Here is a 103,702-nt window from a genome sequence, read left to right as displayed (position 1 = left end):
ACTACTTCGAATGCCTCACACAGGTGGAAAACCATCCATTTTCATGGATGTGAGGTAACATCTCATTGTGGTTTTGACTTGCATTTCTCTGATGATGAGGGATATCGAACATCCTTTCACATAATTGTTGGCTGTTTGTACATCGTCTCCGAAGAAATGCTATAATTACCTTTGATACTATATCACGTTAGAATGTCTGCACTTAAACTCGAAGACTTGCTCTTGAGCTTTGAAATTTTGGAGGATGTAGTTTTGGATTCTCCATCAAGTTTGAACGTGGTTAGTCCTTACGCTCGAAGAATGGCACAACTCTTACAAGTATGGCCTCATAGAGTAGGCTTTAAATAGCATCCAGTCCAATTTCTAGACCCAACAGGAATATAAGTGGATTTCATAGAGTAATTTTATACATATTTCAAACACAGAAGTCATTTACAAAATGATTGAAGAATTAATATAAAAGGAACATATCTATGAAACTGAATATTCAATACACTTGATTATAAGTATTTGAAAGAGGAGCAGCTGCATGTTTTTAAAAGGAGAACTTAGAGGGACAGCCATCAAGTATTTGTGATAGTCATCTGTAGAAAGTATCATTATGACTGGGTTCTATTTTCCTTTGTATTATAAGCATTTTCTAATTTTTTCTCTCATAACCAGAAGAATAAGTGGGGTTTTTTTCTTTTTTTTTTTTTAAGTATGTTTTTTTTTTTAAGTATGTTCATTTGTTATTGAGGAGATCAGTTTTCACAAAGTGTGGTCTGCTCATCGACTGCATCAAAATCACCTGGAGAATTTAAATGTGGATTCCTTGGCCAAGTCCCAGGCCAAGAGTTAGCATTTTTAACAAATACCCTGGTGGTTCTCATGCATTTTAATAAGGCTGACAAAGAGTTGATCAGGAGTAAAATCGCTAAAGTGCCCCCCTTTTATACTCTCTTTATACATGTGCTAGAGTTTCCGAACCGCACCTGCCCGTTGTCCTCCCCGCACGGAAATAAGTCAGAAGGTACACTGGATTCCTGGTTGGTGGAAGCACGATCCCTCCTCCAATCCCTCCTCCGGCAAGCCACAGTTTTCTTGATTTCCTGATGGAAAGAGCTGTCTGAAGGACGTAGCAACCCTGCCATTGAAAGCAAATGAAGACTGTGGTTGGCGTGACCGGAGGTCATTCAGTAGCAACCATCAGGAGTGAGTCGATCCCACCGTGCTGATGGACTGTGTGGCTCATCCCGCTCACTTTCGTGCTGCAGTGCTGGCCCACTGAGCCCCCCTTAACTGTGCCCCATCCAGAGAATGAAGACAGTCATAGTACCTATCTACTCAGATTTTCACTTTTTTTAATGCTAGAAACCAAGAGTTCAGAGTACTCCATGCCTTAGAACAAAGGAGACCTTCCTAATGATGGCTTCTGTCTCACAAATAACAGTAACCATTATTTATTCAGCCCTTATTGTGTGCTAGAGACTGCTCGAAGCACTCTGCGTTAATTAATTTTTATCCTCTTAACAATCGTATGAGATAGAGAGCATCCCTGTTTCACAGACGAAAAAACTGAGGCTTCTAGAGAAACTCAAGGTTCACAGACTTGGGAAGCAATAGAGGCCAAAGTTGAGCTTATCAATTTCACTATATGGTCTCCTTCCACAGACTTGAGCTTATCAATTTCACTATATTGTCTCTTTCCACAGACTTGGGCTTATCAATTTCACTATACTGTCTCTTTCCACAGACTTATTTTCTCACTAACTAGATATACGTAGTAATTTATGTTCGGCTGACTTGCTAATTAAATTTTTTTTAATTCCTAAGAATATATATTTTTTTCTGGCTCAATGCTTCATGCAGAAAAATTGTTCTGCTAGGGCACCTGGGTGGCTCAGTCAATTGAGCACTTGACTCTTGGTTTTGGCTCAGGTCATGATCTCACGGTTTGTGGATTTGAGCCCCACATCAGGCTGCATGCTGCCAGTGTGGAGCCTGCTTGGGATTCTCTCTCCCCCTGCCCCCCACTCAAAATAAATAAATAAACTTTAAAAAAAAGAAAAGAAAGAAAAATTACTCTGCTAAGAAACTGAGTGAAATCAGCATTTTCACGTTCACGTGGAGGACAGCATCCTTTGTAGCTTAAGCAATAATGAAGACAAGAATGTATCCAAAGGGTCATGGGGACTCTTGAAAATCAGCAGTGGAGGGAAGAGAGAGAAGAAGGAATCACATCACCCAGGTATGATGTCAGAGGCAATACATGAACCAGGAATTAACCATTTAATAACTGGATAGAATTTTAACAACATTAACCCACCCACCTCAGTTCCAAATTTGATTCACCAATGGAAGTCTCTCTCCCTTCCCAAGTCACTCCCTAAAAATGCCCAGCATAATGCACTGCGGGGTCTTACTCTCCTCCAAAGGTAGCTGTGCTCTTGCCTTGTGTGGCACTTCCTGCTGCTTCCCAGCATGTGAGGATCTCCTTCTGCAGGACTCTGAGAAGGGAGAACAGGGTTCCAGCGACTCCTCTCCACCTACACTTCCAAGGCCCCAAGCAACCTCCTTGTTGGTCATCTCAGGATTCTTCAATAGCAAAGAAGAAAATGGACAAGGATGGTGAGAGCTCCTTCCATGTTTTTACCCTAACCAGGTGGGGGAAGCACAGGGGCGTAGATCAGTAGATGAGCCTAGTGTATGGATTAGGAAAGGAAGTTGGCCATTGCCTGTGCACACTTTGCTGCAAAGGCCACCTCTTCCCATGATGTGGTGGATAAAAGCCAGTTTACCTGTTAATGTCTCTTAAAAGGCAGAGAGGAGTTATTCAGCTCTGTAGCCCAGGTCTATGGGCAAAACACTATTTGGCTAAAATGTGGCAGACATATTGGGATGCTTCAAGACTCCAGGGATGGGCATGGGTGCTGAGGTCCTCTAGAGATTATCTCAAAATATCCAATTTTTGCTCACATAGTTCCCTCTTGTGGCTAAAGTATTCACTAGAAGAAACATTTACTTAAGGCTTAATCACCCTCTATTAAAAACATTATATAACTGAGGTATAGTTGACATACAATGTTATATTAGTTTCAGGCGTACAATGCAGTGATTCAACAATTCTGTACATTATACTACACTCACCATGATGAGTATACTCCCCATCGGTCACCAAACAACATTATTACAATGTTGACTATCATCCTCATTCTCCTGATCTATAGGCTTGATAAAAATACTGGACATTTCTGGGTTACCGGGGTGGCTCAGTCTTGGGGCTGAGTTGTTGGACTTTTGATTTCAGCTCAGGTCATGATCTCACGGTTCATGGGTTCGAGCCCTCGTTGGGCTCTGCACTGACAGCGCAGAGGTTACTTGGGATTCTCTTTCCCCTCTCTCCCTGCCCCTCCCCCCCTCAAAATAAATACATACATTTTTAAAAAATGGACATTTCTAAGCTTCTTCATCATGAAAGCATACTAACAATTTCCTTATTCGTTTCCTATGATTACATCCTCAGCATTCTTTTCGAATATGTGGGCATTTCTATCTTGTTTTATAATTCCAGTTATCAATAATAGCATTTCTTGGGTTCTCTGACTTTTCATTACACTTTGGACAAATATAAGGTAAGAAAGAATGAAGCAAAAGAGAACTTCTGAAAGGAGGTCCACCCAACTGAGCAGTCAAGCAACCATCCAGTGTGTCAACGTCCAGTAATCCTCCAAAGTCTTCCTCTCTGTCTCGCAAAGACACTGTCACCTTTCTCCTTCCAACAATGCAGCACCATTTCTACCTGGGTTCTCTTCCTTCATAGACTCACCTTTATTCTTTGTCTTCATGTTGGTTCCCCCAGAAGCTGACTCTGAGACATAAATACACACACAAATAGTTTGGGTGGTGATGTCGGGAAATTCCAGCAGGGAAAGTAAGACATGGTAGGGAAGACGGCCAACAAAAGGAGTGTTTCCAAGCTTGTTGGCACCATGGGTAACAGGTGCTTAGTCCCTCTGAGGAATTCTGGGAAGCAGTGTGGGACCCGTGCCTCTGAGGTATTCTACCTGGGAAGTGAGGGAGCGAGAGAGTTATGCACCAACTCTTATCAGTCATCAGAGAGCTGACTGGGAGTCAGCAGTGGGGCTGCTCCTGGGAGGTATTAAATCTCCACACACTGGGCTTCCACGCTCATGGTTGGATCTCCGGCTACTAGAAAAAGCCATTGCAAGGTGGTGCACCTGCTGGCGGTTGCTGAAGCCCCAAGGAGACATGGTCAGAGCACCAACAGCATCTGCTACACTGGTGCCTAAGATTCTAATCAAGCACAGTGAAACCCATTGTCAAAAGCCAGGGCTCACAGATGAGGGAAAAGGAACAAAGGCTTTGGAGACAGACTGATTGTTTTCAAAATCTGGGTTCTTTTTTTGTTTTTGTTTTTAATTTTTTGAATGTTTATTTTTGAGAGAGAGTGAGAGAGAGAGAGTGAGAGAGAGAGAGAGAGAGAGAGAAAATGTGAGCATGGGAGGGGCAGAGAGACAGGTAGACACAGAATATAAAGCAGGCTCAGGCTTCGAGCTGTCAGCACAGAGTCCAATGCAGGGCTCGAACCCACGAATCGCGAGATCGTGACCTGAACTGCAGTCAGAGACTTAACCGACTGAGCCACCCAGGTGCCCCCAAAATCTGTGTTCTTAACCTCTCTAAACTTCAAAACTCCACAAAAGAGTGTTGTAGGGATTGAATTGTGTCACTCGTGTAAAAGTCCCCAATATTGTGATTGACAAAAGTACATATTCCCCCAAATGCTAGTTGTGAATATTTTTATTAACACCTGATTGCCTCACGGAGATCAATTGTCAGACACCACCTAAAAATGTTCTGCTTCAGGCACCTGCGTGACTCACCCGGTTAAGGGTCTGACTTAGGCTCAGGTCAGGGTCTCATGGTTCGTGAGTTTGAGCCCCACACGGGGCTCTGCACTGACAGCGTGGAACCTGCTTTGGATCCTCTGTCTCCCTCTCTCTCTGCCCCTCCCCTGTTCATTTTCTCTCCCTCTCTCTCCCTCTCTCTCTCTCTCAAAAATAAATAAACATTAACAATAGTTTTTAATAGTATAAAAGTAAACATTAAAAAAATCTTTTAAAAATGTTCTGTTTGACCGGGTTGCCCAGCAGGGACCCAGAAGTTTCTGTCTCTCTGCTGGCACAGCCTTTGCATTGGCATCAGTGAGAAGAACTGACAAAATGTCTGGGTATCACTCCAACTACTGTAATCTTGGAGACATGGCCAGATGGAGCCCTGAATTACCATCAGAGTGGGGAGAGGGTGGTTTCAAGCTGAGGGGGCTCAATAGGTCACAGAAGAGTGGATAGATGTCCCAAGCAAGGTCTCTTTTGTGGTATACCTTACACTCTCTGCACTATTTTCCTACCCAGACACCCAGTCTCTAATTTTTTTTTTTTATGTTTATGAGAAAAAGAAAGGGAGGGAAGAGCTGGTATTTCTTATTCTCCAAAACAAGTTCCAACACAAAAAACATAACTGCCCTTTCAATAAGCAAGTATTTTTGGAATTCCTTAGTTCAAATGAAATTACATGGTTCACATGCTCAAAGCATTTTTTTTTTCCAACTGTTTTTCCTCCCCAGTCAGCGGAGACCAGACTTTTTGGAAAAGCTCAAACTTTCATTAAAGTTCAGCCATGCAGGATATAAAAGCTGGGTGGGTCCTGCTCAGATTTTTCTTTCTTGCCAAACATCTCCACCTAACTGACAGCAAGAACAGGTGTAGAAAGCCAAGGAGAGCCCTAGGAGGCCACGTAAAGACAACAACAAAAGCAGATTCTGAGGAAAAAAAATTTACGTTTTCTAAAAGGCAGAAAACACTAATTTTTTAATTTTTTTTATTTATTTTTTTTATTTAAAAAATTTTTTTTTCAACGTTTATTTATTTTTGGGACAGAGAGAGACAGAGCATGAATGGGGAGGGGCAGAGAGAGAAGGAGACACAGAATCGGAAACAGGCTCCAGGCTCCGAGCCATCAGCCCAGAGCCTGACGCGGGGCTCGAACTCACGGACCGCGAGATCGTGACCTGGCTGAAGTCGGACGCTTAACCGACTGCGCCACCCAGGCGCCCCACCAATTTTTTAATTCTTAAGACACTGAAATAAATATCTAGCAAGCTCCTTTCAGTACAATGCTGTATTACTCTAAATCGCTCATTGATCATGAAGATTATAATTGAAATTACAAATCTCAAAAAGTGTTCCACAATGAGTATTTACAGATCCTTGGTTTAAAAAAGTATTGCCTGCCTTAATTAAAAGAAACATTTCTGGGGCGCCTGGGTGGCGCATTCGGTTAAGCGTCCGACTTCAACCAGGTCACGATCTCGCCATGAGTTCGAGCCCCGTGTCAGGCTCTGGGTTGATGGCTCAGAGCCTGGAGCCTGTTTCCGATTCTGCGTCTCCCTCTCTCTCTGCCCCTCCCCCGTTCATGCTCTGTCTCTCTCTGTCCCAAAAATAAATAAACGTTGAAAAATAAAAAAATAAACATTTCTTCCAAAGTTGGCACTGGAAGGAGAATGTTGATGTGGAGAACAGCTGGGCTGTAAACCCTCTAGATTCATCTTCCCCTTAGCCTGGGGGGGAAGGCATTGTTCTCTCCCCTAATACGGGCCTAAGCCAGAGCAGTCGGCTGGTTTGATTCCAAGAGCACTTCCCAATAAACTTCCTGTACCCTAATGTCTGTCTCAGAGTCTGCTTCCCGGAAAACCCAGTTTGTGGCAGGTACCCACAGGCCAGGGGCACATATCCAGACACCTTAACCCCTCAGGTCTAGACCCAAAAGAGTAAAGGGAGGGGCACTTGGGTGGCTCAGTCCGCGAAACATCTGACTCTTCGTTTCAGCTCAGGTCTTGATCTCAGTGTTCTGTGGGTTCAAGCCCCCCATTGGGCTCTGCGCTGGCAGTACGAGCCTGCTTGGGATTCTCTCTCTATCCCTCTGCCCCTTCCTACTCACACCGCCTCTGTCTTTCTCAAAATAAATAAATAAACTTAAAAAAAAAGGGAGTAAAAGAAGGAAAAGGTCATAGCAGCCTATTATTGTCTGTGTGTGAAATTATCTCAGCTCAGTTGATTGGTAGTGTTTTCCTCTTTGCAAAAGGAAGTTTGCCTGTCTCTCTTTCGAGGTCTCTGAATAATAACCGTATCAGAATATAACCCAATAGGTAGATTTATAAATATGTGGGTTGTGGGGGCATTTTATTGTAAACTGTCTTTTTAAAAAAATGTTTATTTATTTTTGAAAGAGAGGGAACGTGAGCAGGGGAGGGGCAGAGATAGAGGGGGACAGAGGATCTGAAGGGGGCTCTGTGCTGACAGCAGTGAGCTGGAAGCAGGGCTCGAACTCATGAACCATGAGATCGTGACCTGAGCCAAGGTCAGATGCTTAACCCACTGACCCACGTAGGCATCCCTGTTGTAAACTATCTTATTAGTAGTCAAAATAAATTACCAAAAAAGAATAGAGGTGACTTGAAATGAAAGAAGTATCAATATATCTCACTTCGTAAAAAACACATTCCTAGAAAAGCAGACTATGAATTACGTTTTGGTGAACTAAATTATATTTTAATGTCAGCAGGAGAACTCAACTGACAAATAGTTTGGCAGAGAAAAAATTGCAACTTTGAATCATTACCTTCCAATTCACTTTAGGAAACTAGATTTTCAGTCACTGAAATGATTTAAACTAAAGTATTTGTTATTCATGTCTCCTTTCATTAAAATATAAGTGTTTGTAGGGGCACCTGGGCAGCTCAATTGGTTAATCATCTGATTCTTGATTTCAACTCAGGTCATGATCTTAAGGTCATGCGATCAAGCCCCATATTGGGCTCTGCACTGACAGCATTGAACTTGCTTGGGATTCTCTCTCTCCCTCTCTCTCTACCCCTTCCCTTCTTGCCCGCTTGTGCGCATTCTCTCTCTCTCTTTCACACACACACAAAAACCTGAACATAAAATGTATTAAAAAGAATATATATATATATAAAAATAGGACATAAACATAAACATAAAATGTATTAGAATATATATAAATATATATATAAATATATATATATATAGAACATAAACATAAAATGTATTAAAAAGAATATATATATATATATATATATATATATATATATATAAATAGGAGCACCTGGGTGGCTCAGTCTGTTAAGTGTCCAGCTTCAGCTCAGGTCACAATCTCACAGTTTGTGAGTTAGAGCCCCGCGTCGGACTCTGTGCTGACAGCTCAGACCCTGGAGCCTGCTTCGGATTCTGTGTCTCCCTCTCTCTCTCTCTCTCTCTCTCTCTCTCTCTCTGCCCATCCCCCACTTGCGCTCTGTCTCTCTGTCTCTCGCAAAAATAAACATATATATATGTATGTGTATATATATATATATATATATACATACATATATATATGTTTGTAAACATGTGTAGAAGCATATGGGAATAGCCCTGTTTAAAACTACATTAATTATAAAATAAAGCATCTGTTATTCAAAATATAAAACCATGGCAAAACACCTAATATAAAGTTGCATTCAACTCTAATTAATTACTCTCAGCCCAATGATTTTAAAGACAGAGGAAGAAAAATTTGCATCAAATTATACATTGCTGTAATATTCTTGAGGAGATTATCCAAACACTCCCCCAGTACTGGGACTCTGTGTTATTATTATTGCCCACAATAAATGCATTGATAAGGACTTATTCTCTTAAATAATTTTAATTTTTTTGTTTTTCTTAATGTAGGCTCCACACCCAATGTAGGGCTTGAGCTCGCGACCCCAAGATCAAGAGTCACATGCTGCAGTGGCTGAGCCAGCCAGGAGCCCCAAAATAATTTGAATTGTAATGCTGTGTTTTAGCGGTGGATTTAAACTGCCTCCTAGATGAGTAGTTAAGAAGAGAGAAATGAAGGTTAGGAATTTACTATCCTCTTCCACCAAAGAGTGTTTTTGTTCCCCTTAGATTAGTAGTCACAGAGAAACCATGGATAATATGATGCCAGATTTGGGTAGAGCATTGAGAACTTGGCCACAGCTCAAAGCCAGTAATTCATATTTAAATAAAATGAACATTTAGATGCAGCGCTCAGATTTAGTTAAGATTATATTATAAAGATCCAGGAGGAAATCAGTCCTGAGATCACATCTATTTGCAGTAGAATGAATAATTTCCTTTGGTGAATAATTATGTAAGTAGATCTGTTATTGCAAATCAACCTAAGCCTGCATAATGGTATCATCAGAGGCAAGAGGCACAAGTCCATGGGTCAGGGATGTCCCTTGGAGAGGAGGAATAGTATGTACCCCAATCCAAAACACTGACATGTACTCTTTTGGAAAGAGTTTCAGGGGATGCCTGGGTGACTCAGTCAATTAAGCATCCAACTTCAGCTCAGGTCATGATCAGTTCATGGGTTTGAGCCCTGCGTCAGGCTCTATGCTGACAGCTCAGAGCCTGGAGCCTGCTTCAGATTCTGTGCCTCCCTCTCTCTCTGCCCCTCCCCTGCGCACGCTCTGTTTCTCTCTCTCTCTCTTAAAAATAAACATTTAAAAAATTTTAGAAAAGAGTTTCAGATGCATAAGGATATTTCTTAAAAATAGGCTTCCAGAAAATTACTAGAACTGATAAACAAATTCAGTAAGGTTGCAGGATACAAAATCAAAATACAGAAATCTGTTGCATTTCTATGCGCTAATAATGAAGTAGCAGAAAAAAAATTAAGAAAACAGTCCCATCCATATTTGCACCAAAAAGAAGAAAATAGCTAGGAATAAACCAAGGACTACATTCTGAAAACTATAAAACATTGATGAAAGAAATCAAAGATGACACAAACAAGTGGAAAGATATTCCGTGCTCATGGATGGGGAGAGGAAATATTAAAACGTCCGTGCTCCCCAAAGCAACCTACAGAGTTAATGCAATTCCTATTAAAATATCAACAGCATTTTTCACAGAATTATAACAAAATGGACAATTCTAAAGTTTCTATGGAACCACAAGAGAATCTCAAATAGCCAAAGCAATCCTGAAAAAGAAGAACAAAACTGGAGGCTTCACAATCCCAGACTTCAAGACATACTACAAAGCTGTAGTAATCAAAACAGTATGGTACTGGCACAAAAATAGACACAGATCAATGGAACAGGATAGAGAACCCAGAATCAAACCCACACTTATATGTTCAATTAATTTTCAACAAAAGAGTCAAGAATATGCAATGGGAAAAAGCCTCTTCTACAAATGGTGTTGGGAAAACTGGACAGCTACTTGCAGAAGAATGAAACTGGCCTCTTTTATACACCATACACAAAAATTAACTCAAAATAAATTAAAGATCTAAGTGAGAGACCTGAAATCATAAAAATCCTAGAAGACAGCATGGGCAGTAATTTCTTTGACATTGACAAAATCAACATTTTTCTAGATACGTCTCCTGAGGCAGGGGAAATAAAAGCAAAAATAAACCATTGGGGCTACACCAAAATAAAAAGCTTCTGCACAGCAAAGGAAACCATCAACACAATAAAAGGCAGCCTATGGAATGGGAGAAGATATTTACAAATGACATATCTGATAAGGAGGCAGAATACAAAATAGATAAAGGGGCAGAAGACATGAACAGACATTTCTCCAAAGAAGACATCCAGATGGCCAAGAGACACATGAAAAGATGTTCAACATCACTTATCATCAGGGAAATGCAAATCAAAACCATAATGATACATCACTTTACAACTGTCAGGATGGCCAAAATCAACAACACAAGAAACAGGTGTTGGCGAGGAGGTGGTGAAAGGGGAACCCTCTTGCCCTGTTAATGGGAATGCTAACTGGTGTAGCCACTGTAGAAAATAGTATGGAGGTTTCTTTAAAAAATTACAAATAGGGGGACCTGGGTGGCTCAGCCGATGAAGCATACGACTCTTGATTTCAGCTCAGGTCATGATCTCACAGTTCGTGAGCTCAAGCCCCACATCAGTGGCAGCGCCTGCTTGGGATTCTCTCTCTCCCTCTCTCTCTCTGCCCCTCCCCTGCTTGCTCTCTCTCTTTTAAAAAAGTAAATGAATAAACATTAACACAAACCTTAAAAAATTACAAATAGAATTCCCATCTGATCCAGTAATTCAACTCTTGGGTATTTATCCAAAGAATACAAAACACTAATTCAGAAAGATATATGCACCCCTAAGTTTACTGAAGTATTATTTACAACCAAATTATGGAAGCAACCCAAGTATCCATGGACTGATGAATGGATAAAGAAGATGTGGCATATGTATAGAGTGGAATATTACTCAGCCATAAAAAGAATGAAATCTGGCCATTTGCAACAACATGAATGGAGCTACAGAGTATAAAACTAAGTGAAGTCAGTCAGAGAAAGACAAATATCACATGATTTCACTCATGTGGAATTTGTGAAACAAACAACAAACAAACAAACAAACGAGACAAACCAAAAAACAGATTCTTAACTGTAGAGAACTGATGGTTGCCAGTGGGGAGGTGGGTAAGGGGATGGGTGAAATAGGTGATGGGGATTAAAAGAATTATCATGGGGTGTCTGGGTGGCTCAGTTGGTTAAGTGTCCAACTCTTGATTTTACTTTAGGTCATGATCTTGCAGTTCAGGAGTTTGAGCCCCGTGTGGGGTTCTGTGCTGATAGCATGGGGTGTGCTTGGGATTCTTTCTCTTTCTTCCTCTCTCTCTGTCCTTCCCCCCACCTCAAAATAAATAAACTTTTTATTATTTTTTTAACGTGTTTTTTTTTTTTAAATTTATTTTTTGAGACGAGAGAGACAGAGCAGGAGCAGCGGAGAGGCAGAGAGAGAGGGAGACACAGAATCCGAAGCAGGCTCCAGGCTCTGAGCTGTCAGCACAGAGCCCGACGCGGGGCTGGAACTCACTGACTATGAGATCATGACCTGAGCTGAAGTCAGATGCTTAACCGACTGAGCCACCCAGGTGCCCCTAAGTAAACTTTTTAAAAAAGGAGTACAATTATCGTGATGAGCACTGAGTAATGTATAGAATTGTTGAATCACTATATTGTACACCTAAAACTAATATAACGTATGTATATACCGGAATTAAATAAATGTATATATATGTATATATGGGTTTCTCGGTTACAAGTCACTTCACTTCTCTAAGCCTCTTAGACGTGTCACGTGGAAAGACAAGAGACATCGCGGGCCCAAAACAAAAGGGTGAAGAAGCAGCCATATTTCTACACTGAGGAGGTCTGTGCAGACCCATAGCCTCTCCCACTCCTTTAGGACCTGCTTCAGGTTCTCCAACTCTTGGGTCAGGTGTGTGTTTAACTCCGTGATGAACACACTAAAGGTGTGGAAGTGGTGAGAGATGAATGCAGATTCCGGTGCGTCCTTGGGGCTTCCAGTTTGTCCTGGCTTCCCCCGCTCACATCCCCACTACCCATTCCGGGGATTTTAGCTCCAGCAAGAAACACAGAATGACAGCCTCGCATAGACAGTGCAACCAGCTTTTATACTGCATACAATCAAATCCCTCTAATAAACCCATTACAGTGTTTCTTTCTATAGTGGCTCAGCTGGTTTGAACAAACCTGGACTGATACATTTGGGTTAGAATGTTTTTGTTCTTATTTTTTACTGTTACAAAAAGTGCCACTGTCGACACTCAGGTCTGTGCCTCCTGGTTCACTTGGGCAAGAATTCCCCTACGGTAGGTACCTAAGAGTGCATATCGCTGGATGGTTGGGTGTTCGAATGTTCGACTTTACGAGATAATGCGAAGTTCCATTTTAGAGCATTTGTGCCAATTTATATACTCACACCGGCATTGCTTAGGAGCTGCCCTTGATACAAGTCTTCGCAATGACTTTGTGGAGTAGTATTTCTTAATTTTAGCCCATCTGGAGAGTATAATATGGTTTCTGACTGTCATCTTAATTAACATTTATGGAATTATTAGTGAGGGTGGAGAATACAATTTTATGTTTCTATTCCCTATATTTTCTCTTCGGCAAAATGACGACCCATGACTTTTACCCATGTTCTGTGGCATTGTGGGATGTTTCACTATTGATATACAGAGGGAGTTCTTTATATATGATGGGAACAAGTGCTTTAGGGTCAGATGCACCGGTGTGCTGGAGCTGGTTTGGCCAAGAGCAATTTTGTGCATTTCCATCTCTTCCTCACTCTGTATTTCGTGACATCACATTGGTAGCTTGAAAGTGGCCTTGATGGGATTATTTGCTCCACGGAAATCATCCAACCCTACAAGTCATGGACAGCTAGCTTTTAAACATTGATTGGCACACCACTGATTATACATGTTGCAAACATCTGCTATTGGTTTGTGGCTTGTCTACAGATTCTTTTGTGGGGTCTTTTGAAGAAATGAAATCCTTAATTTTGAATGTCTTAAAATCTGATAGGGTGAGTCCTTCTACCTTATTCTTCTCTAAGAGTCTTTGTTATTTTATATTTTGATCTTTGTTCATCTATACAAGTTTTAGAATCAGCTTATCAGTTTGAGGAGGAAACCATTAGGATTTGGAATTAAATTACATTGAATATATAGATCAGAATGGGGAGGACTGACAGAGTTCTTCCTATTGAAGACCCCTCACCATTTATTTATTTATTTGAGAGAGAGAGAGAGAGACCATGCGTGCAAGCAGGGGAGGTGCAGAGAGAGAGGGAGAGGCAGAGAGAGAATCTTAAGTAGGCTCCACACTCACTCAGCACAGAGCCCAATGTGGGCTCGATCCCACGCCCCTGGGATCATGACTTGAGCCGAAATCAAGGGTCAGATGCTTAACCAACGAGCCACCCAGGTGCCCCACCATTTATTTCTGTAAAAGGTCTTCTCTGATGTTATTTGAATAGGGTTTTAGAATTTATTCCATGCAGGTCTTATACTACTTTGTCATTAGATGTAGCTAATTTTTTTTATTCTTATTGCAAACTGTGTTTTCCCCCAAAATTATATCTCTGTTTGTTGCCAATGTTTAGAAATAATATCTGAGGGGTGCCTGGCTGGCTCCATCAGTAAAGCATGAGGCTCTTGATCTCGGGGTCATGAGTTCAATCCCCATGTTGGGAGTAGAGTTTACTTTAAAAAAATAAATTAAATTAAAAAAGAAATTATATATGATTGAGTGTATTGGTCTTCTATTCAACCATGTACTGAGCTCTGTTATTTCCAATCATTTGCCTTTAGATCCTTTGGGACTTCCTATGTAGACAATTATATCTTTATAAATAAAGATTACTCCAATACATCTACCTTTTACTGCCTTTTCCCATTAATTATTTTTAATGTTTATTTTTGAGAGAGACAGAGAGAGAGAGAGAGAGAGAGAGAGAGAGAGAGAGAGAGAGAATGTGGGCAGGGGAGGGGCAGAGAGAAAGGGAGACAGAGAATGTAAAGCGGGTTCCACACTGTCAGCACACAGCCTGATGCGGGGCTCAAACCCATGAACTGTGAGATCATGGCCTGAGCAGAAGTAGGACACTCAGCTGGCTGAGCCACCCAGGCACCCCATGCTTTCTCCCATCTTTGAGTTTTGTTACTTCTTTTTCCTGTCTTACTGCACTTGTTAGGAAATCCAGTATAATCCTGAATAGAAGCAAATGGGCTTCTTCATCTTCTTCCTGATTTTTTAGCGACTGCTTCTCTTTTTTTCAACACTAGTATTGTTTGTTGCATCTTTTGAGATGACTGTGTGTTTTTCCCCTTTAATTTGTTAATGTACTGAATTATAATTGTATATTCTCTAGTGTTTAACTACCCTTTCATTTCTGAAAAAAAAAACAGTGTGTTTATGATGTATTGTGTTTTTAAAATAAACTCCTTGGTTTGTTTTATTGGCATTTTATTTGAATTTTATAGCTATGCTTTTGGTTGGGATTGGTCCCTGATGTTTCTTTATTGTACTGTCCTTACTTAATCTTGACACCAAGGTTACATTAATCTCAGAAAATCAGCTGTGTCGTATTCCCTCTTTTTCTGTTGAGACAGTTTTAACGATTGGAGTGATATCTTCCTTAAAAACCTGTTGTACGTCATCTGTGAAAACATGTGAACGTAATATTTCCTTTCTGGGAAGACTTTAATATATTGATTATGCTTCTTCAATAGCTAAAAGGCAATTTGGGTTCTCTATTTTTGAGTAAGTTTTGATGTTATATTTTTTTAGGAATTTGTCCATTTTACTTAAATTTTCAAATGTTTGACCTCAATGCACACGATTAAAAAAATGTCTGCCTTACCTCCGGTTATGTGCCTTCCACCCCAGTGTTGCTTGTTCTTTCTCTTTTTTTTCTTGTTCCATCTCAGCAGAGATTTCCCTATAAGACAGAATTTGTACTTTATTAACTCTCTCTTTTGCCTCTTTGTTTACTTTTTTTAAACATTTATTTATTTTTGAGAAGACAGAGACAGAGCACAAGGGGGAGGGGCAGAGACGGAGACTCAGAATCCAGAGCAGGCTCTAGGCTCTGAGCTGTCAGCGCAGAGCGTGACGTGGGGTTCGAACCCACAAACCATGAGATCATGATCTCAGCCAAAGTCAGACGCTCAACTGACCGAGCCACCCAGGTGCCCCGCATCTTTGTTAACTTTTTGCATGAACTTCTATTTTTGTCTTTACTATGTACTTCCTTCTACTTTTTTTTTCCCCTATTGGTCTTTTCGTAATTTCTTAAGTTGAACACATAGCTAACTAACTCTCAACTTTCTTCTTTTCTACAATTAGCATTTAAATTAATAAACTTCCTTCCAAGGACAACTTTAGCTGTATCCTACAGGACACAGTAGGTAGTATTTTCATTATCATTCAGTTTTTAGTGTTTTTACATTTCTATGATCCTTTGTTCTTTAACACATGAGTTATTTATAAGTGTGTTTCAATTATTTTCAAACATGTGGGGAATTTTACAAAATTATCTTTTGTTATTTGGCTGACCCACACCCATCGGGTGTAGTATGCTTTCCTACAGGCAGGCAGTCATTCTTAACAGGTGCTTGTGTGTCCTTGTAAAGATACTCAATGCATTTGCAATCATAGATCAAGACATATGTCTTCTTTTGTAAAGAGGCACAATGTGAGCATTCTATAACGTTGGATTGGATCTTTTTTCCTATTTAATGGTATACCTTAGAACGGTTCTTCTGCGCCTCTATAGATATACCTCTTTTTTTCTGACTGCTCAAGATAACACTGCATAGGTGTTCTGTAACTACTTTACCAGTCCTCTCTCAGGACACATTGCAGTTACTTTCCATCTTCTGCTGTGTGTACAATGTTGCAATGAGGGTTCCTTCGCAGGCATTTTTATCCCTATGTATGATTAGGTGCATAGGATGAATCCCTAGGAGTCGAATCACTGGCTCAAACAGAATGCATTTTGACACATGTTGCCACATTGTTCCTAAAGCCGGTGCACCAATTTATATTCTCATGATATAATTGAGTGCTCATTTTCCTCCCAGAAACACCAGAGGGTTTGCTTATTGTCAATCTGATGAGCAAAAAGAATACTCTGTCATCGCATTAATTTTTCTATTAAGGAAAAAAGATCACAAAAGTTGTTTTAAAAATCTTTGGAAGTTCAGAGGAGGAAGCAGGGACTCCCAGCCCTGTGTGCCCGTTACAACCACTGGGGATCTTTGTTTTTTTAAGTTTATTTATTTTGAGAGAGACAGAGCAAGTGGGGGAGGGGCAGAGAGCGAGAGGGACAAAAAGAGAAAATCCCAAGCAGCCTTTGTGCTGCCAATGCATAGCCCAATATGGGACTCGAACCCATGAAGCTTGGAGATCATGACCTGAGCTGAAACCAAGGGTAGGGCACTCAACCAACTGAGCCACCCAGGTGCCCCAAAACCGCTGTGGATCTTAAAACCAAAACTAAACCCCAAAATCAATGCCTGAGTCTCATCTCCGCCCAATTAAGTTAGAATCTAAGACTAGGAGATTCACTGCAGTAAGGACATATGAGCAGGGTGGTGGCAAAGCTGAAACGTGGGCTTATGGAAGATTGACAGTCTTAGATCGTGTGCTGCTTACCTCTAAGTTTATGTAATGATTTGAAATACAGGACAATATCATAACTACTTAGTGCAAAACTGAATTTAAGTGAATTTCCACTATCTCTTTAGAGGAAAACACAACAAATATTCTGTGTCTCAAAATGATTATTCTCTACCTTTAGGGGATAAGATCATTCACCAAGTGGGTATGATTCACAGTGAAAACGGCTCACGCACGCCAGTGTTGTTGGAGCCCAGAGCCTGGCTCGCGATAGAATTCCCCTAAAATGAGACTGTGCTGAGGACAGTGAGGCATCACTTTGCCACTAGATGGGGCTATGGGTTGTGATTTCAAAGAACTAAGTAGCGTTTGAAAGGGAGAGGCTTAGAAACCTTCTCTAATCCTCGCTTCATGTTTTTTCTTTTTTTTAATGTTTCTTTATTTTAGAGAGAGAGAAAGAAAGAGAGAGAGAGGGAGACAGAGCATGAGTGGGGGAGGGGCAGAGAGAGAGAGAGACACAGAATCCGAAGCAGGCTCCAGGCTCTGAGCCATCAGCACAGAGCCCAGTGCAGGGCTGGTAACCACCAACCGTGAGATCATGACCTGAGCTGAAGCCAGAAGCTTAAACGACTGAGCCACCCAAGCGCCACGTCTCGCTTCATGTTTTATTTTTCTCTCTCTGGGTTCAGGTGACCACTTACTTCTGTTGTCCCTTGGGGCCTAGGCATGGTAATGGTTCCCCTCTGTAGCTGGCCCAGGGGTGGGCACATCACATCCTCTGTTGGGTGCCTTAGCCCTGTCACACCTTTGTAGATCATTCTTTGTTAAACCCCCTTTGATTACACCTGTTGAGTGTGCTGTGTATTTCCTGATGGCTTTCCTAACTGTTAAAGGTTCCCTCCTGACGTCTCTCTTGGCCATCCATCCAGTGCTCCTGAAGCAGCTAATTCTATAGGTTTCCTGTATGTTTGCCTGTACAAATATAAAGATATATATATTCCTATCACCCCTATTTGTTCAAATTGTGGCATTTTATATACCCAGCTGTGTACCATGGTCTGTGTGTGTGTAAAACAATCTATTCTAGAAATCACTCTATAGCAGTACATAGAGATCTACCTCACCTCCTTTTTTATGACTGCTTTATATTCCATTTTATGGGTGTACAATCATTTTTTTTAATCCAGTTTCCTATCAAGAGATATTTAGGTTGTTTCCAGCTATCTGCTATTACAAGCATTGCTATAAGGAATAAACTTGTATATGGGTCATTTCTCCTTCTTTTATGTATGAGGAAAATGAAACAGAAAGAGATTAAGTGAATTGCCCAAGGTTAATTCTGGGCAGAGTCCATATCATCGCACTCACTAGTTAGCAGGATGAGACCGCAGTGAATTTGCACAATGGAATCGGAACTTTGCTTAGTGTCCCCTCACCTCGCCCCCCAATTTACTACATATTTCAACCCTTATGCTTTCATTCCCAGGAGAGTGGTTACAAGAACGGATTCTAGAGCCCCCATCCAGGGGATGTTTCCTGCTACATTGCTAACTGGCTGCGTGACCTTGAACAACTCAGCCTCCCAATATCTGTTTTCTCACTTATAAAATACTTCCTGCCTCATGGTGCTGGGAAAAACATTTAGTATTTGGAGCAGCGCCTGGCACACAGAAAGAGCTATGTGAGCACTGGTTCTATGAGTGGTGTTATTAGCGTTCAAGTACAACATGAGAGAGCTAATTCATTGTGTCTCATCAATAGGTCATCTTCAAAACTGAGATCACCCGAGATGATCAGATTGCTTCTTTTTTTTTTTTTGCATTTATTTATTTTTGAGAGACAGAGTGAGACAGAGCATGAGTGGAGGAGGGTCAGAGAGAGAGGGAGACACAGAATCCTAAGCAGGCTCCCGGCTCTGAGCTGTTAGCACAGAGCCTGACGAGGGGCTCGAACCCACGAACCACGAGATCATGACCTGAGCCAAAGTCGGATACTCAATCGACTGAGCCACCCAGGTGCTGCTCAGAATGCTTCTTAAGAGCAGATGTGGATAAAGAAAGATTGTGGATAAATAAATATTAGGGAACTGGGGACCTGAAATGGATCCTAAAAGAGAAAGGGGTTTCTAAAGATAACTTTGCCCACTTCGCAATTTCGTTTTGATTTTCCTGCTCACATTGACTTAAAACAAGTCTATCTGCCTTCTGGACAACCTCCCCGAGTATCTTGCAGTTTCCAAACCAGACTTACTGTTCACAAGCCCTCCACTGTCCGCCACCCTTTACCAATAAACCAGCCCCCGTCTTCCTCTTGCTGTCCCACAGCACATTTAAATGAGTCAATTAAAAAAAAATCTCAGATTCATCTTGACTGCTGCCTTTCGCATCCTTCATGGCAAATTTGTTAGCAAGCCCTCTAAATTTTTTCTTAATATTTCAACTTCATTCCCAGCCATCTCTCTCTCTATCTCCTCTGAGACCAACCTTAAATTAGACTCTTATTATTTCTATGCGCCACTAACCCTAACCCTAACCTAGTTCTAATCCTTAATTCATGAAAGTTATAATCTGGAGAAAGTCAGACATTAAGCACATGAGGATATGAGATTACCTGAGATGACCAGATCACTTCTTAAGAGCTGACGTGGGAGTGCCTGTGTGGCTCAGTCGGTTGAGCTACCAACTTCAGCTCAGGTCATGAACTCATGGTTTGTGAGTTCAAGCCCCACATCAGGCTCTGGAGCCTGCTTCGGATTCTATGTGTGTGTGTCTCTCTCTGCCCCTCCCCTGCTTGTACTCTGTCTCTCTCTCTCTCTCAAAAATAAATAAACATTACAAAAAAAAAAAAAAGCAGATGTGGATGAAGAAAGATGGGCAAAATATTAGGGAACTGGGGACCTGAAATGGATCCTAAAAGAGAAAGGAGTTTCAAAGTTTACTTCCAATAACTGGTTATCTAAAATAACACAGATAACTGGTTGAGGATAACGGGGATGTTGTTTTCTGCTCTAGCCTCCCATGAAAGGAAGAGCAGAAACCTAGGCTTTCTGTTTTGGGGCTCAGGGCTTCCTAGCCTCAGGGTCACATTTTTGCCCTTGCTTTAGAAAGTCTCTGGGATGATAAGAACTGGAGATGGGAGGTGAAGAGGAAAAGAGGTGGCCTGGCCCTAAGGAGGAGGGAGAATGGACGAGACTGGCATGAATAGGGAGCTGGGGGCAACAGGCCTGTGGCAGGCTCTGTAAGCATTGGGGATCTGCCTGCCCTTTCACACAGGGCTCCAGTGCAAGGGGATGTCTGTGATGGCCTGCTCTGAGCACTGAGACCCCAAAAGCAGTGGCAAGAATCCCTTGTGGCAGACCTGTGACCAAGAGAGAACCTGTGTGGGGGCCTACCTGCACCCTGCCAAGGGTAATAGAGCCCAACAGATGCCCAAGGACCAGCCAGCGATGGGGAGTAAGTGGCACCACAGCTAAGAGACCAACGTCTGGCCTCTCCTCCATTTTCACTGCACTGGGTAGACCCTAGGGCCCTAGAATGAGCCATTTTGGGGTTGAGGTGGTAACTGAGATTTCCTCTGTGCAAGACAATCAAGTGCCGACTTGACGTCATGAGCCTTATTCCATGAGCCTTTTCTAGAAGGCCAGAGAGGCAAAATAATTTCTGTTCTTTTCTTTCGTAAAATAAAATAAGTCCAAAAGGCTGTGTGTGTTTATACACATATATATATTATACAAATTATATATATAGTTATACAAATTATATATATTTATATAATATATATGTTTACATTTATGTGTGTGTATATATATATATATATACATACATACATACTATACTTATTTATTTTGAGACAGAGAGTGTGAGTGGGGGAGGGGCAAAGAGAGAGGGGCGGGGGGACACAGAATCTGAAGCAGGCTCTGTGCTAACAGCACAGAGCCCGACTCGGGGCTTGAACCCACAAACTGTGAGATCGTGACCTGAGCCGAAGTCAGACGCTTAACCGACGGAGCCACCCAGATGCCTTCAGGAAATACGTATTTTTAAAGCCACAAATGAGTTGTGTTCTCATGAATGTGCCTCGAGTCCCCCATGGGGCTCAGTCTCCTTATCTGTAAAATGTGGGGGATGATGTTGAACCTCCATCCCAGCTCTGCTATCTCAAGGTTTTGTGTTGTCTCATCCACACACACCGACTCAAACATATCTGGTGCTTAAATCAAAGTTTGAAGTTTGCAGTTTCAGTACTCAGTTTCAAGGCAATTGCAAATCACAGAGCAAGAAATTTAGCAGCCTACTATGAGGCATCCAAAGGCGATACATCACTTCAGATTTCTTTTGAGAACCAGGTAAAGAAGCTGAGAAAGAAGAGGTAAGTAAGAAGGAAAAATGCTATGGATGCTCAGAAGAAATGTCTTAGAAGTAACAAAATATCCAGAGTTAATCTTTCTTTCAAGAGGATACATGTGAATTGCCTATTAAATAATGTGTTTGGTTTCTCTATTTTCCTGAATGGATTTTTCTTTTTTCTCTTTTCTTTTCTTTTTCTTATTTTCCCCTTTTCTTCTTTCTTTTCCTTCCTTCCTTCCTTCCTTCTTTCCTTCCTTCTGTGTGTGTGTGTGTGTGTGTGTGTGTGTGCGCGCACACCTGTGTCAACCTTAAAAGATATCTTAGTATCTAAGAAGGTGCTTTCTGCTTTCATCCAAAATGTAGAGACAGTACACAAGTGTGTCCAAACCTTTCTAATCTGTTTTAGAACAAAAAGTCACGTTACAGATCAGGAAATTTGCACTGTCATTCAGTGACAGTGTAATGATCAACGGTCACACACTGTGTTAATGTTTGAATTTCATGTTTAACACTTCTGGATTATTGCACTTACACAATTCCCCCAGTCCCCAGAGTTAAGAACATAGCCTGCATCTGATTCACTTAATGAATATATGAACAAAGCTTTTCATATGCTGATTTTCTCTATGGCTTTTGAAAAGCTATATTAGGATACTAGGAAGATTGTGCTGGTTGGTGGCATTTGGAGGGACCTTTCCTTTTTGAACTCTTTTATGATTTCCAAATTTTTGCAAAATGACATGTAATTTTTTAAATAATAACATATGCAACCTGGCTGACTTTTTTAGGGAAAAAAAAGAGACATTAACTAGTCTGCATTCCTTCTAGAAATGACACAGGGAATACGTACATGAAGTCAGCATTTTTTATTGCCTTAAAAAGAGGAAACTTTGTTTTTATTCAATTCTTGCCTCAAGTACAGCCGGTAGATTCTTAGGCAGTTATGAGTGTTAAGTCTCATGATGGTGATATATCAGAAAGGCCATATCTCTTTAATTTTGGGGGTGATTACACATCATCTGATCATTAAGTTCATCCTAGATAACAAGACCAGAAAGTCCCTTAGGTGAAAAATTATGGCCCAAAATGCTGCCCATGCACTTTCTGATTGCCACACTAGCTGGAGGCAAGGAGATCCAGGATTAAATTCTCGTAAGAGATAAATGGGGATTTAGATATCTTACCCTACTTTCCCTTCTGTGTGTGTGTGTGTGTGTGTGTGTGTGTGTGTGTTTAATTTATTTAGGTTTTATTTTGAATAACATTTTATCCTGAAGTCACATGATAACATGCAGCTCTCAAGACTCTCAGTTCCCCTTACTGCAAAACCACGCTTACATGTTCAGAAACCGCCTTTAACGAGAAGAAGATGCTATAAGAAGGTAGAGTCCAGGTTGGGTTTCTGCAGGGTATTGGTATGTTGCTCAGAGGAATCTCTTTTAGAGTTGCAGGGTGAAATTCTGGATATGCTGGCTGAGGATTGTTAGAACCTCGGTTGTTTATTTCATCATCAATAGCAGCTGTAAACTCCCTGCAACTCCAGCACCTACCTCATTTCCCAGGGCATCTCACCATCCCAGGAAGAGAGAGGGTGTCTGAGGCCGAGCCCCAACTCCAGGAAGCTTACAGTCTTGTCAAAGCCACACTCACAGGGAAACAACTGAGGAGCTCTCCCACACCAGATCACACGAGCCCCACCTACAAGACTGCACGGAGAGGCCCCTTCGTCTGGGCCAGGCCTTTGTCCACAAAAACCAGGCCCTTAGCTATCAGGGGAGACTCGCGTTCACAATCTAGCACATTCTGCTTGGTTTCTGAGTTGAGCCCCCTAGGTGAATTCATAGTTTTGCCATCAACTCTTCTCGTTCCCAGGATGTCCTTTCTGCTGTAGAAACCGCTGCTTTCAATAACCTCTAAAGCTCATGACCAAATGATATCTTCAGAGTCCCCCTCATCTTCCCCTAGATCTGAAAAGACATGGCAATTGGGCACTGACTGTGGGCAGCCTATTTCTTTGCTCATTCTGATAAGCTTTCTACAGTGGCCTTTACATCTCTTTTCACTAATATTTATTATAATCCTTATAGTAAAATGGGGCCTTTGAGGACCTGGCCTTTCTAGCAGCATGTGAGCAAATCCCAGATCTCTCTCTCCTTCTCTCTCTCTCTCTCTCTCTCTCTCTCTCTCAAAAGAGAGAGAGAGAGGTGGGGGGAGGGAGGGAGGGAGCAAGTGAGTGAGGGGCAGAGAAAGAGAGGTGGGGGAGAGAGGGAGAGGGAGAGGAAGAGGGAGGGAGGGAGAGAGAGAGAGAGAGAGAGAGAGAGAGAGAGAAGCGGGGCTCACCCAAAGCAGGGCTTGTGTTTTACCTGATACGGGCCTTGAGCCCACCCAATGCGGGCCTCAAGCTCACCCGATGTGGGACCCGAATTCACGAATTGTGAGATCATGACCTGAGCCAAAATTAGATGCTTAATGGACTGAGCCACCCAGGTGCCCGCAAACCCCAGATCTGTTGCTCATAGTTTAGTTGATTTCCCATCAGAACCAAATGAAATTACCGTCTGCACATTCCTCTCTGTAGTAGCCCTGCATTTCTTTCTCTCATCTCTCAACAAACATTTCACTCAATACAGTGCAGTGACAGGCACTGGTTTAGGAGATAGAAATGGAAACATGAATGAGATCCTGCGCCTGGTAGAAAAGACAATCGGCCCCTATGGCACCTTTATGTGATTTGGAAAAAGTCACCCCTTCCTCCTGGTGGGGGCAGCTCTGTGCCAGTGCTCAGGAATAATAAGTGGAGAACAGAATGGACTTCAGCCTCCTCTTGCCTCCTTGGTTAAGGACACTTGTGTGGGGCATAACCTGAGCAACCTTAGGGTACAGACCAGGAAATGTAAATAGCATATTATGTGTGATGAGCACAGAGGAGAGAGGACCTGAATGCCTGGGAGGTTGGGGAATTGGGAGGGTTCCATGGAAGATGTTACATGTGAGCTGAGACATGAAGGAGCTCATCCAGTGAAGGGGGGTGAAGGGCAGAGAGATGTACAAAGCCACACAGGTTTGAAGAGCATGCCGTATCTGGGGCTCCGCAAGTCGTTGATGATGTCCAGAGTGTCCAGCAGGTGCATGGGTGTGGAGATGGCTTGATAAGTATTGAAGCTGGAAGACACTTAGAGCAATGAGCTAGGACCTAAACTCTAGGTCCTTGCTACTTAAAGTCTGGTTCCCCTCAGGGTAGCTTTGGCATCACCAGACAAATTGTTAGAAGTGTGGAATCCTGGGTCCCACCCAAGACCTACTGAATCAGGAACTGCATTTTAACAAGCTCTTAGAGAAGGAGGGTTTCAAGATGGCTGCATAGGAAGATCCTGTGCTCCCCTCTTTTCCCTCTGAAAATGCTGTGAAAACTAGGTGACTTCTCCCCACAGCAAAGGATAAAAGGACAACATCAAAATGGATGGAGGGACAGCATATGATCTTGGCGAAAAAATACCATCCCCAGTGTGGGGACATACAACAGGGAGGGATCAAGAACATTCCATCCAAAAGCAGCAGAATTCACATTCTTTTTTTTAAAAAAAAATTTTTTTTTTCAACATTTATTTATTTTTGGGACAGAGAGAGACAGAGCATGAACGGGCGAGGGGCAGAGAGAGAGGGAGACACAGAATCGGAAACAGGCTCCAGACTCTGAGCCATCAGCCCAGAGCCCGACGCGGGGCTCGAACTCCCGGACCGCACGACCATGACCTGAGCCGAAGTCGGACACTCAACCGACTGAGCCATCCAGGCGCCCCAACATTTATTTATTTTTGGGACAGAGAGAGACAGAGCATGAACGGGGGAGGGGCAGAGAGAGAGGGAGACACAGAATCCGAAGCAGGCTCCAGACTCTGAGCCATCAGCCCAGAGCCTGACGCGGGGCTCAAACCCACGGACCGCGAGATCGTGACCTGGCTGAAGTCGGACGCTTAACCGACTGCGCCACCCAGGCGCCCCTCACATTCTTAAGTACACACAGTACCATCTCCAGGATCGATGACCTGTTCAGCAAAACAAAACAAATCTCAATAGATTCCGGATGATTGAAATCATATCAAGCATCTTTTCTGACCACAATGATTTGAAACTAGACATCAATTACAAGAAGAAAACTGGAAAAGTCACAAATACAAGGAGATTAAACAACATACTAATGAACAAGCATTGGAGAAATCAAAGAAATCAAAGGAGAAATTAAAAAATACCCAGAGATAAATGAAAACAGAAAAATGACATACTAAAATCTATGGGATACAGCAAAAGAGTTTCTAAGAGGGAAGTTCACTGCGATACAGGCTTATCTCAAGAAACAAGAAAAATCTCAAACAAACAATCTAACTTTATACTTAAAGGAACTAGAAAAAGAAGAACAAATGAAATCCAAAGTTAGTAGAAGGAAGGGAATAGTAAAGATCAGAGTGGAAATCAATGCAATAGAGACTAAAAAGATAATAGAAAAGGTCAGCAAATTAAGAGCTGGTGCTTTGAAAAGATAAACTTGACAAAAGTCTTTACTAGACTAACCAAGAGAAGAGAGAGAGAGGGCTCAAATAAAATCAGAAATGAAAAAGGAGTTACAACTGATACCACAGAAATACAAAGGATTACAATAGACTTCTATGAACAATTATACATCAACACATTGGACAGCCTAGAAGGGAGAAATTCCTAGAAACATACAATCTTTCAAGACTGAATTAGGAAGAAGTAGAAAATTTGAATAGACTGATTACTAGAAAGGAGATTGAATCAGTGATCACACAAAAGTCCAGGACAAGACAGCTTCACTGGTGAATTCTACCAAATATTCAAAGAACATTTAATACCTACCCTTCTCAAAATCATCCAAAAAACTGCAGAGGAGGGAATGCTCTTAAACTCATTTTATGAGGCCAGCATTGCCCTGACATCAAAAACAGACAAGGCCACCACAAAAAATAAAAAAGAAAGAAAATTACAAGACAGCTGATGAACATAGGTGCAAAATCCTCAACAAAATACAAGCAAACAGAATTCAACAATACATTAAAAGGATTCTACACCATGATCACGTGGGATTTACTCCAGGGATGCAAGGATGTTTCAGCATTTGCAAACCAATGGACATGATACACCACATTAACAAAATCAAATATAAAAATCCTATGGTAATCTTAGTAGATGCAGAAAGTGTACTTGGCAAAATTCAACATCCACTTAGGATTAAAAACATTCAACAAATGTTTTTTGTTGGTAGCTCAACATAATAAAGCCTTTATATGACAAACCCACAGGTAGCATCACACTCAATAGTGAAAAGCTGAAAGCTTTTCCTCTAAGATCAGGAACAAGACAAGGATGCCTGCCATCCTCACTTTTATTCAACATAGTATTGGAAGTCCTAGATACATCAGTTAGGCAACAAAAAGAAATAAAAGGCATCCAAATTGGAAGGGAGGAGTAAAACTGTCACTATTTGCAGACGACATGATGCTATATGTAGAAAAGTCTAGAGACTCTAACAACAACAACAAAAATGTCAGAACTAGTAAGACGAGTTCAGTAAAGTTGCAGAATACAAAACTAATAATACAAATTATTGTGTTTCTATACGTTAACAACAAAATAAAAGAGAAATCAAGAAAACAATCTCAAAATTGCATCAAAAAGATTAAAATATCTAGGACTCAATTTAACCAAGGACGTGAAAGGCTTGTACGCTGAAAACTAGAAGATGGTCATGAACGAAGTTGAGGAAGACACTAACGGAAAGATATTCCACGGTCATAGACTGGAAGAATTAATACTGTGAAAACGTCCATACTACCCAAAGCAACCGACAGATTGAATGCAATCCCTATCAAAATTCTGATATCATTTTTCCCAGAACTAGAAGGAATGATTCCAAAATATGTGTGGAACCACAAAAAACCCCTGAATAGCCAAATCAATATTGAGAAAGAACAACACAGTCAGAGGCATCACACTCCTGGATTTCAAACTATACTACAAAGCTATAATAATCAACACAATGTGGTACTGGCATGAGAACAGACACATAGATCAATGGAACAGAATAGAGAACCCAGAAGTAAGCCCATGCATATATGGCAATTAATTTATGACAAAGGAGGCAAGAATATACACTAGGAAAAGTAGAGTCTCTTCAATAAATAGTGTTGGGGAAACTAAACAGCTACATTCAAAAGAATGAAACTGGAAAACTTAGGCTGTAAGCTCCATGACATTGATCTTACTGATTTTTTTTTTTTTTGGATCTGACTCCAATGGGAAGACAAAAAACGCAAAAATAAACAAATGTAACTGCATCAAACTAAAAAGCTCCTGTACGTTGAGGGAAACCATCAATAAAACAAAAAGGCAACCTACTGAATGGGAGAAAATACTCACTCAACATATATCCAATAAGAGGTTGATATCTAAAGTATACAAAGAACTCATACAAATCAATAGCAAAAACCCATACAACCTGATTAAAAAAAAAAGGCAGAGCATCTGAATAGGCATTTTTCCAAAGCAGACATACAGATGGCCAGCAGGCACATGAAAAGATGCTCAACATCAGGGAAATGAAAATCAAAACCACAATGAGATATCATTTTACATCTATCAGAATGGCTAAGATTAAAAATACAAGAAATAACAAGGGTTGGTGAGGATGTGGAGAAAAAGGAACCTTCCTACATTGTTGGTGGGTAAGTCAGTGCAGCCCCTATGGAAAGCAATATTGAATTTCCTCAAAAAAATTAAAAATAGAGCTACCATATGACCCAGCAATTCCACTTCTGGGTATCTATCTGAAGAAAGCAGAAACATTAATTCAAAAAGATATGTGCCCCCTTATGTTCATTGCAGCATTATTTACAATGGCCAAGATACGGAAACAATGTAAGGGTCCATAGATAGATGAATGGATAAAGAAGGTGCATATGTACACCCCCCCATCCCCCCCCCCCCCACGAATATTACTCAGCCATAGAAAGAATGAAATCTTGTCATTTGGGACAACATGGAGAGATGTAGTCATAAGTCAGACATAGAAAGACAAATACCACATGATTTCACTTTTATATGTAATTTTGAAAACAAAATAAGCAAAACCAAACCAAACTCAGACTCACAGACACAGAGAACAGGTTGCATGGTGTCAGACGGAGGGGGGTTTTGGTGGGGCAAAATGGGTGAAATGGATCAAACAGTACAAACTTCCAGTTATGAAATTCATACGTCTTGGGGATATAATGTATAGCCTGGGGCATAGAGTTGATAACACTGTATCAACTTTGGATGGTGACAGATGGTAACTACGCTAAGGAAGGAGATCATTTGCAACATATACAAATGTCAAACCACCGTGTGGTACCCCTGAAAGTAATATAATATTGTATGTCAAGTATACTTCACTAATGATATAAAAAAGCCCCCCCACCCCCACCCCAGTGGTGCATGTGCACATTAAAGTCTGAGTAGCTCTGGTTTTAGGAAGAGTGACAAGAGTAAGGGTTTGCTTTGAAGGCATATTCTCTAGATATTATGAAACGTGGAGTTTCCCTTCACACTGTCACAAATCTACCATCAGCAGATTTCACCATCAGGGTGCCTCAGTGATATTAAGTATGATTCATCATTGTGGAAAACAGGGACATGAATTTAATTTGCACATGAGCACCAGCAAACTGAAACAGAAGGAAGAGAATGCAGACTTCTCCCCTCCCCTTTTCCTTTTTCATCTTGCCAATGAGGCTTGCTTTATCTTGAGCCTTTGCCCGGGAGGTGCGGAAATGTGTGCCTAAGTCTAGCCAGCACTGAGGCTGGAAAGATGAACCGACCCGGAAGCCTTCAGCCTGGAGATGGTGTCTGCACCATCCTGGATCAGCTGGAAAAAATGGAAATAACTCTAAAAAGATCCTAGAGGGGTGCCTGGGTGGCTCAGTTGGTTGAGCATCCGACTCGCACCTCGTGAGTTCAGGCCCTGTGTCGGGCTCTGTGCTGACAGCTCGGAGCCTGGAGCCTGCTTCGGATTCTGTGTCTCCCTCTCTCTCTGCCCCTAACCCACTCGCATTCTGTCTCTGCCTCTCTCAAAAATAAATAAACATTAAAAAAATTAAAAATAAATACAAATAAATAAATAGATGCTAGGAAGAAAGTAAGGCGAGGGTTATCTCTACCCAGCCTCCCTCATGTCTTCTTTTTTTCCCTTTGCCCATTCATTCATGCAACCGTTCAATTATTGACCATAGATATTAAGCACCTACTGTTTGCCAGGGACTGATATCTTCATATTCCTAGTAACTACAGAGCTTTCTACACACTTCCAGATCGCCCAAGAGATCCTTTACCAAAGCTTCTACAAGCTGCTGTCTTTCCTATGCTAGACTCTCCCTCCAGCCCCAGGTGGCTCATGGCGACAGTAGGAACAATGGAAGCTGGCAGGCTCTGAGGTTTCTGTTCTATGCTCTGCCCTCTGTGTATGGGCTTCTCTAATTCTTTTTCTCCAAAAAGAATCCTGAGGGGGAAAACATCCAGGTACAAACGGAGTTTCGGCATCTGCAGCAGGCTATTTCTGTACTTGACTGAGGGATTAGCTCTGGGTTTTGTGTGGTTTAGCCACTGAAGTCAGAATGGGGTGAACGAGGAACAATGAACGAATTTCCCTCAAAAGAAGGACGGGTTGAAGAGCAAGTCTGAGGTGCACAGAAGGGACCTTTGGGGAGGGGAAGCAAAAGAGAAGTAACGCTTTCTCCCCAACCTGTTTCTGGGAAGTCAGCATAGAAACCCCTTGAGGGTCATCATGGTATCATCACCCTGTGGTAGAAAAGTGTGTGACCACAAAACAGAGATGGCAAAGGAGAGGTATACTGGGTGGTACGGGGGTATCTGCTTTGACTTTTAAATCTAATTGTACGATAGGACTGCAGAAAGGCCACTTTGGACGCTTACCATGCGCTGGTACTCTGCTCTGTCTACCTCCTTCCCACTGGTTATATGGTTCCTCTAACGCTGCGGGTGCAGGCTAGGAAAAGGGGAAGGCAGGGGGAGAGACATGCAAATATCAGGGTCCTAGCCTCCAGCCTCCACACGCAAATTTCATCTTCGAGATGGAAAGTAACGGCCGTGCTCAGTTCTATACCAATCACTGGAAAGAAAATATCATCTAGCTCTCTTCACCTCTCTTCTCTCCTTCAGAACGTCTGTAGTAACTGAAGATTGCTTTAAGTAGACCCTGGGTTGCTTGAGTTAAAACAGAAAAAGAAAAAAAAAGGAAGAAAAAAGGCAAAAAGCGAAAGAGGAAAATATAACCTGCAATTAATAGGCAGCTCAGAAGCAACCAGGGTAAGGCTGTTGTAAATGAACATGAGGCAATATGGGGTGCTTCTCAGAGTGGGGTCCGTGCGTTTGTGCGCATCCGCAGATGGTTACGGGCCTGCAAAGGCCGTGTGGCCAGTGCGTTCCGAGAGGGAGGGCTGTGAATGATCAAACTGTGGGACGTTTACACACAAACGTGGTTTTGCTTGGCATGTAGGATAGGTTTTCAGCCTCAACTGTTCGGGCTACACGTGTAGAACAACCCGTGTTTGAAACAAGGGGTTTGTATCAACCTTCCAGGCACCTGCTTGAGTGCCTGGGACAGACAGATGCGGTCCCTTCACTCCTCTAGCCCATTTTGCTGGTGATCTGCCTGAAACTGCCGTTTGCCACTTTTTTTTTTTTCCTTTGTGACCATTGTCTGAGTAAGGGGAAGTGTCTTGAACCTGAGTCCCCGGAGCTCAGATTCTGTTACAACCGGAAGTGAGTGTCTCTGAGCGATAACCACGTATATGCGCTTGGAAGTGGTAAGCATTTCTCCCAGGACATTTTACTTCTTCATTGTGTTTGGTTTAGACTCGCTCTAAAATACATTTTCCTTTGTGGTTTGTGTAAAAAAAATTTGGAGGTAGCTAAACATGCACTTGGGCCCCAGGCTCTTCCCTACTTACCAGTTACATTACTTGGGACATAGGATTTTCAGCTTTTGTTTCTCATCAGAAAAATGAGGATAATCCTACCTATCGTGCTAAATTGCCCTAAGGGATTAAATGAGATAATTTATGCAGAACAGCCCACACAGTGGTTAGCACAACAGACCTCCTTCTGTGTCCACTTCTTTACTTTCACTCGGGCACCAGGTCCCAAGAGAAGCATGGATGGAAGAGACCCATGGATGGTAGGTATGGAAGGGAAAGAGAGGGACGGAAGGAAATAGGCTTGGGTTGACAATCTCCAGTCCATTCAGGTCAGCTAGCTCAGGACACTTGTATCCCAGCATGTGAAATAATTTGCATTTAAAAATTTTTTTGAAATGTGTACTTATTTTTGAGAGAGAGAGGGAGAGAGAGACAGAGCACGAGCAGGGGAGGGTAGACAGAGAGAGGGAGACACAGAATCCAAAGCAGGCTTCAGGCTCTGAGCTGTCAGCACAGAGCCTGATGTGGGGCTTGAGCTCACGAACTGTGAGATCATGACCTGAGCTGAAGTCAGATGCCTAATGACTGAGCCACCAAGGCGCCCCAATAACTTGCATTTAATAATATTAATATGAATAAAATAATGTTAATATCAACAAAATAATATTTTAATATTATTTGAGTCAGTGGCTTGAGATCTGGAAATGTGCCCAGTGGCCTGGTATCATGGAAGTGTGCCCAGTAATCATTCAAGACACCCACAAGGACAAATGTGCCATGGAGATAGTCAGCCTTTAAAGGGTCACACTTCTAATTAATGCCCAAATCACTCTGAGCTTTATCCTCTCCTGTGACTGCAAGAAAGCTGGTCTCTTGTTTCTCCTCCTCAAGGATTTCTGGTAATTCCCAAGGAACACTTACTTCGGCCAACTATCTGGGGCCCCAATGGTGGTGCATCTTGTAATTCCCCACAAGAGAGAACAGACTAACACATAACATAACTTTACTGAAGGAGATGTGAGAGTAATAGAGAGAAATAATAATGCAGAAAAGTAAAATACTAAACTGGGCCCTCCAAAACTTGTACCCTTGCCTCATAGGAAATGTTTTCCCCCTCAGTCCCCATCTTACTGCCGTTAACGAAGCCTTGCTTCCCAGACCCCCAGAAAATCCAGGGGTCACAGTTGTACTACAGCAAAGACAACATTTTCACATAGTCAGTGTGTTTATGTTCAATGCCTTCTGTGGATGCAGCAGGTGACGGATAAATATTTGTTAAATGAGTGAATGAATGAATGAAAGAACAAATGGTCTCAACCTTCCCCATTCCAGTTAGGATCTTGGTTGAATATGTGATTAAAACTAATTATTAAGGTTTTTTTTTTTCCCTCATGGAATCATCAATCTGAAAGGTAAATTTTAAAGTTTCTTTCTAGGAAAAGAAATCTGGTGACTTGGAAATAGCAACTTCTCTCCACCTCCACATCCCAATGTCCTATTTGTAGAAATTAAGATTTCATGAAATATTTGCCCCCAGTTTAAGCTGGGGTACCTCATGACACAGGGCACTTTCTGTTAAGAGCATTATTTCCTGAAAACCCCAGGATTTTCACTTCTGCGTGAAGGCTGGCTGAGCTGACTCTGTTGTCCCACAATACAGTTTTTAAGACAAATTATTCTACTAGTGGCTAATCATCCATTAAGCTTTGGCTATTTGGCTACATACTAACTGGGGTGGGTACATTGCTATGTTATCCTTAATCCTCTCAATAATGCTGCTGGGTAAGACTGCTGATTTCACATGTGAGGAGAGCGAGGGTCAGAGAACGAGTGACCTGTCCATGGTTACCTAGCTGGTCAGTGGCAGAGCTGGCTTCAACTCAAGCCTGCATCTATAGGTCTCAAGTCAGGTTGGAAAAGGTCATATAAACTCAACTGGGAAATTATATGAAATTACCCCCTATTTCCCCCTTTCCCCATGATATTCTGCTATGCATCCCTCATGGTTGTGTTATCTCTGCAGAAGGAAGCCATTGTTACTGATGGACAGTGTTTAATTATCCTCCAGTGTTTTGGGGTAAAAGTCTGCTTTTACAGCATGCTGCTGCTGTTATCTGGAGCCTCTGTCTGAGGCTCCAAAAGAAAGTCACTGAGGAATTCTAGCTCTTCAGCCCTACCAGTATTGCCCAGGGGGACTCCATACTTATGGAAATGATTGCCTGAAAACAACAACAAAAAAATACAGAAAAATTCATGGCCCCACCACTTGACTGAGAGATTCTGTTTGACATCTCTCCAGTCCTTCCAGGATCACTGTCTTCCTCCTTGGGTGTAGTGCTTTCCATTGACCAAATTAGTGGTTTCTAGCCACTCCTCCAGTCACTAAAGGGTTGGCATCATCACCCGGGTAAAGGTCCTGCCATGGGTTGTCCAACCACACATACCCCAGCTGCTTTTCCCATTTCAGTCATCTTGTGACATCTGTTCTTTTTATACAGAATATAACTATGTCAAAGGTTAGAGCGAGCGCTCCTTTGATCTATCAGCCCCTTGTGGACAGAGAAGTTGTTTTACGATCTCTGTATCCCCAGTGCCTAGTATAGTGCTACTAAACTGGTGGTAAAATAAATGAAAACGTGTGGTTTTCCCGTGACTGCATCTTCCAAGGATAGCCTTGGACCCGACTTCCCTAAAAACGGCCCTTTCGCCCAAGTCTTAGTATATATTGACCTGGTTGAGTCAATCAGTAGCTCCTAAGGAGCTTCTTAAAGTGTAAAAGTGCTTTGAGGCCTAAAGGAAACTCTCTATCAAAGTGAATGTTGAGGAGAAATGCAGGTGGTGTTCATACAGGGGGAAAGGTGGGGTCCTCCCAGTATCCCTCTTAATACACCAGATGCAACCACTTACTTTGCCTATAGTGATGGATCCTATCTGGATCCAATTCTCTGAGGCGGTATGAATCCTAGTTATTGACTTAAAACCAAGCCCAGAATTTCACATGGGCTCTTCTCTAATCCTGGCATTGGCCACCAGGTAAAAGGCAGATCTTTGCTACCCTTTACCTAGTTTCTCATCCTGTGTGATTAGCCTCACTCTGTTTACTTAGATACAAAAAGCATTGAAGACAGGATGTTTGGGTTTAAGAACAGTTTTGGGGAAAAGATAATAGTACTGAGAAAGGAATATGGCAAGTTGACATCGTTCTCAGGGAACCGTACCAGTGAAGTGTGGAAACCTGACTTGTTTGATGATCTATTATTAGAATATCTTGAGGACTTGTTTCAGTTGGCAGAGGAAAGTTTGTTCGTTTGAGGATAAGATCTTGAGAGTCATGCTCAGAATGAAAGATTCCTGTCTCTGGTATCGCTGTGAAACATAAGTAAAGTTCCACTCCAGAGCCACACGCATCGTAGATGGGGTAGAGTTCAAACCCATTTCCTACCACCACTGCTCCACAGCCTTCTGACCTAAAAGAAGTTGAGTGACTAGTTGGAAATGTTATGGGGTCTTCGGATAAGAAGGAGACCTTATAAGTTTACCTCCCAAGGGAAGAATACCTTGTAGAGCATCCTGGAAAATGGTAGTCCCAGGATGTGTGAATACTTCCAAGAACCAGGAGATGAACCTTTGAGGAGTAGCTCTAGCTGTTGTTGAGTTCTCACCAGTTCTGAGCCAAACTCTACTTCAGTGGAACTTGTACCCATTGAACGTGGCTTTCACGTCTTCCCTTAATAATTCTTCTCCGGGAGAAATTCACCCAACTCCTTTAGGTATTCCTAATCTACGTTGGTTTTCCTGTGACTGCATCTTCCACGGATAGTCCTGGACCTGACTTCCCTAAAAGTGGCCCTTTCTCCCAAGTCTTAGTATATATTGACCTGGTTGAGTCAATCAGTAGCTCCTAAGGAGCTTCTTAAAGTGTAAAAGTGCTTTGAGACCTAAAGGAAATTCCACCAATGGAGCTGGGTTCCTCACTCCAGGTCTCTTCCCATTTATCAATGTCCCTGTTAATAAGTAGGGCCTAGAATAGGACAAAATACTCTAGATGCAGGCTGGTTCAGATGTACAAGTTACAGCAAAACTATCTGTTCCCAGTTCCTAACAATATCCTACTATCAGATGTGCTAAAGCTCTTAGCTTTTTAGCAACTAGATTTCAATTTGGCCTGCATTTGTAATTATGACCGATTTGTAGTTTACGAGTATGATGTCACTCATCATTTTACATTAAATCCCTACAACTTTTTCATATTCACTACTGACAAGCCAGGCTTCTTCTGTTTTTGGTGTTCACACACCTAGAAGCAAACACTTTACACTCTATCTCCGTGGTCTTGACTCTGTCAATCTTAAATTATTTAATTTTTAAATTTTTATTAATTTTTTTAATGCTTGCTTTTGAGAGAGAGACAGGATGAGAGCAGGGGAGGGGCAAAGAGAGGGGGAGACACAGAATCTGAAGCAGGCTCCACGCTCCAAGCTGTCAGCACAGAGCCCAGCTCGGGGCTCGAACTCATGAGCTGGGAGGTCATGTCCTGAGCCAAAGTCAGATGCTCAACCGACTGAGCCACCCAGTAGATCCAATGTGGGATTTTAAATTAGAAAACTCTCACTTACCTAGCTGACTATTCTCCCTGCTTTATTAGTCTTCAGATATTACAGGTTCATCTTCTATGTCCATATGCAAGTCGCTGATAGAAGTAAACAAACAAACAAAAAGGACAATTTTTAAATAGATGCTTTGTCAGTCTGACTTCTTCTCCCAACCGTATTGTATACACACATATAAATGCAGCTCTTTGTATGTGCTGTGATAAAAATCAAGATATTCTGTGTTTACAGCATCTCCTTGAGCTACCAAACTGGTATCTCTACTTAGAAAGAAATGGGTACATTGGGCAAGTTACTTTACTTCTCTAAACCTGATCTGCCTGATCAGTAAAATGAGACTGTTGGCACTATTTCCTTTACTAGTTGTCAGTAACGCTCAGCTAGCCATTTGACAATGCTCTGCAAAGTTTAACGTGCCACAGAAATGAAAACGATGTTGTAACTACTGTTGAGTGCAGTGGGTTGGGCTTCATTGGTTTCCTCTTGTCTTATTTATTTATTTATTTATTTATTTATTTATTTGGGAGGGAGAGAGAGAGAGAGAGAAAGACAGAGAGAGAGAGCCAGGGACAGGGCAGAGGGAGAGAGAGAGAGCATCTTAAGCAGGCTCCCTGTTCAGCACAGAGCCAGACAGGGTTCAGTCTCATGACCCTGAGATCATGAGCTGAGCTGAAATTTAGAGTCAGGTGCCCAGCCAAGCGAGCCACGCAGGCTCCCCGTTTCCTTCTTAAACCTGTCTGCCATGCCTGATGGCCATCAGTTCCTGACAAAACACTGTGACTGGATTTTTCCCTGACACCGGACTCTGATCCATACTCAGATTATGTGTCATTTGTTTCTTCTTGTTGCCACTTGCAGTTTCTGACCTGCAGGGCTTGCTGCGCAAGGCCCCATTCCCATGTGACCATTCCAACTCTGGACAGACTGACTCCTCAGCTCTGTGCCCCACTGTCAACACCCAGGAGCATGGAGTTTGTGAGAAGAATGACCAAAGAACTGAATGAATGATGAATGAGGGCCACCTTCATACTCATCTCTGTTCTTTTGCGTATGGCTTTGGTCTCTTGTGGACAGACAGACAGACAGAAAGATAAGTACATGGACAGAGAAACAGATGGACAGATGGCTAGACAGGTAGATAGACAGACTGACAGAGAGGCAGATCCAATGAAATACCATATGCAAAAGCAAGTTTTAAATGTGCTTGTACTTTCTCCCCTCGTTCAGGGCTGATTTCCAACAGATGCTGGTATGGTTGCAGCTTTGTCTTGGACAGAACTAGATAGAAAATAGTCCTTGTCCCAAGCAGGCGGAGTGCCCCCCCCCCCCATCCTGGCCATCTCCTGAGACTTACTGCTTCTCCAGGACCTCCAGAAATCCCCCTTTGTCCCCACTTAACAACCAAACGGGTAACTCTTGGCTCAGCAAGGAGCTTCCAGGAAGCTTCTCCAGCCTTTGGACCAGTGTCGGTTCTGACTGGCCAGTGCCACTGCTGGGTAGGTTGGTGAAGTTTTTGAGCATCAGTCCTGCCCCCATTACTGCTCTACCTGCTCCCTACCCATCACTAAAAATCTTCCAGGAGTAGGACAGTTGTCCTTCCCTTTGCTTCTCCCTCCCGCGGGGGGCCCCCACCCACCCTGAGTTCCTTGGAGTCTTATGGTTTGTTTCCTCTCATCAGACACTTAACTGTATGTGGCCTTGCTTCTTCGACAACTTTCCCCATGTGTGGTTTCCCGTGTGGATTTATCCAGCTCTCTAAAAATCCCTTAAAGTGCAGGGTATCTAATAAAGACTTTGTAGCCCTCACATCTCCCACAGTGCTGACTGGGGGTCTTAGCCCCAGCCTAGAATCCGATAGATCCCAGGGACTAGACCAGCTGCCTTACCCCAAACAGCTCTGAAAGGGAGGGGATGCTGTTGGGGTGATCCAGTGGCTCCCCAGTCCCACTGATGAACACTCAGAAAAGTGGAGCTCTGCCAACCTGGGCTTGAACTTTTCATTTTGCCTCTTGTCGGGGCGGGGGCGGGGGCGGGGGCGGGCGGGGAGGCGGCGGTTATAGATGAAGTCTGTCGGCTGGCATTTCCCCAAACAGCTTCCAAATGTTACATTCCAGCATTTAGTCCCCCCTGTGCTTTCCTTATCTTCATTTTTAGAACACTCAAAAAATTTTTGTGTTTTGGAAAGACCCCTCTTGCTCCCCACCCTTGAATTGCCTGCTTCAGGAGGGTGGTTTCTGAGGTCAACTCCCCAGAGGACTATGTGGAGGAGATGAGAGGGGCTCATCTGCCACATTCGTGTCACATGCACGGTCACAGCCCAGTCATGTGCTGTGTGCAAGGCTGATTCGACACTTAATTAAGCAGGGCAGGATGCTGGTGACCTGCACACCTTCTCTTAGTAAACTTTCCTTTTAGTTTCTGTTTAGAGTCTCTTTAAAACTCGGGTGAAAGTTTGCACATGACATAAGGGAAAAGACGTGGGCTGTGCATATAAAACTTTTGCCAAAAATACCATTATATTTGGCATTCGTGGGGCCTTTGGATTTTGCAATTAGACACTGAAATTCTAAACTTTCAAAGTATTTTTAAAAAGTCTTTTTGAAATCTAAATTAAAACACTGAGTTTATTTTTTTTTTCGGGTTAAAGATGTTGGGTGTTTTTTAAATTTTTTTAAATTAAAAAAAATTTTTTTATTAAATTTTTTTTAACGTTTATTTATTTTTGAGACAGAGAGAGACAGAGCATGAACGGGGGAGGGTCAGAGAGAGAGGGAGACACAGAATCTGGAGCAGGCTCCAGGCTCTGAGCAGTCAGCACAGAGCCCGACGCGGGGCTCGAACTGATGGACCATTGAGATCGTGACCTGAGCCGAAGTTGGACGCTTAACCGACTGAGCCACCCAGGCGCCCCTGTTGGGTGTTTTTTTTTAATTTTTATTTTAAATTTTTATTTATTTTGAGAGAGCTAGAGAGCAAGCAGGGGAGGGACAGAGAGGAGGAGACAGAATCCCATCAGCACAGAGCCTGGCACTGGTCTCAAACCCACAAACCGCAAGATTGTGACCTGAGCCGAAATCCAGAGTCGGACGCTCAACCGATGGAGCCCCCCGGGTGCCCCTAAATGTATTTTTTAAGATCTTTCAAGACTCTAAAGAAAATAAAAACTGACCATAATCTCATCACATTGGCAGAGACCGTCTGGTTGATACATAATATTCATTAGTTTCAGGTGTACAACATCGTGATTTGATATTTATGCACATTATGAAACTGATCACCGTGATCAGCAACCATCTGCCACCACACAAAATTATTACAATATTATTGACAACACTCCCTATGCTGTGATGCCGCGACTTATTTATAACTGGAAGTTTATACCCCTTACTCCCCCTCACTCAGTTTGCTTTCCCCGCCCTTCCCCTCTGGCAGTTACCAGTTTGTTCTCTGCATCTAAGAGTCTGTTTCCGTTTTGTCCCGTTTGTTCATTTGTTCTGTTTTGTTTGAATTCCACATAAAAGCGAAATCACAGTAATACTCAAAATTTCTGAAAGAAATGACAGACATTCATTTCCTAATAGCACTTACACTGTCAGAAGGACCACCGCTATGCTATTGCTGGATATTAAAGTGTTTCAGTCATCAATCAGCTTTCTAGAGCTCTGGTTTCCGTGTCAGAATATATACAAATATATGTATATATATTAATATGAATGCTAATATTCTATTTTTCCAATTTTTGTGTATGTGCTCGCAAAGTGAACATGTAAAATAATGCTGTGCAACAGTGCTGTGCGTTACCAAAAAATCTTATAAAATAGAGAAAAGAGGGAAATTACACACAAGTCCACTACTTCAGCAAAGCCCCGTTAATATTTTGGTATGCTTCTCTCCAGCCTTTTGTTTTATTCGCACTTTTTTAAAAATTTTGTTTTTAATGTTTATTTTTCTGAGAGAGAGAGAGACAGACAGACAGAGTGAGAGCAAGGAAGGGCAGAGAGAGAGGGAGACACAGAATCCGAAGCAGGCTCCAGGCTCCGAGCTGTCAGCACAGAGCCTGATGTGAGGCTCGAACCCATGACCCGTGAGATCATGACCTGAGCTGAAGTTGGACGCTTACCCAACTGAGTCCCCCCAGGCACCCTATTCTCACATTTTTTTCTTATTTATTTGTTATTTATTTATCTACTTGGACTTGGCATTGCAACAGAAAGAAAACCGTTACTGTGACCACCCACATCATTGTTGCAGTTTGTCTCTCTCTTTCTCTCTCTTTACTTTACTAATTATCCTTAAGTGTCCAGGGCTTGTCTGGCATGTTAGATAATGAGAAATGGCTGTCATGTTAGTGAGCTTAGGTTTGAGTCCTGGTTCTACTGACTGTGTGAGCTTGGGAAAATTATTAAGGAAATTTGTCTCAATTTTCTCATGTGAACCATGAAGAGAACGCCCTTCTTACCTATCACATTGTTAAGCATGAAGAGATAACAGACGTAAATTGAGTGACATAGTGATGGGCTCAGGCTGGGTAGGTGCTTAATACATTTTTTGAAATTATTTTTTCAATTTAAAATGATATCATAACAGGGGCGCCTGGGTGGCTCAGTCGGTTAAGCGTCCGACTTCAGCCAGGTCACGATCTCGCGGTCCGTGAGTTCGAGCCCCGCGTCAGGCTCTGGGCTGATGGCTCAGAGCCTGGAGCCTGCTTCCGATTCTGTGTCTCCCTCTCTCTCTGTCCCTTCCCCATTCATGCTCTGTCTCTCTCTGTCCCAAAAATAAATAAACGTTAAAAAAATTTTTTTTAAATAAAAAAAATTATATCATAATTATTTTTCCATATAATCTTTTTAACTGTCATTTTATGATAGATAGTATTCTGCAAAACAAATAAAATTCCTATGACTAACTCACTTCCACTTTGTTTGACAGGTTATTTCCACTTTGGGGCCATGTAGATAATACTGTAATTAATACATTTTTTTTTCAATATAAAAACATGTTTTGCTTCAGTCTATGGATTTCCTTTAGAAAAATCCTTGGAATGGTATTTTTGGGTGAAAGTATAAACCTTGACATGGTTCTTGCTACATATCCAAGCATAGTTTTTGAGTTCACTTTTTTTAACTTGAGTAACTGAGGATAGGGTTTTGTACTTTGATATTTTCTTTTTAATTTTTTTTTTTTTAAATGTGTTTATTTTGAGAGAGAGATAGCGAGCAAGGGGGCAGGGGCAGAGAGAGAGGGAGACAGAATCTCAAGCAGGCTCTCCGCTGTCAGCACAGAGCCAGATGCAGCTCGAACCCATGAACTGCACGATTGTGACCTGAGCTGTGACCTGAGCTGGAGACGCTTAACTGACTGAGCCACCCAGGTGCCTCTGTACCTTGCGATTTTCATTCAATGTTATGGCAAAGCTTTTTTTTTTTTTTAATTGTACATTTATATTGGCAGCGAATGTCTCCATGTCTCTGGCTTTTTCTATCTTTTGGATTATTTCAGATTTATAGATTTATAAAAGTACACTTACTTGAATAAATGGTATGCAGTATGGCCTGTAATCTATAGACAAATCACCATCCAAAAAAATCATATTGATACGTGACCACTAACAGTTTATGAGTCTACCAATTTAACAACATATTTTGGAGCAATATGTATTATGGTTAAAAAGCATTTGTTGGGGCACCTGGGTGGCTCAGGCGGTTAAGGATCTGACTCCTGATTTCAGCTCAGGTCATGATTTCAAGGGCGTGAGACTGAGCCCTGCATCGGGGCCCAGTGAGGAGCCTGCTTAACACTCTCTCTCTTTCCCTCTCTCTCTCTAAAAAAAACAAAAAACAAAAAACAAAAAAAGCATTTGCCAATGTTATGACTGAAAAGGCCTCCTTAAGTTTTGTTTTGATTTAAACTTTAAATTACCTATAAGTTGAGCGTTTCATCTGCTGACTTTTAGCAAGGGGAATTGAGACACTGGGAAGCTGCCTGATTTGACCAGCAGCCTGAATAAAAATTATATCTATATCTATATCTATATCTATATCTATATCTATATCTATATATATTCAGGCCAATTATATTTCTGTTTGATGTGTGCAACTCCTAATACTTGGCATGAGTTGCTTCCTCTCTACTTCTTGAGCTGTTCTGTTTTACCGTGGAGTTCTATTTTTACAGGACAAACGGAACTGAGCAGGAAACTTGTTCTTGGAGTTATTTCCCCTAAGAAGAGCCTGCTGTTGAGAATACAGAGTCGTGTTTGACAACGGAGTCAGCAAAAAGGAAGCGGAGGAAGAGATGGTGGAGAGAATCTGGATCCTGCTGGCATCATCAGACCCCTGTGCCCACCTGCACCTTTGGCTGCTTGGTTGTATAAGCCAATGCATTCTGGGTTTTTTTGCTTTGTTTTGTTTTTAATTTAAGCCCATTTGCTTCAGGTTTTCTTTTTTTTTTTTAATTTTTTTTAATGTTTATTTGTTTTTGAGACAGAGAGAGACAGAGCATGAACAGGGGAGGGTCAGAGAGAGGGAGACACAGAATCTGGAGCAGGCTCCAGGCTCTGAGCTGTCAGCATAGAGCCCGATGTGGGGCTCGAACTCACGGACCTCGAGATCATGACCTGAGCTGAAGTCAGACGCTTAACTGACCGAGCCACCCAGGTGCCCCTTCAGGTTTTCTTTCAATTCAAACCAAGTGATGCAAATGATACAAGTTCTATGAAATGCATTTAAAAGTAGATTGATTTTTGTCCTATGCTCGTGGCCAGAGCAGTTCCCAATTGCTACTTTCTTGTCCGATTAATCAATAAATATATAATAGGCCCTTGTTACATGGTCAAATGCCACAAAGTTTAAGAAAGTTCCTTGTGCTACAATCTAACTGGAATCCATCGTCTCTGTATTTTCCTCTCTCAGGGAATGTATCTCCATTTATCCAGATAAGTTTTGATTCAGGAACTGGTTAGTTGTTTACCTCCTCTTCTCAGTTCCAAGCCTACCTTCCTCTATTCTGTTCTGCCAGGTTGGGGCAGGGATTCAGCAAACCTCAGGCACCAGCTTCCCCTGCCAGCTGGCTTCCTGTGAAGTTCCAAGAGACGGGAAACCCCAGGGGACCGGAATATCAGAGGCAAAGAATTCCTTCCTGTTTCCAGTTCCTGCATTTGTCACTTCTGTGGTGGCGGAAAGCAGAAAGTTAGCTGCTGTTGGCAGTTCCAAGATTTGGGTTTCTTTGGTATCTACTTTGTGCTCTTTCTGTCTTCCTATATCTTTATTACCAATTCCCAATATTAAACCCACTGCACTTTCCTGCCTGGACCCTGGCTGATAGAGGACCTGATACTGGGAATCATCTTAGGGAACAGGCTCTCAAAAACAAGATTCTGAGATTTATTTGCTTTGAACTCAGAGCTGAACTCTTTGCCAATGGAAAGTGGGAGCGGGTAATCTATGGCATGTGATGGCGTTATGATTCATTAAATTATCCTCTATCCTCGCTGGGTTGGAGTGCCAGCAGGAGGCAGGGTTTTGGAGACACATTAACTGCTGCCTAACACTGGTAAAGATGATTCCGAGGAATGCGAGGTGAGCCGGCTGCTTCCGACTGCACTATGGTGCTTGCAGGATGGAAATAAACAACAAGCTTTCAGCTCAAATCATCTCTAAGGAATCAGAGGGCTTCTAAGTCTGCCCTAAAAATATCTCTTATTCCTTATAGTTATAGGACAGACATGTTTAGAAAATCAGACCCAAACGAAACATTCACAGATGGGCCACGTCTCACATGCGAGAGTGGAGGTGGTCATTTAGGAGGAATCGACTCTGACACGAGGAACAGGAACCTTTGGGTGGGCTTGGATGAAGCTGAAAATCTGGACCTCCCCCTCCCCCCAAGTGTCACTGAGCTTCCCTTGATAGTGGACGAAGCCTCTCATTTCCTATTTGATAATACCAGCCTTCCTTTGCTTGAAAACCTGTAGTAAGCACGTCTGAGGCAGTTGCCTTTGCATGGGGATCCCTAATCTCTTAAAACCCCACTGCTCCCAATGCCCATGGCCTTCAGGCTTTTATCTAGAGTCAGATCCCAGCATATTCAGGGAGAGAAGGGCAGAGTCTGGCTCTGGAGGAAAAGGCTTTACTCCAAAAGAATCACAAGGTTTTGTTAAATTCATGCTGGAAGAAACCCAATATAGGTAGAGATGGATTCTAAGGGTATCCGATCAAGGAGAACACAATACAACATTGGGTTGGGGCCAAACTTAGGTAGCCCTGATATAATACACTTTCCATAGGTTTTTGGACTTAATGCTACTGTAGATTGTTTCAGCAATAGCCCCAGGGAATCATGCCATTTTGTGTATCAGGCCCTCGTGTAATTCCTTCCACATTGATTTTGGCTTAGCTATTTCACTTGCTTTTGGCCAATGAGACGTTAGCAAGTGTGATACAGACGGGAACCTAAAAAGCACTTGCACATTGGGGTCTGCCCTCTCTTTGCTCCTTTTGGACTCGCTTCCATGTTGAAAGAGCACAGACAAATCTGCTGAAGACACACGGCCCAACCGACAGCCAGCACCAACTCCAAGTCACGTGAACGAGGTCACCTAAGACCAGCATCCTCCAAATAATCTGTCAACTGACCACAAACGCACAAGGGAGCCCAGCTGATGCCATGGAAAGCAGAAATGAGTTGCCCCAGCCGAGCCCAGCCTAAGTTGCTAATCTACAGAATCATAAATACATAAATGATAAACATAAGCCCTAAGTTTTGTTATACAGCAAAAGCAAGCAGAGACAAATGTATTAGTTTGAGCAGCTGGAAGTGGTGTGTTTACTAAGTTGGTTGGCTGACCCCTGTGGACAACAATGATGCAAGTTGATAGAATTTCTATGGAATAATGGGCAGAAACGATCCCAAAGGCTTAAGGAGGTAGGAATAATGGGGCAATTTGTTATGTGTAACCTGTGCATCTTTCCTCCCCTTGAAAGGGCCCAAGGGATATTCCCTTCACTAAAGCATTGAGAAATGCATTAGTGAGGGAGCCCCACAACCTTGGGTGCCACCAGACGGCTGTTTTCTGTAGGACAAAGATGATGATAGGAAATGCTACCACGGATACGGGCTTCCTGACTTCAATGAGATGATAAGATCCCAGAAGAGCAATCGGATTTTTTTACTTACAGGAAATCTTTAGTAGTGGCTGGCCCTAAGAATTAAGTAGTTGTCCGGCCTACCAAAGCATGGCTTGATCTATAGAATAGAAATCTGGCTTGAGTTTTCACAACTGAGAATCACAGCTTCTTCCCCAAATTCTTAGAAAGGACCCCGCAACAATGCCATGGGTACTGTAGATCTTCTTCCAAGCTATCCCCAAGGGGACTTGAAGTCATTCCTGAAGGTGTCTGTGCACTGGGGGAAGTGGAAATACCCAGGCTTTTCAGGGATTCCTGAACGCTGCTCTGCAATGACACAAATCTTTAGGAACCCCAAATGTCACCTGTGGTCCACTAGTCAAAGGAGAGGCTTATAGTGGTCAGGTGATGAACAGAGTTTGTGCCTAATCACATCTCATTGTGATCTGTGACTCAAGCACCCATTAAAAGTGATCATTAGGAGGACTAATCAACAATATAGGTGTAAGCTTGTGGTACAATGACAAATTTGAAAAGAGGATGGAAAATTACAACTCTCGCTGAGATCGCATACATGTCTGGACAAGGACCAAATACAAACAGCAAAAATGAAAATACTTGTGCTGAGATGATGACATCATAGGTGGTTTTTGCTTGTTTGGCATTTCTCAGTTCCTCAAACTCTCCCGAATACTATTTTTGTTCCCTTTGTAAAAGGTACTTTTTTTTTTTTTTTAAAGACTTAGTGTTCATTTGGCTCTTTTGTTTCAAGGATTGCCTTTACATACTTTTAGCCAATCCTATTAATGTCATAAAAAGTAAGGATGTCACGAGTGGCCATTTTCTTCAATATCATGAGGAGTCTCAGAGCCAATCATGCACGAGGCATCTATTCCAAGCAACAGACTGCAGGACTGACAAACCCCTCCTCCCCCCTTGCCCTCCAGGAGCTTAGAGTCTAAGGAGAAGATGTAACATGTGCTCAAATCCTCATGATTCAAAACTGAGAAAGATAAGCTGCTAACCTAAGACTCGGCTCTAGATAATGTACACATTTGGATACTTCATAGATCAGCAGGTGCCCTGAACTCCATGGCCCCAGTACACAGACCAAATTTCACATGGTTAACCTGCCGTTGCCGCATGCAGTTACCCTGGACACGCACGGAAGGGATTCCACGGCGTTTCTAAAGTGCCAACCATCAAAGGCCTTGACTCGTGAGTGTCACTGTGTGACAGACATGGAACCAAGTCACTGAAAGGTTAAGTTTAAAGTCACAGAGAGGGCCGGGAAAGGAGCCCTAGTTTGGGACTTTGACCATTATGGATACCCATCTGAAATCTTTGCAGGTACAGCATACTAGCGTGCTAAATTTTTCTAATGTATGCCATTGGTTTCTGAGGTTAAGAAAACAGAACTTTTTAAAGATGTAGTTTAAAACAAAATCATCCAACATGGTGCCATGGCAGGTTAAAACAAATGCTTTGTGATTCAGACCTCACAAAATACTCAACGGCTTCTCTCCACGATTTGTAGCCGCCCACTGTGTACTTAAATGCTTTCTGTTAATTAAACAACTCAGATGTCAAGATTCCAGTAAGCCACATAACTTGTCAATTATGGCTTGACTGTGTGTAAACTCTAATGGTCTCAAAAGGCTTTTCCAGTATACCCAGAGGAAACAGTGGAGAAAATAACTCTATTGGCAATTCGTCCTTTCCTATAACTGAAAATTTCCATTCATCTCCGCTTCTGGAAATCACTTTGGAAACTTAGGGGGGAAACTCCCTTTGTGTTGAGTCTGGCAGCAAGAACGAAGTGCAGAGCACTCACTGGGGTCTCGGGTCCGGGGCGGTCATTTTCTAAAGTGCAGTAGTGCTTGCTTAGGGTCACAGGCTGCAGGGGTGAGTGCCTGGATGTGGGGAGGGCGGACTGCCTGACGTGCTCTGAGCACACCATGGCCAGGCGCTGCCCGCTCTCTTGGCGGTCTCCTCTTCAGTGCTGGAGCTACAAAGGCATTGGACAAGTGCAAACAACGAGCTATGCAGGCCAGAGGATTCTTGTTCAGAGTCCAGAACATTCTCGAGGACGTCCCATCCGGTCACCCCAGCTCCTGAAAACACAGGTTCAAATCTGGGGAGACAAGTCCACAAATAGGAAAATCACTTTGCTGATTAGAGAAGAGATAACCTCTCAAAAACAGACTGGAGTGAGAAACGGCTGTGGGGGAAGAGCTCATCTATCTGGAGGCAGCAGAGTTCAAGACCTTTGTGTTTCCCCCCTCCACCATGGTCCTCATCCACGTCTTCAGCCTCTCTCTCCAGACCTGTTGCAAGAGGCCTCTCCCCTCTGTTCTCAGGCGTGCAGTCGGCCCAGTGACACTGGAGCACAGTTGGCGGGGCTCCCCGTTCAAAGCCTTTTGTAGCTCTCCACGGAGCCAGATATGTCTGTTGGCTCCTGCAGACGCATTCTCCACCCTGCTCTACCCTGCTCAGGTCACCGGAGGGTGACCTTGGACTGCTCACTGGGCTCTCTTTTCCCCCCCGGCTTGCATGCCATGCTTTCCCTCAGACTAGGGGATAAAGAAGGCTGTAACATAGTAGCATAGTGAGGTTTCAGCAACCTCCCAGACAGGCTGCAGGCGCATCTGGCCTAGCTCTGATTTGCTTTGGTCAATGAGATGTGGATGGAAACCTGAAAAACACATGCATGGTAGGGTTTGCCTTCTCTTTGCTCTTTTTGGACCCGCTTCCATGTTGAAAAGAGCACAGACAAACCTGCTGAAGACACACGGCCCAACCGACTGCCAGCAGCAACTCCAAGACATATGAATGAGGCCACCTAAGACCAGCATCCCCCAAACAATCTGTCAACTGACCACAAATGCACGGGGGAGCCCAGCGGATGCCATGCAAAGCCTTGCAGGTGGCCTTCTCCTATTGCTGTTCTCACCAGCATTCTGGTAACTATGCCTTCCCCTGGGGCGCCTGGGTGGCTCAGTCGGTTGAGCGTCCTCCGACTTCAGCTCAGGTCATGATCTCGCGGTCTGTGAGTTCGAACCCCACGTCAGGCTCTGTGCTGACAGCTCGGAGCCTGGAGCCTGCTTTGGATTCTGTGTCTCCCTCTCTCTCTGCCCCTCCCCCGCTCATGCTCTGTTTCTCTCTCTCTCTCTCTCTCTCTCTCTCTCTCTCTCTGTCAAAAGTAAATAAACATTAAAAAAAAATTTAACTATGCCTTCCCCCGTCCCCTCTAGGCCTAGGGGTGCTCAGCTCTCCCCTGCTCTTGCCAGTTTCAGGTAGCTCAACCTCCCCACCGCCCCCTTCCTGCCTTTGCAGCTAGTAAGCTTGCCTCAGTCACCCCTTCTGAGTGTGGCCTCTGTTTCCTGCTGAGACCTGAGGCATGCATGCCTAAGGAGCAACATCTAACCTCCTTTGCCTGGAATTCCTGGCTCACAGCAGGGCCCCCAACCAGCTTCCCTCTGGTCTCACACCTAGATTTTTCCAGGCTGGGATCACACGCCTTTTCCTACAGATGTGATGTCCCCCTGCCTCTGCCATTCCCCCTGTGTCCCCTTTATCTAGAATAGTCTGTTATTCGCATGTTTGCCTGGTGCAAATGTCACCTCCTCCATGAAGCCTTCCCTCTTCCCTGATTGTCCCCGGCCTAAAGTGATACTTTCTCCATCTCTGAATTTTCATGTATTATTTGTACTTCTTGTAATGCCACAGGGAACTAAAATACAAAATACACAGACTTCTCACACAATTAAAAACTCATAAGCCCAGGGGCACCTGGGGGGCTCAGTCAGTTAAGCGTCCGACTCTGGATTTTGCCCAGGTCATGATCTCATGGTTCATGAGTTCAAGCCTCACAGGCGGCTCTGTGCTGACAGTATGGAGCCTACTTGAGACTCTCTCTCCCTCTCTCTCTGCCACTCCTCTGCTTGCACTCTCTCTTTCTCTCAAAAATAAATAAATAAATAAACATTTTTTTTTTTTTAAACCCTCACAAACCAGGTGAGTGAGGAGGTTACTTTCTCTTCTCCTCTTCCAGCCCCCACCCGCCTCCCTGGAACAGCTGCGCTCTACATGGAAGGAAGCTGGATGTGGGGTGGGCATTTCTGGGGATTCTGAGGATAGGTACATAAGGTGGGCTTTGGGATAAAGTGATAGTTTGAGCGCTTCATGATTTTCCAAATATGTTCCAAGAAGCACAATGTACCTTAGAGGCCTTTGCAGGGACCTAAGGCAGGGTGTATATACCCCTCAGTCTGGTTTCACCACTGTTTTAACATGCTTTTGTGAGATAATTGAAAAAAAATATATATATACCGGTCTCTGCCCGGGGCTCCTGGCACAGAACTCCTAAAGCACTTGTAATTTTCTAAATGATAAAAGCATTGGGAACATCTTTGTTCTAATATTTGGTCTTGGACTTCACTTCCTGACAGAGTTCCTAAATCCCTTGAAATTTCCTGGATGACAGCAGTGTCTTTTGTTGTAATGAAGTGAATCTTGATGAGCTCCTGGATGGGGACAGGTCACCAAGAAGACTAAGCTATGGTGAGAAGCTTGGAATTTTCAGTCCCACCCCTCACCCCAACCCCATTCTCCAGAGAGGGGAGAAGGGCTAAAGATGGGGTTAATGATTGGTCATGCCTATGTGATAAAGCCTCCATAAAAATCCCTGAAGTAGGGCTTCCAGGGGCTTTTCTGTTGTGGAGCACAAGTTGGTACTGGGAGAGTGGCACACACACAGAGTGTGGACGCCCCCACATATCTTGCCATATGCATTTCTTCTATCAGATATTCACTGTATTGTTTATAACCCATTATGGTAGGTTGGTAAACAGTAAGCAAACTGTTTTCCTTGCTTCTGGGAATTGCTCTATCAAATTCACCGAACCTGAGGAGGGGATGGTGGGAACCTCAGATTATTTATAGCTGATTGGTCAGAAGCAGAGGTGACAGCCTGGGCTGGCCATTGGCATCTGAAGTAGGGGGTGGAGGGTGGGGAGGGCAGTCTTGTGGGACTGAGCCCTTAACGGGTGGGATCTCATGCCATCCCTGGCGACATAGGGTCAGACTTGAGTTAAATCGTAGGACACCAAGCTGGTATCCCAGAGAACTTCCTGGTGGGGAAAAAGCCCCATGCATTCACGACAGAAGTGTGCATAGTAGTGACAGTAAAGGAGATCCAGAGGAGGAGGACTCAAGTTTCTCCACTCAGTATGTACAGGTGTTCTAATGTTTCCTTTATGAAAGGGTTATAATGGGAAGAAAAGAAAGAAAAGATTGGAAACCAATGCACAGAGAAGGCACCTGCACCATGGCGGCATGTGGAGGCTATGGTCAGTTCTTAGGTGGAAGTTCCTAAGGGGAAGACAAGAGACTCAGGCAAAACAAAACAAACACAGATTTGATCAACTGCTAGGCGGTATACAGAAATCTGGCCTCTTTTCATTTTAGCCCAAATTATACCAATGAAAACAGTGTTTTGAGTACCTTATCTCCAACTCTTGATTGTAAGAATCTTGGAATGCTAATGTTGTGCCTCATTCACCCTTACGACCTCCACACAGCCTACCTGACACAGAGTCTTGCAAATAGACACTTAGTGCATATTTCAGAGTGAATGAATTAATGAGTAGCACTATACTGGGAATCACAAGACCTTTTATTTTTCTGTTATTATTTCACTCCAGAAAGTTATGTAACATCCCTTAGTCCAAATCTTGCCATTTGTAAAATGAGGAAGTCAGGTTACGTGGTTTGTAATCTCTAACAAACCATGTCATGATGACTAGGATAACTTTTTTTTAAAAGGAAACATGATATAGATCTATGGGATCAGAATCCACTCCTGAAGCTATTCTGGTTGATAGCTCGGTGGCCTGCACGAGATCAAGAGGCCATGGTCCCAAGCCTGATCTCTCACATCCTTGGAGTATGGATCCACTCCTTGTAGGCTCACTAGGTTAAGAAGCTCTGAAAAGCAACTAAGACATTGGTATGTGTCCTTGAAACAGGGTGTAGCATTCCTCTCCCTAAAGTTGACAAGGACCCCATGGAGAGTTCTGTATATGCATTTGTTACATAGGATACGAAGAGGTGATATATACAGTGAGAGGTGAGGATAGAGACAGAGATCATCCTTCATCTAACAAGCACCCCTGGGTACTTAAAAGTGATACATTGGGACATTTTATTTTTTTATTTTTCTTATTTTAATGTCTATTTATTTTGAGAGAGAGAGTAAGAGAGAAAGCACGCGCCCGTGAGCAGGAGAGGGGCAGAAAGAGATGGAGAGAGAGAATCCCAAGCAGGCTCTGTGCTGAAGGCAGAGCCCAATGCAGGGCTTGATCCCACGACCACGAGATCATGACCTGAGCCAAAACCAAGAGTTGGACACCTAACCGACTGAACCACCCAGGTGCCCCAACATTGGAACATTTTAAAATGTATTCAAGTACAAAGAAAACTCAGAAAATATAAAAGAAGAAAACAATACAAGTTTCCAGAATATAATGATTATGGGCATTTAAATATTTTTCTTCACTTCTTCGGGAGAAGGGTGTGACGGTATATTAAAAACATTTTTTAAATAAAGCATTAATGATATAGTAAGTGTATTTTTATATCTTACTCTTCTTTTCTTTTTGTTATATAGAAAGCCTTTCCCCATATTATCACTCCTCCGAAGCAGAACTGTAAGTGACAATATATAGCGTATTGAGTTGAGGTTCCAGGATTTCCCTGTTGAATCAGTCAGGATAGACTTGATTATGCCGCAGTAACAAACAACCCCCAAATCTCTATTATTTAAATCAAATAGTAAACAAAGCTTCCCTGTCCACTGAGGGTCAGCAAGGGGCTGACCATTATTTGTAGTTACTCAGAGACCCATGCTGATGTAGCAACACTACCCCAAATGTTGCTAGTTTCCACACCAGATGGAAAAAGAATACAGCAAAGCACAAGCTAGGCCTTACATCTTCTACCCAGAAGTCACACATCACTTAAGCTTATATTTAGTTGACCAAAACAAATCACATGACCACACCTAACTACAAATTAAGGGCAGAGAAGTGCAATCCTATTACATCACACAAAAGCAAGAGATCCAGGAAATATGTGAAATAACACTAATGACCACCACATCCACCATGGAGAAGGATGGTAATGAGCTCTTTGGCCACATTTAGTTTGATCTGAGTCTTTTGATCCTGTAATAAAGTTAAGGCCTTGAAAGCCCATCTGGGGAGGCTGAGAAGTCTGGATTTCCACAAGAATAAGAATAGGCAACACCTTTCCCAGAGTTGCCTAAAAAGTTCAAGGCAGAGCTATGGAGTGGAAAATCAAGCCCTGTGCAGCTGATGCCTGAGCTTCTGAGCCCTGCTGGGCATTCTCACATTAATCAGGTCTCGCTTCAATCTCTGGTCAGTGAAGCAAAACCACCAAGCCCATCCCTTCTTAAGTGGGAAGGGAGACTGTTTATCTGTATCAAAGTCTTGTCAGAACTATGTGTGACAAATATGCTCAGGGCAAGTCCCAGGACTCTAGCTACCGAGGTGATGTGACTAAGAACAGGAGGGTCAGGATGACTCCTGGACAGTCTAGAACTTGACTGTCCCCACGTGGGTGGTTTGGGGGTGAGGCAGAGCTGGGATGGCAGAGGATAGAGGTGGGAGATCGAGAGCTCTGAGCTGCCTGGACCAAGCTCTTCCCCGAGGGGCTCTGTCCTCAGACTTTATGGAGCTGAGATAGGAGTTGGGGGTAGCGTTAGAGTATTTAGCACAAGATCAAGTACATTCACTGTGAGAGAAGGCACAGAGCCATGGAGAACTTCTGGGGCACCAAACATTTTCTGTAGGGCCAGGTTGTAAAGTATTTAGACTTTATGGGAAATATAGGCTTTGAGGCAGTTACTCAACTCTGCCATCAGAGGCAGGGGGCAAGGGTGTGAACATTGGGAATGATACGGAAACAGTGAGCACAGCTGTGCTTCAATAGTATTTTGCTTACAAAAACAGGAGGCAATTTGGCCCCCTGGCTACAGTTCACCTAATCCTTAAAAAGGAGTTGATAGGGGCGCCTGGGTGGTGCAGTCGGTTAAGCGTCCGACTTCAGCCAGGTCACGATCTCGCGGTCCGTGAGTTCGAGCCCCGCGTCAGGCTCTGGGCTGATGGCTCAGAGCCTGGAGCCTGTTTCCGATTCTGTGTCTCCCTCTCTCTCTGCCCCTCCCCCATTCATGCTCTGTCTCTCTCTGTCCCAAAAATAAATAAACGTTGAAAAAAAAATTTAAAAAAAAAAAGGAGTTGATATATGTTAGTGGATAATAGAATGTTAACGTTGGTTGGCCAGCATTTCATAGGTGCCTACTGAAACTACAGTGCATCCCAGGATGTGATGGGCTCTTAAAGGAAGAAGGCACTGCACCTGCTTCTTAGAGATTTATAACTTGGTCCTCTGGGAACCGTGGATCCTATTGCCTGTAAGCTTTTTATCTAGCATAACTGTTATAATTAATACATTTATTTTCTTTTGATAAATATGTGACATATAGGACATTTATGTTTATGACCTGGTCCTGTGAGCCCAATTTTACTATACCCAATACTGTTTTCTTCAGATAAGAAAAAGCAGCTTAGCAGTAAGTGACAAATCTAGGGCAAGTTTATAAAATAGATAGCAGGTAATGGGTTACTATTAACTGTAAGTGAAGACATAACTAAAAAGATGAACAAAAGATACATAGACAGTTCCCAAAAGAAGATAAAACCTGTAAATTTGTGCAAATGTTTTATCTCACTAATAACTTGAAAATGCAAATTAAAGTAATGATGACGTACAGTTTTCAATTTCTAAATTAGCAAAATTTAAAAACGATAATACCCAGCACTGGAACAAACGCAATGATGAAACTACATCTTTCATATATTGCTAGTATGAGTTGGTACACCTTTTTAGAGGGCAATTCAGCGATTTTTGAGAGTCTTAAAAATGTCTATAGCTTTACTCCGTAATTTTACGTCTTAGATTTTACCTTATGGTAATAATCGGAGCTGCACATGAAGATCTGTGTATAAGATTATTAATTGTGATGATATTTATTTACTTACTTACTCATTTATTTACTGTAAGCTTGTTTGTTTTGAGAAACAAAGAGAGAGAGAGTAGGGGAGGGGAGAGAGGGAGAGAGAGAGAATCCCAAGCAGCACAGAGCCCCACACAAGGCTCGAACTCATGAACCATGAGATCATGACTGGAACTAAAATCAAGGGTCAGACGCCCAACTTACTGAGCCACCCAGGTGCCCCTAATTGTGACAATATTTAAATAACAAAGACATAAAACAACTCTGAGGTAGATACTAAAGGTAGAGCAATAGAGAATTAGATAAGTCCTAGTCCATATATACAATAAAATATCAAAGCCATTAATTATATTTTTAGCACATGGGTAATACTAATGACATAGAATTAAGTTAAAGAAAACTATATCAAGCTATACATACTATAATTTAATTTTATAAAATTTAAATACAGAAAAACATTAGAAATTAAAGCACTATTAAATATTAACCATGGTAATCTGTGTGCAGTGGATTATTTTTTTTTCATTTTTGCTCAGAAAAAAATATGTAATTTTTAAAAAGTTCTAGGGGTGCCCGGGTGGCTCAATCGGTTGAGCATCTGACTTAGGCTCAGGTCATGATGTCACAATTCGTGGGTTCGAGCCCCACATCAGGTTCTATGCTGACAGCTCGGAGCCTGGAACTGCTTTGTATTCTGTGTGTGTCTCTCTCTCTGCCCCTCCCCTGCTCACGCTCTCTCTCTGTCTCTCAAAATAAAATTAAACATTAAAAAAAATTTTTTTAGTTGTAAAAATTGTATTAGTTATTTATTTTTGAGCTGACCAACACAATTAAAATTAAGCAAGATTCATCGTTTAGTAGTAAGACAAATTAGGTCAAAATCAGTCAATTTTTACATTTATTGCAGAATAAACTATAAGAAGCACAGACAAATGGATAGTAAGACAGACAAGTCATTTCCAAACCCTTCAGTTTAATTTTATCAAGTACTTTTGGTGACAGGGTTGTTTTTCCCCTTCCAGATTTACTCAACTATTCATTATTTCAAGACACATAAAGTGCAGGATTCTGATACCACACATGTCCTTTTTTTGTTGAAAGAGGCAGTGAGCTGAGGAGAAACAACCCTGTGAAATAAATAGAAAACCCTAAATAGTGAGTCTGCAGGCACTGGGTGGCAGGTTCATGGATGAACAGGTTTTAGACAGAGCCCTGGCCTCTCGGACAACTCTGTGACCAGAGAATAGTCACATACTTCTATTTTTTGAGGCTCAGAAAGGTCTGACAAATTCACTTACTCCAGCCAAGACTGCCTCCCTCATGTGGGGTGCATGTGATGGTTAGTTTTCTGTGTCCATTTGGTTAAACTATCGTACCCTGTTGTTTGATCAAATGTTAGTCTAGATGTTGCTGTAAAGACGTTTTGTAGATGTGATGAATGCCTGTCATCAGTTGACTTTAAATAAAGCAAATTTCAGGGTGCCTGGGTGGCTCAGTCAGTTAAGCGTCTGGCTTCGGCTCAGGTCACGTCCTCACTGTTTGTGAGTTTGAGCCCCACATCAGGCTCTGTGCTGACAGCTCAGAGCCTGGAGCCTGTTTCATATTCTGTGTCTCCCTCTCTCTCTGCCCCTCCCCCACTCATGCTCTGTCTCTGTCTCTCTCAAATATGAATAGATGTTAAAAAAAATTTTTTAATTAAAAAAAATAAAGCATATTGCCTTCTCAGAATGTGGGTGGGTCTCATTCAATCAGTTGAAGAGCAACAAATGAGGTTTCCCAGAGAAGAAGGAATTCTGCCTCAGACTGTAGCATAGACATCTCACCTGAGTTCCCAGCCTACTGGCCTACTCTACAGATTTTGGATTCCAAATTTCAACTCCTACCTGAACTTCTTCCAGCCCCCAAGCCTGCCCTATAGATTTCATACTTGCCAGTGTCCTAGTGGTTCTGTTTCTCTGGAGAAGATTCAAGTGCCCCTTGGTGGATCTTACCTTAGATTGTGTAGCTCACAGAAAAACTGGAGTCTAAATCTCTTGAATTCTAGTCATGACCTCTTCTTTATAAAAATTAACATTTCAGGCATACAACAAACTAGGAGAATAATATCGTCACCATCGGCATCCCCACCACCCAGTTTAAGAGGTTAAATTTGGTTGTTTTCGTACTTTTACTTCACATGACTGTTTCCATAAACACTACATAGAGGTTGTTTACAGTTTTTAAACTCTATAACTGCCCACACATTGTCTCTATCTTTCTTCTGTATATGTTTTCTCCCCAAATTATATTTTTCAGATTTATCCATCTCAAAAATACATCTATTTTTTGTGCTTTCATTTTAGTTGTCTATATTTCCTATTCACCTGTATTTCTGATTTGTTGCTATCGTAAATAAAAGTACCAGGAACATTCCTGTGTGAGCCCTCTTTGATGTATATCTAAATGGTCCTGACCTCTTTACATCACCCCACATATTTAAGTGCCAGGGAGGGGTGAGGAAGAGAGAAGCATCATTCTTTCACCTCCTTGACTCTCCCTCCCCAGGTTAGAAGGTAAAAAGGACGACTATATGTTACTGGTTGGGGGGAAAGAGAAGAGAATTCGTCTCTCTCCTTCCTTCCTTCCTTCCTTCCTTCCTTCCTTCCTTCCTTCCTTCCCTCCCTCCCTCCCTCCCATCTTTCCTCTTTTTGTTGTTTTTTGTTTTTCAAGTAGGTTTCACCCACAGAATGGGGCCCAATGCAGGGCTTGAACTCACCACCCTGAGATCAACATTGAGCTGAGACCATAAGTTGGATGTTTAACCAACTGAGCCACCCAGGCACTCCAGTCTAATTTCTTTAATTTGACTTTTGACCAAGATATTTACTTTACTTTGAATTTCACCTACCATTTAAAAAAGAGTATAAGGTTTTTCTGCTTACAAGGAGATGTACTGTTTAAAAATGGCTGTGATACCCTGTTAATCCAAGAAAGTCCCTCTATTAACCATGTGCTACGCAGGCCATGTGGCAGGCCATAGGATGAGACATGCAGAATGGCCGCAAGCCTTTGAGCCTCCCTCAATTCCTCACATACAAGGTTTTGCCTTCATTACTCAGATTCTAACCCCTTTTCTGACAATACTTTCTCTCTAGGGGACAGGTTGTAACTGGTCCCTCATAGGTTCAATTAGCCTATGGACATATTTTATTTGGTTTGTTTGGTATTTGAAATACTTCCAGCAAGCATTTAATAACTAGAACATTTTATAGAAAAATCTGGATTTTATCTTCTCCAACAATGTTAGCCTGGTGCTAAATTCACAGGAATATGCCCTCCAGTTGGTCACCATCCCCTATCTGGTTATAGTGTGCCCTTCTTTCTCATTTCAATACTTGCCTGGCCGTCTGGGCATCTGAGTTTACCTTACCACCTCTGCTCTCAAACCAACTGTTCTGTGGCTCTACAGCAGACACCCTTTTTCTCTTTCTTCCTTATGCTGAGCAGTTGAAGGAGACGCTATACAAAGACTCAGAGCTCATGAAGCACAAATACTGAGGTCTCTCCCATGGAAACCCACATGTAGACCAAGTATCCCAGTCTATCGGACTATAGGAGTTTTGTTTCTCAAGAAACAGATGTTTCAGTTAGGACTGCCAGTAATAATCTGAAACCTTTCTGAGTTAAGAATATCTCATTGTTGATTCAGAGCAATTCAGCACAACTAGACCTTAAGTATAGTCCAGACCTAAACTGCCTTTGTTCCTTGTTCTGTGCCCAGGGACGAGTATTGCAGTAATGGGATGTGTTTTCACGAATGGCTTTCAGGGATGTGGTAGGAGGGAGCAGGGCCCAATGTCATTCCTGTCAGTCATATTTTGTGCTTCTGAGCTGCCAGGCACTGACCCTGGTGTTGAAGGTGTTTTAGAGTTCTTTTCATAGTTGGCGCCTCTGGAATTTTAGACACATTCAACAGAACTCTAAAATGACGAGTTCTGAATATTTCAAGCAGCTGATAGCAAAGTTATTTACAAATTTCTATGAGTTGCCTATGATTTTGGCAAACTCATGAGCTCGTGCGTCACACCATGTGATCCCCAGATTTCAAAAGGAAAGGTGGTTTTCCTAAGAAAGCTAGAAATACCCATTGTGCAAGAGGACCCAGGTCTGGTCCCCAAAACGCCACTTCCCCAGGGTCTAAGCATTTCATCCAACCAGGCTGAATGATTTTTAGCAACCCCAATTCTCCTGACCTCCATATCATATCCTTTCCCACAAATTCCAGCTCCAAGCCTGTCAGCCTCATGAAGAGACTTCTATTCTCCCAACTTTGACCCACAGCCCCCAACGATGTACTTAACAACGGTTGCAAAAACATGAGTTGTTGATTGGTTCAGATTTGAGTATCTTCCCTTGCTGTTAAGTGTTAAACATGTTTCTAAGCATGTGGGCCCTGATGTCCTGTGCAGATTCCTGGTAATGCCTAGGAATACAGACAGACCAAAGAGTACACAACTATTCTGTGGCTGCACAGCAGACACTTTTTTTTCCTCCAAGAGAGGTGTGGAACAACCTAAGGTCATAGTAGCAATGGGCAGAAATGCCACTGAACAGGAAGATTCTGTGCAGGCTGAAACTATTCCATTGCCCTTTTATGCATTCCAAGAATAGGGCTTATTTCTTAATTTAAGCTAGGAGAAGAAAAGACGTGAAAGAGATAAGGTAAGTCACGACTACTTACAGCTCTGTTCACTTCCCTCCTTACTGTGGTGACCGATCTTTTGGTTGTGTCTGAAAAAGAGAAATCCCAGGGACAGGATAAGATTACTGAGAAAAGTGTTCTGTTTATAGGCTAACAGATGGCAGAATGAAAAGTTAATCCAAATAAATCACATGTAGAAGCCAAATGCCTACTGTGGCTTGAGACATCAGGCTGAACAACAGATAAAGGAAAACTGTACCCTTAGGCAAAAACCATGAACAAAATAGTAGCTCTACTTTCCATTCTTTTCTCAGCCCCTGGTCACCAGGCACTCAAAGGCTGAGGGACTCTTAATTTGGGTGTTCAGCCCCAGGAAACGTCTGGCTCCAGAATTCTCTTTCCCTGTTCTGCTTTGCTCTTGACTGTCACTTCCTTCTGGTCTGCCCTACATGAAGCAAAAGGGCTGATCAATTAATTTATACTAAGGTGTACATGACCGATATTGTTCCAGAGGAACTCGGGGCAGAAGCACAAGTTCACATAACAGGATGTTGTTCACCACTGTTTCCCTGGTTTCACCTCTTTTTCAACCCTTGATGTCACGTGTTCCCTGTCCCAGCTCTGATTTCCTTCTAGAGCTTGATGCCCGGGTTTCTAAACTCTGTGCATCCCTAATTCTGCTTTTTCTCTGTACACTAGATTTTTAGCAACTGCCTCATGACAATACCACCCTTGGCCTGGACTTTGAGGGCCTTTATCCAGCACTGAAGTCTCCCCGAAGAGGAGTTACATTTGAAAGGAGCCTAAGAGTTAACCCATAGAAATTGCCCATGAATGATGGAGTTTCAGTCTGGTCCTCTCTAATGCTTGAGAAAGTGCTGCCATCCTGTAGACCTTCCTTAACCATCAGACAACATATTTGGTCTTTGGTTTAAATCCCTGTAAAGTTGCAGCTCAGTCTTTTAGGACTCTGCCATTCAAAGTGCAGAGTCCACGGGCTGGGGCTGGTGGGCGAACTATTTGTTACCAGCCCACAATGGGACAATTACCGAGATTTAGTATAACACTTAGCAACTTCTATAGTAATCCTTTTACTGTGTTTTTTTCTGATCATATTTATTGACATGTCAGAGGTTTATTGAATCCAGTAAAAACTGGGCTTATGGTTGTATGTCTTTGTTCTTTTTATTTTACTTTTTAGTAATTAAGTTTTAGTATATATTGCAAAAGCATTGATGCTAACATATTGGAAATGTAAAAATAAATGGTTCCTTATAACAGAAAGTTTGAGAAATATTATTCTTATGAGCTGCAGGCTTGTTCTAGAGATCTGGTCTCTTTATAGCTGATGCTTCCTCCTGGATTCTGCTCTTGACTTTGCCATCGGCACAGCCAATGATCAAGCCATTCAATTATTTTGGGTTGAGACTCTCTCCTTCCATTGCCCAACATAATACTATCCAGATTGAGTCAGTTTTTATTATTTTGCGACAAGAAGGCCATACAGCATCAGACAGACTTAGGTTCAAACCCCAGCTATTTGACTTTAAGAATACTTTTGGGGGCGCCTGGGTGGCGCAGTCGGTTAAGCGTCCGACTTCAGCCAGGTCACGATCTCGCGGTCCGGGAGTTTGAGCCCCGCGTCAGGCTCTGGGCTGATGGCTCAGAGCCTGGAGCCTGGAGCCTGTTTCCGATTCTGTGTCTCCCTCTCTCTCTGCCCCTCCCCCGTTCATGCTCTGTCTCTCTCCCAAAAATAAATAAGCGTTGAAAAAAAAAATTTAAAAAAAAAAGAATACTTTTGAAGCTTCAGTTTCTTCATGTGCAGCGTAGACACTACTCTTTGCCTCAAGAAGTTTTTGTAAAATTAACTGAAAAGAAGTTTGTAAAGGGTCTAGCCCAGTGCTGTCCAAAGAGGGACATATTTTGCTGTCTGCAAAGAGGGAAATATTGTATATCTGCTCCGTCCAATAGCCTCTAGCCCCACGTGGCTATTGACCACTAACAATACTGAGCACTTAAAACATGACCAAGGAATTGAATTTTTATTTAATTTAAATTTGAATAACCACATACGGCTATTATATTATACAGAGCAAGTTAGCATGGATACCTGAGTATAGTAGGTTCAATGTGTAAAATTTTATTGAACATCTATCTACATGTGCCAGGCAATGTTTCAGACACTGGGCATTTATTGGTAAATAAGAGAAACACAGCCCCTGCAGTCATGAAACTTAAAGACCAACAGATGAGGCAGAACTTTACATTACTTTTGCAACAGAAGTTGCCAGCTCCTTCTCTAGAACACAGTGAGTCACCTGGAGCCCCGCACTGTGGAGGGCTCCTCTCAGGTAGAGATGGTAAACAGAACCTTCTGTGGACTGGCCACAGCTGTCCTCCCTGTACAGCGTGGTGTGCAGAGCTGGTCGCTGAGTCATAGATGGGCAAGTCCGTTTAGGAGCCAATGAGCTTTCTGGGCAGAGAGGGACTAAGAGAGCCACCCCTTTACTTGACTCTCTCTGATAGGCTGAGAAGTTCAGGACAGCAATGGCTTGAAGAGGAACTCAAGAGAAGGAAGTTAGGACTGGCATCCCAGACTTAACATAAAGACCTCAGCCAGAAGAAGCTGGCTGGGCACAGCTGTGGGGAAAGCAGGAAGCCCCTTCTGCCTCATTAGCCCTTGAGGGTCCTGCTACGGGAACCACGGAAGCACACATGAGGGGGGCCAGAAAAGTGTCAGCTTGGATCACTCTGGTCTTTGTGGGGATCTGGACCAGCAAGGCTGCCTTTGCATGGTCGATGGAGACCCCCAGAAGGAACAGAGATGTGCATGGCGGGAATAGAAAGAGCTCAAAATCAGGGCCCTCAGGGGAACCGCCCTGGCTCCCCAGGAGCCTCCCTGTCTGTTTGGAAGCAGCAGCCCTGTGGGCTAAGTTGGCCTTGTGACAGTATGCTGGAGGTGGGGAAGTCCATGCTGTAAGGGGGAGACATTGGATGTCTAAGACAGGCAGGTGGGTGCTTGAGGAATTAGTTGGAAAATTAAAAGGGACGCAATTGAGTTTGTGACCCAAGGTATTGAAACAGGTCCTAGACGTATAACTGTGTGCTGAGGGTGCTGGAAGGAGAAGTAGGTACCGGAAGCATCTCACAAGGGGATGTCCTGTAATGGGTGTGGTGAGGGGGGCAGAATCAGGAGAGGCTTGAAGAAGTAGTAGCTTCACCAAGTCGGGTGGACAAGGAGAAGAAAATACTTTAAGAGGACGGCGTGCTACGTGAGAAAACTCAGATCTGAAGGGGTGGGGTGGCACTGAGGACTTAGGACCCTCACATGGCTAGAGCTTAGAGAACGAGGGTGATGGTGTCTCAGGAAAAAGCCAGAATTGTGAGCCACACCACTCAGGGCATGTTGGGACTTCGCCTAGGTGTGGGGGGCCGGGCCCCGGTGCCAGGCTGAGACCGGGTCGAGCAACGTTCCCTGTTGACTCAAGCCAACCCGGTGGTTCCCCCTCCCATTCCCCCGCTTTCAAGGGCATACGAAAGCCTTGTCAAGGCCGAGAAAGTTAATTCCTGAAGCCTGTGGTCTGCAGGTGTTGGCAGTAATGCTACCTCCCTTTTTCTACCCCGAGTCAGATAGAAACAAACATGGGAACTGTGTTTTGCTAGCAATCTATCAACAAGGTCTTGTGACCCGTTCAGAAAGTTCACAAGGTATACAGAACTAAATGTTTTGGCTGGCAGCGATCATGTGAAACCTGTTTATTCTTAGAATGACCTGATCCATAAGAGCCTTATATTATAAAAGATTGTGTACAGCAACAATAAAGCCGTCACTTGGGCCATCAGCCCAGGGGACCCTCCTGTTCCCAAACTTCCTCTTCTCTCTTTTTTTTCTTGCATTCCCCTGCCCTCAGGACCCTGACCTCGGTGATTGTCGCGCCGGTCGCGACACCTGGGGAGCAGTGGGAAGCCATGGGCGAGGTCTGATCATGGAGACGTGTAGACTTGAGAATCTGAAAGCCTGTTCTGGCTAGAAGGGAAAATAGACCCATACTGCAGGTGGCAAAAATGGGTGCAGGGAGACAAGTTGGGAGGGTTCTGTTCCAGTCCAGGTGAACCTCAGTAGTGGCAGTGAGGTTGGGTCAATAAGCAGTAAAACGCTCATTCTCATGTCGCTTCCCATTTTACAGATAGAAAAAGCCACCTCAAGGAAGTTAGGTAATTCGTACAAGATCACAGAGCCAATAAATGGCAGCTTCAGGTCCCAACCTAGCCTTCTGACTCTGGTTTAAAGCTCTATTTACAGGGTCAGCCATTCTCAACCTTCTTTCATGACACATGCAAGGCACACAGGTGTGTGTGCGTGTGTGTCCATGTGCCTCCCATGAAGGAAAGCAGATCCCAGCGCATGTGAGCTGGGGTATGGCGTTGTATTATACAGGCAGCCATGATTTCACTCTGGCTCATTACAAACAAATAAGGAACCATTTGCAAATTTACTCTCTCAACTCTTATTAGCAACAAATGTCTCTCACCACAGTTGGTACCCAAGCCTTGCACCTAGTGTGGAACTACTGATAGCCTCGCTCACTCTTGAGACTGGGGTGAAGGATAAGGGAAAGACTTTTTTCTGCTCTACCTTTCAGTGTGACCCCATTTCATTCTCCCAGACAGGGTAAGGACAGAAAACTCTGTTGCTCATTTCTCAGGTGACTAAGTTCTCAGGTCGCAGGCCTAGAACTTTGGTATAGACCTGCTCCTGAGGGGTGTGTATGGGGGAGGTGAAAGAAGAATGACAGAAGATTAAATTCTAATGAGGGGCATCTGCCATGGCTCTCTGAGGTCATAGATTTGGGGAAGTGATTCTGTTTGGGGTATCTGGGCAGCTCAGTCAGTCGAGCATCCGACTCTTGATTTTGGCTCAGGTTATGATCCCAGGGTCGTGGGATCAAGACTCCTGTCAGGCTCTGTGCTAAGGGGGAGCTTGCTTGAAATTAACTCTCTCTCTCTCTGCTCCCCCTTCCCCAAATAAAATGTTTAAAGAAAAAAAGAAGTGATTCTGTTTAGTTAAAGTTCTGTCAGAGAAGACACTATAATTCCTCCCTTATGGTGAAATGCCCTTCCTCTCCATTTCTATCATTTCTTCCTCTTTTTCTTTTTCCCTTCTTCCTCTTCTCCTTCCTCCCTTCTTCCTTCTTCCTCAACCTCCACTCCCCTTTCTTTTGACAATAGTTCCTTGGGTTCTATAGTAGAGAGTTTTGTGGTTAGCACCCAAGTTAACGCATACATAGGGCAGTGGACAAATAAGAGCATGATAGTATTTTGAGACAGATGAGAATACAGAGGTTAGATTGTAAATGTAGCATAACAAACACCAAAAAGCCTCCCAATTCTCAAATAATGGCCACTCCCAATTCCTACTGGATTATTCCCAGATGTCATTTCCTTTTCTATAAACAAGGCCATGTGTAGACCTTGGGAGGAGCTTACTGGGTGCTGACAAAGGAGCAGTTTAGTAAACCAGAAGACAAGTCTGCAGATATTCTGGCCAGGGTTCAAAGGTTACATGACAGGAGTAGGTGGATGAGAATAGGATAGGCTGAGGAGGGACTCCAGGGGAGCCACTGAAAGACATTAGGGAGCCATCAAAACAGGTAGTTTTCCTGCCCGCAAATGGCCTCACACACTTCTCTTCTTTCATTACCAACCAAGGGATTCAGATTCCTAGGGGTTGGGGAGGGCTTAGCCCAGCTGACGCCCAGAATGTGCAAAGAGGGGGAGAGAACTGAAGGAATCCTCAGAAGTGATCTTGGCATCCTCCTTCCCGTGAACTCTGACCACATAGTTGTCTGCATTACCAAAATGACACTGATCTCATGAGGCTAATGACTCTTCTTGGCTCAAAGAACAAAGCAAACTATTTCAGCATAGGAACAAAACATTCCTTTAAAAATATTCCGTATGAGGATTTCAGCTCACTGAAGAAGACTAGGGCCATTTTCTTCTGGGGAAAAAATCATCAGGATGAGCCCAAAGGGATTCATAAGCCCTGAGGAGATTGGTATGAAACTGGGGAGCTGTAGACTCCTGGGGCCAAGCAGAACCCCACATTGCAGACACCCAGTCCACTTGGTTACCATGAATAAAACTCACTTACCCTTTCTAAAATAAAGCTTTTGGAAGAGCTGTTTCCTTAGGGCTGTCATCGTAGCTATGAAAATCAAAGCAATGAGGAAGGAAGGGATGAAGACAGGAAGCAGCCAATTTGAAGGGATCTTGGGTTCTAGGTCACCTGGATGAAAAAAAAAAAACAACAACAACAACACCAGAATCCCATTACATGGGAACTTAGAGACAGACCAACAAGTTGACCATCTGAGGAGGTTATAACCAGGTACTGTTCTGTGTATCCTGCAGGTACTAGTTCACCTACTTCTCACGACCATCCTATGTGGCAGGCTTTGCTATGACCCTCATTTTACCAGTGAAGAAAGGGAGGTCCAGAGTGTCTGGGAAATGTTTCCAAAGTTGCACTGTAAGAGACAGAGCTGAGATATAATCCAGGCTGTCTGGTTCCAGATTCTATGGTTTTCATCATTCTCATCCATCTACTGTGTCTGTCTATCTATCTATCTATCTATCTATCTATCTATCTATCTATCATCATCATCTCTTTCTTTCCAGTAGGATGGTCTCTCAACCCAAACACATGTATTCCCCCTCCACTGTCAAGCATTCACAGTGTGTAGAATCTATACCATTAGTCAATCAATTTCAAGGGTTGACAGGGATCATTTTGGGGAAAAAAGTATAATATTGTAGATAGTGTTAACATACAAAATCCAGACATTCATACCTTAGTGTGAATTACTACAGCATGTCCTTTTCCTTGTCTCAGCTAATCACTGAGGACTGGCACTGAGGAAAAGGTGAGTTTACTGGAGAGGCGGGTGAGAAAAGCAATTTTGGAGACAGGGGAAGGCCTTGTAAAGGAGAGTTCTGAGTATCTAGAAGTTAGAATAAGGGTTCCAGACTGACAGTGAGGAAGAACTGGAGGGGGTTTCACAATGGGGAGAAAGAAGCATACCCAAGGTAAGCTGTGCCCTTTCCAAAAGCCTGAATTTTGCCACATGGAGTAACTACTGCAGAATAAACATAACACTGTGGTCCAGGAGAAACCTGGCAAGAGCGCTCAGGAGGAAAGGCTCAATCCTGCCAACTGCCTTCCCTCTCCCCCATCTCAGTGCCATCTGAGAATCACAGATTGTTTTAGTTGAGAAGGGATTGGACATCATTTAATCTGAGCCCCTCATTTTAGAGTTCAGGAAGTAAGGCTCAGAAATGCTAAAAAATCTATCTGAGGTTATCAATGCCAAATAAGTGGCAAAGCCAGGATTGCAAGCCCAGATTGGTTTAATCAAATCCCCATCCCCGCAGATATTTGTCTTTATTGAAATCAGTGTGGTGAACATTAAGGAAGAAAGGATTCAGAAGCCTGGCTCAGGCACACATTGGATAGCTTGTACCAATTACAACAGCTCTTTTACTTTTAGGAAGTGCTTATTAAATACCACTGCAGTAGCACTGTAAGTCAAGGGGCCCTGAGACCTTCAGTGTCCCCACAACAGGAGAAGTCCTTACCTCAGTGACTCTTTACAAACCCTTGTCCTCTGAAGGTTCCTTCACAGTCCCTTCTGCATACAGAAGCTCTACTCGTCCCTCAAGACTTTCTAACAATGAACATCAGTCTGCTTAGACTGTAAGTATTTGGAGAACAAAGACTTCACCTAAGTCATCTCTGAATCCCCTATAGAGCCAAGTGCCAGCTACATGAAACAGGTCAATAAGGATTTGTTGGGCTGAGTTAATCACTGTCTACCTAGTCTACCTAGCCCGATCCCCCCGTCCTTATTTACCTTGTGGCAGACTGATGCTTATCCCTGAAATCCATTCTCTCTTTTCCCCGAGTATGAGGTCATTAGCTGGACACATGGCTTCTCAAGACTACAGTTTGGAGCCTCCCCTGCAGTTAGATGTGGGCCAGCCATGTGAACTAAGTTCAAGTCATGGGTCTTCTGAGCCTTGGCCTTAAAACATTGGATAAGGGGCGCCTGGGTGGCGCAGTCGGTTAAGCGGCCGACTTCAGCCAGGTCACGATCTCGCGGTCCGTGAGTTCGAGCCCCGCGTCAGGCTCTGGGCTGATGGCTCAGAGCCTGGAGCCTGTTTCCGATTCTGTGTCTCCCTCTCTCTCTGCCCCTCCCCCGTTCATGCTCTGTCTCTCTCTGTCCCAAAAATAAATTTAAAAAAAGTTGAAAAAAAAATTAAAAAAAAAAATAAAACATTGGATAAGTCTTCCACCATTCTTTTTCCTTTCTGACTTTCCTTTCTGATTTCCTTTCTGACTCTCTTTCCTTTTTGATGTGGCAGTGACCCGGCTTTGACAATTCAACAGAGAAAACATCTTAGAGAACGGCGAGCAATAAGATGGAAAGAACCTGGATCACTGAATAACTTTATGGAATATAGATACTTACCTGCTCTGAATTACCTAAGAGAGAAATAGACTTCTATCCTGTTTGAGTCACATTTTGAGGTCTCTCTGTTGTAGCAGCTTAGCCTTTATTCTAATACATATTCTTATAAATTATTTTATAATAATTACATGTTACTTAACAATGATATGATGATACAATGGGAAAACTAGGTTTCATCCTCCCCACAGTCCCATGCATTCAAGGAAGCCATGCTTCTTGGTAGAGGCACTATATTCCCCGCTCCCCTCCCACCCACCCCCCCCCCCCCGTTTCCATACTTTCTGAGTGCTAAGGACTTAGCAGGCATATTCCATTTAATCCTCACCATCACCCTCTAAGGTATCTGTCATTATTCTTATTCTACAAATGTGAGACCAAGTTCTAGGATGACTCAGTTATATGTTCATGTTCTGAAAGCTACTAGTGGCAGAGAGAGGATTTAAATATCAAGTCTGTTTGATTTCTGAGCCCATGCTCTTGACCACTGCCAGAGAGTCCCCTCCAGGTCTCCTTGGATGGTTTCACTTCCGGCCCCATAAAAATGTTTTTATAGTTATTTCCTGTGTTCCAATCCCATTATATTTCCTCATGAAATGCAACAATGGGCTGAGCAGAGGAAACCCTGTTTCAAAAGGAAAATGGACTCATTGCCCTTTTGTTTCTGATCAAGTTAGGATGTTCAGTCACCCATCCTACAAACACTGGGGCACCTCCCACCACCAGACTCTCATTGCTCTATTGGCTTTATTCACTGACTTCTAGAGAAGTTTGTGATGGGTCACAGAATCAGCAATGAGCAACTCAACTGATGAGAATGACCAGAAAAAGGACAGTCATAAAGCAGCTTAAAATGCCAGGAACTGTGGGAGGATGTGTGACTGGTTATTTGTTGCTGGTATTAGTGCTACAAACCAGGGGGTCACTTGACTGCTCTGATCTGGTGGTCCACACAGTCTGTTGGCTGGGATAATGGGATTGTTTTATCAAGGCCAATCCTCCAACCCACTAATCTGACATTAATTGAGCACTTAGTATGGGCAGTGTGTTTTAGCTTAGTATGGGCATACTGTTTTAGTTTTTGCCACAAAGAAGACCCATGTGAACAATTAAAATACAATGAAAGATAAAAGACAAGTATAGTCACAGGCAAACCAAGTCATGGTACAGGTAATCAGTCTTAGAAGAAGAGATAAGGGAAGGACCCCTTGTGCCCTGGGATTATCTAAGCTGCTCTGGAGAGAGGGCAGACTTCAAGGTAGTGAAGAGGGTGAGTAATTATGTTTTCTGTGGAAGAAACTGCCTCAGCAGAGAAATCATGGGGGTGGGAGAGGTGCCAGAAATCTCAGAGAGCACTGGTGAGGAAGGAGAGCTGACCAGAGCCCAGGAACCATGTCAGGAGGTAGTAGCATGAATATAATTCTGGGAAGAATAGGTAAATGTAGGCTGAAAGTCTCTAACTGCATGAAAATCTCTCCGTGCCCTTGCCAGTTACATTTATGAGTGATATCCTAGAAGATCCTGAGCTGATGCAGACCCCACGGGCCTCTCCTGTGATTGTTGACTATTCATTCAGCTACACTGACTTCCATGGAAAGAAGAACCACCTTCATTCATTCATAATTTATCACTGGTTCAAAGTCTCCAGAGGAATGGTCAGTGTGCCCTTCCTACTTCTCCACCGCAAAGAAAAAAACACTGATGTAATCGGTGGTGCAAAGGCTAGATTCCAGTTATCTCCAAGTTCATCTTACCCAGGCCCCTATTTCCCTGATCCTTCTGGAAAACCACATTCCATCCAAAGTACTGGCCTACACTTAACCAGGCAGGAAATTCCACACAGCAAAGGACAGTTACTCAACAATTCCAAGAAAAATAAATTCCTCTGTGACTGTTAGTATTTAAGCCTCTAAAGCCCTAGTATGAATTAATTGTATCTCAATTTTCATAAGGTGTCAAGTCTCACGATCTGCACTGTGATAAAAAGAGAGGTAGAGAACGTTAAAGACCAGCTTGCCTAATTCACTATTTTTCCTCAAAGTTGACCCTAAAAAAGAGGTGTTTCTAATGTCTTCATTTCTACCAAGATTCTTAGCATGACATCTCTCTTTACTGTCTCACTTTCTCAAATCCGTTCAGTTAGAAAGAAGCTGGGCTAACCTTAGTGTTGGAATTGGGTAGTAAAGTGTGGATAGATTGGGGGGGGGGGGGTTGGTAGAGGGGGTGGCAATGAGAAGGCGGCTGTCTGCCCTGAAAACTATATCAGGGAGAGATTTTTCCTCCTGAAGAAAATCCTGGGAAATTAATGATGAGATGGGGATTGAGTCACTTCAAAGTCCTCAGTCCTTCCAGTTCATGATGAAATATAAATTAATTTGAGATAGAGCAGATATCTTTGATGCCCCAGCTTCTATCCTGTCTGTCCCAGCCCTGATTTCAGCCAGGGCTGAATGTGGCTGAATGATGGATGGATCCAGTTAGGTTCTGATTCACTTCCCCCTGATAGTCTCACCTCAAGCACATGCTGCTTCTGTGCCAGGGTTTCCTCAATGCTGAAGCTTGGTCCTTCTCACTGTTATGTTCAGTGACCCACATGTGGGATTTTTCCTTCTTATCCGCACAAATTTAGGCTCTACTGGATTAAAGGTCCAGCTTCCTAGTGGCAAATGCTTCCATCAAGGGATACGCTCTACTGCATCTAAATTCATAGCTTGAGTTCTACCCATGGGTGGACCAGCAGGCAGAGAAAAGAATTTCTCTACTGACAGAGCGATTAGTCTTGATTACCATGAAGAACGTGAGAGCTGCTATCTAATGCAGGCACAGAAGGTTAGGTCTGGAACTCGGGGATCCATGGATTCTCTAATTTTTGTACTTCCACGTTCAGTGATAACAAAGAAAAGGCAACTGCAGCAAGTCCGTCTGTTCAGGACAAGGCAACCAAGGGCTCGGTGCTCTCAGGGTTGAAAGCGAGAGTCACCAGCTCCCTCCCCGCCCCCACTCCTCTGCTTCATCTGAAGTGCTGAGTGAGGGAGATCTAGAATGTGTGGGGATGAGAGAGAGGACAATGATCGGTTATGGCTTGGCATCCACTTCAGCAGCCAGAACTGTAGCTTGTCCTATGAACTCTTGCCTATGAAATCTTGTGAAGAGATACCATATGGCTTCATGGCTGCCTCCCAGCCTGAAGGCTTAGTCACGGGGCTTATAGGGCAAGGGACAGACTGCTGCAGTCCTGTCTCACTTCCTCTTGGTTTCACCTCTAACTTCAGCCACAGGTCGGGAGAAGTCTGGTGACCTTTGACTTGCTTCATTCACCTCAAATGGGTACTTTGCTTTCTGCCCTGGGATTACTTGACACTACAGGTGCTGGGGGGAACTCACTCAGCCCACATGCATGCATAGCTCCCAGCATGGAGTGCACAGTCCTGCAGACTGCTGTCAACCAACAGAGGTGAAAGGAGATGACCTCCACCTGAAGTGCTTTGAGTGAGCATCGTGGGAGGCTGTCTGTACACTTCCCAGGTGGTCTTTGGGTATTTGAGCGCCCGTTTTGCTGATAGCAACAACTTCAATTCTTGCTTCCGGTCTGAATCTCCTAAGCCTCCCATCCCTGCTCCCTGAGGCCACCAGCTAAATACTGGCATGCCACACGAGCTCCTATCATAGGCTCTGTTTTGTCTAACTAAGACAAAGGGCAAAAAGTGGAATATAATGACAATATTAAAGTTTCTATAAACTATGTCAAATTTAAGCAGTGCTAGGGACTGCCCTCTATTCGGAGATTATATCCTTTGCTGGTACGGTAGCAGAATAATGGCTCCCTCAAAGATGTCCATGTTCTAATATCTGAAACCAGTGAACGTGTTACCCCACAGGCAAAAAGGGATTTTGCGGATGTGATTATATTAAGGACCTTGAAATGGGAAAATTAACCTGAATTATCAGGTTGGGGGAAGGCGTCTAATGCAATTACAAGGGTCCCTACAAGGTGGAAGAGGGAGGCAGGAGAATTAAAGAAAGATGTGATGACAGAAGCAGACGTCTGAGGGATGCAGCTGGTGGCTTGGAAGGTGGAAGAGGGACCATGAGCCAAGGAATGCAGAAGCTAGAAAAAACAAGAATATAATTCTCCCTTAGAGCCTCTGCAATCCTGTCGACACTTTGAAGCCCAGTGAAGCCCATTTGGGATTTCTGATTTTCAAAGGTGTAAGCTAATAAATTCGTGTTGTCTCAAGCCCACAAAGTTTGCAGCAGTTTGTTAGATGGGGCAAGAGGAACCTTATGATGAGCTTGGTGAGAAGGTGACCCGTCTCTTAGGGAAGAATTTTGATACTAGGTGTAGAGTTGCTCTTATTTGGCAAATAGATGTTCTTACCCAGCAACTACCAAATAAAACAGACTCCCAAATTGTTTGAAATTTCCCTGGTGTATGAAGTTCTAAAGTATGGGGCACAGAGCCATCAGCAAAGGCTCTGAAAGATTTTACAAAAGGCCAGCTTTCCTTGAAAACCCCATACCCACCTGAGTGTCAGCAGAGCCAGCAGAGTCACATTTATTCTGCTGACTCTCTAGGCACCGTGCCCGAATTACAGTGATTAGCTTTCATGCTGGCTATTATCTGTTTCCTCTTCAGATTCACCCTCTGCACTTCAACACTGGGTTCTGAGCTCTGAGAGGTTGGCCTTTTTGAAACACATAAGTGGGACTCCCTTGTTCTCTGACTCGCAGCTGGGTGCCGCGGATGGGAGGCACAGGCAGCAGCCTGGAGGCTGGGGGGAGTGTGAGGTTGGGGTATTTGTTTCCCTGGCTTCCATCCGGGAACCACCCCAACAGTAGCAGTCACTCCTCTGACTGTTGAAGCCCCAGGGTCTGGCAATAACCTTACTCGCTTCTCTAGATCCTGACCACACCTCCACAAATAGACTTTTTATTACATTATCCTCCAATTACTCATTCTGAGTATGCCATCTACTTCCTGACTACTGGAGTCGGGAAGGGTGGGCTGCTCTTACCATGAGGGTCTATGACGGCTGAAGTAAGTTCTTTCACGTTAGCATTCCAGAACACACAGCTCACATTTCTGCCGGGGTGTGGCTTTAGTCGCAGAACACTGGTGACCCGGTAGAGGCCTTCAGAGGTCTTGGTGTGGCTAGTGTTGGCAGGGACGCTGACGTTTGGCCAGGACACTTCTGCCAGGGGATAACCTTCAGCCTGGCAGGTGAGCTGTACCTCATCTACCCCTGGGATCTTAAGGATATGAGTGTTTATTTTCTTGTAGGAAGCTGGATAATACAAAAAGAAAAAGAAGTAAGTTTTTCTTTTCTGATTCCTAGAGATCTCCGTACTCACTGCCATGTGAAATGGCTAAAATTATCATTATCAATATTAAGTAATTATGCTTTTAATTTTGTAAACATTTCCTGTGTCCCAGATATCATGCTACTGACATCGAAGGATTTCATTTTTATAATATAACAAAAATGGTGTTGTTGGTATTCCCAATTTTTGTTGGAGGTAACTGAAGCGAGTGAGGTTGAGTATTTTGCCCAGAGTCACAAGGCTTTAATAATTGCTGGAGCCAACATCTGCACATTGGAAGTTTGATTCCAAGTCTCAACAGTGCTTTCCACTATCACACTCTGTGGCTTCCTGTATTCCTGTAAATTATCTTACAACCGGGGACTGGAGAAAAGACAGAAGGTGGTTAAATGAAATCACTAGATAATCCCCACATTCTTGTTTTACTTGGTGCTTCTTCCAACATCTTTTCAGAAGAAAACTTTCTTCCCACTTCCCCATTTCCTCCCTTCTCTATGAAATTAGGAGGAGAAAAAAATAAAGACCTAGATTCTACCTATAAAGAGTTAAGAATTAGTTATATTACTTACTTATCCTGTACAACACACACACACACGCACACACACCTGTGTATAGTGTATGCTGAGTGAATTAATCCAAAGTGGCTCCCTACCCTCTAAAAAACTGAGATCTAAAATGCATACAAATGACATCGAAAGGAGTAAGACACAAGGACAAATTGTTATCTTAGATGATAGCCCAAAATAAAGACATATTAACAACATATGCAGATACCAGGGAGTATGGAAAGTAATCTGTTGGGTTTTGGGTGAAGGGAAGTGGAAATGAGTACTAACTTCCATTAGCTAGGAAATTTTTAAGAAACAGAATTTTGATACAATCTTTGTGTTTGTGGCTCAGGTGTGATGAAACCATTTTTTTCTTACTGTTGGGAGGAGTATCAACAGGCACACCCATGCTGAAAAGCAATTTTACATTAAAATCATGAGGACAGCCCTGTGGAAAACATCAAATGTGTATGAGGTAGTAAGTGCTTTCTAGGTGCTAAGCTTCACGCTGTGTGATTTCACGTACTGTGGAAGGGGGAGGAATGTTCAGGCCCCTCTCCACAGTTTTGCCCCTTGAGTACTTCCCTTTGTGTCTCTGTGTTGTGAGTTGCTAATTTGATTAGTTATAGCCAAAGACGCTCACGGGGTCACTGTTCACTGCGGTGAGTGACCTCATCTGGAAGCGTGGTTCACGGTCTGTGGGCCTCTCTTGAAGTTCTTGTCTCCATGCAGTAAAGCATACTCAGTTGGGCCTACTGACCTGCCTGTCTCAAAAAGCTCTGAAATCTTCCTGGCTCACAGTATTCCAGCTTCTGCTTGTGACTGGGTGGGTGGGATGGACTTTATTATCCATGAGGCTGGATAGATGAGTAATTTTAGGGTCTGTTTGGCAAACATGGACTCTAAGTTAGGATGGGGGTGCAGGAAAAAAGAGGCCCTTATTCTAAGTCATGTTCTCCAGTGTAAATCACCAGAGAAGCCTTAAAGTACCAAGAGGGGAAGGGAGAAAATCATGTGCCCATCCAGTTACTAATTTAACAAATGGAGTTCATTTCCCATTTGGCTATTGGTTCTTGCGCGTAGAGCTCACCTGGTCAAGGACTTGGACCAGGGGTCCAAGGAGAGGAACAGGGGTGAGTGGCTCTAAAACCTGATTCTATCTCCTTGACACACATTATCCCAGTTAAACTCTCCAAGGACCCTATGAGGTAGGTAAAATTCAAAACAGCTGGAATCTGGGGTAGGTAGAGGGACTTGAACTCATGCCAGTCGTGGCCACATTATTCTGAATTCTGCATTGGAATCGATGATTCTCTCTGTAATTGCAAAAGTCTGGGGATAGAGCAATAGACACAGGAAGGGGGGAGGGACATGTTTTCCCAGGGGGAATTAGGGGCACAGGGAACTAGTGGAAGATGAGGAGAAGCAGGTTTTGAAGCATCCTGCTGAGGAGTTGAACTGGTTAGACCTACCAGTGCCCTTGAAGCCAATTTTGATCTACCTCTAGCAATTCAATAGTATTTGAAGCATGAATTTTTGAGGCATGAAGCATGAATTTATCTCTCATTTTACGTTATTTACCTACACGTATTTTCCCTTGGTTTGATGTCCTCTTATAATCATTTCATCCTATTTTGGTGTAGATTATTTCTGTGAGTTCTGGGGTCTTTGGGGGGATGGAGAAGAATAAATGGGTTCATAGCAGCAATGTGTTGCATATGAAGGTGTGGCTGGTTCCTGCAGGATAGCTCAGAACAAGAAGCCAGGTTGAGGGCCAGGTTGAGAGGTGGTTTCAGAGGTCGGGGGGCCAGGAATCGGGAGGTAGGCTGAGGCTATAATGTGGGATATACAAATGAGGAAGCAGATGAGAGAGATGTTCACTTAAAAGAACCAGCAAGGTTTGGGGAAAGGATGGGAGCCCACAGCCTGCATGTTTACAACATTAAAGACACCTCCACAGCCTCATGCATATTTGGGAAGTGGCCGAAAATACATTATTAGCAACACACAACAGGGAAGCTGGACTAAGGGAGATATTCTTAGGAAAAGATGAGTAAATTTTAGAATTTCAGAGAAGCAAGTCATCTTAAAGTTAAAAATAGTCCAACTTCCTACTCTGCAGTTGTTGGGTGTAAGTTTTGTATGTGTCAGTTAGGCCAAGATGGTTGTGTTTACTGAACCCTTCTATTTTCTTTTTTGTTTATCCATTATAGTAGAGATGAGTTGAAATCTCCAAACATGACTGAGGATTTATTTCTCCTTTTAGGTCTGTTTTATTTTTGTTTTATATGTTTCAAAGCTATGTTGCTAGATGTACACACATTAAGGATTGTTATGTCTCCCTGTTGTCTTGACTTTATCTTTATGAAATGTCCCTTTTTATCTTACTAACACTTTTCTGATATTAGTAACCTGCTAGATAACTAACTCTGGGCAAAATACATCGATTAATGGAAGCTCCTACTTTCAGGAGTAGCCATTACCATGATTAGACAAGAAGAAAGCTAAACTTTCATTGGAAAGATCATCCTTCTGCCAAGCCAAACTTTGCTTCTGGGCAGCTTCAACCCATTGGTAATTGCCTGGTTTAATAAGACAACATGGGGGCAGCATAGTAGACAGAAGTCTGAAAGGTCTATGCTGAGCCAAGGGCTGGTTACATGACCTGTCGAGCCTTCTGGTTGTACAATAATACTTATCCTTAACAGAGGTGTTAGATGATTGAATGACTTAGGTGCCTAGAATATAGCAAAAACTCGGTTAATGTTAGCAATTATTATTCACTGTTGCATATGATCCTTCGGGTGTTTGAAGATAACTGCCAAGATTCCATATCGTCTTTGACTTCTGGGTAAAACATGGCTGCTTCCTTCAACCTGTATCAGAGGACAGTTTTCAGACCAGACTTGGATTCACTTTGTTTGCCAGTATAACATGACCTATATTCCAGACTTTACCTAAGCAGCACAAAGTATAGTGGGACTAATTACTTCCTATGTGTGGAGCACATTTTAGGCCCAACACAGGGTTTTAATACAGTCTAAGGTCATGAGATCAATTTTACTAAATGAATGATCTAGGAGACTCCTGCAGGCTATCTCCCCAGGCTCCTGACAGCCAATAGGAGGCATGGTGGGAAGACTGGAGGGCAAACGGGAGGGAGAAGTCGGGGTATTTCTCCCCTATGCTCTATGCTATAGGGGCCTCTCCACCAGCACCCACATCTCTTCCTCGGCTCCTGCTACCACTGGATGGGCCCGTTGTGGTTCTAGCGTCTGTAGAATGACCTTGGCCTCTGAACTCCAGTACTCCTGCCTTCCCCCTCTCCCTCCAGTCCAGTGCGGGCAACAGCTTCTTGCTCTTGCTAATTGCCGATTTGCCACACTGTTCCCAGGTTGGCTGTTCAGTCTGTTCCATCAAAAGAATTGCTATTTTCTGATTGAAATTTCTACTGGTTTAAATGGTTTTTGTTTCCCCGGTCGTCTCTCACTATATGATCCCTATGCTACTGGCAACTCTAGCATTTCTGAAATAAAGAGAAAGCTGCACATTGTATTATCTGCTCTATCATAATGATAGTAATTAAGGTGAAAAAATATAGTTTTACAAATACCTCGGTCTTAACAGAACATAGGCGGGTTTGTAGTAATTGCTGAAATAAATCTTTTAGGCTTGCTCCCAATTTGTCTGTTAAATGAGCTGCAGGGGAACTTCAAGTTAAATAGTTTGTAAGTTGCAGGCACTTTTCCTCATTTCAGAATTCGGGACATTGTTTTCTTAATTAACTCCAGCTTTCCTTATTACCCTTTTGTTTCCCCAAGTCGGGAAAGGCACTGAAAGGAGAGATTTAGCCCTATTAGTAAGTGTCTTAAGCAAATGCTTTCTCTAGGTCCAGAGGCTGTCATTATCTTTTCCAGGCTGCATCACTTCCCTTGGGCTGTTCCCCCCCACCCCACCCATGCCCTTTGTCTTGCCCTCCTTAGGGTGAAGGCCATTGTGAGAGAAAAATGGAAGCCTTGCCACCTCCTTCCTCGACTTGCTCAAGCTGTATGCCCATGGAGCTTGGGCTTTTTCACCGGTTGGAAACACTTCCGTGAGCCTCAGCCTGTTCTGGGGGTTGGCTGTCTCCCATCCCCATCTCCCACCCTGCCTGGAGACTTCAGGCTGCTTTGGCTCTTGTGTTCTTACGACTTGTTCTGGGACTGTCTGGGATCCTTTGCATAGGCCAGTTCTCAACCTGAGAGCACAAGCCCTGGCCTCTGGCCTCTCGGGGTCATGGCGCTCTTCTCTTAGGCCATGCTCCCTGACCTCCCTCGGACAGGTTACTCACAGTCCTGTAGTGGCAGCCTTCCCCTTCAGAAACCTCTCTTCTGGACTCTCGAGCCACTCTACCTAGTATTGACTTACCTGTACTTTTGAAGTTAGCTCTCTTTTCACTGTATTTCATATGAAATATTGCCCGGACGTCCAAGAAGTTGCTATAAATCTGTTTTCAAGTTTATGCCATAGATGAGGCATTTTAAGGAAAAAGCACATCCTTCCTCTAGTCCTGTTTCGTTGAAACAAATCCTTACTGAGGTCCCAAATCTCCCCTGCTTTCTCCAGAGACCCCTGATCAGGTTAGAATACTCTCAGCTGACCGTCTTCAGCTTTTCCTGTTATTGCTTGCATTCCTTCTAAAAGGACTTGGATGCAGTATGCCCCTTCTCACACGTCTTAGGTCGGTTCTTAAAAATTTTCCTAAGTTTCAGGGCGCCTGGGTGGCTCAGTCGGTTGAGCGTCCAACTTCGGCTCAGGTCATGATCTCACTGTCCCGTGAGTTCGAGCCCCGCGTCGGGCTCTGTGCTGACAGCTTGGAGCCTGGAGCCTGCTTCAGATTCTGTGTCTCCCTCTCTCTCTGACCCTCCCCCATTCATGCTCTGTCTCTCTCTGTCTCAAAAATAAATAAACATTAAAAAAAAAATTAAAAAAAATTTTTTTCCTAAGTTTCTATATTGGGAAAATAGATTGTTTAGCATTTTGTAAATATTTATATTTTATGCTCTCTCTGTCTCAAAAATAAATAAACATTAAAAAAAATTAAAAAAAAATTTTTCCTAAGTTTCTATATTGGGAAAATAGATTATGTTTAGCATTTTGTAAATATTTATATTTTATGCTCTCTCTCTGTCTCAAAAATAAATAAACATTAAAAAAAAAATTTTCCTAAGTTTCTATATTGGGAAAATAGATTATATTTAGCATTTTGTAAATATTTATATTTTAAGTAAAACAATGATTTGACTCTTACAGATGTATCTAATGGTGTCTAGAGGGCAAAAGATAGCTAGATATCTTTTATACACGCCACCATCTGTGGAAAAATATATACAAAAATTCTCCTCTAATGGTCCGAGCTTTACACGGTTTCTCTTTCACACTGTGTCATTCTGTGACCCTCCGCTCCCATTCCACTTTTTATGCAGGATTTTATCCTAACGCAACATGTTTGGAAGTTCTTTTATTGATTATCCTTATGTTTCTTTGCAACAACAAAATACATCTCGCTCTTGAGGGTCGTTTTTTTCCTTGTGATCACGAGGCTTCAAGTGTTCATAGTTTTCTTGTGCACTGAAATCTAATTTCTGAGGCATCTGGGTGGCTCAGTTGGTTAAGCAACCAACTTCAGCTCAGGTCATGATCTGACATTGGTGAGTTCGGGCCCCGCATCAGGCTCTGTGCTGACAGCTTGGAGCCTGGAGCCTGCTTCAGATTCTGGGTCTCCCTCTCTCTCTGCTGCTCCCCTGCTCATGATCTGCCTGTCTGTCTCTCTCTCAAAAGTAAATAAAAACATTTAAAATACTAAAAAAAGGAAATCTCATTTCTATTATTATCAGCACATGTAAGATCCAAATGTAAAAATGGTGATAATGATTAAGCATAAAAGGGCAAGTTGACTAGAAATGTATCTCTTAATAGGATGGATGGGGTTCTCTTTTTCAACTTGTCCAGTTATCTGAGGATGTATATGACTTTGTGGTTGGAACGAGGCAAGGGTAAGCATCGGTTCTATTTCTGACTTTCCGTTTTTGTGGCAAGAAGGGCTTACTCATGTGAATAAGTAAGTGGGAGAAGAAGCAGTTTTGTTATAGGAATGTCACTTCATTATGATTTACATGGAAAAAAAACTATTTCATTTTTTGCTATCATCTATTAACTCTATTAGGGCCTTCTCCAAATTTGTTGAACACAGAACTTGATATCACTTATTTTTCAGAAGTATTTATTAGTCTTTAAAGTTTGATATGGTATCAATATTTCTAATCACTCTTTTGGTCAGCACCATGTTTTTCTATGCCCCAGAGCAATGCACCATATTTACAATGGGTGAGAGGCACACTTTTTATGAAGTGGAAGAAGGCAATGATCAAAGAGGAAGTGTTTTAGGGGAACCCCAAGAGACTTGCCTGGAAGGCGTATTCTCAGGCACACTCAATCTGGGGAAAGAGCAGTTGGGGAAGATTAGGAATTAGAAACTCATTTCCTAAAACTGTCTTCATATATCCATATACCTTAGTATAGCTTTCGTATATCCATCTACCTTAGCTCAAAGACCATCAATGATTTAAAGAATAAATAATTCGGATTTAAGGAATTAACCTGTTCCACACCTGAGTCATCCCTGAGCTAGGTGATGAAGTTGGTAGAGTGACTTTCCAGAAATGAAGGGCAGCCTTCAATTGGACAGAAAGCATGAAATGACTGGCCCCCAATTGCCCAGAGACCCTAGATGCATTACAGCACTTAAATAGAGATTAACAAACGTGGAGTCAGGGAGTGAAGGGTGAAGATACTGAACACATTAGGAGATCATGACAATGTAGAGCCCTCTTTCTTCCCATTAATTGAACTCAGGCTAACTTCAAAGTTGTAGCGTTCATTCCAGTTCTGGATGTAGGAAATGCAGTGAAGGTGGAAGTCAGTTACATCCAGGCACATGACTTTCCTGATGACTTATTGATGTCTGAGATGAGAGGAGGTCTTTAAACCCACTCCCTGGACACTCACCATGTGCCAAGCACCATGCTCAGTTCTTTATGTTCATTATCTCAATTTTTACAATAATCCTATGTGGTAGGTGCTACTATTGTTATCGTTTTACAAATAAGAAAAATGTGAGATTGTGAAAGGTGAAATAACCTGCCCAAGGCCACAGGTGGAAACAACATTCACCCTTATGTCTAACCCTTCTAGTTTGTCCTTCTTTATGCCAGATCATAAAGTTACAACATTGTTGTCAAGGTCAATGGTCTTTAGGGACCAAAGTCTATGGACTTTCCAGAAGACAGAACAGATCCTCTGAGGCCTAATGGGTGACATTGGAAGGGGACAGAGAAAAAACCCAGAGCAGTCTGGGCAGGATGAAAAACACAAGCAGATGAACAGAGCCAAATCTGTTGTTCTTTTATGGTCTTTTCCAAAATGACCTTTTCCAGAACAAACATGAACTTGAAGATTCTCTTCGGATTTAGGTTCTTGGCTTGTATCGGGGTAAGGAGAGCCCTTAACCTAGAGGAATGGGGACAGCTATTGACTTAACGGGGCTCCCCCAGCCTACCCACTTGACTTCTCTGGACTTTAGCTGCTTCATCTGCAATAAGTGAAGCTTGGACAAGAGCAGTGTTTTCCAAACTTCTTAAACTGTGACCCAGAGTGAGCAAAAATATTTTACATCACAAACCAACCAACCAACACACACACACACACACACACACACACACACCTCTGAAACAAGAGTGTCACAAGACAACACTCAGCCCTACTATGTGATGCCTTCTGATCTATTCATTTTGCTCATTCATTTTATTGGGAAAAAGACACCTACCTGGTTGCTACTCACTAAATTCATACTTCCATCCATTAATAGTTGGCAAACATGGCTTAAAAAACTCTGGACCAGAGGAATGAGCTTCTCTCAAAGAGGAGGTCAGTGTTGTTCCTTTGGAGGACTGTGGGCAAGGCAGGGCTTAGCTTTGGTGTCCTCCCGCCTTTCAGGGACGCATTTCCTGCCTTCCCTCCAGACCCACATTATTCTTGCAACTCCTGCCCCTATTTCCCCTCACCTCAGCTGCGTTACACTCAGAGATTAAAAAATACTTCTGCGCAGGTGCTTCTGTTCTCTCTAAGACTGCCCGGTCTCCTTGTAACCATCTCCCAGTTTTTGCTTGTGCCGATGCCTCCAAAGATTCTCGTCCTTGAAACTACTCACCTTTGACTTTCAGAGTCAGGTACTTGTAGTCCCCGGCGACCCTATAGATGATCAGGCAGCGATACTGTCCTGCATCACTCACTTGCACCCGAGGGATGTGGAATAAGGCCTTCCCCAGAGACAGATGCTCCTCCAGCAAAGTGGCTCTTTCACTGTGCAAAGATGTATTGTTTTCCACCTTCTGCAGACTGGCCCTTAAGTCCTTGAGTTCCACATGACCTTCAGTGTCAAAATTACACTCCAGGGTCACATTGCTGCCGTAGTCTACTGTGTATAGTTCCTGGGAGACCATCACTGTGAATAAAGCTGAACAGAACACAAAACATTCTCCCATTGTCTGCCTTCACATTTCAGTTCCGTGCAGAGTGGGAGCTGAGGAGACCCATCACACCCCCATTTTCCAGGAGACGCCTGTCACGCATTGGGCAGTCCTTTGGGCTCTTTCTCTGCTGTGCCCTATTCTGTCTGGGCAAGAGTGGAATTCTGGATCCACTGTTGTGAGGTACTTCTCTTCTCTCAACCCTCCACAACTGTGGAGCTGATGGCTCGCCTGTCAGCTATTACCCAGACTCATTTTCTCCATATGGATCAAATTATATCATTCCCTGCCAAATACTACCTCCCCTCACAAGTGATAGTAATAGTAACAGCTATCATTTGTTGAGTTCTTAGTATATGCTAGGCATCTGCTAACACACAGTCTCATTTTGTCCTCCCAGGAAGCCAGCAAGGTAGAGCCATCCTCTTTTTAGAAAATGAAACTGAGGCACAGAAAAGTAGCCAGGATCAGACCCAGGTATGTCCCTAGTGCCCTCACCCATCGCATCATAAACCCCATTGGAGAAGTTTATTTTCTGTCAATAAGGAGAAGAGAGGAATAGAATTAATGTTTAGTGTATGCCTATTATGCACCAGGCACTGTGCTAGGCTCATTATTATTATTATTTTTTTTAAGTTTATTTATTTTTGAGACAGAGAGAGGCAGAGTGTGAGTGGGGAAGGGGCAGAGAGACAGGGAGACACAGAATCTGAAGCTGGCTCCAGGCTCTGAGCTGTCAGCACAGAGCCTGATGTGGGGCTCAAACTCACGGACTATGAGATCATGACCTGAGCCAAAGTTGGATGCTTAACCGACTGAGCCACCCAGGCACCCCAAGTGCTAGGTTATAACTATGCCACTTAATCCTGAAAATATAACCATGAAATATGTATTATTATTACTGTTTTATAGTTGAAGAAACTGGCTCAAAGTGATTCACTCTAGGACATACAATTAGTAAAGTTAAAATTTAGAGCCAGTTAGATGTTTGACTTAAAAATCAATAGTTTCTACTGCAAAGGTATTTCCCAAAATATGAGGCACCTACGAAGTACATGAAATAATTTTATCTAGGGTAGAATTAAGGCCTAAAGGGAACTGAATTACCCAGAGAGAAATTTATTTCCTCTTCAATTCTACTTCAGTCTTTCAAACAACATATAATTTGCAATTAGACTCTCACACCTCCAACAATCGCTATTTCTTCTTTTAATAAAACAGGAAGTTCCCAGGCAGATACTGTAGATCTGGGTAGAATTTAATAACACTACTTTTGTTGCACTTGTTTTTGTTCATATCCTCTATTTACCAGTAACAGTGATACTATACTGGTTTTCCATTTATCACAGGGGTATACCATTTTGTTCAAAAAATTAAAGCTGAGTTGATTTAAAGAATCCCATAAAAACAATAGCATGAAGAGTGGTAAAGCAAAGCAAAATGAACGAAGGTGGTGTATGCATGGATAAAGTGTGGGCAACTGTAGAAAATTATGCTGCCTCCATCATTAACGGATGGATATTCATTATGACCGAGGTGCAGCAAAGATCTTAAAGTCATTTCTGAATCCTGACAAAAGATTAGACAAAACTGTATTCAGGAGAGCTTCCTTCATTCATCCATTAATTTGATTAGTCAAAATATCCATTCAACACATACTTGGGGATGGCATCTGAGCAGATGTTACTCAAGGAGTTTTTACCATTATGAAAAGTGGTACAGTTAGAGCATGGGATTTAGTGACAGATGAACCTTGACTAGTATTGAGACTATGAGTGCTTTGATCTTGAACATGTCATTTAGCTCTGTGAGTCTTTGCTTCTTTATCTATACAGGTGTAAGGCTAGAATCTGCATCTAAGTATTGGGGGGGGAAACTAGGCAAAATAGCACATATGAAGTGCCTTATTTTGGCAGGTAGCAGGCAGTCAGTAAACATCAGTTCCTTTCTTTTGTACCATGTTTTAATTCTTGGGGAAGTGGTAATCCACCTATGCAATACATGGCCTTTCTTTATTGACCACGATAATTTATCAACCAGGACAGCCCATTCCCTGACCATCTTGGGCAACACATTTTACAGTATATGTAAATTGTGGGTTTCCTGTTGCTTGAAGGATTCACATGGCAATTTCTCTTCTGACTTGAGTTTCTCCTTCTACTCTCCTGCAAGACTTTGAAGGCAGTGACCAGGTTGAGTCTGTTGTGGTATCTCCAGTGCCTAGCACATACTAAGTTCCAGTTAAAGGCAAATCAATGACAGAAAGAGGGAGAATAAGAAGAAAGGACAAGCCTAACCATACTCACTTCTGTTTTCCTCTCATCAAACTGCAACTTACCCAAATTGCACAGACTGTCATTCTTAATCATCACACAGCAAACTTGATAGTTATGCACAAAACTTGACATTTATCGAAAATGACTGGCAAGTTTATATCTTGCCTCCAAACCCGATTTCAACCATGACCAGAACATGAAGGTGCCTTTCTAACACTGCTAGAGCTCATATCTGCCCAGCATTCTGTGGTGCAGGATGGGGCGGGGGCAGGTGTATAACATGAGGGCCTCTCTGTAAAACACTGCTAATCACACCTGCATTTGCTTGGACAGATTGAGAAGACTCTGGAACGACACGTGTGGAAAGAGATTTGTGCTTCTGAATTTCCTGCATGATTCCATTTCATGAAACCCACTGAACACCTGAGAGTAATACCTCTCACCCTGGGTCTCCATAATAGGACCCTTTTAAGGGTAGACCCCTTGATGATGGGAACCATCTCCAAACTTTGAGTTATGAAGTCCCCCTATAACCAAGACAGAGCTATCTGCTATCAAATGCCCTCTGGCCTGAAGAGTACTATTTACTGATTCTTTCACCAAATGTATAGTAACCATCTTCTGTGTGCAAGATGCAGGGATTTACTCTTACTCTCCTTCTGTTATCTTATTACACGTGATAAAGCAGGAAACAGGGAAGAGAAATGGGGCTTGCGAGAAAGTTCAGTCCCTGAATCTGAGATGTAACAAGTGTCAGAAGACTTTGGGTGTTGCCTCTATTGAATTTATTTGACAAATTTATTTACCACACTTAGGCCTTCTTCTCATGACAGAGAGAGACAGTCTGTAACTTCCTCTGGAACTCCCCATAGCAGAGGGCAGAACTCCCCTCTTTACGCTCTGGGCCTTTGACAAAAATCCATTTTCTGCTTGCTTCTCTCCTCTGCCTTATACAGAGTGTGTGTGCAGGGGCTGTGGCATAAAGTACGTTACCTCTTAGGCAGGTGAACAGTTTTCAGTTTATGTTCACGGGAGGAAAGGGCAATTAGCAAACATGAATCAAATATCTGATGGCCCAGGGTAACTGGAGGATGAGTTCTTATTTGGTGTAGTTTTGTCTCAAAGCTTCTAAGACATGCAAAGCTTTGAGCTTGATTATCACATAAAAATGAGTTTAGGAAATGAAATACACGTTTAAAATCCTAAATTATTCTTGCTTATTGTAAATTTCAGAGGAGGTAAGAACATGCTTGCAAACAACTGTGTGAAGGTATTTTTCTCAACCCTCAATGCACAGTGGAATCACCAAGCAGAGAGCCTCAGCTCTGGCCGTCATTGGAATCACCTGAAAGACTTTTTTTTTTTTTTTAAATACCAGGCCCCACCTTGGATCCTTTATTTTTATTTATTTATTTATTTTAATATATGAAGTTTATTGTCAAATTGGTTTCCATACAACACCCAGTGCTCATCCCAAAAGGTGCCCTCCTCAATACCCATCACCCACCCTCCCCTCCCTCCCACCCCCCATCAACCCTCAGTTTGTTCTCAGTTTTTAACAGTCTCTTATGCTTTGGCTCTCTCCCACTCTAACCTCTTTTTTTTTTTCTTCCCCTCCCCCATGGGTTTCTGTTAAATTTCTCAGGATCCACATAAGAGTGAACACATATGGTATCTGTCTTTCTCTGTATGGCTTATTTCACTTAGCATAACACTCTCCAGTTCCATCCATGTTGCTACAAAGGGCCATATTTCATTCTTTCTCATTGCCACATATTACTCCATTGTGTATATAAACCACAATTTTTTTATCCATTCATCAGTTGATGGACATTTAGGCTCTTTCCATAATTTGGCTATTGTTGAGAGTGCTGCTATAAACATTGGGGTACAAGTGCCCCTGTGCATCAGCACTGCTAGGAATTTACCCAAGGGATACAGGAGTACCACCTTGGATCCTGTAAGTATAAATTCTAATTCTTTTGTGAGGCCAGCATCAATTTTAAAACAAAATTTCTTTGAGAGCTTCTAACGTGTAGAGGTATTGAGAACCACTGGTTAGATCAATAAAACACCTGCACACACAAACGCCTTTTATTGTCCTGCCTTTCAAAGTGCCCTCAGCTTTACCTCAGAGCAAGTTAGGAATTTAGAATCTCAAGCTGTGCCTCAGACTAGGGAAGCAGACTCTGCACTCCAACAAAGTTGAGTTGAGTCATGTCAACATTCGTGTCTGGGAAACAAGAGTTCTAACACTAGCCCGCGTTTGGACTGTTACTGGGAAGCAGAGAGATAGCTAACATTTATTGAACACAATGAGCCAGACACTGAGCTAACCTTTACATCAGCATCTCATTTGATGTTCCCCAAACTCTGCAAGGTGGGAGTTACCATGCCTGTCTTATGATGGGGAAATGTAGGCTTACAGAAGTGATACCACTTGCCCAAGATCAAAGAATGGCAGCTCATGGAGTGGGGATTTCAGCTCAGATCTCCGTGTCTTGAAAGCCTGTGCTAACAACTCTCCAGATATGACTATATATCCACTGGCATGTATACAACACATCCACAAATGACATAGATACACTTTTCAGCTTTATGATAACAAAAATATATTTTCTTTCTCTGTGTGTATGTCTGTGCACGTGTACTTATTTCTGGGTTCTTTATTCTGTTCGACTGAGTGATGTGTCTGTTTTTATGCCAGTACTATACTGTTTTGATGACTATACCTTTGTAATATAGCTTGAAGTTAACATAGTTATGAAATTATGCTTTAACCTAGCATTGAACTCCTAAAGTTATGAGACAAAGGAAAAAATCAGAAAATTTCCACGACTACAAAATTAAGCAGGCAAAACCTAGAGCAAAACAGGTTTTCCTATCATTTGGGCCTCCTGACTGAATTAAAGGGTAAAAAAATTTGGCCGGGGCATGCAAAATTCATATATGCAGCTTTTTAATCAGATCAAAGCAGCTGGTTTGAGTAGTGCTGGACCTTTCTGAAAGCTCTTGGGGAAGCTGTGCACTTTATTTGCAATCAGGCATCAATAGGAGTCAGCACCTGTCACATCTCCAGAAACACAAAACAAATCATTTGCATTACCTCCCAAGATAGCTTCCCCTTTAAGCTAATTTTATACTTTTTTTCCCCCATTTAATAACAGAAGCTTAAGTGTTTTTTTCAGACTGTGTACTTAATGAACTTGAAAGGTGGGGGCTGCTTTACACAACCACAGTCTTCAGAAAACTATAGTTCCTGCTTTAGGATAGAAGCCTGTTCTGGGCACCTGATTCATCTGCTTCTCTTTGTAGGAAAACGGCCTGGGTGCATCTCAGTTCTTAGAAATCCTCTCCCAAACCTGATTTTCTGCCTTGTATACCTCAGGGGTCCAAACAAGTGGTTTCAGAGGCTGAAGATAGTTTAAGTGGAGTGACCCAGGGTGTGGTCCCCACCCTCAGAGTGACCTCAAGCATCACCATGGTCATGTGCCCCCCTGGTTTTATTCTTCTCTGGTGGATGGAGAAAGAAGAAAACATCAATAAAAGGAATAACAATTGGGGTTACTTTCCCCCCCAAGACATGACAAAGTAAAGAAATGAATATTTCCCCTTAAATGTATCTGGGTTACAAGATGTTCTTAGGTTTTGAAATTCAATTATAAGAAAAGAAGAACCACAACATTACAGAAATTCGAAGAGTGTGCTATGGATGAAAGTGTACACACAGAGACCAACAGAACAGATTACAGAATGGAGTCCAGAAGTAGATCCACACAAAGACGGTCAATCGATGTTTGACAAAGGTGCAAAGGTGAGTCATGGGGAAAGGATAGTCTTTTCAACAAATGGGGCTCAAGAAATTGGACATCCACATGCCAAAAAAAAAAAAAAAAGATCTTCAACCTATACTTTATATCTTTGATGACAACAATCAACTCAAGATGGATGGTAAACCTAAGAATGTACAACTATAAAATGTTTAGAAGAGAGGCGCCTGGGTGTCTCAGCTGGTTAAGCCTCTGACTTCGGCTCAGGTCATGATCTCACAGCTTGTGAGTTCAAGTCCTGTGTCAGCCTCTGTGCTGACAGCTTGGAGCCTGGAGCCTGCTGTGGATTCTGTGTCTCCCTCTCTCTCGCCCCCTTCCCCGCTCACGCTCTGTCTCTCAAAAGAAATAAACATTGAAAAAAAATGTTTAAATAAATAAAATGTTTAGAAGAAAAGATAGGAAAAAATCTTTGAGAGTTTGGATTAGGCAGAGTTCTTAGCCATCTCACCACAAGCACAGTTCGTATAAGAAAACAAAGACAAATTGGATTCCATCTAAATTAAAATCTTTGCTGTGCAAAAGACACTGGTAAGAGAATAAAAAATGAGCCACAGACTGAGAGAAAATATTTGCATATCATGCGTCTGATAAAGGACTTCCATCTAGAATATACAAAGAATTCTAAAAACTTAATAAGAAAATGAAAAAAAACTTAATAAGTCTGCCATTTTTAAAAACATTTAATCATTTTTGAGAGTGAGAGAGACAGAGCATGAGCAGGGGAGGGACACAGAGAGAGAGGGAGACACAGAATCCGAAGAAGGCTCCAGGCTCCAAGCTGTCAGCACAGAGCCCAACGCGGGGCTCGAACTCACAAACAATGAGATCATGACCTGAGCTGAAGTCGGATGCTTAGCCGACTGAGCCACCCAGGCACCCCAATAAGTCTGCCATTTTTGATGATTATCATCACTGTAGGCTGGTAAGGTAGAAAGGACATTAGTTTTGAGGGAAACTTGCCTGCGACACCTAATGACTACATAATCTTGGGTACATTAAATAGCTTTTCTGAATTCTAGTTAAAAATGGTCAAATAGTTTGAATACAGATTTTACCAAAGAAGACATATAGATGTCCAACTGCCATGTGAAAATATGCTCATCATCCCTAGATATTAAGAAATATCTATTTTCCTAGATATTAGGAAAATGCAAATTAAAACACAAAGAGATACTTCTACACACCTATTAGCATGACTTAAAAAAAAATGACAATGTCAATGCCAGGTGCTGCCAAGAATGTGAAACAATTGGAGCTCTCACACTTTTCAAGGGGAATGTAAAAATGGTATAGCCACTATGGAAAGGCTTAGTGGTTTCTTATCAAGTTAAATATTTACTTCCCATATGACCCAGCCATCCTACTCCTAGGTGTTTACCCAAGTGAAATTAAAATGAAAATCTATATATAAACATTTATAGTAACTTGATTCATAACTGCCCCAAAACAGGAAACAACCCAAAAGTCCCTCAACTGGGGAATGAATAAGCAAACTCTGATATGTACATACAGTGGAATACTACTCAACAAGAAAAAAGGAATGAACTATTGATATATCTAACAATATTGATAAATCTCAATTGCATTATGCTAAGTGAAAGAAGCCAGACAGAAAGCATATCTAATGAATAATCCCATTAGCATGACATCCTAGAAAAGGTAAAACTCTAGCACAGAGAACAGTGGGCACTGGCTTTAAGAGTTTAGGAATGGTTTTTGTGTGTTTGTTTGGCAAGTGGTACAACTGTTATGGATCTTGATTGCAGGGGTGGTTATAGGACTATATGTTTGCCAAAAACTCATAGATGTTTTTACTAAAAAGATTAAATGTTACTGTACACCAATTTAAAAATGAATAAATGTTTAAACTGAGAATAAACTGAGGGCTTATGGGGGGTAGGGGGGAGGGGAGGGTGGGTGATGGGCATTGAGGAGGGCACCTGTTGGGAGGAGCACTGGGTGTTGTATGGAAACCAATTTGACAATAAATTTCATATTAAAAAAATGAATAAATGTTTAAAAAATGAAATGTTTTCTGCCAATTTTTCTCTTCAAATTTTAAATTGTTTTACAGATAACAGAATAGAGCACCACACACAGGGCACACAGGTAAGGAAAGCGTTCATGATAAATGGTTTACCTGAGTCATACCCTGAGTTCGTTTTCATCACAGTCTTTAGGAAGCAGACTTTTTTCCAAGCATTAATCCAGCAAGACTCAAAAAAAATTTTTTTGAAATAACTAAAATTTCCATCAATAAAGGACTGGATAAATAAATTACAGCATGGCATGTCCAACGAAATATATAGAGCCACTTTACTTTTTCTTTTCTTTTCTTTTTTAGATTTTTTTAAAAGTTTATTTATTTTGAGAGAGAGGGAGCATGGGGGAGGGGCAGAGAGAGAGGGAGAGGGAGAGAATCCCAAGCAGTCTCCACACTGTCAGTGCCATGTGGGGCTCAAACCCATGAACTGCGAGATCATGACCTGAGCCAAAATCAAGAGTCCAATGCTTAACCGAGTGAGCCACTCAGGTGCCCCAAGATACGATATGTTTATAGTTTCCTTTTGGCTAATGCATAAACATAATTCATCGTACATATTTTTTGGTTTTGTAAATGTGTAGTATCAACATTCAGTATATGTCCATGATCAAACTTAACTTCAAACACCCATTCCAAGTGGGAAGACTAGGGATTGTCGGCCATGCTTGATTCTCATCATCACTGTAGGCTGGTAAGGTAGAAAGTTCTGCAGGAAGCTTGCCTGTGATGCCTAATGACTACATAATCTCAGGAAAATTAAATAGCTTTCTGAATTCCAGTATCTTCATCTGCCGAATGGTTACTGTTCCTGTAAGACATGGGCATGGGAAAATACAAGCCATCCTAGGCACCCTTCTTTTTACTGTGCATGTGACAGTAATCACACTTCCTCTCAAAGAAAGCCTTCAGCCTGAGGACCTCATTTTCACCATTGGCTTCAGCTATGGGTCAGCTGCCTATTCCTCTTTCTCAGGCCCCTCCCTTTGCCCTTTCTTACCTGCTGTCTGATGAAGCTGCTTTCCCAAGCTCAACATCAGCAGGAGGAACATGCTCTGTACCCGATCTGAAACAAATAATTGAAAGTCTCAGGGCCTTCTGCAGTTTTGCTGGATCTTCTGATTTGGTGATTTGCTCATTCCTGAAAACAGGGAAGTGACTCGTAAACAACTGTTCTGGGGGTGAGGGGGCAGCAAAGGGGGCAGAGCAGAGTCTGGAAGAGAAGTTATAAGTTGAATGCCGGAGAGGGGTGAGGGGAATTGAGGCATTCTTTATCGATCCAAATTAGAAGCTCTTCCTTCTCTGAATATGAACCGACCCTCACGAGTCACCCACACTGCTGATTGTCTGAACCTCCTTGTCCCTTCCACAAAGCCTCCCATAGATTTTTCAGGAGTGGATCCTTGAAAATCAAATGATTGTCAAATGAATAATGCATACCAGCTTCTTGAGGTGGGCTTGAACTCTGGGAGTTAGGTACTCAAAGATAGCATACAGTAGAACAGAACTAAATTCTCAATAAGCACTTGATATTTCCCTGAGCAGGTAAAGTGACAAGTTCTTTTGAGTGTTGTGATGGAGTTTGCCCATTATCTGAACTACCTGTTACTAAGCAGCTTAGACAGGGAGAGCACAGAAGTGGGGACATTGAGCGGGTGCTCAACCTTGATCTTGCTAAAACTCCTAAGCTTCCACATTTGCTCACAGGCTTTCTCCCATCCCAGGACTTCTGGTGGCTGAGGCAAAAAGGACAGGATATACTACTGTAAGCTATTCTGTCCTCACAGAAGCTTTCAAAATTTTATTAGCTATGGAACCATTTCTCCAAGGTAAATTGGTTGGAGCCATACATCCAAATCAGGTACAAGCAGATCTGCTCTGAGGTCTCAGTGTGATGGAAAGCCAGCAGAGGATTTAGATCTGGTGAATGACCTGATCTCATTGCATTTTTAAAAGAGGACTCAGCTTTGGTGTAGACAACAGACTCTTGGGAAGGAGAGTGGGTTGGACAACATGAGAAGCAGGATGACCAGTGAGGCATGTTTACACAGAGATGAAGATAGGTTGGATTGAGTGATGGAGCTGGTGGAGGTGAGAAGTGGCATATGTTATATACGAATATACATTTGTTCTTTAAATTTATTTTTTCCCAACAGCATTATTGAAGTGTAACTGACATACAACAGAGGATTATGTGTGTGTGTGTGTGTGTGTGTGTGTGTGTATACACGTGCATGCATGTGTATGTACATAAATATGGAAAACACAGACAATTCAGTGGTACAATTCAGTGGTTTTTAGTATAGTCACAGAATTGTGAAACCCACACCACTATCTAAGTTTGGATTCTTTTCATTACCCCCCAGAAAGGAACCCAATACCCATTGACAGAAACTTCCCAATTTCCCTTCCCTCTCCTTCCAACCTCTGGCAACCACCAATACACTTTCTGTCTCTATTGTTTTCCTTATTCTGGATATTTCATTTAAATGGAATTACACATTGTGGCCTTTTGAATACAGCTTCTTCCACTGAGCTTAATATTTTCAAGATTCATTTATGCTGTAGCACCTATCAGTACTTCATTCCTTTTAATGGTAGAATAGTATTTCATTGTATAACTATACCACATCTTGTCTAGCCATTCATACGCCAACGATCCATTTGGGTTGTTCCTACTGGCTGGCTTTTATGAATTATGCTGCTATGGACACTCACGTACAAGTTTTTGTGTAGACATGTTTCCAATTCTCTTGGATATGTTGGAGTGGAACTGTTTGGTTAAATAGTAACTCTATGTTTACTTTTTGAGAAATTGCCAAACTGTTTATCAAATATATAATTTGCAAACACTTTATCCCACTCTGCAACTTGTCTTTTCAGCTTCTTGATAATGTTATTTGAAGCACAAATATTTTAATTTAATTTAATTTTAAAGCACAAATTATTTTAATTCTGATGAAGCCTCATTTATCTATTTTCTTTTTTATTGCTTGTGCTTTAGGTGTCATATCTAAGAAACCATTGCCTAATCCAAGGTCACAAAGATTTATGTTTTCTTCTATTTTATAGCTTCAGTTCTTATATTTAGGTCTCTGATCCCATTTTGAGGGTTTTTAAAAAGATAATAATTGTTCCTTTATAGATTAAATCATTATAGTTTTGGCTACTGGAAGTCCCTTCAAGGTAGCCTCTGTTTGTTTTTCACACAATCCTATCAATCTTGGAAAGTTTGTTTGCTTTCTGTACAAATTGCCTTAAGTTGACTTCATGTGTCTATTGCCCCCACACACAATTAACCTTTCTCTAAGAAGTCCTGTTTTTTTTTTTTAATTTTTAAAATTAGAAACAAAACAAAAACAGTTTACCCATTTCTCCCACCCCTAAACACCTGCCTCTGGCAACCACCAATCTGCCCTCTGTATCTATGAGCCTGGTTTGTTTGTTGTCTTGTTTGTTTTAGATTCCACATGTAAATGAAATCATACAATATTTGTCTTTCTCTGTTTGACATATTTCACTTTGTGTAATCTCCTTGAGGTTCATCCATGTTGTTGCAAATGGCAAAATTTCATTCTTTTTTTTTGATGAATAATATTCCATTTCTCTCTCTCATACACACACACACACACACACACACACATACTTAGGTTGATTCCATATCTTGGCTATTATAAATAATACTGCGATAATATTGTAATGAACATGAAGGTGTATATATCTTGAGTTACATTTTCATTTTCTCCAGATAAATACCCAGAAATGGAATTGCTGGACTATATGGTAGTTTTATTTTTATTTTTTTTTTAGGAACCTCCATACTTTTTTCTATAGTAGCCACACCAATTTACAATTCTACCAAAGTGCACAGGAGCTTCCTTCTTCTCCACATCCTCACCAACACTTGTTATTTCTTGTCTCTTTGATACTCGTCATTCTAACAAGTGATATCTCATGGTGGTTTTGATTTGCATTTCCCTGATGATTAGTGACATTGACCACTGTTTCATGTACTGGTTGGTTATCTATATGTCTTTTTTTGCCAAGAAGCTCATTGCCTATGTTTTCTTCGAGGACTTTTTTGGTTTCAGGTCTTACCTCCATGTCTTTAATCCATTTTGAATTGATTTCTGTGTATGGTGTAAGAGAGTGGTCCAGTTGCATTCTTCGCATGTGGTTGTCCAATATTTCCAATACTAGTTATTGAATGCTTTGGAACATATTCCTCACTTTCTTCATTTTGCTGAACTCTCTGTTTCTACACTGTAGATGGAACAACTACTTTCCCAGTCTTGAAGGATTGGTCTTATGTAGGAGATGAACCTTAATGTTCAACCATGTCTCATCTCTTGGTTGTCTTGCAAATCTTTATGTTTGTCCAAGCAGCTGATTCTATTTTCTTAAAATAATTCCCAGTAGTGGAGGATGTGCCTGTTAGTATCCAAAAGGGGAGGATCTTTACAGCTAGATTCAGGTTGACTGAAAGTCAGATCCTCAGGCATCAGCTTGCAAAAGTATAGAAATAATACAGTCCTGTGGCCTGCAAGTGTAAGTCCTACTGGCTACCAGAACCAGGCAACTTGGAGGTATCCTCTGGGTAGCAGTCACAACAATTTGGGCTCAAGATGAATATACAAGCTTTCTTGGTGCTGCTGGTGAACTGAAATGAAGCAGAGGGAGGGCACCAAGATGGCGCCCACAGCCTACGTTAATCAGGAGCAGCTCTGCAGGCCACCAAATGTGTGCAAGACCGTAACCCTGCCCATCAGTGTGCAGCCCTAGGAGAAGCAAAAAGGCTTTCCTCACAGAAAGACTGGGGTGTGTGCATCAGTGTGCTGTTTGTGCAGTGCTCTGGAGGCATCAGCCTGCCCAGAGCTGTCTCTCAATTTCACAGTCCTCTGGAACCTAGGAATTCAAGCCCTCTGGCCAACAGAGCCAGGTGATGAAGGGGTAAGGAGTCCCCTGGGCGGCTGCTGCAAAAACCCAGTATACCCTGTAAGGCTCCCTGACAGGAGACACTAGTGTTCTGCAGTACGTCAGAGGATGAGTGTGCAAATAGCACCAGCCTTCCAAGGTCTCTGGAAAGGATTACACCAGCTCCTACAGGTGTGTTAATCAGCACCCTGCCTCTCAGGGTGCAGCCGTGAATGATTAGCTACTAGGCTTCCTTCACAGAAAGACTGAGCTCGTGGGTCTGTGGCTACTCTGGCTCCCTTACATTTCCACAGGAATTTTAGGACCAGGTTGTCCATTTCCAAAAAGGAAAAAAAAAAAGGCAGTTGGAATCTTGAATCTTGATAGGAATTGCACTCAATCTGTAGATCCATTGGGGAATATACCAATCTTCATAATGTTAAGTCTTCCAAAAATGAACATAGCATGTCTTTCCATTTACTTAGGTCTTCTATCTTTTCAAATAAGACCTTATGAGATTTGCTGTCAGGTTGGATATGTAGTTTGACAAAAATGGATAAATGCAGGAAATTTTCCACATTTGAGACTTGAGGCATTAGGGCAATGCAGGTGGTATTTTTTAAACTGGAGAAGGTGGAGGAGAGAAACAGATTAAGGAGCAGAAATCAGGACGTGTTTGGCACGTACTCGGTTTGAGATGCCAGCTCGACATCCACGTGAAGATGTGTAGTAGGCAGTTGGATAACAGGGGTCCTGAGTTTGGGGTAGAGGTAAATTTGGGAGTGCTCAATGTCTACATGTTACTTAATGCCATAGGGCTGCGTGACATCACCACAAGAGAGACAGAGGAGAAAAAGTGTCGAAGGACTGGAATGTGGGCCATTCCAACATTTATAGATCTCTGGGACAGCGGGCACTAGCAAAGAAGATTGAGGGGAAGGGTAAAAAGGCTAATTAATCCCGCCTTTTATTTTCAGTTTTCTGATACTTGGACATCTGGGCTCTTGATCCTGCAGGGACTAGCCCCGTCCCCACCCCAAAGATTAGTCAATTCCTAGAGGCAGTGAGCAACTCACCAGAAGGGTGCCTTTCAAATGCAAACCAACCAATCCAGAACCCCACACTCCAACCACCTCCTTACTGCCCCAACCACCCTGGGGCCAGGTACCACACAACAAGGGACAACCCCTATGTTCCAGATCCCGATGAACAATTTCAAACTAGACAATTTAAGCCTGCCTTCCCATCCCTTCTTGTGGAAACCACAATAAAGACTCCTGGCCACATTTCCCTTTCTGCTCTGCCTCCTGTCTGAGCCGGGTGCTCCCCTAGGTGGTCCCTGAAGGGTGGCATGCCTCCTTCTCTCAAGATCTGACGACACAACAACCTATTTTTTCAATGGCAGTTATCTCCTGATCTGTTGGCCTCTCCACACTTCAATTATAAGGAAACCTAGAGTTTAATTTTTGTAATACTTTTTTATTCATTTTTGAGAGACAGAGCATGAGTGGGGGAGGGGCAGAGAGAGAGGGAGACACAGAATCCGAAGCAGGCTTCAGGCTCTGAGCTGTCAGCACAGAGACCAATGCGGGGCTTGAACCCATGGACCGTGAGATCATGACCTGAGCTGCAGTCGGATGCTTAACCAACTGAGCCACCCAGGTGCCCTGTGGAAACCTAGAGTTTAAAACACAGTGTTCCAAGGAGGGGGTGTTCAGCTGAGCCAAATGCTGCTGAGAGTTGGCGTTAGCAGTGTGGAGGTCATGAGAGAGCCCACTTGTGGGACGTCCATGGATTTGGTGCAGATGAAAAGACTGTGAAGTGGAGAGAAAATAAGATCTAAGAGTGTAGAGACAACAGAATATAGGCAGTGCTTCAGAGAAGAGTATTATAACAAGAGAGAGCAACGAGGCAGTAGCTAGAAGGGATTGTGAGGTCCACAGAGGGCTGTAATCTTGTTTTCATTTTAGAAAGAGACATATTACCACGGGTACCAACTAGGAGCTCCATCAAGTGCTTTCCATAGGGAAATGCTAGACCTTAGCTGGACTTGAAGACCCTCTTCCTTATCGAAAAGGCAAATGTACCCAGAAAAGAAATCATCTTCATGCGGCACTTGCCCAGCATTCTTATTTCTAGAGCTAAGAAGGATAGCGTGTAACACGTTCTGGCAACAGAAAGGACGCCTGGCTCACCCAGACCTGACTGTAACTTCCCCTTCCTTGCCTGTCTAAGGGGACTTTCCTTGCACACTGCCTCCACAGAGAGATAGATAATGTTATGAAGGTACTTTCCAACCAGCAGCTTCTTCCAGCTAGGGACAGTCTCTTCTGTGCAATGGATAAGAGCTCATGCTCTAAAATCAGACACATCTGAGCTCAAAACCTGGGTCTAGAATTATGAACCTCTAAGACCCTGGGCACTTTGTGAAAACTCTTTGTGTCCTATATTCCTGTAATGCCAATAATATTAACACCCACCTCAAGCCAGAATCTTGGGTGTGTCGTCTTGAACCTACTCGTCTCTCGTCTTGCAAATCCAGTCCATCCCCCAGTCCTATTAATTCTATGCCAGGATACTTCTGGATGATGCCTCTTCTTTGTACCACCCCGCTGCCATCATCTTTAGTCAGCATCTCGTCATTCCGCTTTACACCATGGCAGAGCATCCTGCTCAAAATCTTTTGATGGCTTAGCATTTCACTGAGAATAAAGTCCTGAGTCTGTCTAGTAGTCCAGGCAAGAGGGACCGCTGCCTTGAGCCCTGTGCTTTAGTGGACTCGACAGTGGCCATGCTCCTGGTGTTTGCAGAGCTAAGAGTGTCCTCTGGGACCCTTGACCTGCCCCTAAAACCCGCCACAATCTGGGTTCTTGGGACTCTGGAGTTCTCTAAGTGGCCCTAAGCTTGATGCCAGGTCTTTGGGGCTTCTTCCCCAGATCCATTCCCTCAAAAGCAGACCTTATTGCCAGTGTGCAACTCCCTAAATGCAGAGACTTTCCTTGGTCTTTCCGATGAGACTGTCTTATGCAAAATCACAACACCACCACTCCTCCAGCATTCCCAATTCTCCTTATCTCTCTCAATTTTCCCAAGCACTCATGACCATCTGACATGCCACATAATGCACTCATTTGTTACATTATCATCTACTATCTTCGATAAGAATCTAATCACTAAAATGACAGAGATCTTTGTCTGATTTGCTTATTAACATCTTTCAGTCCCTAGAACTGTGTCTGGCAGGAAGCTGGCACTCGGTTCATACTGGATGAATTAATTATCCATTTACCTGGCAGGAAGATGCTCCTGAATACTGAATAATCAAATGTGACCATGTCACTCCTGCTTAAAAGATTCCAATAGCTCCCGTGATTTATAAGGTAAAGTTCTCCTTTGCATGGGCTACACAACTTTTTCAGATCTGGTCCCTCCTGCCTTAGCCACAGAAGTAATACAGGTGCTTTCCATGACAAGTCCCTCACAGGTGCTCTGAGATTCTAATCTCTCTTGTCTGATCTCCATTTATTTTGTCCAATCTTATTTCCCCTCTATCTCAGTTTCTACTGGAGCTCGAAGAAGTTGTATTGGGTCATAAATATTTCCTTAAGTGGCCTTACATTCTTATGCACTCAACACAAGTAGATAAGCCTTTTCTAGCTGCTCCAAGCTGTTCCTTCTGCCTCAGTTGTTGTCTTCTATTCACTAATGTTAGCACTCAACTCCTTGTTGGTATATTAATTTGTTACATGTCTGTCTTTCATGTTAGAACAAGAGCTCTTTGTACTGTATTAGATCCTTATAACACTCCTCTTTATCTTGGTGTGTGTTTGTGTGTATGCATGTCTGTGTGTTTCACAAATGTTTATAATTGTTTATAATGGATAATGACTGTTCCCTGAAGGAACAGATGAAGAGTGCATGTGTAGCAATATGGTATCATACTCTGAGACTACTGGCCCCCAGTTGACTCCTTCCTCTATGAGAGAAACAGAAAACTTAATTTGTTTAATCATTTTGTCATCAAATAAGAAATTTTCATCGATTTATGTCACTCACTGTAGAATGGGTTTCTAAGAGCAGGTTCCAGGAACCTTTACTGTCGGTAAGTTTGAACTCTTTTATATTCAGACTGCCAAAGCCTGAAAGAGTTACTTTGGAAAACTTATGGAGTGCACTGCCCAAATTAATTCGCTCAAGCATCATTGACAAAGCATCCGTATGTAAGGCACTCATTCGGCTGAAAGAGCACAGAGAGGACACCTCTCCATGAGATGAAATGAATGTGTTCAAACACCCATGCTCCCTCTTCCTTCCATCTCCCCTTCTAAAATTCACCTTTGTTTTGGAGGTAAGTATATAATTGTCCAGGCCTACATGGCCATTCATTTTTATCCTGATTGTATATTCCTTATGTATGTGTTTGTTTGTGCTGGAGTTTCCATCAGGCAGAGGATGTTCATTGTAGCTGTCTGTACTCGGGCAAGCTCCCCTCTAAAGAATACACTAGAATGTGACTAGAAAAAACATTTTCAAAAAAAAAAAAAAGAAAGGAAGAAAAGAAAAGAAAAGAAAAGAAAAGAAAAGGCATTTTTTCAATCAAATGATCAGTTTAGCTGAATTTCTTAAATTTCTGGATAATTCTTAATGAATTCTGGGTAATTCCTGACAATTCTGCCTATGAACATACTGTAGAGGTTGGGGTCTAGTCATGGTATGAAACGGAACAGGACAGCAGAAGACACTAAATTCTAGAACGTTTTCTTGTGGCCCTAAAGAGAGTCATGAAGGGAGCTCTCAGTCACAAGATGCTCAGGCTTGAGAGAGAGAAGAAGCAAGGCCACTCTTTTTTAATTTATTTAAAATTTTTATTTATTCATGTATGTATGTATGTATGTATGTATTTATTATTATTATTTAGACCAGAGTTTCTCATTTTTAATATGGAACGACTTAAAATTTGTAATAAGGGCCACTCTTTTCAGATTGGTGAAGAGTCGTGCTCAGATGGCTCCCCCAGGCCACTAGGGAAGCTGCTTCTCTCGATGGCATGGTGGAAAGCTCTGAGCTAGGCATCAAGAGACATTAGTCAATTAAAAAAATTTTTTTAGTGTTTATTTATTTTTGAGAGAGACAGAGCATGAGCAGGGGAGAGGGAGGAGTAGAGAGAGAGGGAGACACAGAATCCGAAGCAGGCTCCAGGTTCTGATCTGTCAGCACAGAGCCTGATGTGGGGCTCGAACCCACCAGCTGTGAGATCATGACCTGAGCCAAAGTCAGTGCTTAACCAACTGAGCCACCCAGGCACTCTGAGACATTAGTCAATTTAACATCAGTTCAAGTTTAACTTAAATTGCATCTCAACTTTTTAGCCAATGAATATGATGCTCCCACTTTTTGCACGTCTTTGAATTAGAAAATTCACTCAAATCAAAGTGGGAATCAAGACAAGGATTCATGTAAGAAAGGATCCCTGCCCTCTAAGACATTATACCATAGTCAGAACATCAAAATTCTGTACACATGAAAAATAGTAAGAGGTGATGTGAAAGGTTTCTACATGAAAATGCCCAGACCATGCAAGTTGCCTGGTGGAAGGATAAGTCCAAGATTGAGTGGGATTTGGGGAGTTGGAGCTACTCTGGAGGCTTCTGCAGAAGAGTTAGAAGTAATCTCAGAGGTTCACACACACACATGGCTTATCGAGGAGGACCAGGAACAGCATATCTAGGGTTGAGACATTCTGTCAATGGTTTAATGCCAGTTATAGCTTGTCAACAAGTGAGTGACAATCCCAAAGAAGTATGTGAAACAGATGAAATCTATGGGTTTTTTTTTGTTTGTATAGAAATGAGGGAGTGAAATTGAATGCCAGTCACTCAATGAGGGGGTCATAGTATTAATTCAGATGTTTGGTAAAGCCCCTGACTTAGGTTCAGAAAAGGGAAGAAAGGCAGAGGAAGGAGAAACTCATCACAAGACAATTGACAAAACAATTGACAAAACAATTGACAAGTGATCAGCCATACAGGAAAGAAAGAGAAGCAACAAGTTCACTGTGGTTTTGAAGCCTGAAAATCAAGACACAATGCTGATGCCATTGCAGAGGGGTAGAGTGGAGGAAAGACTTGATCAAGAGCTGTTTTACAGGGAATGCCACGAGTGGGGTTTGAGTCATGAAGTAATTGAAACAACTCAAGACAGATGAAAGCCTCACGTTTGGGGCACAATTCAGTGCTAGAGACAAACATGTTATTTCCAACATGCAAATGCCAATTGACATTGGGGGAATGAGTTAATTCTCTCAGAGGGAAAGTATATAAAAACACAGGTTGGAGGGGAAAAAAAGTCTGAATTCTCTCTGACGGATGCCTCCAAATTAGGAGAGCAGGACTAGGAGTCCAGAGCAGAAGGCAAAGAAGAAATGGTCCAAGAGTATGAAAAGCTCCCCACCGTAGTATCTCAGAGCCAAAGGAGGAAAATCCCAAGAAGCAGAGGGATTGATAATACAGATCTGGAAAATTAGAACTGGGAACCAGCCTCCAGAGGTGTTAGAGAGTGCTGGAAGGCACTGAGGTGATTGGTGCTGGATAAACTTTCAGATTCCTGTATCTATTGGAATTCTGTCAGTTGATTAAAGACGGGGGGAACACAAGGTGCAGGAGACAGGTGGAATGGTAGAGCAGGCTGTGACAGGAAGAGACCAGGCTGCAGAAGCCTCACCGCAGGGTGACTTAAGTATGCCCCAGTGAAGGTACGTGGTATATTTGGGCACTGCTATGTGGAATAAAAACGTCACACAACAATCTATAGATCTCTATCCCATGCATCTTAAAGCAAGTTGACTCAGAAGCACAACCTGAAATACTGCCTCTGAGCTCATTTGCACTGTATCCTTCTCAAATCAACCCCCATCTGCTCCCTGGGTATTCCACAAACGCACAAATGACCCACATCTGGCGATTCAACTGTGGATTCATCAAATCAAATCGTTTTCCAACTCAACGGGCACCCAGTGAGCACCTCTGCACGATTGAGGCACTGTGCCAGGCACTTGAGTTTCAGAGAACCTAAAAGGTACAGTCCTTGCCCCTGAAGACCTCCAGTCGAATGGAAAGGCTCCCGAGAAAGAGAAATCTGAGGAGAGCACACCTGGAAGCTGCAGGTCAGCAAGAGCTGCTGATAGAGAGAGTTCAGGTAATGAAGGCGCATAGACCACTTCTGAGAGGCAGGAGCGATATGGTGTTCATGCATTCATTGACTTCTTGGGCTTGGAAGGGAGCTCAGAGAAAATCCAGTCAATTGGCATTTAACTCTCGATACTACGTCTGATTACTATTCACACTGAATATTCTTACTGTGCACTGTGTTAATCGATGTCTGCAATTCCCTTGCACAGAATCATAGAATTTCAGGAATAGAAAGCTTATTTATAGGCAATTTCACTCAAGCTGCTCACTTCACCCCTCTCCCACATGAAATCCACGGTCCTCTCTTTTCTACTATTTGCACCCAGGCAGTGAGCAATACATAGCAACAGTGTTCTTTCAGTTAGCTAATCTTGTTCTAATTGCTTTATATAGAAAAGTAAGTCTTTTAGTAGGCCTCAAATCTAATTTAGTAAGCCTCTAATCTAATTAAAACTAACAGTTGCATGTATTATAAGTTAATTTAATTGTAGTTGTTTTTTTTGTTGCTTTTCTTTGTTTTAAACAGTTTACTCTTAGAGCATAGCTTGTAAACGCAGATTAGTCTGGAACGCTGCCTGCCTGCCAAAGGGATAGTTACAACCAGAGATCTGAAGTAAACAAAAAACAAAACAAAACAAAAAAACAAATTTTTAAGTTCCATTAACCTTCCCCAAATTCTAAGCTGAGAGACAATCTCAAGATAGTTAATTTTTTTTTTTTTTTGCACTGCATATTTATTCTGTGCAGGAAAAAAAAAAAATCTCAGCTCATAAATCTTCCCAACATGAGTAATACGTATACGAGCGAGCTTGAGAAATCCCACTATTTTGGAGACAGCAAGATATTAGCTTGTTAGCGTGCCTGAACATAACTGCCGAGGCAGATTTTCTCCTGCTTGCAATGATGTGAAGGGAAAATGTGCCCACACTTACCTGACCGTGGCAGCCTCATCATCATCTGCAACACCAGTTCAGTGAAGAGGAAATCTCAACCTACTGGATACTCACATCAGAACTTGGCCCCACTCCACAGGCAAAGATGTTAAAGAAAAGAAACAACAAACAGTAGCTCCTGCGTCAGACTCTGTCATAGGAGTCAACTGAACAAACAGCCGAAACCAAACCAAACCAAAAAAAAAAAAAAAATGTAGGTTGCTCCCTAAACCACTGCAACAAGCCTCAGCTCCCAGCCAGGATTCTTCCCGGCTGGCAGAGGGACATATGAGGATGGGCCACAAAAAGCTGTCACGGAAGGTACGTTAGGGAAGAGAAGAAAAGACATCATCTCCATCTAGCTCAGGCTTCCTTGTAACACGAGGGTAATTCAAACCAAAACTAAGTCTGAGGAACTGGCTGAAACCCAGCCTACTGAGAAGTTTTGGTTTTGCTTTTAAGCACTGCTCCTCTGCCCTCAGGTGCACCTTGCAATGTGTCCCTGAAGAAGCTGGTGCACTTAGTAGGAAAAGGGGAGGAAGAGAATACCAGCACATTCTAGCTGTGCACCAGGGACTTTTTGCAGGTGCCTTTGTTTGTTTCCTAGTGCTGCTGTAAGAAGTTACCACAGAC

The 103,702-nt window shown here is 42.6% G+C and overlaps 1 protein-coding gene across 3 annotated transcripts; it reads right to left on the bottom strand.

Moving 5' to 3' along the window:
• Positions 1 to 2,252: 2,252 nt before the first annotated feature.
• PDCD1LG2 (programmed cell death 1 ligand 2) lies at positions 2,253 to 103,437 on the bottom strand. 3 transcript variants are annotated; one of them, XR_007146112.1, is made up of 9 exons: positions 103,070 to 103,437; positions 91,037 to 91,102; positions 81,571 to 81,876; positions 72,468 to 72,737; positions 65,079 to 65,213; positions 58,964 to 59,013; positions 36,028 to 36,101; positions 15,317 to 15,394; positions 2,253 to 2,577 (listed from the first exon to the last, which is right to left on the bottom strand). XR_007146112.1 is itself a non-coding variant. In XM_047829171.1 (8 exons), exons 1-7 carry the CDS (start codon positions 103,092 to 103,094, stop codon positions 36,075 to 36,077), a joined length of 879 nt encoding a protein of 292 aa, XP_047685127.1. In that variant the 5' UTR covers positions 103,095 to 103,437; the 3' UTR covers positions 25,355 to 25,468; positions 36,028 to 36,074. The 3 variants fall into 3 exon arrangements, 2 of the variants coding, with proteins under 2 accessions (XP_047685127.1, XP_047685128.1); XM_047829171.1 differs by lacking the exons at positions 2,253 to 2,577; positions 15,317 to 15,394 and adding an exon at positions 25,355 to 25,468; XM_047829172.1 differs by lacking the exons at positions 2,253 to 2,577; positions 15,317 to 15,394; positions 36,028 to 36,101 and adding an exon at positions 44,132 to 47,280.
• Between the last annotated feature and the right edge of the window lie 265 nt (positions 103,438 to 103,702).

The sequence above is a fragment of the Prionailurus viverrinus genome, chromosome D4 (assembly GCF_022837055.1).
Source record: "Prionailurus viverrinus isolate Anna chromosome D4, UM_Priviv_1.0, whole genome shotgun sequence".
NCBI classification, from domain to species: Eukaryota; Metazoa; Chordata; class Mammalia; order Carnivora; family Felidae; genus Prionailurus; species Prionailurus viverrinus.
The sequence above is the reverse complement of the archived record's forward strand: the minus strand, read 5'-3'. Positions and strand labels throughout refer to the sequence as shown.

What these genes read in the sequence shown, in the direction of transcription:
- PDCD1LG2 (XM_047829171.1), bottom strand. Translation starts at nt 103,094, where the DNA reads ATGATGATGAGGCTGCCACGGTCAG. An exon ending in GATGAGGCTGCCACGGTCAG is followed by an intron (nt 91,103 to 103,069) that starts GTAAGTGTGGGC and finishes TATTTGTTTCAG; the next exon opens with ATCGGGTACAGAGCATGTTC. An exon ending in GGAGGGAAGTGAACAGAGCT is followed by an intron (nt 36,102 to 58,963) that starts GTAAGTAGTCGT and finishes TACTTCTATCAG; the next exon opens with CGACTTGCATATGGACATAG.